Genomic DNA, 108,319 nt, shown 5'->3' with positions numbered 1-108,319 from the left:
GCGACCTTATTTACAACATGGGCGTCCCAAATGTCGACCATTTTGAACATCCACGTCGATGGCACTACGCTACCGACTGTCCTACACCCCAAAATCTTGGGTGTGACGTTTGATCAGGATCGACATTTTGGTGAGAACGCAGCCGCAATTGTTCCGAGAATTCAGAGCCGTAACAAAATCCTTAAATCCCTCGCTGGCAGTACCTGGGGAAAAGATAAAGAAACGCTCATGACTACATACAAAGCCATTAGCCAGCCGATTACGTGCTACGCGTCACCCTTATGGTCGCCAAGCCTAATAATTACCCACTGGAAGAAGCTACAGGCCTGCCAAAATACTGCTCTCAGAATTGCCACGGGCTGTCTTCTTATGTCCCCAGAACACCATCTGCATAATGAGGCGAGAATACTCCCCATCAGGGAGAGAAATGAGATGCAGACTAAACAGTTCCTGTTGAATACCCAGAAACCTGAGCATCCCAACAGACATCTGATTGATGAACTAACACCGCCTAGGGCTTAAGGAGTCATCTCCGTAAGCATTTTGAGGGAATGCGTCACCTGAAAACCCAGCCGTATGAAGCGAAAAACACAAGCAGGTCCTTGGTGAACTCCATAAACAGGCGTCGGACCTTTGTGCCGGGAATTGCCCGGTGAATTCAGTACTTAAAAAAAAGTATCCAAAACTCGCGGAAGAGGAACGCATACTCCCCAGGGAAACGCGTGTCACTCTTGCTCCACTTCGTTCTGGATACTGTAACAGGTTAAACTCTTACCTATCCAGAATCAACCACGACATACAAAATGTATGCCCCGCTTGCAATGTGTCCACACATGACACCAACCATCTCTTTAATTGTTATGTGGAACCTACGCCTCTATCACCCCTTTCCTTATGGTCCACCCCTGTTGAAACGGCAAGAGGATATTGATGACAATTTGTGATCGGTCGCGGCTGTTAGCAGGGCGAAGCTTTGCTACAACAACAACAACATTACCCAAATCTTTGTTTGCCCTTTTACTTAGTCAGTCTGTAGTCATTCTCCAAACATTTTAATATATTTGGAGCACTCTGTCTTTCGTGTTCTATTTTCTGGCTCCTTTCGAAAATTGTCAAAATACGTCAAAAGAAAATTCTAGCAAATACAGCGAATCGACGTAAAGGAAAAATTTAACAATTTTCAAAAAAATATATCTTTTGTTATAAAAATCAACGCAAGGAGTTGAAAGAAAGCCAGAAAAATGGTGGATTACAGTAAATGGAAAAATATTGAAGTAAGTGAAGTAGTTATACGTATTTTTCTGGTTTCGCATTACAGCCCTTGTAAAATAGATTTCAGATGATGAGGATGACACACATCCCAACATCGATACACCATCGCTATTTCGTTGGCGTCATCAGGCGCGCATCGAACGCATGGCCGAAATGGAGCAAGAAAAGGAAGAGTTCAAAAAGAAAAAGCAATCCTATCAAGCGCGTTTGATAGATGTCAAGGAACGCATCCAAAAGAAAGACGGTGATGAAGCGGAGCTCAAGGTAAACAAGCCTGCAAACCTATTCCACAAATATAGTGCTCAACAAAATCTGGTAATAGTCTAGTTGAGGGGTCGACTGCTAATACGATACCAAAAATATCGAGGGAGGTGTCAAACGACGCGTATTAATCTCGAGAACAATAATCCGATGGCGGAAAAGAAAAATTTTATCTCTGTCCGGAGATATTTGCATTTGAAGTTGGCGATTTCCATGTGGTTGTTGTTGTGTTTGTACCCCCAAAAAAAATTGTGCATCACCGTGGCGGTAGCCACGGTTATACCACACACCCGGACTTGGCATGGCGTAGCCCAGGGTTATTTTTTATAATCGCGGCCAAAGGCCGCCAACGCAGAAAGGTGTTCTGCGCAAAAATACTATAGATCCGACCCCCGGTTTCGGAAGTACCCGCGGGTCTTTTTTCGGTTTTTCGTTTATATCTTTTGAACGCGTTAATATTTTTATTTTCCGCCTTCGGATTATTAATACTGATGTCAAGACGCGTCGTTTGACACCTCTCTCGATATTTTTGGTAGCGTATTAGCAGTCGACCCCTCAACTAGACTATTACCCAAAATCTGTTTTCTTTTGTAGAAGCAATTGGAGAAAATTGAAAAAGAAGGCAAAGAACTTGATCGGCAAGAGGAAGAACTTGTGAAGAAAGAGAAAAGGGCACCATGGAATGTGGATACTATAAGTAAACCCGGTTTCGAGAAAACTGTGCTAAATAAACAAGCTGTGCGTAAAGCGGATGAAAATTTAACTGAAGAAGAAAAGGAAGCACGTATGAAAAAATTTGTTAAAGAAAATGAAAAATTATGTAAACAATATGGTATGCTGCGTAAATATGATGATTCCAAACGTTTCCTACAACAACACCTCGAATTGGTTTGTGAGGATACAGCCAATTATCTAGTTATTTGGTCAATAAATTTGGAAATGGAGGAAAAACATGAACTTATGGCGCATGTTGCGCATCAATGTATTTGTATGCAATATATATTAGAACTTGCCAAACAATTAGACGTAGATCCACGTTCCTGCGTTAGTTCGTTCTTTTCGAAAATACAAAATTGTGTACCAGAGTATAGAGAACAATTTGAAAGTGAAATAGAAGGTTTCAAAGATCGCATAAAGAAGCGTGCCCAGGAAAAGATTAAAGAAGCGTTGGCCGAAGCGGAAGAGGAGGAACGAAAAGCGCGGCTTGGGCCTGGTGGACTAGATCCAGCAGATGTGTTTGATACACTACCTGAGGTGAGTTATTTTGTTTCAGCTTTTAACAATGACGGCAAATATTCTCGATCACAAACCACTCGCTTTTCTCTGCATAAATTCAAGTAGGAGCGAGAGATCTTTCCCTCCATACCTCTGTCAGGCTGACGGAAATACGTGCATTTAGAAATATGAATATTATTTTCGGAAGTCCTGTACATCGGCATAGAAAGTAATGTATTGACCTCATCCTGTTAGTTCCTGTGAAAAAGCTTGATGGTATACGCCATAAGGAGCTCAAGAGACCTCGATCACGATAATTCCTCTAATAACGTATTTTTTGTCAGGTTATAAAAAAATAGTGGTAGCATGAAGTTGTTCGCCTCGTTTATATTAATTTTGGGACGTCGGCTGACCATTTTAACAGCTATTGAATTTTTTTCAATACTTCTGTGACCGATATACAAAAAACTAAGTTCTAACTATGCGCATAAGATTGACGTAGCCCCAGCGGGATAGCGTGCTTTGAATGTAGCTAGCCGCGGCATATATGCCTATCGTAAGAGGCAACCAAAATACCCAAACGGTCCAAGGGGTTGTGTAGCGCAACCCTTTCAAGAGGTTTCCACCTCAATTTATAGCTTCTCCAGCCCAATCGTCAACCTGAACTAAGCGTGTCGAATGCTGCTTCTTTAGCAGCCGAGGATTTGGCGCACCAAATTCCTCATGGAACTATGGGGTGAGATGGCCTAGAATGTTCAATGTGGAAAGTTTAGATTCTTCCCGAGATGGTCGGGCTTGCACTTCAATGGTGCGTGTTACCGGATCTATATCCGGTAAAAGACTATGAACATCGATAGCACTCCAAAACTTTCAGAGAGTGTCTTTATCGCTACAACCACACCAATGCTCTACGTGTTCGGATTAGCCAAATTCGACCATATTTCTAGCCGAAGGACACGCTTACCTGTATGAGAAGCTAAATTTCTTAGGTCTTCTTGGATTCGTGATTTGATTGTGCCAAGCCATAATTATCTATCCTCAAGGCTATTCTTTGTCAATGCTGTTTGTATTTGAGATGCGGGCAGTCCTCTGCCGGATATAAATCCGGTAATAACCCGACTAACTCGCACACTGTTTTATTATCCCCGAACCATCGAGTCTGTATATTCTAGCCACCTGTTAAAACATACATGCCTGTCCCCCGGCGGGTTAGAGGGTCAGAATATACCCGCGGTAGGTATGCCTTTCGTAAGAGGCGACTAAAATACCTGATTCAAGGGGTTGTGTAGCGCAACCCTTTCAGGTTGCGAGCGCAATATATAGCTTCTCCACACCCAATTATCAACCTCACCTATCTGTGGCGAATCCTGTTTCATTAAGAGCCGAGGCTCTGGCGACCACGAACTCATGGATCTAGGGGGTTGGAGGGCGGTATGGCCAAGAAGGTCGCTTGTGGTCATAACAAATCGGGCTTGGCACCCGGAAGGTAGCGGATCTGCATCCAGCAAAGGACCATCAACATCGATAACACTCTCCAAGGCTTTCGGGAAGTGTCCTTATCGCTACAACAACAACAACAGGCATGCCTATCACGGATATATTCTAAACCATTATAATTTGCTCATTCCCAACATTTAGTTGAGTATTCTTTTTGTTCAGCGTTTTTATAAGACTAACTACATTTCAAATACTTAACATATATAGTAAAGATAAGTTTTTCAAACTCAATTTTCCCTCTTGCAGTCTCTACAAAAATGTTTTGAATCTCGCGATATTAAGCTATTACAAAAAACAATTGCCGAAATGCCTGTTGATGAAGCCAAATATCATATGAAGCGTTGTGTCGATTCTGGGCTATGGGTGCCAAATGCTGCAGATCGTGAGGCGGCTGATGCAGATGAGAAAGAAGCGGAATCGGAAGTAAAAAAATCGCCAGTTATCATACAAAAGACTGAGTCTAGTGATGATAAATCAAAAACAACCACAGCAGAAGAACCAATATACAGTGGTGTGAGTACCAATGATTTAGATTGAAATGGGAGGATATGTTGTTGATGAGTCGAAGCGCGAGCGAGAGTTACATACATAGTTTATACAAATTTAGTGTCTGAATTAGATAGTAACGTTTGCAGTTAGAAATGTCTACATGGTTTAAGTAAAATTTCTTATACATATGTATGTCAAAAAAAAGCAGTTTTCTTGCAAATATTCTTTATACAACATATAATTTTGTTATAATATTTAGAAAAATTTATAGTATGTATATGTATAAGAAGAAAACGCGCATACCTGTATAAGGTACATAACTGTTACATAGTACTGCATAGACATGTTTGTAAATTCTTCCTGTCATCAAAGGTATTGTTTAATAATATTAATTTTAGTTTGTTTCATTTTTTTAATCCATTCTTGTAATCACTCATAAATATATGACTCGTATTTTTATTTATAAAACTAAAGCCATCCTTTAAATTAAAAATAAAAATTAAAAAAATAAATATGTAAAAGAATAAATTTACTCTTTTATATATGTATGTACATTTATACATGTATAGGATTAAATTCCTTTTTGTTTCTTCTCAATAAAGAGTTTGTCTTAAAGACTAATTTTTTCAGAAATATTCGTAATGCAACAAGGAAAATATCAATATGTTACCGAAGAAGTTATAAAAGGAGCTTGATATAAATGACCCAAAACGCTGTAGAAAATTTTTAATAGAAACGAGGAAAATTTGAGTTTTAAAATGCTTTGTGCTCGGAATTTCTGCTGGCTTCTATTATTTTTACAGAACACGAGGAAATATTTTTCCATAACACCTTTCCCTGTCGGACACGCTTTGATATGACCCCATTGAACCTTCTAGGCCATCGCGCCTCCTCCCCACCCTCTAGTTCCTTGACGTACTTTAGGCCGCCATAGCCTCACCTATTAAATAATAGCATAACAAATTTATATTTTTAACTGGATTTCCGTAGGTGAGGTGGATAATTGGGTTGCGGAAGCTATAAAGCTTTGTATTGCGTATATCAACCCTTTGCATACCTTTCTCTAAATACAAATTCTGTAATTATGATGAAAATGTTTAAGACTTTCGTGGCAGTTTTCGAATAGTTTTGTCATTCCTGCATTGTTTTCCTTCGCATTCCTCCCCGAAACTTGATAAAGTGTCTAGTATTATTTTTTCCTACGAAATATATTTATTCGGTGTTCGTAAAAAAATCACATCTCACGTAAGACTCGTCACGCTTTATTTCGAAATAGTCTAGAAATAATGCTTAAAATTTTCCGAAATACTAAAATAATCCCGAAGTGATCCTGGAATAGTTCCAAATTGGTGTCCCATAATAGTCTCAAAATTATTCCGGGAGTAATCCTGTAACAATTTTAAATTATTTCGGAATAGTCTTGAAATGATTCCGGAAACAATCCCGAAGTGATGCTGTAATTGTTCCAAACTGGACCCGAAATGGTTCCGAAAATAATACAGAAGTGGTCCTAATTTTGTCCCAAAATTGCAACGGAAAAGTGCCAAAACGATCTTTAAAATAGCCGTGTTTTTTAACACGCGCGTATACGTTTCGTTTGCGCGTGTTAAAAAACGCCTATCTTCGCTTAGATAATGCTTAGGAGACCCATCTAGCGGCTGTGGTAAAACAACTAGCTACAGCAACAGGGTGTACCGAAAAGCGGAGACGCAACGCTCTGATGGCCATAGGGTATAACATATAGCTGAATCAGTTGCGATGAATTGTGGACACACATATAATACATAGAATTAGTGTACAGGGTGAAACAAAGACACATATTTCAGTTACATCTGAGTATAATGCGTATTGAAATTTAGTAGGACAAAATTTATGCGCAGCAATTTCAGAGGTGTATTTATAGTTTGTCTCTTAGCAGTCAATATAAAGTTTAAGCGTAAACGGATATACGCGTGTTAAAAAACACGGCTAATAATCGTGAAGTGTGCCTGAAGTCATCCACACTAAAAACAAGTAAGGAAGGTTAAGTTCGGGTGTAACCGAACATTACATACTCAGTTGAGAGCTATGGTGACAACATACGGGAAAATAACCATGTAGGAAAATGAACCGAGGGAAACCCTGGAATGTGTTTGCATGACATGTGTATCAAATGAAAGGCATTAAAGAGTATTTTATGAGGGAGTGGGCCATAGTTCTATAAGTGGACGCCATTTAGGGATATAGCCATAAAGATGGATCAGGGTTGACTCTAGAATGCGTTTGTACGATATGGGTATCAAATGAAAGGTGTTAATGAGCATTTTAAAAGGGAGTGGGCCTTCGTTTTATAGGTGGACCCCTTTTCGAGATATCGCCATAAAGGTGGACCAGGGTGACTCTAGAATTCGTTTGTGCAATATGGGTATCAAACGAAAGGAGTTAATGAGTATTTTAAGAGGGAGTGGGCCTTAGTTCTATAGGTGGACGCATTTTCGAGGTATCGCAATAAAGGTGGACCAGGGGTGACTCTAGACTTTGTTTGTACGATATGGGTATCAAATGAAAGGTGTTAATGAGTATTTTTAAAAGGGAGTGGGCCTTCGTTTTATAGGTGTTCGCCTTTTCGAGATATCGCCATAAAGGTGGACCAGGGGTGACTTTAGAATTTGTTTGTATGATATGGGTATCAAATGAAAGGTGTTAATGATTATTTTAAAAGGGCGTGGGGCTTAGTTCTATAGGTGGACCCCCTTTTCGAGATATCGCCATAAAGGTGGACCAGGGGTGACTCTAGAATTCGTTTGTGCAATATGGGTATCAAACAAAAGGAGTTAATGAGTATTTTAAGAGGGAGTGGGCCTTAGTTTTCGAGATATCGCCATAAAGATGGACCAGGTGTGACTCTAGAATGCGTTTGTACGATATGGGTATCAAATGAAAGGTGTTAATGAGTATTTTAAAAGGGAGTAATCCTTAGTTCCATAGGTGGACGCCGTTTCGAGATATCGCCATAAAGGTGGGCCAGGGGGACTCTAGAATTCGTTTGCGCAATATGGGTATTAAATGAAAGGAGTTAATGAGTATTTTAAGAGGGAGTGGGCCTTTCTGGACCAGGGGTGACTCTAGACTTTGTACGATATGGGTATCAAATGAAAGGTGTTAATGAGTATTTTTAAAAGGGAGTGGGCCTTCGTTCTATAGGTGTTCGCCTTTTCGAAATATCGCCATAAAGGTGGACCAGGGGTGACTCTAGAATGAGTTTGTACGATATGGGTATCAAATTAAAGGTATTAATGAGAGTTTTAAAAGGGAGTGGTGGTAGTTGTATATGTGAAGGCGTTTTCCAGATATCGACCAAAATGTGGACCAGGGTGACCTAGAACATCATCTGTTGGATACCGCTAATTTATTTATATATGTAATACCTGCCAAGATTTTAAGGGTTTTTTATTTCGCCCTGCAGAACATTTTCATTTTCTTCTACTTAATATGGTAGGTGTCACAACCATTTTATAAAGTTTTTTCTAAAGTTATATTTCGCGTCAATAAAACAATCCTTACCTTACCATGTTTCATCCCTTTTTTCGTATTTGGTATAGAATTATGGCATTTTTTTCATTTTTCGCAATTTTCGATATCGAAAAAGTGGGCGTGGTTATAATCGGATTTCGTTCATTTTTCATACCAAGATAAAGTTGGTTCAGATAAGTACGTGAACTGAGTTTAGTAAAGATATATCGATTTTTGCTCAAGTTATCGTGTTAACGGCCATGCGGAAGGACAGACGGAGGACTGTGTATAAAAACTGGGCGTGGCATCAACCGATTTCGCCCATTTTCACAGAAAACAGTTATCGCCATAAAATCTATGCCCCTACCAAATTTCAAAAGGATTGGTTAATTTTTGTTCGACTTATGGCGTTAAAAGTATCCTAGACAAATTAAATGAAAAAGGGCGGAGCCACGCCCATTTTTAAATTTTCTTTTATTTTTGTATTTTGTTGCACCATATCATTACTGGAGTTGAATCTTGACATAATTTACTTATATACTGTAAAGATATTAAATTTTTTGTTAAAATTTTACTTTAAAAAAATTTTTTTTTTAAAAGTGGGCGTGGTCCTTCTCCGATTTTTCTAATTTTTATTAAGCGTACATATAGTAATAAGAGTAACGTTCCTGCTAAATTTCATTATGATATCTTCAACGACTGCCAAATTACAGCTTGCAAAAATTTTAAATTACCTTCTTTTAAAAGTGGGTGGTGCCACGCCCATTGTCCAAAATTTTACTAATTTTCTATTTTGCGTCATAAGTTCAACTCATCTACCAACTTTCGTCGCTTTATCGGTCTTTTGTAATGAATTATCGCACTTTTTCGGTTTTTCGAAATTTTCGATATCGAAAAAGTGGGCGTGGTTATAGTCCGATATCGTTGATTTTAAATAGCGATCTGAGATGAGTGCTCAGGAACCTACATACCAAATTTCATCAAGATACCTCAAAATTTACTTAAGTTATCGTGTTAAGGGACGGACGGACGGACGGACATGGCTCAATCAAATTTTTTTCGATCCTCATTATTTTGATATATGGAAGTCTATATCTATCTCGATTCCTTTATATATGTACAACCAACCGTTATCCAATCAAACCTAATATACTATGTGAGCTCTGCTCAACTGAGTATAAAAAATACAAGTAAGGAAGGCTAAGTTCGGGTGTAACCGAACATTACATACTCAGTTGAGAGCTGTGGAGACAAAGTAAGGGAAATCACCATGTTGTAAAAGGAACCTAGGGTAACCCTAGAATGTGTTTCTATGACATGTGTATCAAATGGAAGGTATTAAAGAGTATTTTAAGAGGAAGTGGGCCATAGATCTATAGATGGACGCCATTTAGGGATATCGCCATAAAGGTGGACCAGGCCTGACTCGAGAATTTGTTTGTACGATATGGGTATCAAATGAAATGTGTTAATGATAATTTTAAAAGGGAGTGTGCCTAAGTTCTATAGGTGGACGTCTTTTCGAGATATCGCCATAAACGTGGACCAGGGGTGACTCTAGAATTTGTTTGTACTATATGGGTATCAAATGAAAGGTGTTAATGAGTATTTTAAAAGGGAGTGGGCCTTAGTTCTATAGGTGGCCGCCTTTTCGGAATATCGTTATAAAAGTGGACCAGGGGTGACACTAGAATGCGTTTGTACAATATGGGTATCAAATGAAAGGTGCTAATGAGTATTTTAAAAGGGTGTGGGCCTTAGTTCTATAGGTGGACGCCTTTTCGAGATATCGCCATAAAGGTGGACCAGGGGTGACTGTAGAATTTGTTTGTACGATATGGGTATCAAATGAAAGGTGTTAATGAGTATTTTAAAAGGGCGTGGGTCTTAGTTCTATAGGCGGACGCCTTTTCGAGATATCTCCATAAAGGTAGACCAGGGGTGACTCTAGAATTTGTTTGTACGATATGGGTATCAAATGAAAGGTGTTAATGAGTATTTTAAAAGGGAGTGGGCCTTAGTTCTATAGGTGGATGCCTTTTCGAGATATCGCCATAAAGGTGGGCCAGGGGTGACTCTAGAACTTTTGTGTACGATATGGGTATCGGCGGCCACCGTGGTGTGATGGTAGCGTGCTCCGCCTATCACACCGTATGCCCTGGGTTCAACTCCCGGGCAAAGCAACATCAAACATTTTAGAAATAAGATTTTTCAATTAGAAGACAATTTTTCTAAGCGGGGTCGCCCCTCGGCAGTGTCTGGCAAGCGCTCCGATTGTATTTCTGCCATGAAAAGCTCTCAGTGAAAACTCATCTGCCTTGCAGATGCCGTTCGGAGTCGGCATAAAACATATAGGTCCCGTCCGGCCAATTTGTAGGGAAAAATCAAGAGGAGCACGACGCAAATTGGAAGAGAAGCTCGGCCTTAGATCTCTTCGGAGGTTATCGCGCCTTACATTTATTTATTTATTTTATGGGTATCAAATGAAAGGTGTTAATGAGAATTTTAAAAGGGTGTGGGCCTTAGTTCTATAGGTGGACGCCATTTCGAGATATCGCCATAAAGGTGAACCAGGGGTGACTCTAGAATTTGATTGTACGATATGGGTATCAAATGAAAGGTGTTAATGAGTATTTTAAAAGGGCGTGGGCCTTAGTTCTATAGGTGGATGCCTTTTCGAGATATCGCCATAAATGTGGGCCAGGGGTGACTCTAGAACTTTTATGTACGATATGGGTATCAAATGAAAGGTGTTAATGAGAATTTTAAAAGGGTGTGGGCCTTAGTTCTATAGGTGGACGCCTTTTCGCGATATCGCCATAAAGGTGAACAAGGGGTGACTCTAGAATTTGATTGTACGATATGGGTATCAAATGAAAGGTGTTAATGAGAATTTTAAAAGGGTGTGGGCCTTAGTTCTATAGGTGGACGCCTTTTCGAGATATCGCCATAAAGGTGAACCAGGGGTGACTCTAGAATTTGATTGTACGATATGGGTATCAAATGAAAGGTGTTATTGAGTATTTTAAAAGGGAATGGGCCTTAGTTCTATAGGTGGATGCCTTTTCGAGATATCGCCATAAAAGTGGGCCAGGGGTGACTCTAGAATTTTTTTGTACGATATGGGTATCAAATGGAAGGTGTTAATGAGTATTTTAAAAAGGCGTGGGCCTTAGTTCTATAGGTGGACGCCTTTTCGAGATATCGACATAAAGGTGGACCAGGGGTGACTCTAGAATTTGTTTGTACGATATGGGTATCCAATGAAAGGTGTTAATGAGTATTTTAAAAAGGAGTGGGCCTTAGTTCTATATGTGAACGCCTTTTCGAGATATCGCCATAAACGTGGACCAGGGGTGACCCTAGAATGTGTTTGTACGATATGGGTATCAAATTAAAGGTATTAATGAGGGTTTTAAAAGGGAGTGGCCCTTAGTTGTATATGTGAAGGCGTTTCCGCGATATCTACCAAAATGTGGACCAAGGTGATCCAGAACATCATCTGTCGGGTACCGCTAGTTTATTTATATATGTAATACCACGTACAGTATTCCTTCCAAGATTCCAAGGGCTTTTGATTTCGCCCTGCAAAACTTTTTCATTTTCTTCTACTTAATATGGTAGGTGTCACACCCATTTTACCAAGTTTTTTTCTAAAGCTATATTTTGTGTCAATAGACCAATACAATTACCATGTTTCATGCATTTTTTCGTATTTGGTATATAATTATGGCATTTTTTTCATTTTTCGTAATTTTCGATATCGAAAAAGTGGACGTGGTCATAGTCGGATTTCGGCCATTTTTTATACCAATACAAAGTGAGTTCAGATAAGTACGTGAACTGAGTTTAGTAAAGATATATCGATTTTTGCTCAAGTTATCGTGTTAACGGCCGAGCGGAAGGATAGACGGTCGACTGTGTATAAAAACTGGGCGTGGCTTCAACCGATTTCGCCCTTTTTCACAGAAAACAGTTACCGTCCTAGAAGCTAAGCCTCTACCAAATTTCACAAGGATTGGTTAATTTTTGTTCGACTTATGGCATTACAAGCATCCTAGACAAATTAAATGAAAAAGGGCGGAGCCACGCCCATTTTGATATTTTCTTTTATTTTGGTATTTTGTTGCACCATATCATTACTGGAGTTGAATGTTGGCATAATTTACTTATATGCTGTAAAGATATTAACTTTTCTTTTAAAATTTGAATTTAAAAAAAAAAATTTTTAAAAAGTGGGCGTGGTCGTTCTCCGATTTTGCTAATTTTTATTAAGCAGACACAAAGTAATAAGGGTAACGTTCCTGCCAAATTTCATCATGATATCTTCAACGACTGCCAAATTACAGCTTGCAAAACTTCTAAATTACCTTCATTTAAAAGTGGGCGGTGACACGCCCATTGCCCAAAATTTTACTAGTTTTCTATTCTGCGTCATAAGCTCAACTCACCTACCAAGTTTCATCGCTTAATGCGTATTTGGTAATGAATTATCGCACTTTTTCGATTTTTCGAAATTTTCGATATCGAAAAAGTGGGCGTGGTTATTGTCCGATATCGTTCATTTTAAATAGCGATCTGAGATGAGTGCCCAGGAACCTTCGTACCAAATTTCATCAAGATACCTCAAAATTTACTCAAGTTATCGTGTTAACGGGCAGACGGACGGACGGACATGGCTCAATCGAATTTTTTTTCGATACTGATGATTTTGATATATGGAAGTCTATATCTATCTCGATTCCTTTATACCTGTACAACCAACCGTTATGCAATCAAAGTTAATATACTCTGTGAGCTCTGCTCAACTGAGTATAACAAGTAAGGGAGGCAAAGTTCGGATGTAACCGAGCATTACATACTCAGCTGGGAGCTTTGGAGACAAAAAAGGGAAAATCCCTATGTAGGAAAATGAACCTAGGGTAACCCTGGAATATGTTTGTATGACATGGGTATCAAATGGAAGGTATAAAAGAGTATTTTAAAAGGGAGTGATCCCTAGTTCTATAGGTGGACGTCTTTTCGAGATATCGCCATAAAGGTGGACCAGGGGTGACTCTAGAATGTGTTTGTACGATATGGGTATCAAATGAAAGTATTTTAAAAGGGAATGTAATGAGAATGAGTATTTTAAAACGGAGTGCGCCTTAGTTCTATAGCTGGACGCCCTTTAGAGATATCGCCATAAAAGTGGACCAGGGGTGACTATAAGATGTTTGTACGATATGGGTATCAAATGAAATGTATTAATGAGGGTTTTAAAAGGAAGTAACCCTTAGTTTATATGTGAAGGCGTTTTCAAGATATCGACAAAAGTTTGGCCAGGGTGACCCAGAACATCATCTGTCGGGTACCGCTAATTTATTTATATATGTAATACCACGAACAGTATTCCTGCCAAGATTCCAAGGGCGTTTGATTTCGCCCTGCAAAACTTTTTCATTTTCTTCTACTTAATATTGTAGGTGTCACACCCATTTTACAAAGTTTTTTCCAACGTTAAATTTTGCGTCAATAAACCAATCCAATTACCATGTTCCAACCCTTTTTTTGTATTTGGTATATAATTATAGCTTTTTTCTTCATTTTTCGTAATTTTCGATATCGATAAAGTGGGCGTGGTTATGGTCGGATTTCGGCCATTTTTTATACCAAGATAAAGTGAGTTCAGATAAGTAGGTGGGCTAAGTTTAGTAAAGATACATCGATTTTTACTCAAGTTATCGTGTTAACGGCCGAGCGGAAGGACAGACGGTCGACTGTGTATCAATAACTGGGCGTGGCTTCCACCGATTTCGCCCATTTTCACAGAAAACAGTTGTCGTCATAGAATCTAAGCCTCTACCAAATTTCACAAGGATTGGTAAATTTTTGTTCGGCTTATAGCATTAAAAGTATCCTAGACAAATTAAATGAAAAAGAGCGGAGCCACGCCCATTTTGAAATTTTCTTTTATTTTTGTATTTTGTTGCACCATATCATTACTGGAGTTGAATGTTGACACAATTTACTTATATACTGTAAAGATACTAAATTTTTTGTTAAAATTCGACTTTAAAAATTTTTTTTTCAAAATGGGCGTGGTCGTTCTCCGATTTTGCTAATTTTAAGATACCTCAACATTTACTCAAGTTATCGTGTTAACGGACAGACGGAAGGACGGACATGGCTCGATCAAATTTTTTTCGATACTGATGATTTTGATATATGGAAGTCTATATATATCTCGATTCCTTTATACCTGTAAAACCAACCGTTATCCAATCAAAATTTATATACTCTGTTTGCAAAGCACGCTTTTTATCGCCGAACATTCATACATATATAGATTCTCCGATCTTTTCTACTGATTACACTGGTCGACGGCCAAAATTTACCAGAGACGCCGTTATGAAATTCGTATGTAGAACCACCCCCTGATTTCGAAAATCGAGTTTATTTTTGATTCTATGGTACCGTTTTTGAGATATTTGCAATTTAAAAAAACCAAAAAGATGGCTCCCTTTAATTTCGTATATCTCACGAACGGGTCAAGCAAAAAAGTTTAAAGAATCGGAAAGACGATAAAATTTGCTATAAACGCATAATACATTATTTTTTGCTCAACTAGATAGTTTTCGAGATATTTGCTTCTCATTTCAGATTTTTGTTTTTTTTTTTATGAAAAAATATGAAAAAAATTACTTTTTGCGAGGGCAGCATTCACAAAACCACAACTTTTTTTCCAGATATCTTTACGTAAAGCTCTGTGTAATTAGAAAAAGGATAAGCTATCATCGAAGAAAATCGATGCAAAATTACGTAAGTTATAAGCGATCAAATAAAAATACCCAGGTTGCACAACTTCAATGTATGTATACATACATATATTAAAGGTATAAAGTGCAAATGGGATAAAGTCCGGATAAACGAATAACGCCATAACAATGATAATACTTTTTATTTAAATAAATCAAATAGTACTTTTCATACTCGTATTGTTTTATAGTAGGTAGAGTGGTTGCATCGAAAGGAAGGAGTGTTTGGGTTCGAAACCTATTGTAGGCATGTAGTTATAAACATGTATTTCCGTCACTTATGGGTAAGTATGAAGGACGCGAGAATTTGAGTGTAATAACGATCCAGATATGTTATGTTTCATGTATGGCCAATATACTATCATATTTTTAAGTTTTTCCGTTGTTTGATACGCATAGCTTTTAGTCTGTAAGAAAAATAAATAATATAGGGCGACGACGAGTGTTATCAGATCATATCAAAACTTTATACTCCAAGTATTTTGGCATTGAGCCTAAAAATGCTGAAAAACCATGGACACCGAACACTTTGTGTACATCGTGTCGAGTAGAATTGATTCAGTCGGAATCAGGACAACAAATAAAATTTGATACACCAATGATATGGAGAGAACCTACTTGCCATTCAATAGAGTGTTATATTTGTCAAACAAAAGTACTTGGCGTTGGAAGATCAAGAAGAGTAACCTATGCCGGCGTACCTACAGTGACATTACCAATACTACATTCAATGGCAGTTGCGGATCCAGTTCCATTGGCAACAGTAATATCTGAGTGCGGGGAAGCAAGTTGTACTGAATTTCGCATGGGAAACGAGAGAAACGTTCTGTCACAAGCACAACTTAATGATTGGATAAGAGATTTGGAACTATCCAAGGAAAAGGCCGAGATCCACACTTCTCGTATGCAAAAATTTTAATTTGTCTCATCCGATGTTAAGGTGATATATTGTAGAACTCGTCACGAACCATTTTCCAAACACTATACCAAGAAAGACAGTATATTCTACTGCAACGACATTTCTGGTTTATTCAAAGAGTTTGGTCAAACATATGATTCAAAAGAGTGGCGATTGTTCATAGACAGCAATAAACTGAGTTTGAAGGCTATATTATTGCATATTGGTAACAAAAAGCCTTCTATTCTGATCGCACATGCAGTAAATACAAAGGAAACCTACGAGGAAATGCAAAAACTACTCAAATTTATCACATATGAAGAGCATGATTGGAAAATATGTTCTGATCTCAAAGTCGTTGCAATGCTATGCGGTCTACAAAGTGGCTAAACCAAGCACTGCTGCTGCCTCTGCAAGTGGGATAGCCGAGCTCGTAAGGACCACTACGTCAGAAAGGATTGGCCGGAAAGAGTCGAGTTTACCGTTGGTGTGGATAACATCAAATACACACCTCTTGTCAAGAAAGAGAAAATCATGCTTCCACCCTTACACATCAAGCTCGGTCTCATTAAAAACTTTGTTATGGCTTTGGACAAAGAAGGCGAAGCATTCGACTATTTGAAAACAATTTTCCATATATTTCTCAAGCCAAGATAAAGGAAGGTATTTTTGTTGGACCACAAATAAAAAAGTTGATCAACAATAATCAATTCAAAGGACTACTGTCATCAGTTGAGGCAGCAGCGTGGGAATCCTTTGAAAAGGTCGTTGCTTCTTTTCTCGGTAGACACAAAAGCCCTAACCTGAACGACTTAATCAATAATTATGCGAAAATGGGTAAATATTAAAGGCTTATTAAAATTAATTTCCCAAAATTCTATAACTTGTTTACCTAACTAATATTTTCTTTCCAGGCGTAAATATGTCTTTAAAAATTCACTTTCTGCACTCACATTTGAGCTTTTTTCCGGCAAATCTTGGCGACGAAAGTGACGAACATGGCGAAAGGTTTCATCAGCAAATGAAATTAATTGAGAATCGACATCAAGGATTCTGGGACGTCGCAATGATGGGTGATTACTGCTGGTTTCTCATAAGAGAAACCGATCCTAAACTGAATAAGCGTCAAAATAGAACACATAATTATTTCGACTACATAGTAAAATCAAATTAAGATAAAGATTGTTAGAATATAGAATAAACATAAATAAATTTAAAAAAAAAAGTTAAAAATATGGGTAATTTCATTCACAAATTGAACTTTTAACTAAATAGGAGCAGAGCATAGCTAGATATTTCACTCTTCTTTATACCATACATACGTTTTAAGGTATACGTTGAAATTGCGCAACCTGGGTATTTTTATTTGATCGCTTATAACTTACGTAGTTTTGCATCGATTTTCTTCGATGATAGCTTATCTTTTTTCTAGTTAAACAGAGCTTTACGCAAAGAAAAAATATATGGAAAAAAAGTTGTGGTTTTGGAATGCTGCCCTCGCAAAAAGTAATTTTTTTCATATTTTTTCATAAAAAAAAAACAAAAATCTGAAATGATAAGCTAATATCTCGAAAACTATCTGGTAGAGCAAAAAAAGGACGTGTGGCACTCGGGGCTGCCGCGGTAAAGCTATTGCATATTATCAACTTATGCAATTATAATGCAACATTTGGTTTTCTTTGATATTAATTCAAGTTAACCTTTTTAAGCGTGGTGACCGATAAGAAAACAAATTTTTTACTTTTATTGAATAAATGAGAAGTTAATATTTAACTTTCACTTTAACTTTATTTTTAACTTTAACTTTAACTTTCACTTTAACTTTAACATTCACTTTAACTTTAACTTTATTTTTAACTTTAACTTTAACATTCACTTTAACTTTAAATTTAACTTTAACTTTAACCTTAAATTTAACTTTAACTTTAACTTTGACTTTAACTTTAACTTTATTTTTAACTTTAACTTTAACTTTCGCTTTAGCTTTAACATTCACTTTAACTTTAACTTTAATTTTAACTTTAACTTTAATTTTAACTTTAACTTTATCTTAAAAAAAAAAAAAAACAAACTTTATCTTTAACTTTAACTTTAACTTCAACTTTAACTTTAAATTTAACTTTAACTTTAACCTTAACTTTAACTTTAACTTTGACTTTAACTTTAACTTTAACCTTATCCAAGGTCGACTCTGCCACGTTCTCCGCATCAGTACTGGGGGATGCCCGACGGATAATCAACAACTCCAGTCCGACGGAAGAGATGGTTGAAAAGACAATGAGCTGTCTTCGCCACGCTTGCAACCTCTCTATGCCACGGAGGGGAGTGTGGAGGGGTAAAAAGCAGGTATACTGGTGGAATAGCGAAATCGCGGAGCTGCGGAAAACATGCCACAGGATGCGAAGGCTAGCAACTCGCGCGCGCGGCAGGCCTAAGGCTCTAGAAAAGTCGGAAGCGTACAAAGGAGCGAAGAAAGCTCTTAGTGCTGCCATTAAGCAAAGCAAGCTTAAGTGCTGGAAAGCGCTTTGCGAGGAAGTGGATCGAGACCCATGGGGGCAGGGATATAAGATAGTAATGAAGAAGTTCCGTCCGCCAAACCAGCTGATGGACGAGAACCAAATAAGGAACATTGTGGATGGCCTGTTTCCCACCCAACTGCCTAGGGAGGGCGGGTACGTTACCCATGAAGATCGCAACGTGGAACCATTCCAAGAAGAAGAGCTTAAAACTGCCGTGCGAACTATGAAACCTAGGAAAGCATCTGGGTCCGACGGAATACCCGCGGAGGCAATTAGACTAGCTGCAAACGACTGCCCAGAACTTATGTTGCACATGTACAACAAATGTCTCGAAGAAAGAATTTTCCCCACCATATGGAAGACAGCACGACTGGTTCTCATTCCAAAAGGGAAAGGAGATCCCAACTCTCCATCATCCTACCGTCCCCTATGTATGTTGGACACAGCAGGGAAATTGATGGAGAGTCTCCTGAAGCAACGCCTCACCAGAGCGTTACAGGACGCCGGAGGACTGTCGCCCAGACAGCATGGTTTTCGGAGGGGGCACTCCACAATCGATGCCATAGCAGAAGTTATAGACGCAGTCAAGAAAGCCGAGACAGCGTGCCACAGAGCAAGACCTATAGTGTTGCTGGTCACGCTGGACGTCAAAAACGCTTTCAACTCAGCTAGGTGGGAGGACATGCTTGAGGCACTAGAAAGCACTTTCAAAGTACCGCAATATTTGTTAGAAATTTTAAGGGACTACCTAAGAGAGAGGTACTTAATATATGAAAGTACTCACGGTCAAAAAAAGGTAAAAATAACAGGTGGAGCAGCCCAGGGTTCGGTACTAGGTCCCGATCTCTGGAATATAACTTACGACAGTCTTCTTCGATTAGACATGCCAGAAAGCACCTTCCTCGTTGCATTTGCAGACGACGTGGCAGCTGTGATAACAGCACCAAGCTGCGAGCTGGCACAGCTAAAATTAAACCAGGTCATGCGTAATGTAAATAGGTGGATGGCTGAGCACGGTCTCCAGTTAGCAACAGCCAAAACGGAGATCGTCATCCTCACAAAAAGACGTATTCCCACTACCAGGAACATGATGGTTGGGGACCAGCCAATAGAAACACTCGCTTCAACGAAATATCTGGGAGTGAGGTTAGACAGCAAACTCAACTTCTCGGATCACATACGAGGGGCCTGCGAAAGAGCTGCGCGCATAATAGCGCAGTTGAGTAGATTAATGGCAAACACAAGTGGCCCAAAGCCATGCACAAGGAAGTTGCTTGCATCAGCCTCGGATTCTATACTCTTATATGGTGCAGAAATCTGGGCGGACGCAATGAAATACCGGAAGAACCGAGTCGCCCTCACCTCGGTCCAACGCAGAGGGGCGCTGCGAATATCTTCGGCTTACCGCACGGTATCAGCTGAAGCTGTCCTGGTCGTTGCGGGAACCATACCGATATATCTTCTCGTTGAGGAAAGAAAAACAATATATGACAACGGATCGCAAGCAAGTAGAGCTGCTGTTGCCATGCAGGCGCGTGAAGAATCGATCCGATGTTGGCAAGATCAGTGGAGCAACAGCATCGTAGGAAAGTGGACTAGGGAACTAATCCCTGAACTGAATCCATGGTTGAAGCGACCGCACGGAGAGGTAGACTTTTACCTGACCCAGTTTCTAACGGGACATGGTTACTTCCGCAAATACCTACACAGAATGGGTAAAGTTGATAGCCCGAGCTGCCTGTACTGTGGGGAAATAGACGATGTACGCCACACCTTCTTCGAATGCAGGCACTTCTCCCATCAGCGAAGGAGGGCAGAAGAGGTACTTGGCGACCTATCCCCGGGCAGTGTCATTAATAACATGACCTGTCGAAGAGACAAATGGGATACGGTCAGCACATATGTGAGGCATATACTTACCAGTAAACGAGAAGACGGATGCCTAGCCCATTAGCGTGAGAGTAGCCATAGAGCTCACGTAGCGCGCACCCGTACCCGAAGTAATGCTAAACGCGGTCCCAGGTACGGGGATTTGCGCGGGCCGTGGGAGGTTAGGTTTTAGTGGGTAGGCCTTCATGGAAGAAGGGAGTCCTACACTCGGAGAGTCTCGCAGTGAGGCTTAAATATCCCGGTCAGTGCATAAAGCATTTCCTCCTTCCACGAAACACAAAAAAAAAAAAAAAACTTACTTTAACTTTAACCTTGACTTTAACTTTAACTTTCACTTTAACTTTATTTTCAACTTTAACTTTAACCTTAATTTTACTTTAACTTTGACTTTAACTTTAACTTTAACTTTAACCTTAACTTTAACTTTAACTTTAACTTTAACTTTCACTTTAACTTTAACTTTATTTTTAACTTTAACTTTAACTTTCGCTTTAACTTTAACATTCACTTTAACTTTAACTTTAACTTTAACTTTCACTTTAACTTTATTTTTAACTTTAACTTTAACCTTAACTTTACTTTAACTTTGACTTTAACTTTAACTTTAACCTTAACTTTAACTTAAACTTCAACTTTAACTTTCACTTTAACTTTAACTTTATTTTTAACTTTAACTTTAACTTTCGCTTTAACTTTAACATTCACTTTAACTTTGACTTTAACTTAAGCTTTATCTTTAGCTTTAACTTTAACTTTAACTTTCACTTTAACTTTATTTTTAACTTTAACTTTAACCTTAACTTTACTTTAACTTTGACTTTAACTTTAACTTTAACTTTAACTTTCACTTTAACTTTATTTTTAACTTTAACTTTAACCTTAACTTTACTTTAGCTTTGATTTTAACTTTAACTTTAACTTTAACCTTAACCTTAACTTTAACTTTCACTTTAACTTTAACTTTATTTTTAACCTTAACTTTAACTTAAACTTCAACTTTAACTTTCACTTTAACTTTAACTTTATTTTTAACTTTAACTTTAACTTTCGCTTTAACTTTAACATTCACTTTAACTTTGACTTTAACTTTAGCTTTATCTTTAGCTTTAACTTTAACTTTAACTTTCACTTTAACTTTATTTTTAACTTTAACTTTAACCTTAACTTTACTTTAACTTTGACTTTAACTTTAACTTTAACTTTAACTTTCACTTTAACTTTATTTTTAACTTTAACTTTAACCTTAACTTTACTTTAGCTTTGATTTTAACTTTAACTTTAACTTTAACTTTCACTTTAACTTTAACTTTATTTTTAACTTTAACTTTAACTTTCGCTTTAACTTTAACATTCACTTTAACTTTAACTTTAACTTTAGCTTTGACTTTAGCTTTAACTTTAACTTCAACTTTCACTTTAACTTTATTTTTAACTTTAACTTTCGCTTTAACTTTAACATTCACTTTAACTTTAACTTGAACTTTAACTTTAACTTTAACTTTAACCTTAACTTTAACTTTCACTTTAACTTTATTTTTAACTTTAACTTTCGCTTCAACTTTAACATTCACTTTAACTTTAACTTTAACTTTATGATCCGGGGTGGGCGTGAGCTTAGCACCTGCAAACAAGCCAACCTAATATAAACGCACGCAAGTCATTTTCTGTCAAAAATGTCTCATGCACATACAACTTGTATGAGAGCAACTCAAATTGAGTTTGCTGCGTGAAAACCTAACTCGATTTCCAATTTTTGTTCTGCGTGACATTTAGATTTGACGTTTGCACACATGCTTTACATTGTCGCAACGCATGCTTATTTGGGTTAGGGCAAAAAACGCCAGTTGTTTGCGTGCGCTAAAAAACGCAGTGCGGTTTTATTAGGTTGGCTTGTAAGCGACCATATATGTATACGATAAGCGATAGCACAATGGCTACTTCGTGAAATCAACGACAGCTCTTTTAGTTTGATTTCGATGGTCGTACAGTGAGGAAGTGTCGCACGCGCGCTTAAAACAGAGTACCAAAGTTTGCATGTGACACGTGTTCACCGTTCAAGCCATTGTAAATTTTACCAAGTAGCGCAACTAACAGCTGATCAGTGAAAATTCGCACATTCACACGCACAGTTCTCGACTCAGTTTCAAAAAAAAACCTTAGATTATTTAATTCAAATTTTAAAGTGAGATAATCCTTGCCAATTAATGTATACATAATATATATGGCGTGTTTTTTGTTATTAATACAATAGTTTTATTTATATTAAAGCTTTTATCATTTTTTTTTTTAACTTTGAAAAAACTCCGAACACCATTCCTTCATTATATGACATTCGATTGCCTAGTCCACTGCCTTCCACTCTATTCGCAACATAACCTCTACTTAAGCTGCCAAACTATATAGTAAACAATGGTTCAAGCATTGAAATCAAACTAAATAAATAATTGATTTTGCTTTCGTGCTCGCTACGCGTTCGTGTTTACTAACACATTCTCAATTTGGTGACCGTGTAAATGTAGTGGTGCCCACCGCTGTTTATGATAGAGATCCAATTTTATGTATTTGGCCTGTTGCTAACACCGAACCTCTACGAAACTTTTCGAACCTTTTCAAACCTTTTCGGATCTTTTTTGACAAATATCCGTTACGGTTTTTTTTTTTTGATTTAGTCGCCAAGCCCGCGATAAAATCTATGCAATAGCTTAAAAAGAATGTATGATGCGTTTATAACAAATTTTATCGTCTTTCCGATTCTGCAACCAAATTTCTTGAGCCGTTCTTTTTGGTTTTTTCGAATAACGGTAAATTGCAAATATCTCAAAAACGGTACCATAGAATCAAAAATCAACTCAATTTTCGAAATCAGGGGGTGGTTCTACATACGAATTTCATAACGGCGTTTCCGGTAAAGAGAAAAAGTTGAAATTCGTGGTCCAGTGTTATATAACAAGCAGTGAAATCGAAAGAGCCTTTTCGAAACATCCATTCAATTAGCTTATAAATAACAATATGTAAGAAAGCGTTTTGACAATTCTAACATCTATTCTTTTGCACCGTTTAAACCACTGTACGGCCCATGGAGAATCCGACAAATTTGTGGTCGTCCTTGACGCCAGCAGCGTGTTTAGAAGATTTAATGTTGAGCTGTATAAACTATACGCAGATTTGAGCATTTGTAGTGTAACGACTAAAAGCCCAAAAGCTTTACTGATTGGACCATGTTACGAAACTTTTCCTTTTGACAACCGTATTTCATTTCATTTTCATTTCATTTATTTCAGTTTTTTGTACAAGTAAGGCATAGTCTTTTAGATAGTACATCAATCGCATTACAATATCAAAAATAAAAATAGTAATATGTATAATATAATATAATCTAATATAGTATAATGTAAATACAAGAGTTAGAAAGATAATAAGCTTATTCTTTAACAATTAAACATCCTCAGCTCAAAATTTTTGTGACAAGGATAAAAATATATAATTAAATGGTAATTTAAGGGTTGAGAAAAGATAATACTGCCTGCTTAAAACATCCTGCTTTCCTAATAGCTTTAGTCGCGTATGGGAGTGAGTTCCATAGACGGATTGTACTGACAAAGAACATTCTGGATGACGTTGTGTACTTAAAATTCGGGACTAATAGATTCAAAGTCCATGTAGATTGGCAGAAACTTAGTTTGTTAAATAAGTACTGCGGTTTTTGTGAGTGTATTAGCCTATGCAAAAAACAGAGATTTCGCATTTTTAGGAGATTAGAAATATCGCATCCGAGAATCTGTATTGCATACGAAGATATGTGATCAAATGTATTTTTAGAAAAAACAAACCGAGCAACATTGTTAAAGGCCAGCTGCAATTTTTTGAGTGACATTGAGTCCAGGTTACCGTATATTAGTTCACCAAAGGAGACTTGAGGTATTATTAGAGCTTTGACCAGTTTCATCTTAGCGTCTCGTGGTAACAAATAGGCAGTTCTGTATAAATTACGCAAGGTATTATATATCTTGCTCACCACAAAGGTTTATATGGTCAACACAAGTCAGTTTAGAGTTGATTTTTAACCTAAATTAGTTACCACATCATGAAAAATTATTTTATCTCCATTGAGAATAATATCAGGAAGGTTGTTTAGGTCATTTGATGTATTTGCTAATCGCCTTAGATTTAGCTGCATTGAGAGATAGTTTATTTAGGTTAGCCAAGTTTGCTATACGTTTTAAATCTTCATTCAGTCTAGCAAATAAGTATTCGGGAAGACCGGTAGGTCGAGACATGTATAATTGGGTATCGTCTGCTTATAAATGTATGGAGGCATTGTGGCAACAAGTACATATGTCATTGATGAAGAGTGTAAACAATATTGGGCCTATGATCGACCCCTGTGGAACACCAGATGTGATTGGTTTTAGACTAGAGACTTGGTTATCACATTGAACCTGTTGAAATCGCTCGCAGAGATAACTTCGTATTAACTTGATTGCAAAAGGGCTGAAATTAAAGCTGGCTTCGAGCTTGAAAAGAAGTATTTTGAGATCAACCGTATCAAAAGCTTTGGAGAAATCCAGTAGTACTAACACAGTGAGTTCATTATTGTCATAGGCTGGACGTATATCTTCAAGAATCTTTAACACGGATGACGCACAGCTGTGCCCTCTTCTGAAACCCGACTGGATGTCCAATAGCAAATTATTCGTAGTTATATCATCAGTTATTTGCGTTGCCAATAACTTCTCATATACCTTCGATAAAGAAGGCAACAGACTTATCGGTCTAAACTCATTGCAGGAACTCGGAGACTTAGTTTTGGGGACTGGGACAACATTGGCTATTTTCCATTGACTAGGAAAACTACTGCTAGTTACAGAAAAATTGAAAATGTGAGTAAGCGGAGAGATAACAAAAGGAAGGATTAGTTTGATAAATCTTATGTTAATTCCATCGATGTCTACAGCATTCGACTTAATAGCAAATACAGCGTTTAAAACTTCAGCCTCTGTAACCACTGAGAAATGGAAGCCATTGATATTTGGTCTACTATCTACACTGAAAGACATATTATCGATACTATCATTAGTATTACCATCAGAGCTACTGCCCAAAAAATGTTGGTTCATTTCATTTGGATCAAAATTACATTGAATTTTATCGTAACTACATATTCCCAACGAGCGAAGATTTTTCCAAAGCGTTTTAGGGGCCAAATTATTAAATTTTGTGTTTAAGTATGCTATCTTGGCATTCCGAATGCACAGGGTAGCTTGGTTACGCAAAAGGCGGTAAGCTTCCCAGTCGTTTTTACTCTGAGATATCTTCCAGAGAAGGGCAGAGAAACAGTTCATTGAGTTGTGCGGGACAGGTGGAGGAAGACTTAAACTCCCTTGGGGCTTGCAACAGTAATAACTGGCGCGTTTCGTTACGCAACCGGCAAAAGGCGGTTAAGCGGAAATTAATGAGAATCATGATTTTCATATTGAAGCTATGTTGTTGTTGTTGTTATAGCAGTGCTTCGCCCCATCCAATAGGTGCGACCGATCACAAATTGTCATCAATATCCTCTAACGGGAGTCCAAGGAAACTTGCTGTTTCAACAGGGGTGGACCATAATAAGAGGTGTGTTAGAGGCGTTGGTTCCTCAATACAGTTGAAGAGATGGTTGGTGTCATTTGGGGACACATTGCAAGCAGGGCATACATTTTGTATGTCGGGGTTGATTCTGGATAGGTAAGAGTTACAGTATCCAGATCGAGGTTGAGCAAGAGTGACTCGCGTTTCCCTAAGGAGTGTGCGTTCCCCTTCTGCAAGTTTTGGGTATTGTTCTTTGAGTACAGGATTCACCGGGCAATTCCTGGCATAGAGGTCCGACGCCTGTTTGTGGAGTTCACTGAGGACCTGCTTGTGTTTTTGGCTTCATAGGGCTGTGTTCTCAGGTGCCGTATTTCCTCATTATGCTTACGGAGATGACTCCTTAAGCACCTGGGCGGTATAGGCTCATCAATCAGATGTCTGTATTTCTGTTGGGATGCCCTGGTTTCTGGGTATTCAACAGGAACTGTTTTGTTAGCATCTCGTTTCTCTCCCTAATGGGGAGTATTCTCGCCTCATTATGTAGATGGTGTTCTGGGGACATAAGAAGACAACCCGTGGTGGTTCTGAGGACAGTATTTTGGCAGGCCTGTAGCTTCTTCCAGTGAGTAGTCCTTAGGCTTGGTGACCATATCGGCGACGCGTAGCATGCAATCGGCTGGCCAATTGCTTTGTAAGTGGTGATGAGCGTTTCTTTCTTTTCCCCAAGTATTGCTAGCAAGAGATTTGAGGATTTTATTACGGCTCTGGATTTTCGGTACTATTGCGGCAGCATGCTCACCAAAATGTAGATCCTGATCAAACGTCACACCCAAGATTTTGGGGTGTAGGACAGTCGGTAGCATAGTGCCATCGACGTGGATGTTTAAAATGGTCGACATTTGGGACGTCCATGTTGTAAATAAGGTTGCGGAGGATTTAGTCGGTGATAATGCCAGGTTTCGCGAGGCGAAAAAGCTGGAGAGATCAGGATCAGATCTGTTGTAAAGCTCATCGATCTGTGGGCCTGGGCCTGTGGCCATTATTGTGCAGTCATCGGCATAGGAAACGATAGTAACTTCTTCTGGTGGTGAAGGTAGCTTTGATATGTAGAATTTAAACAAAGTGTGGATAGGACACCACCCTGTGGCCCCCTTGTTTAATTCTTCTTGGTTTTGAAACCCCCCCTAACCCCACCTAACAGCCGCGACCGATCACAAATTGTCATCAATATCCCCTAACGGGAGTCCAAGGAAACTTGCCGTTTCAACAGGGGTGGACCATAAGGAAAGAGGTGTTAGAGGCGTTGGTTCCACATTACAATTAAAGAGATGGTTGGTGTCATGTGGCGACACATTGCAAGCGGGACATACATTTTGTATGTCGGGGTTGATTCTGGATAGGTAAGAGTTTAACCTGTTACAGTATCCAGAACGATGTTGAGCAAGAGTGACACGCGTTTCCCTGGGGAGTATGCGTTCCTCTTCCGCGAGTTTTGGATACTTTTCTTTAAGTACTGGATTCACCGGGCAATTCCCGGCATAAAGGTCCGACGCCTGTTTATGGAGTGCACCAAGGACCTGCTTGTGTTTTTTCGCTTCATACGGCTGGGTTCTCAGCGAAAAACTGGAGAGATCAGGGAGGTAGCTGTTTATTTTATTGCATAGCGCATCGATCTTTGGGCCTGGGCCTGTGGCCATTATTGTGCAGTCATCGGCGTAGGAAACGATTGTGACTCCTTCCGGCGGGCCTGGTGATGTGCTATACTTGATATCATTCGCTATAATATTATTTATTGATAAGCAGGTTGTTTAATTAAACACCAAGCAATTACACGGAAGTATATCCGCACCACCTGAAAATATTAGTGCCACTGCGTATACGTAACATTTTATTATTACGTATAAACAATTAAAAAATTGCAATAAAATAATATTGCGACTATAAACTGAGATATAACCTATCCTATCTTTCAACTACACACGGGCTGCAAAACAAATTCAAAATCGGTTCAGTAGTTTAGGAGTCCATCACGCCCAAAAATGTTGTGACACGTGTTTTTTATATATCAAGATTATTTTTAATTGCTATTTTTATGTACGGGTCCCTTTTTCGCTCTTATTTGGAATCGAAATCTATAAATAAAGTTTTGGTTGTAAGGATGGAGATTTGGGCTGTTAGCGAGCTTTGGGCAATTTTGGTCGTAGTGCTTTTGTTTAGCTATATTTTATTAAAATAATTTGTTAAAAATAAACGATTGTGAGCACACAAAGACATCTATTTGTACTATGACATTATTGTGAATATTTGCACTACATTACGCTAGATGGCAGTGCAAGCTGTATGCACGCTAGATTACAGAGCAAGCTGTAAGTTTTAATTGATTGACAGCTGATTTCTGTTGATATTTGATAAAAGGCTTTTATATTGGTTGCGCAAGATGCGCACAGGACCGGCTCATTTTGATTTATTTCTTTTGCATAGAAATATGAGCAGCAATTTTAATAAATCTTTAACTTTGTTAGTTGATTTGCCTTCTGTAATGTAACTTTTTCCTTAGGAAACAAATGTACCATCAATTATTTCATTCGGTAAAACCAGAGTTGCCGGGCGAATTTGTTAAAAAAAAAACGTTCACAAAATAGTAGTAAAAGTTTCTTAAAAGTGGCGTACTGCATAAGAAAATTTGGCAAACGAAATTTTTCTTAAGCATTTCTTGAGTGCCATTTTGTATGGATTTTTTAGGTTTCTTTAGAGCTGCATACGGCTCTTAAAGCTCAGAATGGACTTAAACTATAAAACCTAGTTCACATATGTATAACAAGATTGTCTTCACGTTCGTACTTAACTTCTAATCGGCAATGAAATAAGTAGATTTCCCATATAAATTATTCGCTTCGGTAATCGGTAACTATTCACAAATTCTAGAGATGGCAATTTTTTTCTAGTCAAAGAAACATCTCCAGGGTGAATGGAAGCACGAAGCAAAAAAAAAACGTGAAATTTTGATGGATAATAATCTAGTTCCTATAATGGGACTTATGTGAACGGCTAGGTTAACTATTAAGGATTAATTGTAGATAAGTGCATGTGTAAACTTGGTTTAAGAACGCAAAACAATTTTTGGAAATGATAGCCATCATCCGGTGGCAAAGAGCCTGAGCTAGATAAATAATTTTGCATGTAAATGCAACAACGATATGAGCCAGATAAATCCAGATAGAAGTCTGGTTCAATTTGTGAGCCAGATAATTTGTTAATTATTTGTCTTTAGTTTGGCAACGCTGCCTTTAGTAAACCTGCTTTTTCAAAAATAGATGTCGCTGCTTAGCCTTTCGCCGAGTTAAATTAAAAAAAAACGGCGAAAACTGCCTATCACATCTCTCGTGTGCGAAAATATCACGACATCTGCTTCTCAAGTATCTCAATGATCCAGAGCATTCCCGTGAGAATTTAGCGTGAGCCGGAGCTGTAAAGCTCATTGGATAACGGCAGATGTTTAGCAGTTTGCAAAGTCTCAGAAAATATCACAAACCTCGTGTTCCAATGAAACATGAACCAGATACGGATAGAGATTTAACATGCAAATGAACACGAGGATAGATTTCTTAGCAAGAGAAAAATGTACACCAACTTCGATTACTCTTCTTCTGATTCAATAAATTGTAGTTTGAGTCCTTTATTTTTAAAAAACAAAAAACACACTTTTTTGTTTCCGACTTTGAGCAAGCAAATCGAATAACACTCCGAAGAGCAGCCGAGAAAGATTTAAGCAATATATATTTTTTTGTTAAGATGTATTTTATTATTTTTATTTATTTTGTGTGTATAGTTGTTTTGAATAGTTTTTTTTGCAAAAAAAAAAAAAAAATAGATTACGGGAAATATTACACTTTTACAGCATTATTTATTGTGTTTATTTTTATTTTTAAAAATATAAATTATTAAATTAATGCAAAAATAACTTAAATTTATGATTAACGCAATTTAAAAATAAAAGTTACTGTTTTATTTATTGTTATTTTTTATAAAGATGTATGTGTATTTGTAAATAGTGTTTTCGTTTGTGTAAAACGTCGAAAAATCGTTACAGCAAAATCATTACGCTTATAATTACATACATAAATACATATACATATAAGAAACAAAGTAATTAAAATTTTTTAAATTAAAAGAAAGAAACGGCAATTACATAAAAATAGGACAACATAAAGAAAATTAAACTAAAAGTTAAGTTGAATTAAAAAAATACAAAGTTAGAACATGTTTTGCTAGGTGCAGGATTTTAAGCTTTAATTATTCGGTTTTTAAAATGCCTTTCATATCTTTGTAAACTTTACTGTTACACAAGTAATACAAATTCCAAAAGTACTGACATCTTTTAACACAAGTTTACGGGCCAATTAAACTTCCTTAACCGTAACGCCATATTCGTAACCAAACCCATATCCATAACCATCTCCAATGTGATCGATTAATGGTGCCTTTACCTAAAAATCGTGAAAATTTCATAAAAATAAAGAAAACGCAAAAAATTACAAACATATTCCACAAAAAATAAGTCTCTTAGTCATAACGTGTCCAAAACAATGAATAAAATCAATCTACAAAAAGTTATTAAATTCACCAACTCAAATATTTTTAGGTTATGGATATGGCGAGAAACCAAAAACCAATTGGGTGGCTATGGTATGGTTATGCCGTTAGCATTATGGTATGGCACCATTAATCGATTACATTGATTTCCATAAGGTAGGTTCGATCAGCTGTTTTATCTGGTTATGGTTTTATGGTTATAAGTCACCATTAATTAGCCCTTTAGGTTGAGGGGCAAGTGTAACGATAAAATAATACAAAAAATAAATACATAGAAAAACGGATATTACAAAAACAAAAACACTTTAGTTTTATTTGAACAAAATCTTGAAAAACAATTGGGGTATTCACGTGATCCTGATTACCAATTTACTGCTTACTGATTTTTTACTAGAGACAAATAACTTTTAAGCACAATAAAGTAACGTGAATACCCCAAGTGACATAAAAAAATATTGTGGCTGCATTGTTGATCAGCGTATGGATGTTTTTAAAAAATTGTATATGTGAAAAGTGTATGGAGAACAGAATGTGCGAGAAAAAGTTGTTTCCGCTGTTTATATCATTTTTGTTAATTACATGTCATTATTATATAACTAACGAATTGTAATTAGTTATTAATTAATTAATAGGTTGCTCTTTTTTTGTGTAAATTTACATATTGGTTTTTTTTCTTTTTAGGTTATGGTTTTTTATTTGTTCATAAGCAAAATTATGCAAATACATACATATATATATATTTTTTTTTTTTTTTGATTCCTAATGCAAACTCGCTAAGCAGCTAGCTACTTATACCACAAGAAGTAATGCGTTCAGTTCCAAAGTGGAGTTGTCGAAACAAAAGTTCGAAAATAAATGCAAAGCAAATCACTACTTTTGAAGTGACAACTTGAGAGAGGGAGGCGTTCTGCGCTTTCTATGTTGTTATTATAGTTGTTTTGATTTTCATTCTAAGCATATCGCATATGCATATCTACAGCAGCGAACATAAAAATAGCAGTAGCCATTTTTATCAAAATATGTCAATTTAAATCTACTTTTTTGTATTTTCGATATTTTAAGGAAAATCCTATGCATTTTGTAACTGAAACTATGCAAACCAATCTTAGAACTAGTTTACTCCAAATCGTTAATTATAAAAATTTTTCCCCTCGATAATCGGTAATTATGATCAAATTTTAGAGATGCGGATTATTATATTTTTATTTTTTTCATAGAAAAAGGTCCACCGGTAGCGTGTAATCTCTAATTGGAAGCACAAAGTAAAAGATAAACGTGAAAATTTGACAGAAAATAATCTAGTTCCTATGGATGGAACATATGTAAACGCGTAGATTATCCACTGACGATTTTTTGTAGATTGGGACATGTGTAAACAAAAATTCGAGAAAATTTGTAACTTCTCTTTTTTGTATTTTTAGTATTTTAAGAAAAAAACTTCTATGAATTTTTTAACTGAAACTGTTAAAAACTATCAAGAACGTTTCTAAAAATTCGAAATTTCGAGAAATTTTAAGTTCTTCTTTTTTATACTTTTGATACTTTATTTATTTTGTAACAGAAACTATGCAAACCAGTCTCAAAAACGTTTTCGAAAAATTTGAGTATTCGAGAAAATTAAAATTCTCTTGTTATATTTTAACCCTAGTTCGGCCATTGAGTCACCGGGGTGACTTTTTCATATTCTCCCCTCAAAAAAAAAAAAAAAACACATTTTTAATAAATTTTTTAACTCATTTTCCGTAACCTTTTAACTTTATGAATTTTAAGTCGAAAAAATACAAAAAAAAAAAGGTTTTATAATTTTAGTCATTTAGGTACAACTATTTGGCAGACGAGTCACGAGACTATTTAATTATTTAATAAACAAAAAACATATTTTTAATAAATTTTGTTAACTCATTTTCCGAAACATCCTCACTTAATTAATTTTAAATATAAAAAATACAAAATCAGATTTTATAATTTTAGTCATAGACAACTGTAACGGGTTTGAACACTTTTTTGGCAATCACCGGGGTGACTGCGTCGGCCAAAAATAGGTGTAAAAATCGTCGGCCGAACTAGGGTTAAGGAACGGCTTAAATTTATTTTGAAACTTAAACTGTGCAAACCAATCTCAAAAACGTTTTCAAAAACATTAAAAAATCGGAAAAATTTAAATTCTTTTTTCTACTTTTGATATTTATAGGTAAAAATTCTATGAGTTTTGTTACTGAAATTATGCAAACGAATCTCAGAACCTTCTCCAAAAAAAAAAGTGGAAAATATTGGTTAGAAAACTACATACTGAAAGAATAGGACTCTAAATGGACTTCGAACTTTTCCGAGAACGTTTTCGAAATTAATTTGCCTAGCTTCAATTCCAAAATTCATAGAAGTTTTTACTATATTATTTTTTACATATATCCAAACTGTTTATTTTGTGTAGTAGAATTTAATTGACGAAATTTCATATAAATATGCAATGCTTCTTTTCTGTTCTCTGCTGTAGCTTTTGGTGGAAAGATGCAATTTCTCTGATACCTTTCTCTAAATAATTATTGTTTTTGAATATGTTTTTACGAAATTCAATTTATATTTGAAGTTTTTGTGGATCTAATCAAATTTTTTGGCACTGGACAATGGAGATGCTCAAAATTTCCTACGTTTAAAACTTGCTAAGTCTTTTTCTTCTAATTTTCGCGTGTTTCAGGTGCAGCAGACTCCGAATAAGCAAATCAATGTTTTTTGCAGATGAGAGAAATAAACATAATAAATAAATTATCCGTATTATCCGAACTTTATCCGGATGGTTAAATCATGGAATCTGATGTATTCTATAATCCGTACAATGGAATGGGTGAGTTTGAACTGCTTACACGCTTCAGATAGTTTATCCCAGACATCGGATAATCGAGCCAATGCTTTCTACAAATGTGTATATGTACATATGTATATCTAGATACCCAAGTAAAAGAAAAAAAAATATTATTTTATGCGAACTTTAACCTGATGCACATACATACATACAAATCATGGAATCCAGTATATGTATATATTCGAGTATCTGATGATAAAATTGGATGGAGTGTATCCGGCTGCTTATAATCAAATCAATGCTTTTTTACAGATGTACGTACATATGCATGTATGTGTGTATGTACGTGTGCATGTATATGTATATATACATATGTATAGGATTGAAGATGTTATTAAAATATACATTTCAATACATACGGATAGCTTAATAAGCGCAATAAATAGATTATACATGTTATACAAACTTTATCCGGATGGATGAATCATGGAGTCAGGTGTGGGAATAAAGGGGTTGATAAGCGCAATACAAAGCTTTATAGCTTCAAAGCTTCCGCAACCCAATTGTAAACCACAGCTACGCTAGGGGAATCCTGTTACAAATATGAATGTATCATACACATATTTAGCAGGCGAGGCTCTGGCTACCCCAAGTTCCTCATGGAACCAAGAGGTGGGAGGCGGGATGGCCTAGAAGGTTTACTGTGGTCATATTAATCGTTCCCGAGAAAGTCGGGCTAGTACCTTAATGGTGCTTTGTTACCGGAACGTACCGGATCTATATCCGGCAAAGGACCATCAACATGGATAACACTCCCTAAAACCTTCGGGGAGTGTCTTTGTCGATAATACAACAACAACAACATGGATTCGGGTGTGTTCCATAATATATATGATAGAATGACCGTGTTTTAAACACATCGTACGTTTTATTTTAAAACTATTCTACTCAAAATGTTGACCTTTTCAGATTGTCAGCGGGTTAGGGGGTCAGAATATACCCGCGGTAGGTATGCTGTTACCGGAGCGTACCGCATCTGTATCCGGCAAAGGACCAATCACATCGATAACACTCCCCAAAGCCTTCGGGGAGCAACCTCATCGCTACAACAACAACAACAACCTTTTTAGATTTTTCGATATAATAACATAAGCAACTGAGATTGTGCTGACATTTAAAAAATACTTAAAAACACGAAAATAGGGGACATATACGCCTTGAATCCATTTTTACAATAGAACTCTATGTAAAAATAAAACTGCGTTTTCCCAACAAAATTAAATTTGGAATTACATCTGTTTAGAATAAAACGAGCGATATAGTATCCGTTTCCAGACTCCTCAAAATCGGGACAATATATACACATATGCAGGCAGCACGAGCTTGGGATGATTATGAAAACAGATATTTGACGCCCGATTGGGATAGCACCCTATCTCGGCCACCAGTTCAAAGAAATACTTCTAAGCAGACCTGTTAAATAATGATTACTAATGGTAATGGTTAGCCGTTCCATTGATTATTTTCTTTAAACGCCATTTAATGATTACTTGCCATTATTTTCTATTATTTTCAATTGATTAAAAAAGTAATCAAAAAAAATCATGATTTTTTACGATTATTGAAAAAAAAAACAAAAATAATCAAAAGTAATCAAAAAAGGCCTCTTTTATTACTTTTGATTATTTTTAAACTTTTTTTGATTTTTTCTAATGGTAATCAATTAGTAATTGCTTTTTGCGGAAAAAAATGTATATAATCATTGGCCATTAAAATTGGTATCTAATTAATTGATTACTAATGCTAATTCAAATTTAACAGGTCTGATTCTAAGAATAACTTTAACCCTATCTCGGATTTTTTCAAAAGTGCCGTATCTTTATATTACATTACATTATCTATGATGCAACGTGAAACGAGGATACATGGAACAAGTAGTCGGTCCAGCAATCCGTATTTTTTTTGGTATCAGAAAAATAATCCCTCTCCACGCAAACTACTAAAACAATATCAAATTACAACAGTATGCTCCCAAAATTATGCTACAAAAATTTGTACCTCCAAAAATCACATTAATTCCCTTTGAAAAGTAAAAAAAAAAAACAAAAAGAATTCCACATGAAATTATTTTTGCTAATTTAACTTTGTGTAACACTCCATACTTTGGAAACTGCCGCATGCTGCTGTTTTTTTGTATTACAGTATTGCATTTAATGCGTTTACCTATAGATTAAAATAATTTTAAATAGTTTTTTTTTCTTTTTGTAACAAATACCCTACAATACGTACGCACAGACATCATACCCACCGCCGTCCTAGTACACAGTTATCGAACAGCATAATCCTTTACAGGTAACTAACACTGGGTAACAAATTGTATATTTTTTGTTTGTTTTGCGGGGCTAATAAATGAATGCAATCGCTTATGTGAAAGATATGGACCGATATAATAAAACATTAAATTTTTTGTGTATACGCAGGTAAGTTGTATTACAGCTATAATATATATGTCACCCGACCTATGAAAAGGTGGCTTATGACTCAAAAAAACAGCTGTTTCTCGCAATTTCTTTTTTGAGTCATAAGCCACCTTTTCATAGGCCGGGTCACATATAAACATTGAAAAAAGGCTCATTCTAAATCGTACGGTTGGTTTCCGTTGAGCTTTCCTCATACCTTGACTTCGAGAGATAAGTGCAATGTCCTCGAAAAGTCATGTTCAAAACATCTCTATTTGTTGCGGCGCTTCACGTTCCATAAACTCTGTGCAGCCACCGTGCCACAATCAAACATTGAACTCAACCGTTAAAGTCAAAGGAGGGGCCAGTTTGGTTTAAATTTGTATAAGATTTCTCTCACTTTACAGTGCACTTCAGCCTTGGCATGTGTAAACATTTTTCCTCATGGTAATCTGTATTTCCCAGAACTTAAGTGTATGAGTAATGTGGGAACAATCAGACACCAAATCTGGTTAATGGAAATGAACGAAATTAACAAAACAAAATTGACAAGCAAATATAGGAGAAAGGGTTAAGGGAAGTGATAATGATAAGAAAAGTGGGCACAGAGAAAGCAGTATAATAGGAAAAGAAAGAAGGGGAAAAATTAAGAGAAGAAGCGGGTTAAGGGGTCAGAATATACCCGCGGTAGGCATGCCTGTCGTAAGACGCGACTAAAATACCAGATTCAAGGGGCTGTGTAGCGCAACCCATTCAGGTTGCCAGCGCAATATATAGCTTCTCCAAACCCAATTGCCAACCGCACCTATCCGCAGCGAATCCTGTTTCACTAACAGACGAGGCTCTGCATACCCAAGCTCCTCATGGAACTTGGGGATGGGGAGGGAGGGATGGCCTGAAGGTGTAATGTGGCCATATAAATCGTTCCCGAGATGGTCGGGCTAGCACCTTAATGGTGCTGTGTTACCGGAGCGCACCGGATCTGTATCCGGCAAAGGACCATCACATCGATAACACTCCCCAAAGCCTTCGGGGAGAAACCTTATCGCTACAACAACAACAACAACAACAGGGAAAGAAAATAAATTTAAAGAAAAAAATAAATGAATAAAAGGATAAAAATAAATGGATGAGAAAGGAAGGAAATGTGTTAACAAAGGTTGAAATGGCCGAACCTCACATAGACTAAATGAGTCCATAGTGTTTATATTACCCCAAACCGTAACTAATACTTAAACTGAAACAGCTACCGATAACGGACGAGAATCCGAATCGGAAATCGAACGAAAGTGATACCGTAACCGAAACCAGACTGAAAGCGGCATTGAAAACGAAACCGAAAAAAAACCAAAATGAATAAAATCCGAAAGTGAAACCCCAACTGGACAGGAATCTGGACCGAAACCGGAATCGAGAATAGACCAGCGCTAAAACCAAAAACGAAACCGAAAACGAAAGCAAACCTACACCGGAACGGAGGTCAAAGCCGAAATCAAATTTGGAATTGAAACCGGAATCGAATCTAAAGCCAAAACCAAAACTGCAATCTAGAAAGCGTTGGTGTGGAACGTAAAGTGAAACGAAATGTTACGCAATTCCTAACTTACTGGAAAAAAAAAACTTAAAGGTGCGCTTTTGCCTTTTATAACTTAATAAATGTTGTTTCTGCTACCTTAGGCGGTATTGAGTTATACGATCACAGATGGAAATCCATTTTTAAACAAACGACAAATATGAAATAGTCAAATTTTCTATGAAAATAATAAGTAATAAATCCGATTAATCATTTCCGAGCTATTATGTTTGAAGAATGGTTTTCGAACACGATACGGGCCCCGGTTCAAACCTTTTTCGTCAACTTATTCTAAAAATATCGTAACAGAAGGCGCAAACGAATGTATATGAGCATTAGGGTGGCCACAAGAAATCAATTTTAGATTTTCCGCTGGGGCACCCCCATAAAATATGCCAATAGATTAGAAAATGATACATACAAAGTTTCAAGCCAATCCAATAATGTTAAAAGGTGCATCATTGAGGTAAAAACAGCGATTTTTCCGAAAAAATATTTTGTTTCGTCAGTAAAAGTGAAAACATTTATGCCAGGAACTTGATTCGTATACCATTCGATAGGTAATTTATTTGTATTGATTTTGATCTTAATAATATTTTTATAAAACGGTTATTTTTTAGCAGTTTGTTCATTTATAAGATAAGGTCATAGTGTATATCCCTAATTTTTAATTTCCATGCAAACATCTATGGACATTACAACATTCAATGGTATACGAGTCAAGTTCCTGGCATAAATGGTTTCGCTTTTACTGACGAAATACGAAAATTTTTTCTGAAAAATCGCTGTTTTTCCTAACTTTGACCTCAATGAGGCACCTTTTAACATTATCGGATTGGCCTGAAACTTTGCAATAATCATTTTCTGATCTATTAGCTTATTTTAGGAGGGTGCCCCGAAAGATAGAATAAAAACTAAAATTCAGCATATACATTGTAACCACCCTAATGAGCATAAAAATGAAATATTACATGAGAATACAAAAAAAAACAATTTGGATATTTTACCTAGAACTATAATAATATAGATCTTTCATATCAAATCACATTCATTTTATACCCGAATAAACTGTTACACTGTGTAAACAACCAATAAACTAAGCAACTAATCAAACGGCTACCAAAGAAGTGAATCGACTTAATAATAAATACATTTACTTGTGCCTGCTCCTTTCTTATTGTTGCTAAAATCGTTGTTGTTACTGCTGCTGCTACTGTCGCAATTGCCGCTGTTCTGCCTGCAGTTGTTCTTCACGCATACCATGTGCCGTACGACGCAATCATGAAGATGATGCAGATGAATTTTTCGTTGAACTACCACCACCACTACCACCGCCTCCGCCCACGCCGCGTTGCTTGTCAATATAAACATTTAATAAACGTACCTTACTTGGATTCAATACCGATAATTTCGGCTTAACCTTTTCCTCACCCATTACAATATAAAGTTTAACAATACAAAACACGGCAGCTTTGCGTACCATCGATTCACTATCATCGGTGAGACGTGCCAAATTTGGAAATATACTATCCAAATGTAATTCTGTTAATTCGGCACCATGACGATCAGCGAGCTCTGTAAGCAACTTAACAGCGCATAAATTAAGCGGATAACTACTTGTGGCAATAACAGGATTTACAATATTAATGGTAGCATTTAATGGTAGTGATGATACAATACGTGGTATAATTAAATCAATTTCACGTGCTGTCTCTTTACTATGTTGATAACAATTTATAATACGTAGTAATATGAGTTCAAGAAAGTTTATCCAAGTATCTTTCATTTTAGTGCTACGCACAATTTTGCCGAGTACGCTTATGACGGCAATCATCACTTCCGTTGTTTGTGAATCGAGTAAGCCAAGTAACATTTTCATGATGGCACGAAAATGTTTATTAGGCAACTCACAATTGCCACCTTTAATGCATATTTCTAAATTTGCTAAAGCTTGCTGTATCTGTTCAACGGGCATATCAGTTTTAAGCGCACAAGCGATGCGAATAATTTCACTTTCAGCCAAACCATTTTCGAGTACCAATTCACCATTTGAAGCGATTGTATAATTGCAGCGTGAAGTGTGATGTGCCGATGAGCCGCCAACACCACCACTAGCTGCTATGTTAGCATTTGCTATGTTCGCTACTGCCTGTGTGTTGTTGGTGCTCGTCAAACGTTGATGTTGCTCCAAAAGATTCGCATCCAAACGCATTGTAGTGCTTTCGGGTGTATTCGATTCGGTTGTTGTTGCAGATTGTGTTTTAGAATTGGAAGAAGCACATGAATCTTGTTGATCATACTGGTGATGGTTGTGTAGATAACCATTATAGCCATTGGCATTGGAGAGTGAATGAAATTGACGCGTTGTGCTATTTGCAGTGTGCGCATCTACACCAAAACAATTGCGTATCTCTTCTGTAGTTTTATGTATGTTGTGTTGCACATCTGCTTCTGAATAGAGTTCATGATCGACTGATGCTTGACGCGAACGTGGACTAGTATTGAATTGTGGTTGTAACGATGAGAATGGTACGAGTGAGGGACTCTGCAGCGGTTTAGGACTGGCACTTGAATGTGGTGAAGATGGTGAATTAGTGCCTGAAGTGCTATTGCGTCTTAAATGTGCTTGTATTATAGCTTTTGCGGTATCTTGATAACCTTTTGGTAAATTTGATAAAAGCTTAGTCATTTGTGGTGTGCTGCGATTGTAGAGCGCAATTAAACATTGACGCGCTTGATCACGTAAATCTTTACTTTTCGGATCACCTGCTAATTGCACAATCTTTAATATGGCCTTATCCACAGCTAAGGGGCCATCATCAGCAGGAAAATCGGTGGACTTGCAATAACTGGTCGCTAAGTCGGTGAGAAACTTTAATATGGCTATTTTTGTTTTAGTACATGGTGTTTGAGCTGTATCGGCTAATATGCGAAAGACATCACGCAATTGTTGATCGGTTGGAAAATATTCGCGCACCACCTGCAACGTTTTACCAATTTTGATGTGCATTGAATTGAGTAGCTCGGTGCCAAGTTTATTGAACAAACGTGTTAGTAAAACAAATAACCAATCTTGCAACTCATTGGCGTGTGTTAGAATTAGCTCGGTCACCGCATCAAGAAACAATGAATACACTTTGGTATGTGGATCCATGAAAAGTTTACGAAACATATCTAAAACAGCTTGTAATTGTTGTGGTGTCAGCTGATTGCCATCGGCTAAGTATTGTGTTAAACTAATAACGCCATCCTTACGATCCGACCAATGCGTCGATGCACAATATTGTATAATGGTTTCAATATCATCGAATGGTGCGCGCGTACAACTCCAATCAAGACGATTGCGTGAGCCCGATAACGAATAGTTCGAATTATTTCCACGTGTCATAGACGAATCAAACGAACGCTCCGAACACACCGACGATGCCTCGGAGTCGTCCGATTCGTCGCGTGACAACAACTTTCGACCCATACGCAAACCGGCCGTGTAACCACGTGAATATTCCCCATAATCAATAACACGTTCCGCTTCGGGTGAGAGCGCATCTGCTAAGGCATTTTCTGCTTCGCGACTTTGTTGTAAAATACGTGCTGCTGCTAATGGTCGCACATTACTACGTTCCGGTGTACGACGTGCTGAGCCAGCTGTGCTATTTGTAGCATAAACGCTACGCTTCATACAGACGCGCGTTGGGCTTGTTTCTCGTGAACTTGTTAGAGAGCGTGGTATGCCAGATGCTTTTTTCGGTATTGTACCCGTTATTGGTCTGTAGCCGCCATACTGTTCGCGCAACTTAGCGCTTGGTGAGGTTGAGCGCGAACCTGGCTGTGATTGTGATACGCCTGCGCGCCCCCGCGTGCGCGGTGAAATTCCAACACTTGCATGTGCGCCGCCAGCAACCGTAGTTGCAGCACCAACACCACCACCACCCATATACCGTGGACGCGGTAAAGAACCAGTGGCTGCTGCTACGGTGCCACTTCCCGTTGCACTATTTGTATTATTATTAACTGTACTCAATTTCTTGCGCGGATAAAATGAGTATTGCGCACGCGCTTTAGCACGTTGTGCTGCTGCAGTATCTACCGCCGATACGCTACGCATACCAGCTGCGGGTTTTTGCAATGAACCTGGCGAACGTTGAAAACGTGTTGTACTAGGTGCGGCAGAACGCCGTTCTGCGTCAATGAGCACATTACCAGCGCCACCATCACGCTCACGTTCGAGCGCACGTTGTGATGCAATATCAAGTGTGGTATAAATTTGATCAGCCAGATCGGGAAAGTGTCGCCGAAAGCGCCAATAAGCGCGTCTGGAGTGACGTCGTGCCTCATTGTCTGCGTCGCCAATTGAACGCTTGAGCACATCTCGCAATTGCGGTGAGCAGCGTTCCATTGTTTTTGTTTGCCATTCATCGAACATAAGGCAAAGCATTTCACAGAGTGCAGCGCGAATATCCTTAGATTTTGATTGTTGTAACGTTTCTGTAATAAGTTTAACCATTTTTGGTGAATGTGTATATTTTATGATATATTTGAGAGCGATGGATGATGATGATGCAATAACTTTGGCTGAGTTTTGTATTAAATTGATGAGCGGCTCCAAAATGGACACACAGAATGGTTCAAATTTGTTGCGTAACGTTTTAGCCATATAAGCAATTGTAATGCAAGCTTCACGTATCACCTGTGAACGCAGCTCTTCCCTAAGTATATCAAGGAAGGGAATTGAAAGATCTTTAATTTGCGCTACAAATTGCGGTTGTGAATGTATATTTAACATAAGTAATGAACGCACTTTCTTCAACGAATCGATACGCTTCTCCCAATCGGCATTCTTATCGCTTATTACAGCAACAATATTTCTATATATATCATCCATATCCTTTTGATGAAATATAGTTAATTGTGGCACAATTTCGAATGTGGCTTCGAATATATCCATTGTGACAGCGCCAGCGTCGCCTGGTGCACTTGCAGAATCGGTACCACTTGGCTTCATACGCATCGCTGCCGAGATGGTACGTTTAACAATTTTTGTTGGGCGCTCACGTACATTCACATTATCCAAATCATCATGCCCATTATTCGCTGATGCTGTCGTTTGTAACGCTGATTTCAGTAATAATCCCTCAGCTTTAATTTGATCAAATTTCTGTTCTAAAATTGCTAATTTTGTTGCGGGTACATCGTCCATTTTACGTAAATCGGCTCGCAAACGATCACCAACATGTTTATAAATCTCGACCAGCGTTTGTATCGCTGCATCACGTACCGTGGCTGTAGGATCACCCAATAAAGCGCTCAACGGTTGTATGTAGGTGCGTACACTTAACTGTGACGTACCATACTCATTTAATGTATTAACAATTGTTTGTAAAAATTCTTCACGTACTTTTGAATTTTTATGCTTAAAACATGATGCTGCTAGTTTATCGATTGTTGTTTGTGGCGCTAGTACTTTATATTCCATTAGAATTTGTAATAGTAATTGTGCTTTTTCGCGCACAGTATCTTTGCTATCGCCCAAACGATCGATTACGTGCGGTAAAACGGTTGCAGTGTATGCATTAAAATCTGGTCCAAGTCTTTTAATCAGTTCAGAAAATGCTTCTAATGACTTTTGTGCTATTTTAAAATGACTACCCGTGAGCCATGGCATAAGCCCGTCGACAAGCAAGCCCATGTCGCTGCAGACAATCGAATTTGTCTCATCGCTGAGGAATGTGACCAAGTCTTCGGCGAGTAACCCTTTGACTCGCATATCTGCCTTTGGCATCATTTGTATGAAGCCATCCAAGTCGGTCGGTTTACGATACGCCATTTTTGTGTATTTTTTTGTTTATTTTTTTTGGTGAGTCTTAAAGGAGCGTAGTTGCTGTGGCACGGCTACGGCAAATAGCCGCCTATTTTGGATTTTTTTTTATATCTGTGGAGAGACAAGAAATATGAAAACATATTAATAATGTCATGTTTTACCGAGAACTATCAAAAATATGTGCAGAGCAGGGTCTTTTTATATAGATTTCTGAGTGGAATATAACCAGATCTTGGCTGCCGCACAGTGTGATATATCATCAACCTAGCTGATATGGGAATAAATAATTAATTTTTCTAGCTCTACTCACCAACTAAGGCCTTTACATAAAAATAAATATGTTATTTGTAAACATTTATTATTATTTCACCAATTTTTTAAATCAAGAAAGGCTATATCAAAGTTAGAAAAATTCATTAGAGAAAACGTATTATCGTGAAGAGCATATTTTTATACTCAGTTGAGCAGAGCTCACAGAGTATATTAACTTTGATTGGATAACGGTTGGTTGTACAGGTATAAACGAATCGAGATAGATATAGACTTCCATATATCAAAATCATCAGTATCGAAAAAAAATTTGATTGAGCCATGTCCGTCCGTCCGTTAACACGATAACTTGAGCAAATTTTGAGGTATCTTGATGAAATTTGGTATGTAGGTTCCTGGGCACTCATCTCAGATCGCTATTTAAAAAGAACGATATCGGACTATAACCACGCCCACTTTTTCGATATCGAAAATTTCGAAAAATTGAAAAACGGCGAGAATTCATTACCAAAGACGGATAAAGCGATGAAACTTGGTAGGTGAGATGAACTTATGACGCAGAATAGAAAATTAGTAAAATTTTGGACAATGGGCGTGGCCACCGCCTACTTTTAAAAGAAGGTAATTTAGAAGTTTTGCAAGCTGTAATTTGGCAGTTGTTGAAGATATCATGATGAAATTTGGCAGGAACGTTACCCCTATTACTATATGTATGCTTAATAAAAATTAGCGTAATCGGAGAACGACCACACCCACTTTTTTTAAAAAAAAATATTAAATCAAATTTTAAAAGAAAAGTTAATATCTTTACAGTATATAAGTAAATTATGTCAACATTCAACTCCAATAATGTTATGGTGCAGCAAAATACAAAAATAAAAGAAAATTTCAAAATGGGCGTGGCTCCGCACTTTTTCATTTAATTTGTCTAGGATACTTTTAATGCCATAAGTCGAACAGAAATTTGCCAATCCTTGTGAAATTTGGTAGAGGCTTAGCTTCTAGGACGATGACTGTTTTTCTGTGAAAAAGGGCGAAATCGGTTGAAGCCACGCCCAGTTTTTAAACACAGTCGACCGTCTGTCCTTCCGCTCGGCCGTTAACACGATAACTTGAGCAAAAATCGATATATCTTTACTAAACTCAGTTCACGTACTTATCTGAACCCACTTTGTATAGGTGTAAAAAATGGCCGAAATCCGACTATGACCACGCCCACTTTTTCGATATCGAATTTTACGAAAAATGAAAAAAATGCCATAATCATAAGTATACCAAATACGAAAAAAGGGATGAAACATGGTAATTGGATTAGATTATTGACGCAAAATATAATTTAGAAAAAAACTTTATAAAATGGGTGTGACACCTACCATATTATGTAGAAGAAAATGAAAAAGTTCTGCAGGGTGAAATCAAAAGCCCTTGGGATCTTGGCAGGAATACTGTTCGTGGTATTACATATACAAATAAATTAGCGGTAGCCGACAGATGATGTTCTGGGTCACCCAGGTCCACATTTTGGTCGATATCTCGACAGCGCCTTCACATATACAACTACCACCACTTCCTTTTAAAACCCTCATTAATACCTTTAATTTGATACCCATATCGTACAAACACATTATAGAGTCACCCCGGTCCACATTTATGGCGATATCTCGAAAAGGCGTCCACCCATAGAATTAAGGCCCACTCCCTTTTAAAATACTCATTAACACCTTTCATTTGATACCCATATCGTACAAACGCATTCTAGAGTCACCTCTGGTCCACCTTTATGGCGATATCTCGAAAAGGCGTCCACCTATAGAACTTATGCCCACTCCCTTTTAAAATATTCATTAACACCTTTCATTTGATACCCATATCGTACAAACAAATTCTAGAGTCACACCTGGTCCACCTTTATGGCGATATCTCGAAAAGGCGTCCACCTATAGAACTAAGGCCCACTTCTTTTAAAATACTCTTTAACACCTTTCATTTGATACCCATATCGTACAAACAAATTCTAGAGTCACCCCTGGTCCACCTTTATGTCGATATCTCGAAAAGGCGTTCACCTATAGAACTAAGGCCCACTACCTTTTAAAATACTCATTAACACCTTTCATTTGATACCCATATCGTACAAACAAATTCTAGAGTCACCCCTGGTCCACCTTTATGGCGATATCTCGAAAAGGCGTCCACCTATAGAACTAAGGCCCACTCCCTTTTAAAATATTCATTAACACCTTTCATTTGATACCCATATCGTACAAACAAATTCCAGAGTCACCCCTGGTCCACCTTTGTGGCGATATCTCGAAAAGGCGTCCCCCTATAGAAGTAAGACCCACGCCCTTTTAAAATACTCATTAACACCTTTCATTTCATACCCATATTGTACAAACGCATTCTAGAGTCACCCCTGGTCCATGTTTATGGCGATATCCCGAAAAGGCGTCCACCTATAGAAGTAAGACCCACGCCCTTTTAAAATACTCATTAACACCTTTCATTTGATACTCATATCGTACAACCAAATTCTAGAGTCACCCCTGGTCCACCTTTACGGCGATATCTCAAAAAGGCGTCCACCTATAGAACTAAGGCCCACGCCCATTTTAAAATACTCATTAACACCTTTCATTTGATATCAATATCGTACAAACGCATTCTAGAGTCACCCCTGGTCCATGTTTATGGCGATATCTCGAAAAGGCGTCCACCTATAGAACTAAGGCCCACGCCCTTTTAAAATACTCATTAACACTTTTCATTTGATACCCATATCGTACAAACGCATTCTAGAGTCACCCCTGGTCCATGTTTATGGCGATATCTCTAAAAAGGCGTCAACCTATAGAACTATGGATCACTCGCTTTTATAATACTCATTACCACCTTTCACTTGATACCCATATCGTACAAACACATTCTAGAGTCACCCCTGGTCCACCTTTAGAACTATGGCCAACTCCCTTTTAAAATACTCTTTAATACCATCCATTTGATACACATGTCATACCAACACATTCCAGGGTTACCCTAGGTTCATTTTCCTACATGGTGATTTTCCCTTATTTTGTCTCCATAGCTCTCAACTGAGTATGTAATGTTCGGTTACACCCGAACTTAGCCTTCCTTACTTGTTGTATATAAGAATAAGTAATTGCAATAAACTTAAAAAAATGTAATCAAAATCAAAAAAATCAAAGTCGATAAAAAATATAAGCTGAAACTGGATCGAACTCTTAATCTAGGTCTGAGATGTCGGAGCCTTGATTAAAATTCGCTTCTGGGTTTGACAATAGTTTAAGTACTCTTTTGTCGAATGCCTCATTTGCTTAAATTCATTCGAGTTCTTTTCTGAAATAGAGTACATTAGGGGATCGGCCGACAAAAATAAATCTTGCATTGTATATTTACGAGACATATTTCTTGTAATATTTCGCCTGTATCTCTTAAAATCTTTATTCTCTCCAGTGCTTCCTTTGAGAGCTTTCCTGTTGGAAGCGCTGCTTTATTAATAATGTCTGCCCCATGAATCAAAATTTTGTGAATGCTCGAAGGCATTTAAAATACCATAGGTACAAATCTACAAACATTTTTGTGGATAAAATGGCATACTTTCGAAATGCTTCGGAATCAACGACGAATCCACATTACATAGTTTGAAGTATGACAGCAAATCGCTTAATTAAATTTTCGTCAACTCCCGTTATTTCCGCAGCATTTGAAGGGCATTGGAAAAAACGTCTGGCTGTGTTGCTATCATTGGTCGTCCCAAAGCCTTGTTTTGGAAGATCTACTAATAAACCCTTGTCTTCTTTAAATCTTTTTTTCTCTCTTCAACAATTTTTTTTTTCCGTGCCTTCAAGAGTTTTGTCCATCAACGCTGGCAGGTGGACTTCCGCTGACAGATCAGTTATAAGAATGGATTCCTTTGGAGGATATCATGCAATTTTTTCTTTTCTAAGAAATTCATATGATGTGTAAATGTCAACATATCTTTGTTAAGCCCCAGATCGTATTTCTAAATACCTTTTAACTGTAAACTTTCGATTTATGTATAGAGCTACTGCCTCTTCTGGAGTATATTTAACTAACACTGATGCTGGACGAGTAAGGGCATGTTATATTTTAGTTGCGTCTGAAGTAATGCTGCATACCGCTGACCCGATAACCTCAAGCTAGAAGCAGTTGCAAAAGCCAACTCTTCTTTTGAATAGTTTCTTATCAAATGTGATAACTTTTTCCTTTTCGACTGATGGCTAGCCTCAGAAAAAGATATCACCGGGCATCCCTTCTTCTTTTAAAATACGTCTGCAACTTCTCGAAATCTCGAAATGTTCGTCCCTTGAAATTGCCATATTTCCTGAAAACAAAATATTACATGAAAACCTGCATTTTCCTACAGCTAAAGTTGTACTATGTTAGTTTTACGAATAGTAGCAAACAAATTTAGATAAAAATTAAATCGGATAAAGGCGGATAAATCAAAAAATTTCAAAAATTTTACTTAATTTAACATTATCCCACATTACATGAAAAACTAATTTCTGTTCAAATAAAATCGCAAAAATGTATATTTACTAAAATTAGCATACCTCAGAAAATAAATACAATATTATATTTTAGCAATTCAAGTATAACTCACAGCAGGACAGCAATTTAAACTTCCACATTCAATGGCAAAAAGTCGAGCTAAAACTCTTTCCCAATTTATATGCTTCCAAATAAAGCTCCGTTAGTCGATTCCTTAGTTCAAATTTCCTAGTTTTTTATTTTTTCGCGTAATTATGTATTTCTAAATAGAATTTCAAAAGAATTTTTGTAAATCAATGATATACTTTTTATACCTTTCATGAAAATGAAATGGTATATTAATTTCGTCACGAAACCGAAAATTGTAAGTCCTTAAAGGAAAATAGATAGACCCACCATTAAGTATACCGAAATAATCAGGTTGAAGAGCTGAGTTGATTTAGCCATGTCCGTCTGTCCGTCTGTCTGTTTGTATGCAAACTAGTCCCTCAATTTTTGAGATATATTTATAAAATTTGGTGAGCGGGTGTATTTGGGTGTCCGATTAGACATTTTTCGGAACCGACCGGATCGGACTACTATAGCATATATCCTCCATACAACCGATTTTTCAGAAAAAGAGGATTTTTGTAATATCTTACCCAATTTAACAGATTGAAGCTTCAAACTTCACCATATACTTTCGTATATTGCACATATTGTTGCCCGAAAAAATTGATGAGATCGGTCGTATATATAGTATATATCCCCCACAACCGATTGTTCAGATAAGGAACTTTTCGTAATTACTGCTCCATTTTAAGAGCTAGAGGCTTCAAATTTCAACGAATGCTTAGGTATATAGCATATATTGTTGTCTGAAAAAATCATAAAGATCGGTGGTATATATAGTATATATATGTTGGTATATATAGTATATATATATAGTATATATATATATATTTTTGGCAAATTTTAGCCCCATTTTAACAGCTATAAGCTTCAAATTTCACCGAATACTTACGTATATAGCATATATTGTTGTCTGAAAAAATCATAGAGATCGGTTGTATATATAGTATATATCTCATACAACCGATTGTTCAGATAAGAAACTTTTCGCAATTTCTACCCCATTTTAACAGCTATAAGCTTCAAATTTCACCGATTGCTTACGTATATAGCATACATTGTTGTCTGAAAAAATCATAGAGATCGGTTGTATATATAGTATATATCTCATACAACCGATTGTTCAGATAAGAAACTTTTCGCAATTTCTACCCCATTTTAACAGCTATAAGCTTCAAATTTCACCGATTGCTTACGTATATAGCATATATTGTTGTCTGAAAAAATCATAGAGATCGGTTGTATATATGGTATATATCTCATACAACCGATTGTTCAGATAAGAAACTTTTCGCAATTTCTGCCCCGTTTTAACAGCTAGAAGCTTCAAATTTCACAAAATGCTTACGGATATAGCATATATTGTTGTCTGAAAAAATTATAGAGATCGGTGGTATATATATTATACACTTCATACAAACTGTCATTTTTGCCCCTTTTTTACGGCTAGAAGCTTCAAAATTCATCAAATTTCATCAAATAGTTACGTTTACGTCATATATTTTTGAAATACGTGATTCGTAGTCATAGTTTTTACATGCAGACCACAAAAAACGTGAAGCTTTGCATCCTCACACAGATTACCTACCTATTTTTTATTTTATATTTATCTTAAAAATCGTTAAGGTATGCAGATCTGTTCACTATATATTTCTTATCTTATACATCCGATTATTCGGAGATTACGAACGGGATAAGATTATTGTTCAGCCCCATTCATGAAAGGTATGAAGTCTTCGGCACAGCCGAAGACAGTCCCGTTCTTACTTGTTTTAATTAATAATTTCTAGAACATGAAAGTAATACATTGTGTGCCGTGTTCAAACGCTCTAACTCAGCATACTTTTAAAAATTCCCATATCTGAATTTGTTTGAAGAAAATCATCAAATTATATAGTGAGCATTCGATTAGCTGAAAACGGAAAGGATCATGAAAACAATGCGGCAACAGTTCAGTATTGACCACGAAAATAACTCCGGAATGATCACAAAACAGTCCCGATCAGTATTGATTACGGATTTATAGAAATGATTCTGAAATAGCCCTGGAATCAACCCGAAACTAATTCTGATATAATCCCAGAGTAGTATATAATTGATGCTTAAATAGTCTTAAAATTATCCTAATAATACCTCCGAATTATCCGAAAATTATTCTGAAATGATACAATTTATCCTGAAAATAGTCATCACAGGTTTTGCATCGTACTCTTGATAAAAGACCAGTTCATTGATGGAATTCCCGTAACTATACCGAAAATAAATTTTAACTGATCCCAGAGTAGTCTCGAAGTAATGCCGAAACATTCTTGATGATTCCAAAAGTTCCCGAATACAATTACATGAAAATGTCTCGAAAATAGTCAACACGGGTCTGACCACGGGCCTTTTTTCCACTCATCACAGATCGGCCAAAATCGTCTCTATACATTGGCAAACAGTTACCCCCAATAACAACTACACATTAATGTACTGTATTTTTCTTATTATAGAACAGCATCTCTGATGCGTATACCGTTTTCACACAGAATTAAAAATAATTTAATTTTTATTGTTACATTGACAATAAAATTCGAAGCACCAAGCAAAACCGACTGGATTTTTTATTCGATTAGGCATTAAATAATGCAATAATGAAATAATTAAGAATTTGTATTTTGTATGGAGGATTGAGTTCAATTAGGGCTTTAATGTAGAAAACTTGACTAATTATTTCATTAAACCTTTGTGTGAAATTGGCATATCATTTAATTAAAATCGATATGTTATACATCAGGAAACTACGAATGCTATCGGGTTTCTTTACAAAATACCACATCACTGTTGGGCGACCCCTCTTGAAAGACTTTTTTCTAATTGGAAAAAATTGTTTCTAAATTTTTGATGTTGCTTTTCACGGGAATCGAACCCAGGATCTACGGTGCAGTAGGCGGAGCACTCTATCACCACACCATGGCGGCAGCCAAACATACCCGTACCACTTGAAAACACAGCGACCAGTGCGTATACGTAACATTTTTCTTATGTGGGAAAAAAAGAGTCAGCAATAACTGGCATAAGCGGTGGTAAGCAAAAAGGAATACTGGTTTTACTCCTGACAGATACACCTCAGAATAAGGTAAAAGAAGGGGTACATCATACGCCTTATTTTAGGCGTGTTTATTTATTTATTTATTTTATAAAAAATAAATGTTGCCTAAACTTAAAGAATACATGATAAATAGAACCCAGCTCTAGTCGATACGTTTTCTATTACTTTTAAGGAAACCGGATTTTCTTTTTATTTTTCTTATAGCATACTATTCCTTACGCTACCTGGTTCATAAACCTTATAATCAGGTTATTGTAGTCGTATATAGCACTGTAATACCTTTTTATAACGCCTTATGTAAGAGTGATTTTAGTGTGTCATAAGCTTTATGTAAAAGATCCTAACACAGCAAGTAGTACCTTATAATAAGGCATAATCTAAGTCTTATTTGATTTGGTACATAAGCCTTATAATAAGGTTAGTGATAGAACTTTTAGAAAAAGAATCAACACGGGTACTCATATGAAATACAATACAAAACAAGTAAAGGTTGTAGGGTTATATTTATATTCAACTTTAAATGTACCTACTTTAAATAAATTGAATTTTTGGTTCTTGTTAATTTTTTATATTTCAATTTTGAAATGATTGTTTCAACAATTTTCATTCTGATATAAAATTTTTAAAACGAATTGTTAGCATACATTTAGGAGCCATTATAAGATAAAGATATTTTATAAAAATAAAATAGTGCGTATACAATAAATAGTGGTATAATTAACAACTACCACATTGGCGATCAGCCAGCCTTTTTTAAAACGGTGCAAAACAACCCCAAATATAACTACAGCAAGATTAGCAGAAAATTTACAAATGCTAGGTGCCATTACTTGGTCAACTTGTTGAGATCCTGAACGCTAAATGTATAAAAAGCTAGAAAGCAACAACATCAAGAAGAAACAAGTAAGGAAGGCTAAGTTCGGGTGTAATCGAACATTACATACTCAGCTGAGAGCTATGGAGACAAAATAAGGGAAAATCACCATGTAGGAAAATGAACCTCGGGTAACCCTGGAATGTGTTTGTATGACATGCGTATCAAATGGCAGGTATTAAAGAGTATTTTAAGAGGGAGTGGGCCATAGTTCTATAGGTGGACACCTTTTCGAGATATCGCCATAAAGGTGGACCAGGGCTGACTCTAGAGTTTGTTTGTACGATATGGGTATCAAATGAAAGGTGTTAATGAGTATTTTAAAACGGAGTGGGCCTTGTTCTATAGGTGGACGCCTTTTCGGTATATCGTTATAAAGGTGGACCAGGGGTGACTCTAGAATGCGTTTGTACAATAAGGGTATCAAACGAAAGGTGTTAATGAATGTTTTAAAAGGTAGTGGGCCTTAGTTCTATGGGTTGACGCCTTTTCGAGATATTGCCATAAAGGTGGACCAAGGGTGACTCTAGAATTTGTTTGTATGATATGGGTATCAAATGAAAGGTATTAATGAGTATTTTAAAAGGGAGTAGGCCTTAGTTCTATAGGTGGACGCCTTTTCGAGATATCGCCATAAAGGTGGACCAGGGGTGAGGAGTGGGCCATTTTCGGGATATCGTTATAAAGGTGGACCAGGGTTGACTCTAGAATGCGTTTATACATTATGAGTATCAAACGAAAGGTGATAATGAGTATTTTAAAAGGGAGTGGGCCTTAGTTCTATAGGTGGACGCTTTTTCGATATATCGTCATAAAGGTGGACCAGGGGTGACTCTATAATGTGTTTGTACAATATGGGTGTCAAATTAAAGGTATTAATAAGAATTTTAAAAGGGAGTGGTGGTAGTTGTATATGTGAAGGCGTTTTGGAGATATCGACCAAAATGTGGACCAGGGTGACCCAGAACATCATCTGTCGGGTACCGCTAATTTATTTATATATGTAATACCACGAACAGTAATCCTGCCATGATTCCAAGGGCTTTTGATTTCGCCCTGCAGAAATTTTTCATTTTCTTTTACTTAATATGGTAGGTGTCACACCTATTTTACAAAGTTTTTTTCTAAAGTTATATTTTGCGTCAATAAACCAATCCAATTACCATGCTTGAACCCTTTTTTCGTATTTGGTATAGATATCGAAAAAGTGGGCGTGGTCATAGTCAGATTTCGGCCATTTTTTATACCAATAGAAAGTGAGTTCAGGTAATTATGTGAACTGAGTTTAGTAAAGATATATCGATTTTTGCTCAAGTTATCGTGTTAATAGCCGAGCGGAAGGACAGACGGTCGACTGTGTATAAAAACTGGGCGTGGCTTAAAGCGATTTCGCCCTTTTTCACAGAAAACAGTTATCGTCCTAGAATCTAAGCCGCTACCAAATTTCACAAGTATTGGTAAATTTTTGTTCGACTTATGGCATTAAATGTATCCTAGACCAATCAAATGAAAAAGGGCGGAGCCACGCCCATTTTGAAATTTTCTTTTATTTTTGTATTTTGTTGCACCATATCATTACTGGAGTTGAATGTTGACATAATTTACTTATATACTGTAAAGATATTAAATTTTTTGTAAAAATTTCACTTAAAAAAAAAAAATTTTTTTAAAAGTGGGCGTTGTCGTTCTCCGATTTTGCTAATTTTTTTTAAGCATACATATAGTAATAAGAGTAACGTTCCTGCCAAATTTCATCATGATATCTTCAACGACTGCCAAATTACAGCTTGCAAAACTTCTAAATTACCTTCTTTTAAAAGTGGGCGGTGCCACGCCCATTGTCCAAAATTTTACTTATTTTCTATTCTGCGTCATAAGTTCAACACACCTACCAAGTTTCATCGCTCTATCCCTCTTTGGTAATGAATTATCGCAATTTTTCGATTTTTCGAAATTTTCGATATCGAAAAAGAGGGCGTGGTTATAGTCCGATATCTTTCATTTTAAATAGCGATCTGAGATGAGCGCCCAGGAATCTACATACCAAATTTCGTCAAGATATCTCAAAATTTACTCAAGTTATCGTGTTAACGGACATGGCTTAATCAAATTTTTTTTCGATACTGATGATTTTGATATATGGAAGTCTATATCTATCTCGATTCCTTTATACCTGTACAACCAACAGTTATCCAATCAAAGTTAATATACTCTGTGAGCTCTGCTCAACTGAGTATAAAAACGCTCCTCGTTGATGTAAATTGCTGGGCAACAATTAAAAGCAGAAAAAACATCTCAGCTAACAATACACATTGAGCTGAGAGCGTAAACCTTGTGCATTTAAGCCAAGTCACAGTAAAGCAGAATTCCAATCTACAATCCAATTCCAAACAACAATATAAATTTATGCCCCTATTACGGTATACAACTCAACTTAGTTGGGTTGTAATTAAAACAACTCAACTTTCAGACAACTCAACTCCTGTTTGGTATTACGAATTACAACTTATTTCAGTTGAAGTTGAATTGGCGTTGCCAACCTTGGAAAGTGATGATTTGACAGATAAATGAACAGCTGGTCAATTTTTGGCTGAAATTTAAGCATTTGCAAAAGTGATTTTTGCCGTCTTTCAGTGAGTTTTACAGCTCCGGCTCACGCTCAATTTTCAAGGAAATGCTCTGGATCATTGAGAGACTTGAGAAGCAGATGTCGTGAAATTTTCGCACACGTGAAATGTGATAGGCAGATGTCGCCGCTGTTTTACATTTAACTCATACGGCGAAAGGCTAAGAGCGACATCTATTTTTGAAAAAGTAGGTATATTAAAGGCCGCGTTGCCAACCTAAAAAGAAGTAATTAACAAATTATCTGGCTCACAAATTGAACCAGACTTCTATCTGGATTTATCTGGCTCAAATCGTTGTTGTTGCAAAGGATTTTGCCACCGGATGATAGCTGTTGTTATTACAAGAATTATATGATATGAAATCTATTTTATAATGGCGAAAATGTTGGTGAGTGACATGTCGCGAATACGGAAAACATTCGCGTGATCATTCCAATTCCTTGGAACTACCTAGCACCAAGTAAGAAAATGTTAAGGTGACAAATGATGAGCTTGAATGAAGTTATTTTGCACATTTGAAAGGAAGCATTTTGCTCATTACTAAACACAGTTAAGGACCATTTCCGCAAACGCTTTCGAGGGAAGGCTGTACCCCTATTTTAAAATTATGCGCCACACTCAGATTCCTTGCTGATGGCAGCTATCAAAAATGCTGTCGAAATGATTTTGGTGTTGGACTGGTTTTAGATATTACTGAGGAGCATATTTGTGCGAAGTGGATTAAAACCCAAACAGCAAAAATTTTGTATTACTCTAAAACAGGATTCCTAGGTGTAGTGATTAGTACCAATGGGACTCACGTTCGCATAATTTCACCTATTTTGGTGGTATCCGAACTGCGGCCAGCCTCGTCCAACTTCGGAATGTCGCTCCATAAAGTCAAAAAGTTATTCAAAGTAATCTTTCGTTTAAACGTTGCTTTTTATATAAATGTGTACAAAATTGTTGATTGTTGTTTGATTAAAAAAGGTTTAACTACCGGCTTTAAATTTTTTAGTTTTTTTTTTTTTTTTTTTGTAACGTTTTATGAGCCCGTGTACCATCTAACTTTTATCGAAGTTGGTATCAAAAGACGCCTTTCGATCTCCGTTTTTAGGATTCGAAAGAGGAAATTAAAAATTTTATTTCTGTCGAAAAATATTTACAAAAACCCACAAAATGGCCCCGAGAGGGTCCGAAATATGAGGCCCGATCCACAGTTTTTTTGCACAGAATATCTTTCTGCGTTGGCGGCCTTTGGCCGCGATTTGTAAAAATAACCCTGGGTGGGTCTAACACCTTTCTGCATTAGTGTGTACAAAAAATCTGGCAAAATACAACCATATGAAAATTTGAACCGAAATGATATGACAGATATTAAATTTTTAATTTTTATTTTCGGATTCTTAAATCGGGGGTCGAAACGTGTCTTTTGATACCAACTTTGAAAATTTTTGTTAAAAATTAGGTGGTGAACCGTCTTGTAAAACGTTACCTTTTTTCAAACCAACTGCAAAATTGTATGAGACAACTGCTAGTAATCAGTTGTAAGATTTTGACGTCTTTGACAACTACACCAACACAAGGTTGTAAACGGTAATGCCACACAAAGTTGTTAACTCAGCCGACATTTTTTTGACAGGTTGATTTGTAATCTGTAAGACCAAATTGCGAAATTTCCACCCAACCAGAGTTGAGTTGTAAACGATAATAGGGGCATTAACTAAAGAATTCATTTGAAATAAAGAGCAGTGAACTACAACAACTACAAATTTAATAGAAACAACAGCTCGCCCGTGTGAGAACGTGTGGAGAAGGAACTTAGGAAAATTTTTTACGAAGTTTTGGGTCTTCTGGACAAACACCTTATTTCAAAATCAGTAAAAAATATACAATTGCGACAACTATAAACAACAAATAAAGGAATTTGGTGAGCTGTATCTAACATTTAGTTTATTTAAATTTATATTATTTATATGTATATTTATGTATCAAAATAGATTAAACATTTTTGTTTTGTAAACGCTCCTTTCCGGACATTTTTTTTTTTATTTCTTCCTATAATATAATTTTTGTAATTATTTTTATTAACAATGTTTCATTCACCATCAAATAATACACGTACATCTACACTACGAAATCAATGCCCCTATTACGGTATACAACTCAACTTAGTTGGGTTGTAATTAAAACAACTCAACTCCTGTTTGGTATTACGAATTACAACTTATTTCAGTTGAAGTTGAATTGGTGCTGCCAACTTCAGAAAGTTGTAATTTGACAGATAAGTGAACAGCTGATCAATTTGTGGCGAAAATTTAAGCATTTGCAAAAGTGATTTTGTTATTACAAGATAATATATGATATGAAATCTATTTTATAATGGCGAAAATGTTGGTGATTAACATGTCGCGAATACGGAAAACATTCTCGTGGTCATTCCAATCCATTGGAACTACCAAGCACCAAGTAAGAAAATGTTTAAGTGACAAATGATGAGCTTCAAATGAAGTTATTTTCCAGATTTCAAAGGAAGCATTTTACTCATTACTAAACAAAATTAAGGACCATTTCCGCAAACCGTTTCGAGGGAAGGCTGTACCCCTATTTAAAAATTATGGGCCACATTCAGATTCCTTCCTGATGGCAGCTATCAAAAATGCTGTGGACATAATTTTGGTGTTGGACTGGTTGGATATTATTGAGGAGCATATTTGTGCGAAGTGGATTAAAACCCAAACAGCAAAAATTGTATTTTACTCTAAAACAGGATGCCCAGGAGTAGTGATTATCATAATTTGACCTAGTTTGGCTGCATCCGTACTGCGGCCAGTCTCGTCCAACTTCGGAATGTCGCTCAATAAAGTCAAAAAGTTATTCAATGTAATGCTTCGTTTAAACGTTGTTTTTTCTATAAATGTGCACAAAATTTTTGATTATTGTTTGATTAAAAAATGTTTAACTACCGGCTTTAAATTTTTTGTTTTTGTAACGTTTTATGAGCCCATGCACCATCTAACTCTTATCAAAGGTGGTATCAAAAGACGCGTTTCGATCTCCGTTTTTAGGATTCGAAAGCGGAAATTAAAAATTGTATTTCTGTCGCAAAATATTGACAAAAACCCACAAAATGCCCGAGGGTCCGAAATATGAGGCCCGATCCACGGTTTTTTTTTTTTGCACAGAAGATCTTTCTGTGTTGGCGGCCTTTGGCCGCGATTTGTAACAATAACCCTGGGTAGGTCCAACGACTTTCTGCGTTAATGTGTACAAAAAATCTGGCAAAATATAACCACATGAAAATTTGTACCGAAATGATATGATAGAAATTTAATTTTTAATTTTTGTTTTCGGATTCTTAAATCGGAGGTCGAAACCCGTCTTTTGATACCAACTGCAAAATTGTATGAGACAACTGCTAGTAATCAGTTGTAAGATTATGACGTCTTTGACAACTACACTAACACAACGTTGTAAACGGTAATGCCACAAAAAGTTGTTAGACTAGACAACTCAACCGACATTTTTTTTTTTTTGACAGGTTGAGTTGTAATCTGTAATACCAAATTGCGAAATTTCAACCCAACCAGACTTGAGTTGTAAACGGTAATAGGGGCACAAGTAAACGATTCGCTTATTGATTTGGATAATGAAAATTATCAAAATGATTTACCAAATCCATATGCGAATCAAAATAACGAAATTTTTGCTACATCGGTAAAACTTCCCCAATTTTGGACTAATTGCCCTGAAGCATGGTTCATCCATGCTGAAATGCAATTTAGTCGAAAGAACATTACTCAGGAAGGGACAAAATATGAATATGTCATAACTGTACTTCCGCAGGAGGTAATTATGACAATTCTTGATTTTATTCAAAATCCTCCGGAAGATGACAAATTTTCTGCATTAAAGAAAATTTTAATTGAACGGCATTCATTAAGTGAGAATTCCAAGATAGATCGAGTGTTATCCGATTCAGAAATGGGAGATCGTAAACCTTCTGAATTTTATCGGTCTCTAGTGCTACTCTCTGGAAACAATTTTAGCAAGGAAATGCTTAAAAAGCTTTGGATAAGGAAGTTGCCAAAAAATTATGTATTATCCTCGCTAGTTCGAATTCGACTGAAATAAGTGAATTAGTTAAATTAGCCGATAATATTTGGGAAGCTTATAATAAAAATGAAATAGCTCCAGTTAGTAATTTTCCAAATTCTAAAAGCGAAAATGCAATTATTTCAAATTTGGTTCAAACAACTAACATTATTTGCAAAAATTTTGAAAAATTATCATTAGAGATCAGTGAAATTAAAAATCAGATGAGTCAAAATTATTCAAGGTCCCGATCTTTTAGTAGGAATCGCTTTAGAAGTCCTTCTAGATATCGATCAAAATCTCGTGACAACCCAAATTGGCTCTGTAGGTATCATTATGTTTGGTAATCAGGCTTTGAAGTGCGAACAACCATGCGCTTTTAAAAATAACAATAGTTCGTCAAACTAAAGTCATCCGTTGTTGCGGCGACAAACAACGGAAATTTAGACACCTTTACACGTCGCTTATTTATTTTTGATAAAACAAACAAATTGAATTTTTTAATAGATAGTGGAGCAGAAATTTCAGTGCTTCCGGTTTCAAAATCTTCATGTTCGAAAAAGTCATCAGATATTATTCTAACGGCAGCTAACGGTTCAACGATTTCGACATACGGTAAAAAACTTTTAAATATAAATTTAGGACTGCATCGCGAATTTCCGTTCACGTTTTTAATAGCAGATATAGGAAAACCAATTATCGGTGCTGATTTTCTGTGTAAATATGGTCTATTAGTTGATGTTAAATGCAAATGCTTAGTAGATCTGGTAACAAGTCTTTCAGTTTGTGTTTGTAATGTTTCGCTACCAAAAGTTTTCGCTGTTGATAACAAATTTACAAAGTTATTGAAAGAATTTCCTTCTTTATTTTCTGAACCAGATTATTCACAACCAGTTAGACAACAACAGTTCACAGACTAGTCACTGAAGGAAATTTGCCATTTTCTAAACCAAGGCGTTTAGACCCTATTAAATGCAAAGTAGCTAAAACTGAATTCGATTTTTTAGTAAAAACAGGGATATGTAGGCCTTCTAATTCAGCGGTGGCATCTCCTTTGCATCTTGTACCCAAGAAGGAGTTAAATGACTGGCGTCCTTGTGGAGATTTTAGAAGATTAAACGTTGTAACAGTCCCTGATCGTTATCCTTTGCCCCATGTTCATAACTTCAACATGAATCTCAGAAATAAGAAAGTATTTTCGAAGCTAGATTTGGTAAGAGCTTATCACCAAATTCCAATGGCAGAAGAGGATATCTATAAAACTGCAATTACTACGCCTTTTGGCATGTTTGAATTTTGTATGAATACCTTTCGGGCTTAGAAACTCCGCGCAAACTTTTCAACGGTTTATTAATGAAGTAGTTAATGATTTAGACTTTGTTTTTACATACATTGATGAGCTCTTAGTGGCAAGCGAAAATGAGGAACAACATTTCAAAGATCTTCGCGTACTATTTCAGCGCCTCACGGAGTACGGTTTAAATATAAAACCAAGTAAATGTACTTTTGGCGTAACAAATGTTGACTTTTTAGGACATAATATTTCTGAAACGGGAATTAGACCCTCGGAAGAAAAAGCTTTAGCCATTCGAAATTTTGATCGTCCAAAATCTATTAAGCAGGCACAATTATCTATGATTTAATTAATAGAACAAATAAGAAGCGAGACAAGATTTCAATTTTGGATGATACATCTAATAAAGCTTTCGAATGCATTAAAGATAAGTTTGCATCTGCGATATTGTTAAATCATTTTAACAAAGATGCAAAACTTTATTTAAATGTAGATGCATCCAATACGGCAATAGGTGGTGTCATACATCAAACGTTTAATAATGTATCAGAACCACTTGCATTCTTTTCAAAGAAACTGTCTCCATCCGAAATTAAATATAGTGCATTTGATAGGGAAATGTTAGCTATTTCTTTGAACATTAAACATTTTCGTTACCTTCTAGAAGGACGTCAATTTACAGTTTTCACAGATCACAAGCCTCTAGTATTTGCTTTAAATTCAAAAACAGAACGCAGTCCAAGACAAACTAGACATATGGAATTCATTGCACAGTTTACGAATGACATTAGGTATATTAAAGGACAGGAAAATGTTGTAGCTGATACATTATCTCGTGCGTTTGAAGTAGAAGCGATTAATAATTCGGACATTAATTTAAAAATTTTACAAAGTGAACAACAACAAGATAGTGAATTAAGCAAACTTACCTCAGAGCAAACATTTTTAAATTTGAAACTAATAAAAATTCCTGTTCTTAACTTTAATATATGGTGCGAAGTGTCAGGAGAAAATCCCAGACCATTCATTCCAAACAATTTAAGAAAAATAATATTTGATATGTTACATGGGATTTCACATCCTGCTAGTAGAGCTACACGTCGTTTGATAGTTAAGAAATATTTTTGGCCAAAAATGAATAAAGACATCAATACTTGGTCCAAAGAATTTATAAGTTGTCAAAAATCGAAAGTACATCGTCATACAAAATCTCCAGTTGTGAAAATTCCAATTAGATATTGTCGGACCCTTGCCTGTTTCAAAGGGATATCGTTACATATTAATTATAATTAATAGATTTACACGTTGGCCAGAGGCATTCGCGCTAAGAGATATTTCTGCAGTTACGGTTGTAAATACATTTTTTAAGGAATATATTTCACGTTTTGGGGCTCCATTGGAAATAAAAACGGATCAGGGATCTCAGTTTACTTCAAACTTGTTTTCAGAATTAACGAAACTTCTTGGAAGTCATCAAATAACGACTTCTTCCTATCATCCCCAAGCTAATGGAATGATAGAACGTTTCCATAGACAGCTTAAATATTCAATAAGGGCTAGGAATGGGTCCAGGGATTGGTATAAAGAGTTACCAATAGTGCTTATGGGTTTGCGATCGATTTTTAAGGAAGATATTTCGGCAACACCAGCTGAAATGGTTTATGGCCAAAATTTAAGATTACCTGGTGAATTATTTGTTTCAACTACAGAGAATGTAACTTCAGCGGATGTTTTAAGTAGTTTGCGTGATCATTTTAAAAATTTTAAATCAAATTTGGAACATCATCAAAATTCTAGCGGTATTTTTGTTCCAAAAGATTTAAAAGATTGTCATTTTGTTTTTGTACGTGTAATAAACAAACATTCCTTGCAGCATCCGTATGAAGGTCCTTATAGAGTTATTGAAAAGATATTAACAACTTTAAAATTTAGATAAATAATGAAATTAAATCTATTCCTATTGATCGTTTAAAACCAGCAATGATTGATAAAATACAGATACCTAACACAAAAACAAAAAGAAAGTTACTCTTAATTTATTTAACGTTAAATCTCCGGAAGGGGGGAGTATTGTAGGGTTATATTTATATTCAACTTTTAATGTACCTACTTTAAATAAATTGAATTTTTGGTTCTTGTTAATTTTTTATATTTCAATTTTGAAATGATTGTTTCAAAAATTTTCATTCTGATATAAAATTTTTAAAACGAATTGTTAGCATCATTTAGGAGTCATTATAAGATAAAGATATTTTATAAAAATAAAATAGTGCGTGTACAATAAATAGTGGTATAATTAACAACTACCACAAAGGTGTCCAAGTTCGGGTGTAACCGAACATTATATACTCAGCGTGAGCTTCAATTGCACATTTCATTTCAGTTAAATTACTTTTCTACATAACACGTGGCATCGCCCGTTTAAAAAAAAATGTCTCCCCATTTCCTCTTACAATAAAACTTGATAAGTGAAATATCATTGATTCAAAACTATTTTTTGCTAAGTTATAGCTTATTATTCTAGTCTATGACCCTTTTAAACTTTTTTATATCTAAGTTGCTGTGGTCTTTAACCGATCCCGTCATTTTTTACTAGAAATATTTTTTACTATAGGGAAAATCTGTGTACCCAATTTTATTACGATCCGTTAATTTTTCTTCGAGTTATGGCATAAAAGGAGCGGTGCCAGGCCCATTTTTTTTAATTTGAAGTTTTTGCTATTTATTGTTATAAATCCACTTGGGAAATACCATTGATATAAAGCTCTTTTTTGCAAATATATAGCTTATTTTATTCGTCCACGACGATTTTTAAAATCTTTTATATGAAAGTGGGCGTGGTCCTTAACCGATTTCGTAAATTTTTCTTCATTACCCTGTAGCTCTGCAGGTTAGCCACTAGTTATGAGAGAGTTTTTGCCCGTTGTACCAGGGGTCACCTTGGGGCAGCCCCGCCTATACACATTATGTGCCCTTTTAGCATTGACATAGATGTGCAGACTTTGGAGGTACACTTTTTCTCAACATGCCTTGAGAAATGTTCACTCTAAGGGCATGATAATAGGGCCATGCTAGAACAACAGGATTTTTCGTGTATTTTTTTCTGTCTAGGCTGCCAATGTATGAGTCATTATCCACTATTTTTCAATAAAATTACATGTTTTACTGTATTCTCAATCGATATTTATGCACATAAATCGTGCTAAAGCATATTATTATTGTCTCAGATGACCATTACGTTTTCATCCTAAAGGAAATTTCCATCTCGAAAAACCACAATTTCGCCTTAAACAGTAACGGCATGGAAACGCTTCTGGCAAAAAAATAAACATTATGAAACTTCAAAAATCCCCAAATACGTCAAAAAATGTTGAGTGGAACTACATTCTTCTTTGTATCATGGCCCTAGGTATTTTTAGTCCCTGATAGGCTATTATCGTGCATAATCCAAATTTCAATACACAGTTGCCTCAAAAAGCTATAAGCAAAAAACTGGCAATATTGAAAATGACAAAAAAAAAGTATCGCTACTTTGATTGATGATAGTTTTGAGTATTGGAGGGGCACATTAATTTTGCTCATACTTTTAGAATCTTCATTGCAAAAACAACATTCAGTTTAAATTTCATAGCGTTTCAGCGATGCCTCAAAATTTTATCGAAAAAAATTCAAAAAAAAATCAAGTGTATCGCTTGAAAAAGTGTAAAAATCGACGTTTTTTACGTTTCGAAGTTCTGCAAAAACTTACTATCAACTTTCTTGAATTTTAAAATCATCAGATCGGATAGTCAAAAGGTCAAACTTAATGTCCTTGTACTTTTTTCTGGCCTTAAGTTATTTGCCCGTGTGTAAAACCCGAGTACCCAAAAAAATTTAAGGTTTTTGGGATTGGCCCATATGTATGTTGGAAATTCTGTTAAGATTAAAACTCTAAGCCCCTTTTTTAAAGCAGGCGTGGCACTTATCCGCTTTTGAGCAGATCTATCTATATATATACCAAGTACCATATTTCCGCCAAATTACATGTTGATATCAACAGATTTTAAATTTTCTTCTGCTTATTGTGAGCGGTGGCACGCCCATTTTACATACATTTTTCAAAGTGGGCGTGAATAAAATCTAAAAATCTTTTGCATATAGATTCGAATTTTTTTGTGAAGAGAGGACTGTAGACTCAAGGCAGTCGGTTCTATGTACCGGAGCGACTCGGGATTTTTCCCGACCAAGGACTGTCATTTCAGTGTGACCCCATTTAATTTGTTTCGTCCCTCCCACAAATTGTCATCCTCCCAGCAGCTCCTTGCAGCAGGACTGCTACATATTCTCTTACTCCGGGAAGGTATCGAACCCAATCCGGGTCCGTCTCCTGACCCCGGTCCTGAGAAATGGTTTTGCTGCATTTGCTAGAAAAGAATCTTTTTAGGACGGTCATACTCTGTTCAGTGTGTCTCGTGCAAGGGATGGTTGCATCGGACAGGTTGTTCTGGGCTTGATCCCAAAACCCGACGTCCACGTAACTTTTATAAATCTTTTGTGGCTCCTTGCTGCTCACGCCCAAGGGCGTCCCGTAGTCTACGCCTAAGCGCCCCTCCACTACCTTCCAGCAGCCTCGCTGCTCAGCAAGCCACAACAAGTACCCGCTGCTGCTCGCGCCCCACGGCGCCAACAACTCAAACAGCTCATACCACTCATAACTACTACCTTCGTAGTAGAGCTGGTAGCAATGCTGAGCATCAGCCCCTGCCCCCGTCTTCTTCTCCCCCCTCTTTTCTGGCAGCAATCGTGCAGGTCAGGGAAACAGACTCTTAGTCCCTACCTCCGTTTGCACCGTCTGCCAGCACAGAATATATAGGTTTGCGACATCCGCAGCTCCTGCCTTGGGTGGTGCCACTTTCCTAGATGTTCTGGTCTCCGCGACGGCAACCCCTCGACGGGTTTCATCGCGCCATGTTGCCAGGTCGCAAACCCAAATCATCCGGGTACCCCAATGCTTGCACAAGGGCGCCCAGTCCCAAGGCCACAACAGCAATTGCGTCCTGGCCTTCCACAACCTAGGCGTAGTCACCCGTCACTTACCCCTAGAGTGGCGGCGTCACCCCTCATGCACTTCAGAATTCTGCAGTTAAACTGTAATGGACTAATTGGGAAGATTACGGAGATAGTCGATTTCATGAAGCGGCACAACATCCGCATTGCTGCGATTCAAGAGACTAAACTCACAGCAAGATCTGCATTGCAGACCTGCTCTGGGTATAATGTCCACAGGAAGGACCGCGAGAGCGGAAATGAAGGCGGCCTCGCGTTTATTATACACCACTCTGTGCAATATCATATATTTGATCCTGGCATCGACCGCAGGGACAATGTCTTAGAACGTCAAGGCCTATCTGTCCGGTCAGGCGATGCAAATCTAGAAATCATCAACATCTACATCCCTCCTGTCACCTGTTGCCCCAGTGGATACCGCCCTAAAATCGAGGCCTTACTCACTGGCAACAATCGCATTATCTTAGGCGATTTCAATGCCCATCACGACCTATGGCATTCAAACTTGCGGTCGGACAGTAGGGGTGAGATGTTGGCGGATCAAATAGAAGAAACGACGTTCTGCACAATAAACGGAGACGCCCCCACACGTATGGTAGGAAGCTGTCATAGCTCGCCAGATATCTCAATCGTGAGCGCAGAACTCGTAAACTGCGTCAACTGGCAGCCGATGGTAACATTGGCATCCGACCACCTGCCCATACTTATTTCGTTCGAGCGTACCGCCGACTTCATCGTCACCGAAAAACGCACTTTCATAAACTTCAAAAAAGGAAAGTGGGAAGAATATAAATCTGCAACAGACAGCAGCTTTGCTGCCCTCCCTATCCCGACTGATGCCCGCCAAGGGGAGCGTGCCTTCCGTAAGGTCATTGAATCCGCCTCGGCACATTTCATTCCCGCCGGGAGAATTTCCGAAATCCGGCCCCACTTCCCGGCGGAGGCCGCGAGCTTAGCGAGGGAACGCGACCTTATAAGACAGCTTGATCCAGGCGACCCCCAAATAAGGGATATAAACCAACGCATCAGATTGCTTGTGGACGAACACAAGCGGGCGAAATGGGAAGAGCACCTAAGAGGTTGTAACCCCTCTACCGGTGTAGGTAAACTTTGGTCCACCGTAAAGTCCCTATCGAATCCGACTAAGCACAAAGACAAAGTTTCCATCGCCTTTGGCGATAAGGTGCTGTCGGATGCGGAAAAATGCGCGAGCGCTTTCTGCCGACAATATATAATGCATCCTACGGTCGACAAAGATAGACGGAGAGCCAATAGACACGCACATAAACAAAAATTCAGCGCGTCACCAATCACCATCACCGCTAGAGAGGTTGAGGACGCCATTGGTCGCGCTAAACCATCCAAAGCAGTGGGCCCAGACGGCATAGCCATGCCGATGCTTAAAAACCCAGGGAAAGAGGGTTTCAAATATTTAGCGCATGTCTTCAACCTGTCTCTCTCCACCTTTGCCATACCCGAGAAATGGAAAATGGCCAAGGTGGTCCCGATACTAAAGCCTGGGAAACCAGCTAACGTAGGTGAGTCATATCGTCCGATATCTCTCCTATCGCCAGTGGCAAAGACGCTTGAAGCCATTTTGCTCCCTTATTTCCAAGCACATTTGCAGCTAGTCCCTCATCAGCATAGCTTCAGAAAACTCTATAGCACTACCTCCACGCTAAATGTCATTAGCACCCAGATAAATTGCGGTTTGAATCAATACCCCCACCATAGAACAGTACTCGTAGCGCTAGACCTATCAAAAGCCTTCGATACGGTCAACCATGGCTCATTACTGCAAGACCTGGAAGGGTCTACCCTTCCCCCATGTCTTAAAAGGTGGACCGCAAATTATCTGGGTGGTCGGCAGGCATCGGTGCAATTCAGAAACGAAACATCAAAACCAAGGAGAATTAAACAAGGGGTGCCACAGGGTGGTGTCCTATCCCCACTTTTGTTTAATTTCTACATATCTAAGCTACCTTCACCACCGGAAGGAGTCACAATCGTTTCCTACGCCGATGACTGCACAATAATGGCCACAGGCCCAGGCCCAGAGATCGATGAGCTATGCAATAAAATAAACGGCTATCTCCCTGATCTCTCCAGTTTTTTCGCCTCGCGAAACCTGGCATTGTCACAGACTTAAATCTTCCGCGACCTTATTTACAACATGGACGCCCCAAATGTCGACCATATTGAACATCCACGTCGATGGCACTACGCTACCGACTGTCCTACACCCCAAGATCTTGGGTGTGACGTTTGATCAGGATCTACATTTTGGTGCGCACGCAACCGCAATTGTTCCGAGAATTCAGAGCCGTAATAAAATCCTCAAATCCCTTGCTGGCAGTACCTGGGGAAAAGATAAAGAAACGCTCATGACCACATACAAAGCAATTAGCCAGCCGATTACGTGCTACGCGTCACCCATATGGTCGCCAAGCCTAAAAACTACCCACTGGAAGAAACTACAGGCCTGCCAAAATACTGCTCTCAGAATCGCCACGGGCTGTCTTCTTATGTCCCCAGAACACCATCTGCATAATGAGGCGAGAATACTCCCCATCAGGGAGAGAAATGAGATGCTGACCAAACAGTTTCTGTTGAATACCCAGAAACCTGGGCATCCCAACAGACATCTGATTGACGAACCAGCACCGCCTAGGGGCCTAAGGAGTCATCTCCGTAAGCATTTTGAGGAAATACGGCACCTGAGAACCCAGCCGTATGAAGCGGAAAAACACAAGCAGGTCCTTGGTGAACTCCATAGACAGGCGTCGGACCTTTATGTCGGGAATTGCCCGGTGAATCCAGTACTTGAAGAAAAATATCCAGAACTCGCGGAAGAGGAACGCATACTCCCCAGGGAAACGCGTGTCACTCTTGCTCAACTTCGTTCTGGATACTGTAACAGGTTAAACTCTTACCTATCCAGAATCAACCCCGACATACAAAATGTATGCCCCGCTTGCAATGTGTCCCCACATGACACCAACCATCTCATTAATTGTAATGTGGAACCAACGCCTCTAACACCCCTTTCCTTATGGTCCACCCCTGTTGAAACGGCAAGTTTCCTTGGACTCCCGTTAGAGGATATTGATGACAATTTGTGATCGGTCGCGGCTATTAGGTGGGGCGAGCATTGCTACAACAACAACAACAACGACGGGTATTCTGACTGGACATTACCTTCTGGCGTCACATTCCCTTAACTGAGGCTTGGTTAGTGAAAGCAGATGTAGGAAGTGCGGGTTGGGAAACGATCGAGCACGTTTTGTGCTCATCCCCTTCGCTTGCCTGGCTACGACTACAGCTATTAGGAGTGATACAGCTGTCAGATCCAGAAGCAGCAAGTGGCATAAGTCCTATGAAGCTTCTAGTATTTGCCAAGGGGACGGAGTTATTTTATAACATAGGTCCTGGTTTTTGATAGGGTTTTTCAGTTTGGTCGTTAAATAAACTTCTGATAACACTACGGACTCAATCAGTCTATGTTGTTGTAGCAGTGCTTCGCGTAGGCGTAGACTACGGGACGCCCTTGGGCGTGAACAGCAAGGAGCCACAAAAGATTTATAAAAGTTACGTGGACGTCGGATTTTGGGGTCAAGCCCAGAACAACCTGTCCGATGCAACCATCCCTTACACGAGACACACTGAACATTTTCTCAGGGCCGGGGTCAGGAGACGGACCCGAATTGGGTTCGATACCTTCCCCGAGCAAGAGAATATGGAGCAGTCCCGCTGCAAGGAGCTGCTGGGAGGATGACAATTTATGGGAGGGACGCAACAAATTAAATGGGGTTACACTGAAATGATAGTCCTTGGTCGGGAAAAATCCCGAGTCGATCCGGTACATAGAACCGACTGCCTTGGGAAGCGCTCAATCAGTCTATGTGAGGTCCTCATGGACCGGCCAGTTCAACCTAGCCTAACCTAAGCTTTATTTTTCTCTTTTTTGTAAATTATTGAATATAATTTATTTTATCATTTCTGGTGAGTTTCCACAATCGGACTTGCCTATCTCATGGAGGATAATTCAAGTACGCGCAATATGAGGGTTTGAGCTACTACAACAATAGGAAAAGTCTTATTTTTTGTCAAGTCAGCTTAATATGCGCATGGATCCGTGTAACACGATACAATCAACGTTATGGTTGCTGATCTTTCCCGATAACGAGTAAATCGTTTAGTAATATAATAAGAAAGGTGTCCCCTTACATGCTGGGTATCCGGCGTTCAAAAACAACTGAGATAATAAGTCTAATAAGTTAATACATCTTTTTTTTAGGGCAGGTGTTCGGTAATGGTAATGTGCGTAGGGGTGGAAGGTGAACAAACAGTCATACCTTAATCGATTTATTCTAAGCATACATATCTAGTAGCATACTTAAAAAGAACTTAACGAATTTCCATGTGCTTGTGCCAAAGCATCGAAGCAAATTGAATTCTACTATCTTTACGTCATTTGTTTCAAATTGTGCTAATACAACTGACTACATAGAAATACCGCTACATGGTATGAATGTAAAAAAACTATTACAGTTACCGTAACAACCCACCAAATGTTCGACCATATGACAAAGAGTGTGGAAGCAAATTATTTTTTAAGCTGTTAGCTTACGAGTGAATCATCTGTCTCTTGGTTCTATTTATGGAAACCAAAATAAAATAGTAGAAATTGGTAAAAATGAAGAGAACAACTGGCTAAGGAGCACCGTTATGTTGTTTCTTTTATACTGTTGTTCTCTAATTTTATTATTGTATTTGTGTTGTAGTAAGAGGTGGTTACAAGGTGTGTATGGTGTCTGACTGGCGCTGACTCTGCTTGACTCTGACTTCGTAAATATCTAAAAGTTTATTCTAATTAATGCATTTATTTATTTTGAGCTGTTAGTTGTCTCTGCCAATAAACGCCGCTCTTTAAAGCTTTTATGGAAACATATTTACTTATTTGGGTACAATACCAATTTATAGTTTAGACACCTGCGATTGAAAAAATAGCAACAAAAATAAATTCGAAATTGAATCACTTATTTTTTTTTTTTTTATTAATTTAATTTTTTTTATTTACAAAAAAATAGTAGGGCAATTCTCTATTTAATGCATTTAAAAAATTTGCAAAACTGCCTCGCACACAAAAGTGCTGTATATTTTATTAAAAAAATTATTTTCAAAATTCTTGTCACACGAATAACTTTTCTATGCAAAAATACATGGGTTTTGAGTATTTTTTTATTAGGCCTGGAAGCACTGCGACCTTTGTGTAAATCTATTGTGCATGACCTTTCAACCTAATTTTGTATGTGAAGGCTTTTGGTGTATCTAAGTACCTCTTCAAACTTTTTACTCCATATCACATAGGGATTAAGAGTCACACCACCTGGATGGGAGAGTCTCTGCCTTGCCAGAGCGACGCATTCGCAGAGAATGTGAACCGGCGTTTCATCCTTCAGCTCACAGAAACGACACATTTGAGTATCGGATAGATTTAACTTACTTAGGTGATATCGTAGACCACAGTGTCCCGTATAACACCCAGTGAGAATTCGTACATCCGCCTTGCTTACATTAATAAGTTTGGCTGATACTTTCGTTGCCGCAACTATAAACAGTTTTGCCTGTTTTTGCCCTGGGCAGTCAATCCAGTGACGTCTGAGTTGTTTTGTTCCCCAGTTACTTATTTTTTTTTCTTTATTCGTTGGATATACGTATACAATAATACATATGCATTCTCAAAAAAATTAAATTTTTGTGTGAGAATTTAGCTCAGATAATTAACAATTTCTACGCATATCGTCATGCAGTTGCTATTCAATTATATGTAGAGAAAAAAATAAAAATAAAAATAAAAGATATTTAATGGTATATAAAAATGCAACACAAATTGTTAAATACAGTAGAGTTAGTATGAAATATAAGGTTTTGGTTTCTTTTAATGTTTGATTAAAAGATAAAAGAGAAAGAAAGGATTTTTCAGCACAGTTAATTAAATGCATTGTATCATGAATATTGGTCGATACTGAAATCGTGTCTTTGAAGTAACAACAGAATCACTTCACGTTTAAAAGTGATAATGTTGTGAGATGTTTTAACATACTCTGGTAGTTTTTTGAACAGTTTCACACCATAATTGCGTAATGAATTTGCACTTTTTCCTGATCGAAAGAACGTGGTTCTGATACTCGTTACCTGACGCAGACTATATACTGAACGATCTATTGTATTGAGCTTAAGGTTATGCTTTATAAGATTATTTTTGATCTTGAAAACCACTAATAGTGTTTGCAGAATACATATTTGTTTAATATCAAGCCTATTTTCATACAGACTTGTAGTGGAAGTTCGTATTGGAAGCGAGAGAATATTCTTTATTACTTTATTGTGCAAACGCTGAAGTTCATTTATTTTATGTTCTGCACACCGACTCCAAATTGGATTTAAATAACTGATCTTGGACATAAAATATGCATTATATAAGAGCCACAATTGCTTACGTGGAATGATGCCCCTATTTCTGTATAGAGCAAAGTTAAAAGGAATCAATTTCAGTTTAATGTTATTTATTTGTTCGCTCCAATTTAAATTGGAGTCGAACCAGATACCTAAGTACTTTAGCTTTTTTACTCTAGAAATCTTTACATTATTAAACATTATTCCAGAAAACTCATTAATGTCCGGAAGAGGTTTGTAATTTTTGAAACCAATAAAATTGGTCTTCGAAAGGTTAATTTTCAGCATGTTTTTGTCAAACCACTGACTAATTTTTTCCAAGTCTAGTTTTATGTTTGTAATTAAATTTTCGAATGATTCTTCTGCATACATAAAGCTACCGTCATCGCATAGAACTGCGGAGTCCCGTGAAGATTGAGTTTTAGCGCGTTGTTTATATACATGAGAAACTAGGTGGCTGCTAATTTAGAACCTTGGGGAACTCCCGTCTTTACCTGCCGTTTCGCACTTTTAACGTTGTTTATCTCAACATATTGCTCTCTATCTAATAAAAAACTTTCAAAAATTTTGAGTTCCTTATCATTTAAACCTAACTCAGCCAGTTTTCTAATCATTATATATAAGTTTACCGAGTCAAATGCTTTTGAAAGATCGATTGCCAGTAATGCTACATATTTCTTCCTGTCTAAGTTTTCATAAATATATTCAGTACACGATATGCAAGCAGACAGCGTGTTCGAATTTTCCATGAAACCAAATTGATTTTTGTCAATGGTTTTATTTTCGAGAAAGGATTTCAACCTATTGAGCAAAACACTTTCAAAAATCTTGTCGATCGTGCTTAATTTTGTGATGGGTCTGTAGTTTGCACACATTTCTTTACTTCCAGATTTGTGCACTGGCACAACTGCGCCTATTTTCAATTCTTTAGGATACTCACCTTTTCGGAAGCACTCATTAATAATTTGGCGTAAGGTGTTGCTAAAATACTCTCTATATTTATTCATAAGACGCGCTGAAATGCCATCAGGCCCGTTCGCAGATTTTACGTTTAAGTTTCTTATGACTAACTCGATTTCTAATGGATCACATTCACTTAGGGTAAAAGGTGTATTGATATTCGTTGCTGGCTCGTCAACGTACTGAATATTTGAGGGAGAATCTATAACAGTCGTGAAATATTCGTTAAAGCAGTCTGCTATTCTTATAGGGTCTGTTACAATTTCTCCTTTGTACGATAACTGGCTGATTTCCGTAACACTGTCAGGTATTTTGCCATAAATTAGTTCTTTAAGAATAGATCAAGTTCTGTTTGCAGAGTAATGGTTTTGCTGGCTTTTTTGCCCAAAGCAGTTTTTCTTTTGGAAATGTGTTAAGTTTCTGACCTGAGTTTTGAGTCTTTTAAATTCCATATACGCAAGCAAGATGAATATCAAGTTTGATTAATTTGACTATTAAAAAATTACTTTTGTCAAATTCCTTACAAGACACTTGTGAAGAGCTAATAGATTTGTGTACAAAAAGTATGCAACCACCAGCTCTATTTAGTTCTCGATTGGCAAAATATGCATTGTAATTGGGGAGATTATAATAATTATTTTCATTTTCATAGATCCATACTTCAGTTAAAGCTACCACATGAACAATGCCTTTCTTTTTCTTATTTTCCTCAATCAAAGTTTTTAAATCTTGAAGCTTATTTCGTATACTTTGTATGTTTAAATAAAGAATATTAAGGTTAGTTTCATCAATTTTACAATTTAACTCATTGCATTTATATTGAACGTTTTTTTTGTTTCCCTGGTGTGTGCTTTTGTGGGTCCACAAAAGGGCTCTGGACCTTATAATGCTGCTGTAGTACCCTGCTTTGCTCTGCATGTTCATTACCTTCATGTCCCTGATGTTCGGAAACCCATCCTAACAAAACCTTGTTGGCTCCAGGTCATTAAGGATTTCAATGCAGTCATCCACTAGCTTAGATATAACTGTGTTGCAAGGCTGTCCGACATAATGTAGATGTTCTTCTAGGATGAGCCTCTCCGTAGACATTCTCTACCGCAAGCTTCTATTGCAGGATTTCTGCCTGAAATATGGTGGGGTGCTACCATTGATATCGATTTCTTGTAGTTCAGTACCAGCTCCTGTTCTTCCGTCATCGAATTTCGATCCATCCGTGAACAAGACCTCTGAATCAGTATCATTATAAGGATTCCCTGTTTCCCAGTGGATTCTGTGCATAATAGACACTTCAAAGTTCCGTGAAATTCTGAGCTTAGGGGACATTACGTCATGCAGTTATAATGGGTTTTGAGTATAGAAAACTTTCTACGAGAATACCCCTATCTTATTGTTAAATCAATGCCGAAAACGTTTTTGAAGAATTTCGGAAATACGGAGAAGCTTTGGTTTTGATTTAGTTTCGGCCAACAAAAAATTTACTAAAATTCGAAAAAAATGGGCAAATTTATTAAAGAATTTTTAAACATCTCGGGTTTTTGAATATGTTAGAACGCTTTCAAAACTGGTTTACATAGCTTCGAATCAAAAAACTGCATAATCAAAAAATTCTCGAAGTTTACGTAGTTTCGGACTATAAAACTAATTACTCAAAATTTTCTAAAAATTTTGAAACTCATAATTTTTAAAAACTTGTCTGGCTTATTTCAACAAACGTTTTCGAAGCTGACTATATAGTTTCGGATTTTACAACTACATAGTTATAATATGTTTCAATTCTTTTCCAATTTTGAAAAAAGTTTTCGAAATTGGTTTACGTATTTTCCGACCGCAAATCTGCATATTGAAGAAATTTTCTAAAATTCTTAATAATTTGAAAATGTTAATGTCATTTTTAAAAACTTCAAATTTTAAATTTTTTTAGTAATTTATTGCGAAGTAGGTTTACATGTAGCATGATTCAATTACTAGAGGTTTGTTCTTCAATGGCGGCAGAGCTTTGACACTCCCAAATTGAGAAATCTGGACGGGTTGCTTTTACGAAGTGAGGAAAACGGGTAATAATTCAATCCCCTTTAGCGAAAATTGTAGTAGAAAAGTACCTTTAGTAGTATATTAGTAGTGATAATAAATTTGTAAGTGCCAACAGGTTTTTGGTGGAAATAATTCATTTTTTACTAAATATTTCGTGAATTGATAAGAATTGATTCGAATTTTATTCAAAAATACAATATATCAAAATTTGTTTCAAAAACTCCCTATATAAGCATAAGTTCAATGCATTCTGACATAAGAGGGAGTTAATGAGAAGCATTCTGAGGCGTTCTTCAATCTAATTCTAATATAGGGCGTTTTTGTGACAAATCATGAAATGGGAAGTTTTTGAAAAATATTTTGTGATAACACGATATTGAAAACGCAGCCGACATGGTCTGACAAAAAAATAAAAGAAAATGGCTTATTGTCTTAGAACTTTATATTCCGGTCTTGACTTTGACAGCTTTTATGCGGTCTTGCTACACAGGGAGTATTTACCTTTTTATTCTGCAATTTCGGAAAGCTCCTTTACGTTAAGTATTCATGGAAGTGTTCCGGATAAAACGTTAATTTAGAATATTCGGAAAACGTTCGTTTGATACTACCTCACGAGGTCCGAATATACATAATATTCAAAATATAAACCGTTTCCCCAAATTCTTAAATGGAGACGAATGTTCCGAACATACGGAATGAATAAGTTAACATGCTCAATGTACCAATATTTCGTTATGGCATCTCCATTATTTATTAATGACATTTTTACGTGAATCAATTTACTAGTCGAGTTTTTGACGTTGATCGATGAATTTTGAAGTGGTTTAGGGTTCGTATGTTCATAGGTTTACGAAAGTGCACGATTCCTTGGTGTCCGTACTTATCATAAAACCTATGTTTAGCCACACTAATAGATCATGGCATAGTTAATAAATTCATCATAAAATTAAAATAAGTGCCTCATTCTGTTTGACGATATCGTCTCCAAAACGATTATCGTTCGTGTGTTCGTATCGTTCGCCAAACAGAATGAGGCTGTAAATGTTCTAAGGAATTATGCAGTTTAGTACTTATCGGGTATTTGTAAACTGATTGCTTCCTATTTCTACTACTAATATTTTTCGAAAAATTGCAAAGAAACAACACAGTTAACGGATGTCAATTCGATTTGGGAGCAAAATGGCTGCAATTGTCAAAAAATCTGTCTGTCGAGCAAACCTCTTTGATTGAATAATGTACATGTAGGGTGTAGTCCCCTTTCTCTTTTTCTCTCTCTCTCTCTCCAGAAACCATTTAAAGCGTAGAAAGTATTCCAGGTAACTGTCGAAAGTTTACTATAAAATTCATTTAAGTTTTTCTCCTCGCAAATGTGCATATGACGTCACTTTCCAAAGAATATTTTGCTATGCGTAAGTTTCCATTGTTTAGTTTTATTCATTAGTTTTTTTATTTTTATACTCAGTTGAGCAGAGCTCACAGAGTATATTAAGTTTGATTGGATAACGGTTGGTTGTACAGGTATATAGGAATCGAGATAGATATAGACTTCCATATATCAAAATCACCAGAATTTTGAGGTATCTTGATGATATTTGGTATGTAGGTTCCTGAGCACTCATCTCACATCGCTATTTAAAATGAACGATATCGGACTATAACCACGCCCACTTTTTCGATATCGAAAATTTCGAAATACCGAAAAAGTGCAATAATTCATTACCAAAGACAGATAAAGCGATGAAACTTGGTAGGTGAGTTGAACTTATGACGCAGAATAGAAAATTAGTAAAATTTTGGACAATGGGCGTGGCACCGCCCACTTTTAAAAGAAGGTAATTTAAAACTTTTGCAAGATATCATGATGAAATTTGGCAGGAAAGTTACTCCTATTACTATATGTACGCTTAATAAAAATTAGCAAAATCGGAGAAGGACCACGCCCACTTTTAAGAAAAATTTTTTTAAAGTCAAATTTTAACAAAAAATTTAATATCTTTACAGTATATAAGTAAATTATGTCAACATTCAACTCCAGTAATGATATGGTGCAACAAAATACAAAAATAAAAGAAAATTTCAAAATGGGCGTGGCTCCGCCCTTTTTCATTTAATTCGTCTAGGATACTTTTAATGCCATAAGTCGAACAAAAAATTACCAATCCTTTAGAAATTTGGTAGGGGCATAGATTTTATGACGTTAACTGTTTTCTGTGAAAATGGGCGAAATCGGTTGAAGCCACGCCTAGTTTTTATATACAGTCGTCCGTCTGTCCTTCCGCATGGCCGTTAACACGATAACTTGAGCAAAAATCGACATATCTTTACTGAACTTAGTTCACGTACTTATCTGAACTCACTTTATCTTGGTATAAAAAATGAACGAAATCCGACTATGACCACGCCCACTTTTTCGATATCGAAAATTACGAAAAATGAAAAAAATGCCATAATTCTATACCAAATACGAAAAAAGGGATGAAACATGGTAATTGGATTGGTTTATTGACGCGAAATATAACTTTAGAAAGAACTTTGTAAAAAGGTTGTGACACCTACCATATTAAGTAGAAGAAAATGAAAAAGTTCTGCAGGGCGAAATAAAAAACCCTTGAAATCTTGGCAGGTATTACATATATAAATAAATTAGCGGTATCCAACAGATGATGTTCTGGGTCACCCTGGTCCAAATTTTGGTCGATATCTGGAAAACACCTTCACATATACAACTACCACTATTCCCTTTTAAAACTCTCATTAATACCTTTAATTTGATACCAATATCGTACAAACACATTCCAAAGTCACCCCTGGTCCACCTTTATGGCGATATCTCGAAAAGGCGTCCACCTATAGAACGAAGGCCCACTCCCTTTTAAAAATACTCATTAACACCTTTCATTTGATACCCATATCGTACAATCAAAGTCTAGAGTCACCCCTGGTCCACCTTTATTGCGATACCTCGAAAAGGCGTCCACCTATAGAACTAAGGCCCACTCCCTTTTAAAATTATCATTAATACCTTTCGTTTGATACCCATATTGTACAAGCGTATTCTAGAGTCACCCCTGGTCCACCTTTATGGCGATATTTCGAAAAGGCGACCACTACCACCACTCCCTTTTAAAACCCTCATTACCTTTAATTTGATACCCATATCGTACAAACACATTCTAGAGTCACCCCTGGTCTACCTTTATGGCGATATTTCGAAACGGCGTCCACCTATAGAACTAAGGCCCACTCCCTTTTAAAATACTCATTAACACCTTTCGTTTGATACCCATATTGAACAAACACTTTCTAGTCACCCCTGGTCCACCTTTATGGCGATATCTCGAAAAGGCGACCACCTATACAACTACCACCACTCCCTTTTAAAACCCTCATTAATACCCTTTAATTTGATACCCATATCATACAAACAAATTCTAGTGTCACCCTGGTCCACCTTTATGGTGATATCTCGAAACGGCGTCCACCTATGGAACTAAGGATCACTCCCTTTTAAAATACTCATTAACACCTTTCTTTTGATACCCATATTGTACAAACAAATTCTAGGGTCACCCCTGGTCCACCTTTATGGAGATATCTCGAAACGGCGCCCACCTATGGAACTAAGGATTACTCCCCTTTAAAATACTCATTAACACCTTTCATTTGATACCCATATCGTACAAACAAATTCTAGAGTCAACCCTGATCCACCTTTATGGCGATATCGCTAAATGGCGTCCACCTATAGAACTATGGCCCACTCCCTCATAAAATACTCGTTAATGCCTTTCATTTGATACACATGTCATACAAACACATTCCAGGGTTTCCCTCGGTTCAGTTTCCTACATGGTTATTTTCCCTGAATCTAGGACTTGACGAAAACCATGATACTCTGGATAGAACTTGTCCCGTATACCAACAAAAGCTAGATGCAAGGAAAAGGAAAGTTGTTTATTAGCAACCAAAGAAAATCCTTACAGCAGCGCAAAAGTCAAAATATTATTCAAATCGAGATAGCAATATATACAACTTGGAATGCATTTATCTTAATATTAGTAGTATCATAGCAAATAAAATCGAGCTGGAACGTCTTATTGAAATAAGAAGACCAAGTATTGTGTTATGTACGGAAACGTGTACAACAGAACATATCTTGGATTCTGAACTTAGTATTCCGACATACAAATGCATTCGTTGCGACTCTCAAAGTAGGCACACTGGCGGTGTTGTCATGTATGTGAATGAAAATATACAATTTAGCATAGTTTGTAATAAAGCTATCAACATGAATGTGTGGTGCATTATTGTAAAAATAAACAAATGCGCGTTAAAATGGAAAATCGGTGTACTATATCACTCACCAAGTAGCAGTGACTCCACCTTTATTACTTATCTAAATGAAATCATCACTGAACATCTCAAGGAGGCGGATAATAATTTAATAATTGGTGATTTTAATATCAACGTAAATGTATCGTCAACATACTCAAACCAGCTAACAAGTTTATTTGCACAAATGGCAATGATACAAAGGATAAACTTCGACACAAGGATAACAGAGTACTCGTCTACAAGAATTGATTTGCTATTCAGTAACAATGATAAATTTAAAGCAGTAAATATAGGTGAACATCGCATTTCTGACCATGAGACAATCCACTTCGAAGTGCCAACAACAAAGCTTTGTAAAATGAGAAGGTATGCTACTGTTACATGTTGGGAGTACTATAGTGCTGAAAATCTTTTAACTTTGCTACGAACATGCGATTTCAGCTTTATGTCAATTTCCGGAGTAGAAACTAAAATTAAAGCCCTAAACGAAGTTTTAACTGTGGCTATGCAAGCACTGACTTATATAAAGAGGACCCAAATACAGATAAGAAATAAGTGGTACGACCGAGAATTAACAAACCTGCATAAAAGAAAAATAGAATCTTATAAAACCGCTCGAAATACTGGATTTTGGGACGAATATAACGTCACTAAGAAAATATATAAAAGAACCATAATTTATAAAAAAAAAAAATACATGGAAGATAGAGTAAATCATAACAATGGCGATATGAAACGTATGTGGAAGTGTCTAAAAGACCTCGTCGAGCTTAATGATGTTAAAAAACATATCACTAAAATTGTAATTAACGGTGAATGCCTGGAAAATGAATATGATATAGCTAATGCCCTAAATAACTTTTTTATACAAAGTATTGTTGAAATTAATGATAGCATCGAAGAAATTGTAAATGGGGATGAAATAAGCGCAAATCATAGTAATCCATTTGAAACATTTAAATTTACTGACATTGTAGTGGACGATATTATTATTATCACAAAATCACTTAAAAACAAATATGGCGGCGACAAGCTTTTATCGGAGGGTGTCGTTAAAGATGCCATGACATATACTGCTAATTTCTACAAAGACATAATTAACGAATCCTTAAACAGCGGTATTGTACCTAGTTACTGGAAAATTTCAACAATAATACCTGTTGAAAAAGTAAAAAATACAATGAAACCCGAGGAACTACGTCCAATTAACACGTTACCTACAGATGAAAAAATTATGGAGACAGTGGTGAAGGATCAACTTGTGGCATACTTAGAGAAGCACAATGTGATTATCCCAGAACAATCGGGATTCAGGAAGAGCCATTCTTGTGAAACAGCGTTGAATATGGTAATTGCAGATTGGAAAGAAGACATGGCGGACAAAAAATTTACGGTGTCTGTCTTCTTGGATTTAAAACGGGCTTTTGAAACTGTCGATAGATCTGAGCTATTGGACGTTATGTTTAAAATTGGTATAAGAGGAAAGGCTTTGGAATGGTTCCGGAGTTATTTGGGTGACAGAAAACAGAGAACGATAATTGGAAAGGAGGTTTCATCAGTGGTGGATGTTAACATTGGTTTACCACAAGGCTCGGTCTTGGCGCCAATATTGTTTACATTGTATATCAATGATATCAAAAGATGCTTAAAATATTGTAAAATACGTCTATTTGCGGATGATGCATTGCTTATCATAAGTGAAAAATATGCAGAATGTGCCATGCTGAAAGTACAAGAAGACCTGGACTCGCTATACAAATGGTTATGCCTTAGAAAACTGAAATTAAATGTCGAAAAAACTAAGTTCATGATATTTTGTAAAAACACTAATATCATAAGTAACAATAGTTTAAATAATATTACGCTGAAGGTAAAAAACATGGAAATCCGAAGAGTAGAAAAAATTAAGTATTTAGGAGTTTTGATTGATGATAATCTAAATTTTGGAGAGCATGTAACTTATCTGGAAAGGAAAATTGCACAGAAAATAGGCTTCATGTATAGAACATGTAAACATATCAGTCAAAGTCATAAAATATTGGTATATCGTTCAATTATTGAACCACACTTTATTTATTGTCCTACTATTCTGCTATTAAGTAATGATATATATATTAAGAAACTTCAAATACAGCAAAACAAGGCAATGCGATTTATTTTAAAATGTCCTCCAAGAACGCCAAAAATTGTAATGCTCAATAGATTAAACTGGCTTAGTATTAAACAGTCAGTTAGTTATTTCACATTGAAATTTATACACCAACTTAGGTTAGGAATGTTACCGAATTACCTGAGTAGTAAAATACATTATAATCATGAAATCCACAATTATGGAACAAGAATTTGCAATAATATAAGACTGCCTAGAATAAGAACTGAGTTCGCCAAAAGGTCTCTTGAATATTTAGGGTATAAAATGTATAATGAGTTACCTTCTGATTTGAAAGACTGTGAAAATATTAGTAAGTTCAAAGAAAAATTGTTTTTATATTGTACGTCACTAAATGTGACATGAGTATTTATGTTTTATCTCTTATTTTAACCTAAACTAGGTCTTAAAGACCGTAAAAATAAATAAATAAATAAATAAATATGTTGTCACCATAGCTCTCAACTGAGTATGTAATGTTAGGTTACACCCGAACTTAACCTTCCTTACTTGTTATTATTTAACTTTTATGGAAAATTATGATTGCCAGCTTGATTAACGATAATAAAAGACTGACAATTACAACAAAAACAACCAAACAATTGTCAAAGCAACCAGCACGTTGTTGTGACGTGTACTGAAACAACATGAAATGACAAAAATTTACCATTCATGAAATATTATATTACACGGAAAAATTACTTTAGTAGAGGTCCGTAAATCGTTCGAAGAACTTTTCTATCGAAAACTTGTTGTTGTTTTTGTATTCACGATAAAGACACACCCGAAGGCTTTGGGGAGTGTTATCGATGTTGAAGGTCCTTTGCCGGATATAGATCCGGTACGTTCACGTAACAAGCACCATAAAGGTACTGCCCCGACCATCTCGGGAACGATTTATATGACCATATTAAACCTTCTAGGCCATCCCGCACTCCCCACCACCTAGTTCCAGGAGGAACTTGGGGTCGCCAGAGCCTCGGCTGTTAATGAAACAGGATTCACCATGTCCATGCTCCTACACCATATAGCAGGACGGGTACGGTAATTGGCTTTTAGAGTATGATTTTCGTATTGGGAGAGAGGACTTTCTTTTCACTTGCCTAGGTCAATAAAGATCCCACATAGACTGAATATGTCGATAGTGTTACCAGAATTTGTTTGTGGAAGAACCCCAATCAGGTACCAGGACTTATATTATAGAATAACCCCGTCCTCTTGGCAAATACAAGAAGTTTCTAGTACCTAGATTAATTGCTGCCTGTAGATCTGGCAACTCTGCCGCCCCTAATAACTGGAACCCTGACTTGACGAACGCAGGACACGAACACAGAACGTGACAGAGTAATTCTTGGATGGATTTCGATTTGTACAAAGCGATACACTTTACTTACAGACCTTGTCCTTTGAACATGGCTTGATTCCTATTAAACTACAATATTTAGAATAAGAAATTCCTTTATATTAAGAGAGGGGTTGAGATATTAGATCTTTAGAAAATCCATAATCCATAAACAAGATTTAAACAAATGTTCGCTAAGTGGTGCACCTGTCAAAAATTTATACGAGATTCGGATTTTAAGTTACTTTCCGGTTTTCAATCTGGATGTGCTTGTAGTAATTGTTCACCTAAGCTCGTAAACTATTCTGTTGTTGTTGTTGTTTTTGTTGTTGTTGTAGCGATAAGGTTGCTCCCCGAAGGCTTTGGGGAGTGTTATCGATGTGATAGTCCTTTGCCGGATACAGATCCGGTACGCTCCGGTACCACAGCACCATTAACGTGCTAGCCCGACCATCTCGGGAACAATTTATGTGGCCACATTAAACCTTCAGGCCATTCCCTCCCTCCCCACTCCAAGTTCCGTGAGGAGCTTGGGGTCGCCAGAGCCTCGTCTGTTAGTGAAACAGGATTCGCCGCGGATAGGTGAGGTTGACAATTGGGTTTGGAGAAGCTATATATTGCGCTGGCAACCGGAAAGGTTGCGCTACACAGCCCCTTGAATCTGGTATTTTAGTCGCCTCTTACGACAGGCATACCTACTGCGGATATATTCTGATCCCCTAAACTATTCTCTACCTCTTTAGTTTTGACTCTGATAAACTATTTACGATATATATTGTTAATACTTCAAAATCAAGATTCACGAACATTACGCCCGTGTTTGAAGACACATCTTCCGCTGCGACTTGATCTTTACATAAATGGATGTAGGAAAGGTTTAAAATTTCGATATAATTTTCCAATATATTTAATGGAATCGCGACACAAAATCCGAACCACCTGGTGACTATAAAACTGAGAGATTCGGCTCTAAAAATTGGTCAAGGTACCAAATGTCACCGCCAGCCAGTTTCAAAAGAATCAGCGACATCAAGAAGCGAAAATAGCTGCAGAAGAATGGATAACTTGTGTACGAGAACTGAAACGCAATACAGCAGAAAATGAAACGTATAATTACTACCTAGAAAACGAAGGTTAGGTTAGGTTAGGTAACCTAACCTAGAAAACGAAAGGCAATGCATAAAACAACCATTTGAACCACTGGTATTTCCGACTCTATCCCTAAGCTATCATCAATGCATGTCAAATCTTATCACCAGTCAATATTTCGAAGAGGGTATATATAAATACTAAGTACAACACGACATGCACACATATTTACATATCCATACAATACTAAATTGACCATCAGTGCGTTATTGCTGCGCGTAACGTCACCGAAGTCAACTTAATGCTGAGCGTCGTCACACCGTCGAAGTCAATGCATACGCAATTTTCTATTTATAATCATCAATGTTGTTCAATGTTTTCTATTTGAATTGAAAATATTAGCCGGGTAATGTTTATATGTACTTTTGATGCAGATCTACTTAAGACTTTGTATTAATGTAGAGGTATGTATGTACCTAAAGAGAAAAATGTGTGACCGCACACGCCACATTGACAAGTGTTCAGAAGGAAATGTTAAAACTACCCAATTCCAAATTGATTTCAATAGAATGGGCAAGAAAAATTAAAAACAATGTTAATGTACCCGGTGCGCTTTGCAAATGCACAAGCAATCGTGGAATTTAAAAGTAAACAGATATGATCGGACCAATAAAAACAGTGTTTATGCTGTTTAATGCTTAATACAATTTCTATAAAATAAACATAGATAATACTCTCTTGAGTTTTGGGTGATAAGCATAATTTCATGATCTAACGGTACAGTTCATATTCGAAACCGTAATGTCCTTTCACAAGTATTATGTGATCACACGATGTATCTAACATGTTGTACATTCAAAACATTAGGCTTGAGGATTGCACTGCGACCTTAGATATAATACGCATGTTTTCCTCAGAAAGTGAGTTCCGATGGTCTTTGTAGAGCTGCTTTTCTTGCTAGACTATCTGCCTGTTAATTTCCCTCCACACCTTAAAGGCCCGGTACCCATCAAGTAGTACAGAGTTGCAGGCAGATAGTCTAGTCTGTTCAGTTAATTCATACATTTTAGGACTGTTGAGAATTTGATGTAAGGGTTGCACTCAGCATATCAGCCATTAATGGGGAATAGTCACTTAGATATGTGAAAGTAGGAAGCTAAGGAATTCAATCTCACGTGACAGTTTCCTCGTATTGCCTTACTTTGTTTGGAGTAGGTTCAGATGTCTTGTTTGAAATATACTTGGAATACAGTGTTGCAGTTGGGACCACAAAATCCGCTTCAATGCCATCCGGTGTGGTCGTCCCATCGGTGTACCTATGTCTAGATTTCAAGCTGCTTAAGAGGCTTTTAAATATACTTCACTTCTCAATTTCATAGCAAACCTTTTATTTTTATTTAACTTCTTTGTGTTTGTCATCACTGGGAAACTGAGAGTTGCAGCTTGTGTCTCAGTTTTAGGACGGGCAATATCAATTTACTCCTTCCAAACTCCCTGTTGTTGTAGCGATAAGGTTTCTCCCCGAAGGTTTTGGGGAGTGTTATCGATGTGATCGTCCTTTGCCGGATACAGATCCGGTACGCTCCGGTAACACAGCACCATTGAGGTGGTAGCCCGACCATCTCGGGAACGATTTATATGGCCACATTAAACCTTCAGGCCATCCCTCCCTCCCCACCCCCAAGTTCCATGAGGAGCTTGGGGTCGCCAGAGCCTCGTCTTTTAGTCAAACAGGATTCGCAGCGGATAGGTGAGGTTGACAATTGGGTTTGGTGAAGCTATATATTGCGCTGGCAACCTATAGGGTTGCGCTACACAGCCCCTTGAATCTGGTATTTTAGTTGTTGTTGTTGTAGCAATGCTCGCCCCACCTAATAGCCGCGACCGATTACAAATTGTCATCAATATCCTCTAACGGGAGTCCAAGGAAACTTGCCGTTTCAACAGGGGTGGACCATAAGGAAAGGGGTGTTAGAGGCGTTGGTTCCACATTACAATTGAAGAGATGGTTGGTGTCATGTGGCGACACGTTGCAAGCGGGGCATACATTTTGTATGTCGGGGTTGATTCTGGATAGGTAAGAGTTTAACCTGTTACAGTATCCAGAACGAAGTTGAGCAAGAGTGACACGCGTTTCCCTGGGGAGTATGCGTTCCTCTTCCGCAAGTTTTGGATAATTTTCGTTAAGCACTGGATTCGCCGAGCAATTCCCGGCATAAAGGTCCGACGCCTGTTTATGGAGTTCACCAAGGACCTGCTTGTGTTTTTTCACTTCATACGGCTGGGTTCTCAGGTGCCGTATTTCCTCAAAATGCTTACGGAGATGACTCCTTAAACCCCTAGGCGGTGCTGGTTCATCAATCAGATGTCTGTTGGGATGCCTAGGTTTCTGGGTATTCAACAGGAACTGTTTGGTCAGCATCTCATTTCTCTCCCTGATGGCGAGTATTCTCGCCTCATTATGTAGATGGTGTTCTGGGGACATAAGAAGACAGCATGTGGCGATTCTGAGAGCAGAATTTTGGCAGGCCTGTAGTTTCTTCCAGTGTGTGATTTTTAGGCTTGGCGACCATATGGGTGACGCGTAGCACGTAATCGGCTGGCTAATTGCTTTGTATGTAGTCATGAGCGTTTCTTTATCTTTTCCCCAAGTACTGCCAGCGAGGGATTTGAGGATTTTGTTACGGTTCTGAATTCTCGGAACAATTGCGGCTGCGTGCTCACCAAAATGTAGATCCTGATCAAACGTCACACCCAAGATTTTGGGGTGTAGGACAGTCGGTAGCGGAAGATTTAGTCGGTGATAATGCCAGGTTTCGCGAGGCGAAAAAACTGGAAGATCAGGGAGGTAGCCGTTTATTTTATTGCATAGCGCATCGATCTTTGGGCCTGTGGCCATTATTGTGCAGTCATCGGCGTAGGAAATAATTGTGACTCCTTCCGGTGGTGAAGGTAGCTTAGATATGTAGAAATTAAACAAAAGTGGGGATAGGACACCACCCTGTGGCACCCCTTGTTTAATTCTCCTTGGTTTTGATGTTTCGTTTCTAAATTGCACCGATGCCTGCCGACCACCCAGATAATTTGCGGTCGCCTCTTACGACAGTCATACCTACCGCGGGTATATTTTGACCCCCTAACCCCCCCTTTGCTACATTCAACAACGAACGCACAACAGCTTCATCTATAACTATTCGTATGTGACTTTCACGGTGTTCTGTTGTCCTAATAAAGAACGTGGGTATCTGCATTGTAGTTCAGTTGCAGTATCCAAAATCTCTTCACCGAGAGCAATCGCACTGATATTTGCATGATTTATTCTTCTAAGGACAGGAATGATTGTGCAAAAGTGTTTAAGCACCCAAGGCACCCCTTCAAAAGTCGTAGGCCTATTTGAACTTTGTCGCATAGTGCCGTCAAGTCTACTCCGGGAAGCCATTTTGGGCGGATACCATTTTCTCATAGTAGCTGCTGTTTGGGATTTTTGTGTTGCTAGTATAGTAAAGGCAGACTGCTGTAAATACGTATTAACGATAAAGACACTCCCCGAAGGTTTTGTTGAATGTTATCGATGATGATGGTCCTTTGCCGGATATAGATCCGGTAAGTTTTGGTAACAAAGCACCAGTAAGGTACTAGCCGGACTATACCGGGAACGATTGATATGATCACATTAAACCTTCTAGGCCATCCCGCCCCACCACTAGTTCCATAAGCTATGAGCTATCAGCAGAAAACCCCAGACAATATAATGGTTGTCATTTGGCCATGTCTGATAAAACTCTGGTGGCGCGTTTTGTGAGTTAATTTTTGACAGCTGAGTTGAAATGTAAGCAACATATCTCTTAACCTGCATTTGGCGCGTGTCATTTCAGAGACTGACCATTTATTGTTTTTAGTTCGTTGCCACAACGAAAAATAATATTTTTTGTAAATGAAGTATGGCAATAAATTATATAATTATATTATATTTGTTATAGCGCGTTGATTGTGATATGCGTTGTGTGTTTTATCGGACATGGCCTTTACTATTGCTTCATTGTTCAAAATGTACAATAAACAATGTTTCTATTAGTTTGGTCACAGCTGTGCATACTCATAACCATATGTCCATACAAGCACTGATGCCAAGTTTCACTTGTAACGTGTGGACTCAGCGCCTCCACCCAGTGGCAGTTAAGAGTATTAACATCATTTCAGTAACATACAAATATTAAAAAGTTATAAGCTTATGATCTTGAACTCCTCCATTTTTCCACTTTCTACAATTAATTATCAAAGAGTCAAGGCATATTAAGATTCATCACATTGCAAATTTGCACGAATGTACATACATATATGCATATGTATCAAGACTCACTGGTAACACAGCACGGTGCAATCTACAATATATTTGTAAAGCTTACACTTATGTAGAGGAATAGCAAAATCAAAAGCTGTCACTATTCCTCTGCTACAGCACGTTCGACGAACGACTTATGGTGCAAAATGCGCCGCCCTGTGAGAACGTCTGGGGTTGGGTGGTGGTGCTACCTCCGTTTCATCGATAGAAAAATTTTATTTTCGATATTGTTTTTTTTTATCTTTTTACTATTTTTACTCCACAAAATGTGAGCAAAAATTGATTTTCCAGTGGATCAAGATCTTACGACGACAGGACGTTTGCTGGGGACACATTTGCTAAGATTTTGATCACTTTTATCATTTTGTTCTGCTCTTTTTGTATATATGTATTAGGTAAAACAAATTGCACAATTTTATAAATCTGGTTCAACACATAGATTGTGAAAATTAATTTCAATGCTGCACGCCAGTTCAACGCAAACTTCTCTTCTAGTTCGCATATTTACATACATACATATTTTCATTGCTATTTTCTTTATTTTTTATTAATTTTTATATATTTTCTGTATCGTTATTTATGCCGTGTCAAATAGGTACAAAATATTCGCTGTTGCTTTTATTGTATATACTCACAATTAACAAATACGAATGTGTTTCTTCTCTGTAGAGATTTTTGTGTTGCTTTGCCCACTGCTCTTCTTGGTGGTGCAGCCAATCCGCTGCTGTTTCCTTTTTCAAGTTTGTTTTATTATTTTAAATTTTTCTTTGCTTAAATCTTTAATATTTATTTCCTTAATTTGATTTAATGTGCTTCAGTTTAAAAATATGTATTTATTTGCACAAACAAAAACAATGCACACATGAATTTACATTCGGCAACTCACACGACACGCGTTTGCTGCGTCCCCTGCTGGCGTTTCCAACGAAGTGACGCAGTTTTAGGCAGCTTAGCTTTTTCACTTTCTTCTAATCCTGTCTGCGGCAATGCTTTGCTTTCATATTAGTTGCTAATAAATCATTACATTTAGTATAATATAAACAATTTTCAATTCGTCACCATTTTCAATAACTTTTTCACATATTTTCGTTTTGATCGAATTAAGTTTTTAATTTAAAATTCACAATTTTCGCAACTTCACGGAGAGTTGTAGGAAATGCTGCTTCGCTTTTCGTAAAATTATGTCATTTTCAATTTCTTTCTTCGCCAAAATGTCAAAAGCACCAAATTTGGGGGAAATGTCATTCGAAAGCGAAATGACAAATAGATCTACTAGATGTCACTGGGTAGCACAGGGTGCTTTGTAAAAAAAAAATCGTTATTGTCACCTAAGCTTCAACTCCGGGAATCCCGACCACGAATCGCTGCCCCGTTGTTGTTGTTGTTGTAGCGATAAGGTCGCTCCTCGAAGTCTTTGGGGAGTTTTATCGATGTGATTGTCCTTTGCAGGATACAGATCCGGTACGCTCCGGTAGCACAGCAGCATTAAGTTGCTAGCCCGACCATCTCGGGAACGATTTATATGGCCACATTAAATCTACAGGCCATCCCTCCCTCCCCACGCGCAAGTTCCATAAGGCGCTTGGGATCGCCAGAGCCTCGTCTGTTAGTGAAACAGGATTTGCCGCAGATAGGTGAGGTTGACAATTGGGTTTAAAATAAAATACATGTAAGGCGCGATAACCTCCGAAGAGATCTAAGGCCGAGTTTCTCTTCCAATTTGCGTCGTGCTCCTCTTGATTTTCCCCACAAATTGGCCGGACGGGACCTACATATTTTATGCCGACTCCGAACGGCATCTGCAAGGCAGATGAGTTTTCACTGAGAGCTTTTCATGGCAGAAATACACCCGGAGTGCTTGCCACACACTGCCGAGGGGCGACCCATATTAGAAAAATTGTCTTCCAATTGAAAAACCTTATTTCAAAACTTTTGATGTTGCTTTTCCCGGGGTGTGAACTCAGGGCATACGGTGTGGTAGGCGGAGCACGCTACCATCACACCACGGTGGCCGCCATTGGGTCTTGAATCTTGTATTTTAGTCGCCACTTACGACAGGCATACATACCGCGGGTATATTCTGACCCCCTAACCAGCTGATGTCGCGGGCTCCGTGGGCCATATCTTTAATTGTCTTTTTGGTAACGCTTTACAAGACGGCGCACCACCTAATTTTTATCAAAAATTATCAAAGTTGGTATCAAAAGAGACGCGTGTCGACCTTCGTTTTAAGAATCCGAAATCAAAATCATCAATCATGTTCCGCACTCAAAGGGGGGAAGATCGGTCATATCTATCCCAAAGACTACAGGCACATCAGCTTAGGGGCAATTATGCAACGAGTCATTTCTTCTCGTGTAAATTTCTTATGATATAAGAGCATTAATTCACTTTAGTGAGTGCCATTGTGAAGTTTTTGGTATTACGTATTACATAGTGGTGAGTGTGAATGTGAGTGACTGCGACTTGGAGTATCAAAACCTTTGATAGGCTGATAGATGTGTACATAAAGTCCAACTTAGATGACAACATGCGTACACCAAAGGCAAGTCGATAGACACTGCACTGCAGAAAGATTACTTCACAATGGAGGTAGAATGAGGCTACGAACTAAGAGGACGCTTGTCATCAACCAACTGCTCAGGCGGTTTGATGGGCGCCCGTCAAACTCACGGCTTACGCTGATGACGTTGCAATTGTCACAAGTGGTATGTGCCTTCCAACAGTCAGCTCTTGGATGGATCGGGTGCTTCAGGATATACACACCTGGCCATCTAGTGTCGGGTTGACCGCCAACTCAGAGTAGACGGATATGTTGTTGTTTACTAGGAGGTACAAGGTCCCGAATTGGGTGTATAAACTGAAAAATCCTAACAAAAGGTAGTTCTGTAAGTGGGAAGATAATTAATGCGGAAAAGTATATATCGGGGTGGGTGGAAAGATTACATAGAAGGTTCAATGTAGTCATGTTGCTGTTTTTCTAGCGATATGGGATTCCCCGAAGGTTTTGGTGGGTGTTATCGATGTGACTGGTCCTTTGCCGGATGTTGAAGGTCCTTTGCCGGATATAGATTCGAAACGTTCCGGTAACAACCAGAATTAAGGTACGAGCTCGACCATCTCAGGAACAATTTAATATGGCCATATTGAACCTTCAACAACATGGGCTTGCAAGCTGCGAAATATTAGCTGTGTTTTTTTTGTTTACATCTATATAAATATGCACTTAAACTTCATATGGACTGGCAAGTTCATAACATTATCTACACTTCTGAAATTGCTGCGCAGAAATTATTACTCCTAAATTTCAATACTGAAATGTGTGTCTATATTTTACCTCTACACCACCTCTATATTTTCCACTACAAATGGTGTGTGCCCACTATTCACCGCAACCGATTCAGTGCTGAATCGGTTGCCATGCGAATGGTGTTAATTCGGTACGTCTTGCGGTTCACCAGACTTTTTTCTTTTTGACATTATAGTCCGGTTCTTTATGAAAGAACTGTCAAATTCAATCACACGTTGCTAAAAACACTTTGTATATGTATATGTATAAGTTGCATAATTAATTTAAATAAAAGGAAAAAATTCTAGGGTAGCAGATTTTGAATGATCCCGAAAAATCCCGAAATCCCTTGATTACAAAAGAGCTTCGGGACTCGATGCTTTACTGTCAACAAAGCGAAGACTAAGGCCCAGTTTTTCAGTAGTTGGTTAAGCTAAGCTTAACTGAGTTTGCTTAAAAGTAGTATGTAAATACCGATTCCAGACCAATTTTGCATGGAAAAAATGGTTCAAGGAAAAGTATATACACACCGACACACATATATATACAGCAAAACAATTTCGTTTCCTACATTTAGGCGCATCAGATCCGTATCTGCTCAGAATGTTCTGCTCAGATACTGGTCTGATACTGAACAGATACTGGTCTGATACTGTCTAATATCAGTTCAGTATCTGAACAGTAACAGTCCATTAACAGTACAGTACCTGAACAGTATCAGTCGCTCGTTCTTTTGCTGGGTTCACAAAGTTCACCCACACACATACACACACATGGATGCGCCTAAATGTAGGCAAAGAAATTGTTTTGCTGTTTTGCGGTTTCATACGTATGCGCCTAACATTAGGCAACGAAATTGTTTTGCTATATATATATGTGTGTCGGTGTGTATATACTTTTCCTTGCACCATTTTTTCCATAAAAAATTGGTCTGGAATCGGTATTTACATACTACTGAAAAGGTATTACACCTAGATCGTGTGATATGGTCTCGTGGTCTGTGAGGTTCTTCATTGCTTTTAGAGAAAAGTATACTTAACGCATTTACCTGACTAATTTTACCAGGGTGTTGTAATTGTTTTTTGTATATAGTCAAGTGCAGGACTTTATTCCTCTTAATCTTTGCAAGTTTTGGGGTCAGTCCCTATAGGTTCGAAAAGGTAGATTATCGAAGAATCTCCATATGGAAGAAAGGTCGAAGAAAGCGTCTACAGAACTCTATGCATGCATGAAAATGCTGGGATGTCCCTAGGACCTATCGTCCAGGCTATCCCATTGGGGGTTTTAGGCGTTTGACAAACCAATCATTGTTTGGTGGACAGTCACTAGAATAAAAATTACGTCAGTTCTAGTACCAAGAACATAGCAACAAGGCTCAAGCCTGCGAGAATCTTTCCTGATCAGAGGCCATGGGTGATAACGTAAGAACTAATGAGCTAGTACAGGAGAGCGCAACACTTGAAGCAAGCTCAGTAGACGTCCTAATCAGATAGTGTGAAATAAAAATTAAATATAACGACCATCTCGGGAACGATTTGTTATGACTACATGCGACCTTCTAGGCCATACCGCCCTCCCACCTCCTAGATCCATGAGGAGCTTGGGGTCGCCAGAGCCTCGGCTGTTAATGAAACAGGATTCGCCACGTATAGGTGAGGTTGACAATTGGGTCTGGAGAAGCTATATATTGCACTGGCAACCTAAAAGGGTTGCGCTACACAACCCCTTGAATCTATTTGTTATTTTAGTCCCCTCTTACGACAGGCATACCTACCGCGAGTATATTCTAACCCCCTTACCCGCTGGGGGATCATTACTGCTATCAACCAGGTATTTATTGCTCACAATAAACAGTTGTTGGTTATGGTAGTACATACCTCTTTGGAGATTTTGTTTCTCGGAGATTTTGTTTTCAACGCCACCTCAACTCGATATCCAATGTAGAAATGTTTTGAATATTAATTTGAGAACTGTACAGTTACATTTCTCAAAATCTCTCAAAGGTCAGAAAATAAGTTAAGAATGACCTCTTAAGGGAGGCTTCGACGTTGGAGATTCGAGAACCATACATTTTACAAAATTTCTCAAAGGATGGATAGTGATTGGAGAATAAAGTTGGATATCAACTAGAAAACTATCTGGTTTAAGAATAATTAAATAATGATGTTGGATATCACATCCGGAAATAGGTATATTTCGCTGGAGACATTTTTTTTACATGTTTGTTGAATAAACAAAATCCAACTGTTGCCGTATCTGCAAATTATCTAGATAACAAAAACCAATGTTGCCGTACAAAATGCTTACCCCCAGGGCGGCCTTAAACTGTGACTGGAAAACTGCTCAGTAGTTTAACTGGAGGTTAAATTTGACTAGAGTTTAAGAGTAGTATGTATAAGGCGGTTCTGGATCACATTTTGTATGGAAAGTTCGAAGCATGTCTGAGATTAAAAAATTAAGGATGTTAAACAATGTGTTACTCTCAAACTTTCTGCAAATAATTTTAAAAGATGTTTATTCCAAAAAAAATTGTACTTTGACTCAATGTATATTTTTAGGTCAAAATGTCATGAATTGTATACACAAGAAATAAATAAAGTAACGTTAAGTTTTCAGATGATAAGAGATTTGTAAAAAATAATGGAATTAATACCTACGCTTGGGAAATGTTTGGGGCGACAAAAAAGTGTATGGATAGCACAGTTCTTCCAAAAGCCGGTGTTTAACATTGAAGAGGAGAGTATAGGATAGGATGGAATGAATCTCTCTAGATTATATAGTTCACACACTTGTTGTGCGTTGTCAATATCATTTTCACACTGATTGTAATGTGAAAATCAACCAACGACAAATTCGTTGTGCTTTAAAATCAGCATATATTTTGTTCAAATACATATCGGGTAGTAATTTTAATTTATAATGAAATAAAATAGATTTAGAAATTTTCACTTTAGTGTTTTTATTTTAAAAGGGTGAGAATTAGAAGAAGAATAAGAAGAAGAAGGAGAAGAAGAAGAAAATTAAGTATATAAATACATTAAGGGGCGACAAAAAAGTATATGGATAGCAGAGTTCCTCCAAAAGCCGGTGTTTAACATTGAAGAGGAGAGTACAGGATGTGATGGAATGAATCTCTCTAGATTATATAGTTTACACCTAGATGTTGTGCGTTGTAAATATCATTTTCATACTGATTGTAATGTGAAAATCAACCAATGACAAATTCGTTGTGCTTTAAAATCAGCATATATTTTGTTCAAGTACATATCGGGTAGTAATTTCAATTTATAATGAAATAAAATAGAATTAGAAATCTTAACTTAAGTGTTTTTATATTAAAAGGGTGAGAATTAGAAGAAGAAGCATAAGAAGAAAAGTAAGTATATAAATACATTGTTTTCTAATATCAACCTCATTTTAAATTGACGTAAACAAAGGGATATATCACAATGAATTTTAAATTTTATATCTCATTATTATTATTATTATTTGTTTTAAAAACTACCAACGGAGCACCATTTTGGGAAAACCTAGATAGTAATGCGGTTGCGATGAACCAAAACTCAAAAAGTATTCAATTTAATTTAACATTACCGATTAGTAATGATATTTTATCAATCAATATTTCATTATTATTACTAAAACAAAGTGAGCTTCTTTTAACAAATGACGAAGAAGGAATTGAAGTGTTGTCAACGATACCATTATTTTCACCATCCACAACAATCGCACCATCATCTAAAGACGATTTTTCAACGGAAGGGAAGCCTATGTGAACTTTTGCTATAGATGAAGTTATAGAGGCATTTCGTAGAGAGGTCATTGAAAAGGAATCTGATATTGGAGGAATCATTGAATCACATGTACACATTTGCGGTTTTGAACGGATGCACCTAAATGTAGGCAACGAAATTGTTTTGTTGTTTTGCGGTGTCATACGTATGTATGCACCTAAATGATATAGATCGGCCAGAACACAAACCGAAAGAACGGATGCGCCTAAGTGTAGGGAACGAAATTCTTTTGCTGTATATATGTGTGTCGGTGTGTATTTACTTAATCAACTTGTGGATTAATATACACATAAAAACCTACCATCTGCAAAAACAAAGTCGATTCATAATTAGAAGAGATCTTCACAACAAATATGTACAAGGAAATTACCGGTAACATTATTAAAGGCAACAGTGAACTTGTTAGTAAACCCCGAGACAAGTTTAATATATAACAGTTCAAAATAAGTAAAATTTATATCAGACCAGATTCTTATCAGATACACAACTGATAGGTAAGAGATTTAGCAGACTCTTATCAGATACACAGCTTATAGATAACAGATTTTTTCGATCGCTCGTTTAAAATCATGTCAAATAATCATATGGCTGTATTAGCAAATCTTGCTAAGACCATGAAAGTATTAAGAAAAACTAAATAGAATATTTTAATAGTTTTGGAAACTTACAGCCGCCGATTGAACTGATTAGTTATTTGAAGTCACCAATACATTACAATTATGAGCAGAAAGAAAAATACAACACAGTAATATGTGATCAATTATGTTTAAAATTTTTATTTAATAAAAATAAATTATATAAAATATACATTTTTTATTATTTTTTTCTTAAATGTATTACAGTAAAATACTACTATACGATTTCGAAATGACCATAAGCATAAGTATCAATATGATTTTCTCGTGCAATTCGCTTATCCTCCATATTGCTTGGAGCTACTTTATAAATATTTTGTGTAAGTGTTGATAATTTCGTAGGCTTCCTCATCCAAACGCTCTAGGTGTGAGCAACTGCAAGTGTCTGGACCACCTGTGCTATTAGAATTCGACTAAACACAGTTTTCATAGTGTTCACCGAAGTGATTTTTTATTTTACTTAATTTAACTCTATACTCAATTTTTGAATGAATTTCGAAAAGTCTTTTCCTCTGTTATTCAGGTAAAATATGTTTAAATTGTTCCAGAAAATTAAATATGTCTACTGCTGCTGACGACGACGATGACATGTTTGTGATTACTGAACCTTCATATGCAATGTTTGATAACAACGATCAACATGAATTATTGTTGGATTTATATCGTACGAATTGTGCTCATATAATGTTTCTCGTTTATCTAATGTCTCCGTATTGTCTTCCGGAAATTCAAAGCAATAGATATTTAAAGTACGCTGTGTATAATTGCTGTAATAAGAGCATTTAATTCGTATTTCACAATTATCGTAAACTAAATTGAAATGTCTATAAAAAAACCTCTGGGCTGTGAACTATGCCTCCTTTTCTCTTTTCCTTTTCAACTAGTAATTCTTTAAAATTGTCAATAGCCTCTAGAATTGTGTATTCACTTTTTTCACACCATGTGACTCACTCCTTTGATCGCGGATAGTTGGTCTAAAAGATCCCCCAGGGCTCTGCGTTGTTGTTGTTGTTGCTGTTGTTTTTAATAATGATGGGTTGAACTCAGGAAAACTCTGATCTAACAATTGAATTGTTACATTTATTTTTAAACGTAATGAAGTGTTTGGAATATTGCATTCAAAACTAGTCTGTTTACTATTTTCAAAATTTCTAAAGCTGTTTATATTTTGTTCTTGATTCATAAATTGATTATAGGGATAACTTGTTCCATAACTTAAGTGAAACAGGCAAATAAGTAAAATTTTTATTAAATTAGCTAATTTCATATCTGTTGTTATTTTTTATTTTTATCTATACCTGTGTGAGTCACATTATACAATGATCATATTATATGTTTCTCTATAGTTTTTCACATCAATTATTTCTATATGTGGTCTTTTAAATGAAGTATCCTGGGCTAGAATCTTTTCAATATCACCATTACCAAGAATTCGTTCAGTTTCAATTTCACGATATTCAAAGCACTTGATGCTCAACATTTTTTCCACGTATCTACTATCATAGGTACAACGAATTGGTAGATCAAAATTATCATATTCCAATTTAAAATGTCGATAAACTGCTTGTTTTGCCTCAATGATTCCTCCAATATCAGATTCCTTTTCAATGAGCTCTCTGCGAAATGCCTCTATAGCTTTATCTATAGTAAAAGTTCTCATAGGCTTCCCTTCCGTTGAAAAATCATCTTTAGACGATGGTGCGATTGTTGTGGATGGTGAAAATAATGGTATCGTTGACAACACTTCAATTTCTTCTTCGTTAGTTAAAAGAGGCTCGTTTTGTTTTAGTAATAACAATGAAATATTGATTGATAAAATATCATTACTAATCGGTAATGTTAAATTAAATTGAATACTTTTCGAGTTTTGGTTTATCGCAAGCGCATTACTGTCTAGGTTTTATAAAATGGTGCTCCGTAGGTAGTTTTGAAAAAAATAATAATATTATTAATACGCTAACAAAATTTCCATACCATCAATTGACAGGCTGTTTCGCATACTTAGCATACGTAAAACCATATAAAAGTTATATGAATCTATTCGTATTGATCAGCCGCAGTGCATAGGCCTATTTTTGTTAACAAATATTACTCTATTTGTTTATAATTAACAGAAAAAGTTTTTTGTAAATTCGAAAATCTGTGCAACTACCGAAATTGCCATCTGTAGGACGCATTATGTTCACAAACCCTCCCTGAGTACATAGCTCGAAATTCTCAATTGTTGCGTTGCTCAAATGTTTCATCTCTACATATTGTTCCGAATATTTGCAAAATTAAGGGGTGCTGCCATCTCTAAGCCGATGCTAAGGAGCGCCTTGCATGCACATCCATAGATCAATCATTCAAATTAGCTGTACATCGCACCCTTTGTTCTTGAACATTCTTTTGTATTTTACTTTTTCTTTTTTACTTACCTCCATGGAACATATGCTGTATGGTTTGTGACGGACTTTTCCTTGACTTTGCCGGGGTTGGTCTCAGTCCGTCCAGGGTTCCTGGAAGTAGAAATTCCTAACGGTCCTTCTGAAAGAATAACTCTGTTTTGTTCGATACAAAACGTTATAAAAAATTATTTATTCGATAAAATTCTGCTTTTCTACTCCTAGGCTGATTTCCTTGCTCTGTAAGAGGTGACGGAGGTGATAAAGCCCTCGGCCAACCTCTGCGGTCGAATGGAGTGATAAAGCCTCCAGACGAGTATACTCTAAGTACAAATGAAGTGAAAAAGCCTTCAGGTGTACTCTTGGTCGGTAGTGATAAAACCTACCGACTCGTATGCCTGTCTCCTAATCTCTGAATTTCAATGCGAACTCGTCGCCCTTATATACTAATTTTTGCACGCAGGCAAACGGTTATTTTATAATAACAACTTTGAACTAATGGTATTAACAATATAAAACAACTGTTAATCCGGTAAATATTTCCTTCCCATGAATTTCCATGCACCATAATGCTCCTTATTGAATACAATGCCTTTGTACTTGCTCATACTGTGCTTTCCAGGCTTTGGTTTATATATTGTGTGTTTGTATATTTGTTTGTGGTCACCTGATTCTAATGTTGTGTTTTGCTTTGCCCAATGCTTCTGCCTTCTGTTGTATGGCGTGCGTTGGTGTGTTGTATGTAGTGATGGCTCGATATTTCGCTATTGGTGATTGCATCGCCGCTATTGACAAATCGCTAATAGATATGGCTATTGCAATCCAAATATATCAGTGATTGGCTATTTTCCTTCATTCGATTCTTTTGAATGACAATCACCTCTGGCAGAATATCGCCAATAGCGATTATAGCGATTATAGCGATTGGCGATTTTCCTTCAGCATGGAATTCTAATACTAATAGCAGCGATGCAATCATCGATAGTGAGATATCGTTCATCATAGCTCATCTGTGTGCTTTACTTTCCGAAACAGCGAACGGAACAAAGCAAACTTGTGCAACAACTAGAACGACGACATTGTGAAGTCGGCTAGAAAAGCAACCACGTGGTTTGGGTAATTTTTACAAACAAGCGAAAGATCGAACTCAAAAATAATCAATGCAAAGATCAAAGAGACCGCAAGGCACAACTCATTCAAGAGCAATTATCGAAGTGCAGAGGTATATAGAAGAAACTGTAATTGCACGAAAAGTTGATCCTTTTTTATGGTGGCAGAAAAACAATTACAAGTATCCCAATCTATCTCCTATAGCTCGCGAAAAGTTGGGGTGTTTAGGAACATCGGTTCCCTGTGAAAGACTTTTTTCTCAAGCCGGCCTTATTTTAAGCGAGAGAAGAATGCGCTTAGATGATGAAAAGGCTAAAATGGTTATCTTTTTAAACGCCAATCATAAAATATAAAATTCGTTATATTTTGATTTTATATTTAAGTATTTATAATAAAATAATTAATATTTGTCAAAATATTAAACAAGCAATATAAGTTAATTTTAAAACTTTAATTTCATGAAATGTATAAAAGAAATGGAATGACTGAATTTTTTTTGTTTTTAATTACACTATGTGATGCCAAATAGACATGGGTCTTTAGACTTGGCCTAAGATTGATTGCCTGTGTTATTCATAAGTTCATACTTCTAGGCAGTAGCCGTTAACAGTTTTATAAAATTTGTGTTTTTGATGGTAAAATAAGAAAATTATAGAAACATATATCACTCATCTTATTGTAAACAGATTAACTCAAAATTTAAGGTTTTGGGGAGAATGCAATTCTAGATTTGTCATATGGTTTGTATATGGTTGAATTCTCCGGCTAATTTCTAGGGTACTGCAGTGGGTGGCTAATTTTCTGCTAAAGAATATTTTTGTAATAGTTTGAAGAATTTGCTATATTTTTCCTCTGTATTTTTCATTAAAAATTGATTCACTTTACTGTACAAATTTATGCAGCCAAATACAACTTTCAGAATAAATTCATACGGAGTATTTCTGAATACATCGGTGTAGTATAATATAGTAAATAAATCATGTTTTTATGGTGTTATATATACAGATTTATTTCGGGTTGATTCATCTTACATTTAAAAATCAAAGCATTTTCAATTAACAAAATTTATAAAACAAAGATGCATATACATTTATTTCAGCTAGTTTCATCTCATTGAGTGTAATAAGAGTCTGAACATATTGTCGTCAGCCAGTTAATAATATATATCATAACATCTCAGAAAATTAGAATTTCACATTACATTAGTTTACAATTAAAGGTACATACTTTTTTCTTTTTATTCCAATTTTGGTTCATATATTCTAATAAAATTTAATTTAGTATAAATTAATGTATAACATTCAATCTACTCTGGTAAAAAGACTTAAACATACATTTTTTATATACAAGTATACAAATAATTGCAGATTCGCTTATTAAAGATAAATTAAAACGATCGCCATAGCTGTAAAAAATAGCCATACCTATATTCACTGATAGCTCAAAATCGCTCTTCTGTATGGAATCGCTTGTTGAAATAAAGCGATCGCTATAGCTATAAAAAATAGCCGATATTCAAAAATAGCCATATCTATTTTCACTGATAGTTCAAAAGCGCCATATCGTCCATCACTAGTTGTATGCTAGTGCGTAAATATGTATAACGAAATTTCAATTAGTAGCGGCGCTTATTTTGACGACTTGCTGCTGATCTCCGTTCACTTAAGTTATTATGTATGTTGTATTTGTAACTGGGTACATTGGATTTTGAGTGTGCAAAGGGTTGATCGACCGCTGCATTTTTATGTTTTGTGCGTATCTACTTTCCAAATATTTAATGCATGTTAGCGTGACCCTATATTCAAAGTTTATGTTTGCCAAAATGTAAATATTTGACTTCCGTGCAAAAGTGCGCAAGTGTAATTTGCTCTTCAATTTAATAATTATAAATTCAATGTACAACAGAATATATGTATTTAGGGCATAATTCATAAAGGTATACATATGTATATTTCTGGTACTTCATGCAAAAAATATATAAGTGATAAAAATTCAAGTATAAATTCCAAGTTATTTCCAAAGTGATAAAAATTCAAGTATAAATTCCAAGTTATTTCCAAATGTATGTTATTTGCAAAAATATATAGATATGTGTATGTTGTGAGGATACAAAGTCCTCGGCTTTAGGGTCCTCACACTCCCCCTCACCTTCCGCAATGAGACTCACCGTCACCAGGTCGGTGCGTGTGATCCGTACGCGGAAGTGGTGTTTGCCCATGCTGTTCGTCGTCGCTGCAGTCGCTGGCCATCAGGCTCAATATGTCGCTGTTTTTGTCGTTGAAGCTGCCGTTGACCCCGCTGGCTTTACGGCTTAATATTTCGCTGTCGTCGTTGGTTGTTGGCGTTTCGCTGCCCTTCCCGTCGGCGGTATGTGTGATGCCAGTCTATAAAATAAATGAAAAACTGGTGGATTTTTCTTAGGGTGTTCCCACCGTGTATGGTGGATTTTAAAAAGGAACGTGTTATATCATGCGCATAGTTAAAGAGTATATTTATGGGATATCTATGTAATTGTGGTTAGAGTTTACCGAACTTTTAGTGGTTGATTCGGCTTCCGGGTACTTCTTGATATGAAATTTCTTCGTGTATGATTTGACACTGTCTCGTTTGGGCGTGTCCGTTACTACCGATTTCATCCGGATTGAAGTAGAATCTTACAAAATAGTCTGTAATTCCGCAGTTGTCTCGGGGTGTGTGTTCGTTTAAGGCTGCCATAGCGAACTGCCTTCCCAGGTGTAATCTTGTTCCATGCGCTGGTTCTCTGGCGATCTGTAATTTATTTTCTGGAAATATTCGTACCTGATTCTCCGCAATGTTTTGTACTTGACCGTCTCTGTATGCTATCAGCTGTTGACTTGTACCTTGGTTCTCTCCGTGTTGTCTCTCGGTCTCTTCGCTGACTCGTGTGAGCGTACCGCAAATGGCTACCTCGCTGTTCTTTTCTGTTGTTGTACCTCGGGCTTGTTGTTTGCTGTTCGATTGGACGGTGCTGACGCGGTTTGATCTTCACTAGCGCCCTTTTTGTATCTCTCTTTATGACTTTGCTTCCTGGATTCGTTGTTGTCGGCTGCGTGGTATGTTTTCAGCTCACTTAGGTGGGCTGTCCTCCTCCTTCTCTGAAGACTTTGTCTAGCTCTACGATCACTGGTGACACGAAGTTCGTTACCCGGTGAGGTCCACTGTACCTTGGCGCTAGTTTGGCTGTAAAGTTATCTACCGCTTTTGATAGCTGATGCTCCTTTACCAGCACTAGGTCGCCTATCGCCGGTCTCCATTGCCTTCTTCTTAAATTGTAATACTTCGCTTGCTCTATAGATGCTCTCTCTTGCTTCCGTCGTACCATCTTGAATATTTCTTTCATCCTCGTTGACTTCTCTCCTGGGTTCGCTAATTTCTCACCTGTACCAAATGTCTGCTCATCGTAAAGGCTGTTGGGGATTCTCGGTTCCCTCCCTTGTACTATGTATTCTGGACTGTAACCTGTCGATTCACATACACTTGTATTCAATGCCAGCGTTATCTCTGGTAACAACTCATCCCATGTCTTCTGCTCTTTTCCCGTAAATTGTGCTATCATCCTTTTGATGTTCCTGTTTGCTCTCTCTGTTGGGTTCTCCTGCGGTGTCGGTACGGTGCCGTTAATTGGTGTTTCACGCCAAGTTCCTCTAAAAATCTCTTAAAACGTCTGCTGATAAACTGTGCTCCGTTGTCCGTAATAAATACTTTTGGGACGCCGAACCGTGCCAAAATCCTCTCTCGAAATCCTCTTATTAAACATTCTGTCGTTGCCTTTCTGATTGGTACTACCTCTACCCATTTTGAAAATTTGTCTAGGAAGACTAATGCCATCGTGTTGCCATGCTTCGATCGTGGCATTGGACCAACAAAGTCTGCACAGACTGTTGCCCAAGGCTCCTCTGAAATTTTCGTTAGCATCTTACCCGCGGCTGGCTGTTGACTCGGTTTGTATATTTGACATGTGTGGCACCGCTGTACGTACTTCCTTATATCTCTGAACATTCCTGGCCAGTAATAACGTGTTGTTGCTCTTGCTATCGATTTTCGGATGCCCATATGCCCTACGCTCGGTGTGTCGTGAATCTCCTCTAGCACTCTGCGTCTCTGTGGAGTCGGCACACATAGCTTCCATGGCACTGCATCTTCGCCATCCACCTGACTTCCTATGCGTCTGTACAATTTTCCATCCTCGATAACGTACTCTGGGAATTTCTCCGGGGTCTTTCTTACATCTTCCATCTTTGCTTTAAGCCACTTACACTCGGCTTTTCCGTTATCCATCGCCAACGTACCCAACTGCTCGTCCATCGGTTGCCTTGATAATGCATCTGCCACAACGTTCAACGTTCCTTTTCGATACTGTACGTCAAATGAGTATTGCTGTAGTTCCAGCGCCCATCTCGCAATCCGATCAGTCGGACTCTCTATCGGATTCAACCATTTCAACGCTAGGTGATCTGTTATTACTGTAAACGTGTATCCTTCTACGTATGGCCTCATTTTTCGTATTGCCCAGACTATTGCCAAACACTCCTTTTCTGTCGGTGAGTAATTCATCTCTGCCTTGTTTAACCTGCGGCTTGCGTATGCTATTACTCGCTCTTCGTCGCCTGAACCTTGCGTAAGTACTGCACCAAGACCAAAATCACTTGCATCCGTCTGTAAACTAAACTTCCTCGAAAAATCTGGACAAGCGAGTACCGGTGCCTGCGTCAGTGCTGCCTTGAGTGCTTCGAATGCTGATTGTTGCTCTTCAGACCACCTCCACTTACTACCTTTCTTAAGCATAGATGTTAACGGGTGTGATACTTGTGAAAAATCCGGCACGAATCTTCTATACCATGACACGACTCCTAGAAAACGTCGTAACTCTCGTATATTCTTCGGTGGTTCCAGTTCTTTGATGGCTGCTATCTTGTCTGGGTCGGTATGGATGCCTTCCTCGCTAACGACATGACCTAGATATTTTAACATTTTCTTAAAAAACTCACATTTTTCCGGGTTTATCCTCAGGTTCGCTCTATGCAGCCTTCGAAATACTTCTGTTAAATGTGCAATGTGCTCTTCCAATGTTTTACTTGTAATGGTAATATCGTCAAGATAAGCAAACGCGTATGGTTCCAATTCTGGTCCTATGACACGATCAAGTGCTCTCTGGAAAGTTGCTGGGGCTGAGTGCAAGCCAAATGGCATCACCCTCCATTGGTATAGTCCACGCCCAGGTACTGTGAATGCGGTGTATTGCTTGCTGCTTGCTTCCATAGGGATTTGCCAATATCCATTTTTCAAGTCGAGGCTACTAATAAATCTCGCGCTTCTTAATTCGTCCAAGATATGTTGTATACGTGGTAAAGGGTATGCGTCTGGTACTGATCTTGCGTTTAGTTGACGGTAGTCTACGCAGAGTCTCCATTTGCCATTCTTCTTCTTTGCCAAAACTATGGGTGCGCTGTGCGGGCTATTCGATGGTTCGATGCAACCTTTTTCGATCAGCTCGACTTCCTTGTTGATAATTTCTTGCATTTTCGGATTCTTCGGATAGTACCTTTGCTTAACTGGAGGGTCGTCCCTCATAACTATTTTGTGTGTGGCCACGTTGGATACTCCTGACATCTTTGCAAATACCTGTAATTCTTGGCTCAGAAATTTACTCACCGCATCTTCTGTCTTGCTAGTTGCTATCGCCGCCATTGGGTTGTGTTCCTTGAAATCTTCGCTATTTGTTTCGACTATAGTTGTACATGTCACTACCTCTTGCTTCCGTTCGTCTACTCTCAACGTTATTTCTTGACCACCACATCTCATCTCAAAGTTTACCTTCTCCAGATAGTCCGTGCCGATTACCACCTAATCACCCAGTCCCGGTAGGATTAGCATCTCGTTCCTCTGTACTTTATCACCCATTCTTAGTTCTGCATCTACCGCTTCTTTGACTATTATTGCTCTGCCATCGCCCATTCTTACTCGTGTCTTTACTTCCTTGAATTTGCCAGTTTTTAATCTTCTCGCCATAGCATCACTTATAAAGCTCCTCGTCGCTCCCGTGTCAATCGCTGCTACCGCTTCTTCTCCATTCACATACGTTGTTACCGATATGCGGCCCTTTGTGTATTTGAACATGTCTAATCTCTCCGAAGATCCCATCCCTCGGTTCCAACGTGGTCTCTGGTCGTTTCCCTGTGGCTTCCTACAACAATCACGCGTGAGCACGCCTATCTTACCACATGTCCAGCAAAATTCTCTTCTTATGCCTCGGCACCCGTATGAAAAGTGACCGCCTCTTCCGCATCGTCTGCAGGCCGTTCTTGTATCTACATATTCTTGTTGTGGCTCTAACCTCTGCTGTTGTTGGACTTCTACTCTCTTCTCCTGTCTTTGTTCTGCCTGGAGACACTGGTACTGACCTTCTTGACGCCGTAGTATGAATGGCCTTGTGGTAGGTCGCATTGGTTCCCTGTCAGGAGTAATATTTTCATAGTCTTGAGCTAAACTTACCAGCTCCTCAAGATTGCTGACCTCGCTTCGCTTTATATATAGTTGGTACTCTCTGCGCGAGTTTCTGTATATGCGGGTTAGTTTCTGCTCCTCGGTGTAGCCCGCGTGACGCATGATTCCTTGTAGTGCCAAGACATAATCTTTAAATAGCTCACCTTGTCGTTGTACGCGCATACGAATTTCATCTTCCAATTGCTCTAAGTATCGGGAGCTTAGGAAGAACTTCAGGAAGTCCTTCTTGAAGGCGTCCCACTCCTGCCAATGCCGGTTGTTATTCCTGTACCATACCAATGCTTTGTCCTTCAATAACTCCGGCAGCGCTTTTGGAATTGTGTTGCGGTTGATTTCATACCCATCTGCTAGCTCCTCCACTCTTTCGATGAATCCTAGGGGATCTTTGCCTCCGTCGTACTTTAATCCCCACTTCCTTACTCTGTCCATGGTCGTTGCATATGTGCCAGGCTGTTGGATATAATTTGTCGTTGCGTACATACCAGGCTGCTGAATAAAATGTACCGGCGGTTGTCCGACCTCCAATTGATTGGGTGCACCATTTGCCTGTTTATCATTTCTTGGTGAATTTAGTTCGTTGCTTGTCTTTGACGCTTGTGGATTTGTTAACCGCGCATGCCGAATCGCCAACTCTGTGAATCGATCCCGTAAGTTCTCGTTCTCCTTCTCCTCTTGGATGAATGTCGCCAATCGTTTTCTTAGTTCGTCAACCGTTCCGCCATCCTCTAGCCCAAATTCCGTGCTGTAGGCTACCAGATCCTCTCGAGTGAGATAGTATACCCACGATACCTTTACCATTGTTATGCTTTATATCCTCGTCGTATTAACTCAGAAGTGTGTGAACCTTGTTTCCCTCTTCGTTCTGATTCTTTGAAAGTTTATCGTAAAATTTGCTCTATTTAACCTGCTCGGGCGCCAAAATGTGACGGACTTTTCCTTGACTTTGCCGGGGTTGGTCTCAGTCCGTCCAGGGTTCCTGGAAGTAGAAATTCCTAACGGTCCTTCTGAAAGAATAACTCTGTTTTGTTCGATACAAAACGTTATAAAAAATTATTTATTCGATAAAATTCTACTTTTCTACTCCTAGGCTGATTTCCTTGCTCTATAAGAGGTGACGGAGGTGATAAAGCCCTCGGCCAACCTCTGCGGTCGAATGGAGTGATAAAGCCTCCAGACGAGTATACTCTAAGTACAAATGAAGTGAAAAAGCGTTCAGGTGTACTCTTGGTCGGTAGTGATAAAGCCTACCGACTCGTATGCCTGTCTCCTAATCTCTGAATTTCAATGCGAACTCGTCGCCCTTATATACTAATTTTTGCACGCAGGCAAACGGTTATTTTATAATAACAACTTTGAACTAATGGTATTAACAATATAAAACAACTGTTAATCCGGTAAATATTTCCTTCCCATGAATTTCCATGCACCATAATGCTCCTTATTGAATACAATGCCTTTGTACTTGCTCATACTGTGCTTTCCAGGCTTTGGTTTATATATTGTGTGTTTGTATATTTGTTTGTGGTCACCTGATTCTAATGTTGTGTTTTGCTTTGCCCAATGCTTCTGCCTTCTGTTGTATGGCGTGCGTTGGTGTGTTGTATGCTAGTGCGTAAATATGTATAACGAAATTTCAATTAGTAGCGGCGCTTATTTTGACGACTTGCTGCTGATCTCCGTTCACTTAAGTTATTATGTATGTTGTATTTGTAACTGGGTACATTGGATTTTGAGTGTGCAAAGGGTTGATCGACCGCTGCATTTTTATGTTTTGTGCGTATCTACTTTCCAAATATTTAATGCATGTTAGGGTGATCCTATATTCAAAGTTTATGTTTGCCAAAATGTAAATATTTGACTTGCGTGCAAAAGTGCGCAAGTGTAATTTGCTCTTCAATTTAATAATTATAAATTCAATGTACAACAGAATATATGTATTTAGGGCATAATTCATAAAGGTATACATATGTATATTTCTGGTACTTCATGCAAAAAATATATAAGTGATAAAAATTCAAGTATAAATTCCAAGTTATTTCCAAAGTGATAAAAATTCAAGTATAAATTCCAAGTTATTTCCAAATGTATGTTATTTGCAAAAATATATAGATATGTGTATGTTGTGAGGATACAAAGTCCTCGGCTTTAGGGTCCTCACAGGTTTGAATGTTACTTCTATTTTTGTTTCTAGCTTTTAAACTTACTTTGTACTAGTAATAAGAATAATAACAAATATGGCACTGTAAAAGACTATGTCTTATATGTGTATTTTAAATAAATAAATAAATAAATTATGTATCTACATAAACGAATAAAACATTATGTCTACACATATGTACGTACACGCAGCAGAGAAGAGATGCTCCCAAAAGTATGCAATTGTAATTGTTGAAGTGTCGCTCACAAATACACGCATATGGGAAGCTATATACGTGCATCTGTTGTTATAATTATATGACGGCAACTAAGCAAATTCTGGAAGCGCCTAGAAGATGCCACGAGGAAATCACAGAGTATAAAAGCACCAGCGGTAGAGGCGCTATATTCAGTTTGATTTGAGCTGTCAAGCAGTTTCGATTAAGACGCTATCTAGCGAGCAAGAGCAGTATTATTTTGAATAGTAGAGTTTCATTTGAGGTATCAATCAGTTTGGTTATTAAGCAAGCTATTCGTTGCACAGTTCGAGTGTTATTGTGAAGTATTTTAATAAAGGCCATTTTGCATTATTACATATTGGAGTTATTTATTCAACAGTTTAGTGATTTGAACCTTGGTAGAAGATTACAAATAAGAGGATTTACAAGTAAATTC

General features: G+C 37.4%; 2 protein-coding genes across 5 annotated transcripts; one reads left to right on the top strand and one right to left on the bottom strand.

Annotated features, from left to right (window-relative positions):
- The first annotated feature begins 1,106 nt into the window (after window positions 1–1,106).
- On the top strand, window positions 1,107–5,262 carry Cdc37 (cell division cycle protein 37). 2 transcript variants are annotated; one of them, XM_067756554.1, is made up of 4 exons: window positions 1,107–1,274; window positions 1,333–1,587; window positions 2,128–2,787; window positions 4,492–5,262. In XM_067756554.1, the coding sequence occupies exons 1-4, from the start codon at window positions 1,242–1,244 to the stop codon at window positions 4,780–4,782; spliced, it is 1,239 nt and encodes a 412-aa protein (XP_067612655.1). In that variant the 5' UTR covers window positions 1,107–1,241; the 3' UTR covers window positions 4,783–5,262. The 2 variants fall into 2 exon arrangements, with proteins under 2 accessions (XP_067612655.1, XP_067612656.1); XM_067756555.1 differs by having other exon boundaries at window positions 1,109–1,274; window positions 1,333–1,536.
- Window positions 5,263–29,798: 24,536 nt separating this feature from the next.
- On the bottom strand, window positions 29,799–88,945 carry chb (chromosome bows). 3 transcript variants are annotated; one of them, XM_067756556.1, is made up of 3 exons: window positions 88,407–88,945; window positions 38,481–43,252; window positions 29,799–33,431 (listed from the first exon to the last, which is right to left on the bottom strand). In XM_067756556.1, exon 2 carries the CDS (start codon window positions 43,145–43,147, stop codon window positions 38,603–38,605), a length of 4,545 nt encoding a protein of 1,514 aa, XP_067612657.1. In that variant the 5' UTR covers window positions 43,148–43,252; window positions 88,407–88,945; the 3' UTR covers window positions 29,799–33,431; window positions 38,481–38,602. The 3 variants fall into 3 exon arrangements, with proteins under 3 accessions (XP_067612657.1, XP_067612659.1, XP_067612658.1); XM_067756558.1 differs by having other exon boundaries at window positions 29,799–30,385; XM_067756557.1 differs by lacking the exon at window positions 88,407–88,945 and adding an exon at window positions 87,790–88,387.
- Between the last annotated feature and the right edge of the window lie 19,374 nt (window positions 88,946–108,319).

The sequence above is a fragment of the Eurosta solidaginis genome, chromosome 5 (genome assembly GCF_040869045.1).
Source record: "Eurosta solidaginis isolate ZX-2024a chromosome 5, ASM4086904v1, whole genome shotgun sequence".
Taxonomy (NCBI): domain Eukaryota; kingdom Metazoa; phylum Arthropoda; class Insecta; order Diptera; family Tephritidae; genus Eurosta; species Eurosta solidaginis.
The sequence above is the reverse complement of the archived record's forward strand: the minus strand, read 5'-3'. Positions and strand labels throughout refer to the sequence as shown.

Excerpts from the sequence above, each read along its gene's own strand:
- Cdc37 (XM_067756554.1), top strand. The coding sequence starts at position 1,242 with ATGGTGGATTACAGTAAATGGAAAAATATTGAA. Across the intron at positions 1,275-1,332 it reads GTAAATGGAAAAATATTGAA|ATTTCAGATGATGAGGATGA; the intron begins GTAAGTGAAGTA and ends CTTGTAAAATAG. Across the intron at positions 1,588-2,127 it reads ATAGTGCTCAACAAAATCTG|AAGCAATTGGAGAAAATTGA; the intron begins GTAATAGTCTAG and ends TTTCTTTTGTAG.
- chb (XM_067756556.1), bottom strand. The coding sequence starts at position 43,147 with ATGGCGTATCGTAAACCGACCGACTTGGATGGCTTCATACAAATGATG.